General features: G+C 40.9%; 4 protein-coding genes across 15 annotated transcripts; 3 read left to right on the top strand and 1 right to left on the bottom strand.

Annotated features, from left to right (window-relative positions):
* The first annotated feature begins 6702 nt into the window (after positions 1–6702).
* myog (myogenin) lies at positions 6703–9206 on the top strand. Its single transcript, XM_067587753.1, has 3 exons — positions 6703–7441; positions 8138–8237; positions 8332–9206. Exons 1-3 carry the CDS (start codon positions 6908–6910, stop codon positions 8448–8450), a joined length of 753 nt encoding a protein of 250 aa, XP_067443854.1. The 5' UTR covers positions 6703–6907; the 3' UTR covers positions 8451–9206.
* A 59-nt stretch (positions 9207–9265) lies between these two features.
* Positions 9266–68020, bottom strand: ppfia4 (PTPRF interacting protein alpha 4). Of its 6 annotated transcripts, none has more exons than XM_067587746.1 (31): positions 67555–68020; positions 67073–67373; positions 30522–30623; positions 30199–30363; positions 26708–26782; positions 25941–26012; positions 24347–24568; positions 23914–24048; positions 23027–23161; positions 22795–22878; positions 21892–22023; positions 21688–21750; positions 20507–20598; positions 20252–20381; positions 19523–19719; positions 18690–18918; positions 18562–18597; positions 18348–18469; positions 17935–18047; positions 17772–17853; positions 17594–17675; positions 17172–17372; positions 16586–16648; positions 16150–16176; positions 14570–14745; positions 14268–14365; positions 13442–13617; positions 12701–12769; positions 12425–12611; positions 12169–12266; positions 9266–10872 (listed from the first exon to the last, which is right to left on the bottom strand). In XM_067587746.1, exons 2-30 carry the CDS (start codon positions 67328–67330, stop codon positions 12208–12210), a joined length of 3582 nt encoding a protein of 1193 aa, XP_067443847.1. In that variant the 5' UTR covers positions 67331–67373; positions 67555–68020; the 3' UTR covers positions 9266–10872; positions 12169–12207. The 6 variants fall into 6 exon arrangements, with proteins under 6 accessions (XP_067443847.1, XP_067443849.1, XP_067443848.1 ...); XM_067587748.1 differs by having other exon boundaries at positions 19523–19698; positions 67555–68019; XM_067587747.1 differs by lacking the exon at positions 12169–12266.
* Positions 68021–72893: 4873 nt separating this feature from the next.
* tmem183a (transmembrane protein 183A) lies at positions 72894–79302 on the top strand. 2 transcript variants are annotated; one of them, XM_067587745.1, is made up of 8 exons: positions 72894–73109; positions 73444–73533; positions 73648–73818; positions 73932–74091; positions 74573–74753; positions 75194–75274; positions 75385–75537; positions 76609–79302. In XM_067587745.1, the coding sequence occupies exons 1-8, from the start codon at positions 73046–73048 to the stop codon at positions 76786–76788; spliced, it is 1080 nt and encodes a 359-aa protein (XP_067443846.1). In that variant the 5' UTR covers positions 72894–73045; the 3' UTR covers positions 76789–79302. The 2 variants fall into 2 exon arrangements, with proteins under 2 accessions (XP_067443846.1, XP_067443845.1); XM_067587744.1 differs by having other exon boundaries at positions 75382–75537.
* Positions 79303–80193: 891 nt separating this feature from the next.
* Positions 80194–115705, top strand: tfeb (transcription factor EB). Of its 6 annotated transcripts, XM_067587739.1 has the most exons (13): positions 80194–80454; positions 81062–81143; positions 94101–94192; positions 101069–101173; positions 101598–101765; positions 105722–105820; positions 105989–106177; positions 106945–107034; positions 111149–111266; positions 111531–111587; positions 112015–112090; positions 112202–112349; positions 112438–115705. In XM_067587739.1, the coding sequence occupies exons 4-13, from the start codon at positions 101144–101146 to the stop codon at positions 113008–113010; spliced, it is 1548 nt and encodes a 515-aa protein (XP_067443840.1). In that variant the 5' UTR covers positions 80194–80454; positions 81062–81143; positions 94101–94192; positions 101069–101143; the 3' UTR covers positions 113011–115705. The 6 variants fall into 6 exon arrangements, with proteins under 6 accessions (XP_067443840.1, XP_067443838.1, XP_067443842.1 ...); XM_067587737.1 differs by lacking the exon at positions 81062–81143; XM_067587743.1 differs by lacking the exon at positions 81062–81143 and having other exon boundaries at positions 80195–80454; positions 111537–111587.
* The last annotated feature ends 3644 nt before the right edge of the window (positions 115706–119349 follow it).

Raw genomic sequence — 119349 nt, 5'->3', positions numbered from 1 at the left:
TTCCCCTCACTCTGCACCTAAATCAAGAATGCTTTGTCCGAGGCGTCTGGCACGTCACAGAGCGTAGAGATGGGGAATGGCATGACACCCCTGGTGACATGGCACCCAGAGCTTGGCAGTTCCAGAATGGCACGGCCCAGGGAGTGGTAGGGGATATGCATGTTTCCATGGCGACAGTATCTCCATCCCAACATCCCAGAATAACTTAACACATTCTCCCTTTATCCCCTATGACGTTTGCAATACTTCCTAGTGGGAAAATAGTTAGGATGGAAGCAATGGGTTGAACATTGCTCCAATGCCTTTGACCATTTTTATCATTGCATTGCTCTTACTGTCTGTAAACTGTTTGTTCTCAGAGTTTTGAAGCATTTCTTTATAATTTTCTTTTTATCCCCCTTCAAGCCTCAAAGTCACAAAAAACTAAATTATTCATATCAAGCAAGTTTCATATTCGAGTCACAATAACAAGCAAACAAAACAAATGCACACAAAAAGAAGGCTTTTTAAAAAAAAAAATTGAATAGGGAACCCTGAACTATATGAAATTCAGTGTGGGTTTTTCTTAAATTATACATCTTTTAAAAAAAAAATTATACCTAAATTAAAAAACGTATTTCTATGTCACTTTCTTGTGACCTTTGTCTGCATACCTCCAGGACTGCGAGCCTCAGCCTGTTTACCCTCTTTTGCTTTCTTCTGGTTGTGTGTCTGGGTATCTGTAATTTTATCTGTGTGGCCAGGACCTTTCCTTTCTCACCTCCATACACACACACACACACAAACACACACACACACATTCCCTCTGTTGTGTCCGACTATTTGGTCGCTCCAGAAACCAGGCCGCTAAATTTGTCCCACTGGTGACATGGGAGAAGGTCAGTGGAGCCAGAGAAAAACAAGAGAAAGACATAAAGACAGAGAGATTAGAATAGACATAATGGGGGAGGGAAATGGGTAATGATACAGATGTGACACATTAAAGGATAGGATGATAGATGTCTTAAAACAATGGTTAGGTGCCCAAAATAATTTTGGAACAGGTTTTGCTCGCTGTAATCATTCCTCCTGTTCATACAGACCATTAGAAGATAACCTCCAAATGTGCTTACAATGGAAGTGATGGGGGCCAAAATCCACAGTCCTCATTTTGAGCAAAAATGTATTTAAAAGTTTTTCTGAAGATAATATGAGGCTTCAGCAGTCTGAGTTAGTCAAATAAAGTAAATATCTTACACAGTTACAGTCTTTTTAGTAAAAAAAATATCTTTATATCCCTCTTTGTGTCTCAATGAGCAGCGTTTTCCTGTTCAGCTGCAGTGGAAAGTACAAGTAAAAAGATGGAATTTAGCACTAAAGAGACTGTAACTATGAAAGATATTGACTTGACTAATTTGGACAGCCTCATATTAGCCTCAAATAAACTTTTAAACATATTTTTGCACAGGAGTGCTGTGGATTTTGGCCTTCATCACTTACACTGGAAGTGCATTATGAACCGATCAGGAGGAACGATTACAGCAAGAAAAACATGTTTCAGTGTTCATTTGGGCACCCGACTATTGTTTTAATATTTTAAAAAAACATGAAACTCTCCTTTAAGGTGAGATGAAAGGAACAAGGAGAAACAAAGTGGAGTTTGCCAGATATGGAAGACGATATTGAAAAGCTGGACTGACTGGGAGTCGGGCTAGCTCCTGCATAGCTGTCCACTCAAATCTCACAACATCACTCTGCAGGCATATACACATTACTAGCCTCAGACGGGATTAAAACCATGTCTCCTATGTTGATTGTGGTTTACACTTGGGCAACATCTAGGTGTAAATTGCCATCAAATAAAACTGGACAGATTTTTATGAGGGGGCAAGCTTTACCTTGTCAGATTCCTCTCTGCTTAAGTGACGTGAAACTGGCAGTCTCAAAGAAAGAGATGCTTTGTTTTCTAGCCTGCGATGATTGGTGTGTCATAATACTGTGACATTATTTGAATATATGTCTGGTTGGTTTGGAGCAGTGGGCCACAGGTTATTGACAGTGAATAACTTTAGGGCTACCATGTGCTGCAAAGTATGTTAGTGGGAAGTGGGTTATGTACGTAGGTATGAGCATGTATGTGTGTTTGTCTATGTGGAGCTGGAGACTTGCAGTGACTGGGATGCCAGCGAAGGGAAGGGCAGCGGATGGCTCAGGGGCTCAGTCCATTCCTGTGATTTAACATGACACCACTTGCACTAAGACTGCGACAGCTGCGTATGCACATGCCGCCCATTCTGTTTGTTGTAGGGGATTACTCTGCGATAAAAGCCCCAGTGAGCAGCAGCATGGCTGGGCTACAGGACTACTGTTTCCCCCCCTGACTTAGAAAGCTTTCTCCAGGCCTCCAGAGCCCTGTGAAAACACAGGTGGGCCACTTCATTCTGAAAAGGAATGAATGGGAGTATTCTCTGGATGATTAGCCGGGCCGTAGTAGTGTCACATCACCTTTAGGCATCAGTCAAATAGTACAGCACTGCAGCTTATGTAAGGTTCATTACTCAACAGAAACAGCGGAGCAGAGCAGCACAGGAGTGTAGTAATCAGCTCTGACTGCTCCCATTCATTTGCTTCATTCATTAAGGTGATTGATCTGCTTTCATTGTGTTGTATTGGATCATCTGGGAGGGCCGCTTTGTCATCTTTCACCATTAATGTGCAGTCAGTATAATCATGATCTGAAAAAGAGGAGTCTGCATTGTGCGATATAAAAAAAACTGCTATCAAAGGGTTCATTAATGGATGTGCAGTTATCATGGCGACAGTATAGAAGCAGTCTCTGAGGCAACAGACTCGGGCATCTGTTGCTGTCACTATGGTGACTATGTCCTCTCTCAAAAAGCACATAACCAGTACTGTTGCATTGAGTCCAGAGTTCAAACAGAGAGCTGCATGACAGGACTAATACAGAGACACTCCGAGCAGTTTAAACCCATAAAACGAGACACATTTTTCTTCCCTTTCTCTTTACTCCATGTTAATGCCGCTGCAATCACAACCATGTGCACCATGTATGCAAGGAAGCAGTGAAGGGTGACACCACTTAAACTGTTTTTGTAAGGGAATTGAGCTTAACCAGGTTTTTTATATGTTAACATTAATGAAGATCAACTGCATCAAGTATTCATTAACTAATTACATTCATATTAAAAGTGTTTTTAAAGAAAAACATAAAACAACAACAACAACAACAACAAAGGTACCAAAAAGGGGCATGAATGAGTGTACACATATAGATATATATTTCCACCATCTTTGACTTTTTGATTTTTTTCTCGTGAGACGTGCAGATTGCAAAAACAAATTTCCCTCCTGGATCAATAAAAACTATGTATTTACTGTATTGTAGGTGTTATAGTTTCCTAATAGTTTCCAAGAAATTAACTGATGTGTAATTGTAAATTCTCTTTAAGGAACCTGGAAAAAAAGATGTAATTTGGTGATGTAATTTTGGTAATGGAGACAGTGTTCAGTTGATACACTTCCAATTATTTCCAAATAATTGCTGATTGCTGAACACACAAACGTGTAAAATTTGTCTACAGGCAAGCACACAATTCATCAAATATGAAGAATAAAGTTTCAGATAAATTAATATTCACAAGTTTAAGTTAATGTCTTTTTCTTTAGCTGTTCTTTTAAGGATATTCATCTAGATTTTAACAACAGCTGATAAACTCCACACAACTAACTATACTCAGATTGCTGCCTCAGAACAATTTCTCTATTTTCCCTATACATTACTTAGAATGATTACATAGAACATAAAATACATGCAATAAATTACACAGGTCCTTCATGGAAATATAAGCTATCAATAAGAAATTGAAGGACCTGTAAAATATTGTATTTAATTGAATTTAGACTAACTTGGTGGTTATTGTATCTTATGTAACCGGATCGAGATCCTAGTTTATCCACCTTTAATCAACACTCCTTCACTGGTGTTGTGTTACTCTCCTGTTACATATGAGATTTCCCAACTGTGCTCAGACGGCAGCTCTCCAGGTCAGTGATGATCTTGAGGCTAACCTGGGGTGAGGAGGACTGATCTCTCCCCCTTGTTTCGCCCTCCTCCCTCCAGCTCAGCTGTCCCGCAATGTGCTGCTGCTTGTCACTGAGGAGAAGTGGAACAGTGTTGCCAGTGACAGGGCAATCCCTGGTGCACACACACACACACACACACACACACACACACACACACACACACACACACACACACACGTACATGCAAGAACACATACATAAACATGCACACCAGAGGACCTGCACACACACACACATTGGGTAGAGAATATGTTTTCCAGTGTAAATAATTTGGATTCTACACAGCTATCTCTTGTTTACATGTTTCCTTATAAGATGAGCTCTTTAGGAATATCTAATATAATGATTATGGATATTAACATTTTTATTCTGTGTTATCTCTTACATGTAGGTGATCAGGTTTGATCTACACTGACTGAACTGAGGATGAAAGATACAGTATGAACAGTATCTACAAACAGCAAGTAAACACCCGGTCCTCCCTGATTCACTGCATGTCAAGTGTTCACTCCAAAATGCTGAGAGGGGACTTGTTCCTCAAGCAAAACACAAGTGTGCCTGACACTACAACTATCACAACACACACACACACACACACACGGTTCTCTAGTTCTGCTGACAATGGGTTAAGATGACAGAGGGTTATGAGTGACTCTGACACACTGCAGACCCCCTCCCCACTGTACCCCCGCGTCCAACACAGCCGTCTTTGTACTCGTTCCACCATCAGTGACTATCCATCACAGACTAACAGCCCACCGCAGCCCTGCGCCAAGCTACGACTCTGCACTCTGCCTCAACCCCAAAACCAGGATCTGAGCCCAGGACTAGACCACCACCCACTGCAACCACTGCCTGGCACCCACCCCCAGATCTGAACTCCTCTGTATCATTTCATACTACTAGGAGTGATATCATTTCAATCACCACTGACCATCGAAAGAGTTACGCAACCAATAATTTTAGTTTTAAATCATAGTATAATGAAACTTGATTGGTTATAATCTAAAACTAAGAAATATGAATTAAAAGAATGGATATAAGTGAACTGAATAATGTTGTAACTTTTTATGGGAAATGGCCATCTTGTTCACTCTAACTTGTCTAACTTTCTGTGTTTTTCAACATACTGTATACTGTTAGTCTTTCCACATTATCTGCCTGTAATAAAGCACAAATTAAAGGGCATGTTCACAATTTTTCATGTCTGTCTTTAAACAATAATCAAGTGCTGTAGTTATTCCTCCTGTTCATGCAAACCATTAAGAGAACGTTTCCAAATGTGCTTCTAATGAAAGCGATGGGGGACAAAATCCACAGTCCTCCTTCAGTGCAAAAGAATGATGTAATCTGACCAATTTCAAGAGAACTGGAAACACCATTACATCAATTTTTCTTCTCATTATAACAAAATATGAACCTATTGACTTGATATGGTGAGATTCTAGCATTTCATAGCAAAGACAACATGTGACAAGTGTCCCAGGCTGGACTTGATATGTCATTGCCAGTGGTATGCACCTAGGACCATCAAACACTTCCTGCCAGATATGCATATTACTGTGATAAACCTATGTAAGTGACATAGGATACACGGGATGTAACACATCTCAGGCTATGCCTGTCATTCCATACCTCTTCTCTGCTGACAGAAGTGTGTATTTTGGCTGTTCGTCCATGCTAGCGGAAGCCAGTCTGAATTAGCCGGTGAGCTATGAGGTGAGACATGTCCTGGAAGGATTAACACTTGGTGGCCAGGCTATAATGCCACGACCTGCAGGAAGTGGTCAGGACAACGAAGGCCATTCCCCCACGAGGTCGCCTCATTGTTGTCCTTTGGTTTCTGAGAGTAACAGGGACCAGTGACAACTCGGTGCTGTCCATTCCTGCACAGGCCTGTCTGGTATTGAATCTAGTTTAGCTCAGAAGGTCACTTGCATCACACTGTGTAATCATTTAGAAGGAAAGTCAGCAGATATGAATGTGGTTACATAAAACCAAGACCCAGCAACAATGGCATGAGCTGTTATGTCGTCTACGCTTTTACATATTTAGTACTGGCCTAGATGATCATTTTGAACCTGACATCGCTTCAGTCACAACAAAGGTGAAGTATTTACTTGTGACCTAGTTTAGAGTAAACAACAATCGCTGGCCTCGTTTCCTTCCCATAAAGAGCTAGGAGACAAACAACTTCTTGTCATTGCATATCATTGGCTCCTAGTAGAAGTGACAGCTGTCTCCAGACTGTCCCTACTGCCCGGCCCCCTCCTCCACCTCCATGGCGGGGGACTTCATGTATGGTGTCATGGAGGGAGACGCAAGTCTGGGATTAGCTCATTAAGACAGGCATCTTTGATCCGAGGTTATCTCTCCCATTTCCACGGCAACCTGATCATATCCTGGCCTCTTAAGACACACACAAGGGCATACACACATGCACACACACACACACACACACACACACACACAATTGGGCCCTAAAGCCCTCGAGAGCAGGGCCCAACAGAGATGTGAAGTGTAGATGTGAAGCAACAGCTAAACGTCGTGTCAGGTTTCTGGGGGCTCGTGCTAAATTTAACCCTGTGATCCTGCAGCAGGCAGAGGGGTTTAAATGCCAGCCTACAGTTGCTCCACACCAGTTGTTCTCCACACGTCTTCCACTCATCACAAACTTAGGCCAGGGACGAAGACAGGCACACACACAAGTACACTCCGACACACACGCTCCAGGCACAGGACCGAAGAGCACATACAGTAGAGCAGTTCCAGGGGAAACAGGGATCTTTACCCCCTCACTTTCAGACCACTGCGTTGTCCAAGCATGGAGCTTTTTGAGACCAACCCTTACTTCTTCCCTGACCAGCGCTTCTATGAAGGAGGGGACAGCTACTTCCCCTCTCGCCTGCCCGGGGGGTACGACCAAGGTGGCTACCAGGACAGGAACTCCATGATGGGGCTGTGCGGGAGTCTGTCTGGAGGTGTCGGAGTCGGGGTGACAGGAACAGAGGACAAAGCCTCTCCATCCAGCCTGTCACCTCACTCCGAGCCCCACTGCCCGGGTCAGTGCCTGCCGTGGGCCTGCAAGTTGTGCAAACGGAAGACAGTGACCATGGACCGTCGGAGAGCGGCCACACTGAGGGAGAAGAGGCGCCTGAAGAAGGTGAATGAAGCTTTTGATGCTCTGAAGAGGAGCACCCTGATGAATCCCAACCAGAGGCTGCCCAAGGTGGAGATCTTGCGGAGCGCCATCCAGTATATTGAAAGGCTGCAGGCTCTGGTGTCCTCCCTCAACCAGCAGGACACTGAGACGGGGCAGCAGGGACTACACTACCGACCCGGCCCGGCCCAGCCCAGAGTGAGTAGGACAGAGGAGGGATGACGAGATGCAGAATGTCACATATTAAACACTGAAAAGAGGGCCAGAAGTCAAACAGAAAGAACAGACAGGGAAGAGACACAATGCACATTGCAGTAGTTGAAGAGAGGTGCAAATGTTCTTTTATGTGTGAAAACATGCTTTGGAATTGATTACCATGGCTAAGTTTTGAGGTTTCAACTGGGGTGATAAACTGACGTATCATTCATATAATCAGTCACAGATTGATTGTACATTTCCCGTCAGTGTCTTGCAATTCTTTTCAGAGGTTTTTAAAGTTATAATCCAGTTTTCAGTTGTAAGGTGTTCAGAGGATAGACATCTTTTACCAGTTTGAAGTTTCAAGGAGACCTGTGAAACAAACTGATGACACAGGTGCCAAAATATAGTAAAAACTATTCAGTTGCCAAAATCTTTCCAATTGTTACTGTTAAATGGTCTTTATGTCAGAAGATCTCTTAAATCTTATGATTTATGTTTGTATTTTCTGATGGAGTCTTATTTCTCTTGCTGACAGAGTTTTCATCATGTACTTTTGCCTCTGAGGGTCACAGGATGCATTGGTGCTGTGTGTGTAGTGTTACACTACTGTGTCTCTGTATGGGGTGGGGTGTGCAGTGTCATAACACCGAGTGAGTGACAGCAACTTCTGTGTGTGCATCTCCATGGTAACAGGTGTCGTCGTCAAGCGAGCCCAGTTCGGGCAGCACCTGCTGCAGCAGCCCAGAGTGGAGCAGCACTCCCGAGCAGTGCACGCAGAGCTACAGCAGTGAGGGTGAGTACAGTTCACACACAGTCTCATTACACAGCACCAGCAGCTCAGCGCGCCTTCTCTCAGATAATGAATATGTGACTGGGTCTCTCTGCAGATCTCCTGAGTGCTGCCGACTCTCCAGAGCAGGGCAACATGCAAGCCCTGACCTCCATCGTGGACAGCATTACTGCAGCAGACGGAGCTGTGGCCTTTCCTGTGGACATTCCCAAATAGACGCTCCACACAGCGGACCCATAGGTGCACACAAACACAAAGCAAAATGACAATTGGAAAAGCAGACTTTTAACTAATCCAAAATTCAAATTTTACTTATTTTTCAGCTCAAATGATCTGTGTTTTGTGTTTTGGCTCATGCTAAATTTCAAATTTGTGATTTATCAGAATTGTAGCTCTGCTAATCTAAGGCTCTGCTAGCCAAATGTAATTCCTCCTCTTAACAATGAGGCCTTATTCCCTTTATTCCCTGCCTTATCCTGCAGTCCAGACCTGTCTGTCAGAGCCACAGGAGGTTAGTCTAACTAGAGATTCAAGGACTTTGCTGCATGAACCCAACACCTAGTTACTAGTGTGGATCTCTGCTAGGCTCACGTCCAGTCTAATAGAGCCACAGAGGAATGACAAAGCCTGTTTTTTCTCCTTACTTAATTTAAGTTTTCCTCTTTTCGAAACCTTTCCCTGATCTTTCATTCTTTTTTGTGTGTGTTTTTCAATGCTTAAAAAAACGTGAGTTTATTTGTGGGGCCAATATGTACCATGGCAGTTTTGACCAAGATCTGCTTAATTTAAACTGGTTATAAATGCTAGTGATGTAAATACGTTCCCTTTTTCTACAGAGTGGTTTTGCCATTTTATTTTTTATTTTTTGCTAACTTATTTTTGACTTTTATAACTAAGATTGTTGTGTATTTGTAGATGTTCCGAAAAGTGATATTTTCTGTCCAATCCTTGCAATAAAGACCATTTTCAATACATTGTCTGTTGTTGCCTTTGACTAAAACGAGACTTCAAAAGGAACACAACACCCAAAATCTTTAAAAAACAGCTTTACTTATGTCTATATAGTGTCATAAATACAGTACACTTTTTAAATAGCCAAATAATAAAATCTTGATTTGTCAGCATTGTTTCACACCTGGAATAAAGACACAGTACTCATAGCTGCCACATAGCACATTACACCTTTTAGACACCTTGGAAAAACTGTAAAATAAAAAAAAAAAGATTGTACACCCATCCAGCACTTCACTGATTCATATGCTGTGTTCTCATTGGATGAGGAGTTGGCCAGCCAAGAGTACTGACTGCTCACTGGCACGTCTCCATGGCAACTAAATGGGAGGTGACGTGACAGGATTAGACGAGTCTGTCACTTGGAGCAGTTTCATATGGATGTCATTGGCTGATGTTGAGCAGCAGTTTACAGTTTGATTTGAGAGAAAGTCAGGAATCAACAGAGAGGAGCTACAATGTTCACACTACCCATCCACAGAGAAAAGTCATGGTCACATGGCTGGGGTCGGCCTTTCGCACGCAAATTCTCTACAAGTCTTGAGCAGAATATCATTCACTCGCTCACTCGCACACACACGCACACAAACACACACACACACACTCTTCATATTAAAGGATTCTCTCTACTCTAGGCTACATAGTATCATACAGAAGGCGAGAGAGGCGGAGAGAGAGGAGAGGTAACAGCTACATAGTGTCAAAAAGAGGAAGAGGAGGAGGAGGAAAAAGGAAAGTACAGGAGAAGACGCAAAGAGAGAAGTTTGAAATTGGACCCATGAACCTGTGAAGAGTCCTTGTAGAAACACACCCCCACCTTAGTGAGACCCTCCCACTAACGATTCACACACTTACAGCATACAGCAAAAGACACACAAAGGTCCGTCACAGAGAGAAAGAGAAAGGAAGAGAAAGAGAGAGAGAACAGTCACTATCGAATACAGGGCATTGGGTTTCATACAGCAATGATATTAGATTATTTTCCATATATATTTCCAATATATATATAATATTTCTATAAAAAACATAAGTCATCCATTTTATGTACAGAGACGATAAATGAGTAATACCTTGCATAACCGGTAGAGGGGCAATGTGCAGTGGGATCTGCCATTTATACAAGTATTCATCATTCCCAACTCCAAATCAACGACTAGTCATCATCCCTTTAAAACTTTTTTTTTTTTTTTTTTTTTACAACCTAACCAACTCGTGTGTTGCCAAGGACATGATGACAGAGGAAGATTGGTTTGGACTTGGCCATGTTGAGACTATTAGAACCAGGACAAGAACCCACAGCTGAGACCAGGGGAGCAGGAGCACAACACCACAACAACAAGGCTACTGGGAGCACTAGGGTAAACTGGGAGAGACCAGGATGAGTCTCCTTTACAGCAGCAAGCGCAGCCAATGAGCACTCTCGGAGTTCAAAGGTCAGAGTTAGGCCTCTGTATTGCACGAGTCCGAAGGAGAGGTGAGAGGTGAAAGGTGAGAGGTGAGGCTGGGCAACAAAGGGGCCAGCGGGGGAAGCCTACCCCCCCTCTGGCACCCAGGTCTCCCTCTCCAGATTTGGCATATCACTCTCAAAAGGCCGCAAGCATGTGTCCGTATAGGTAATGAGAATGCACTGGAGGACAGAAAAGAGATTAAGAAAGTCAGATTGGGAGAAAGAGAAAGAGTGAGTTTGTGTCTGCTTGTTTTATCTTGACAAGCAGATATTTAAATTATTGGATAACTTCCTAGACATACAGTAAATTGGCAAAAGCTCATAAATACCAAATTAAACTATTCCCATACACATTTGGTGTTGTAGTGAGTGTTAAAGCAGCTTGTAGATATGTATGGGGGGGGGGGGGGGGGGACTCAAAATTAGCTGCAGTGCCTGTTTTCATTGTAACTGTGACTCACTGATGTGTTTTCTATGAAGTAATAAACCATATGTATGTAAACAGCACATATAAAGAGAGACTTTGGGTACAATAAGATCAATTCATTGTTGGTTTTGGTTTTTCATGGGGTTTGTCTGGCCACAGTTATTCTTTAAAGGTGCAGTGTGTAGAATTTAGTGGCATCTAGCAAACTTGGTGACTTGGTAGAAATGGAACATATTATTCATAAGTATGTTTTAATTAGTGTATAATCACCTGAAAATAAGAATCATGTTTTCGTTACCTTAGAATGAGCCCTTTATATCTACAGAGGGAGCAGGTCCTCTTCCATGGGGCCCCCCGTGTTGCACCACCATATTTCTACAGAAGCCCAGAATGGACAAACCAAACACTGGCTCTAGAGAGGGCCTTTCATGTTTTTCGTGAGTTTGGTGGCCACCATAGGTTCTCTTACGTGCTTGGAAGTGAAGGGTGAGGAGTATTCAGTTGGTTGTAATCTGCAACCTCACCGCTAGATGCCACTAAATCTTACACACTGCACCTTTAAAGCTCCTTTAGCTGGCAGTGGAAGAAGCTAAAACACAACACTGACATTTTTTCAGCATTTAAAATCATTATAGCAAATGCGTTAGTAAACACCTCCAGCAAACACAGAGCAACACTGACATTCATTTGCAGCTGTGTTTGTATCCACCTGATGGATTTTAATATTCACACTCCTTTTGTCTCTGTTTTGGCCTCCAACAACTCCTGAGAACAAATCAGACTCCTGCAAACTCGGGTGATAATTTTTTGTGGTTTTGTCACTATGAACGATAACTTTCACATTACACATTTTACACCACACTTTACTAGCTAAAAGGCCCAAATCAGCCGAATACACATATCAGTACATTAGCCTAGTACAAGTGCTGTCAATTTCTGCTATAAGTTAGTGCCACATTCCTGTCTCATACCACACAGCTGGGCAATGCCAGTTAAAAGTGCACTAACCTGTAAGTTCAGCACTTTCAGGTGATGCTTTGTCAGCTTACCTGTTAGCATTAGCGCTCCTGTTAGTAAGCAGAGAGGAGTTAGCATGAATAGGTCCTCACTGCCGAGGGGTCGAGTCTCGGGGGTGCCGGAGGAGGAGCTTGAGAGGGCGTGACAGAGAGAGGTTTTGGGCACAGCAGGACAGAGAGCACACAGCATGCAGTTAGTCAGTCAAGACAAGCTGAGAGAATGGTAAGCACATAGATAGACAAAGAAAAATACATATGGCTGAGTACTTTGGTTAGTACTGTGACACACCTTCAGGTTGCAGCTGCTTCTTGGGCATCAAATTCACAGAAGGTGGCATGGACATGGAGGGCATGCGGAAGCCGGCAGGCAGCGTTTCCATGGAGCCCGCCATCATCCCCAGCCCTGCCCCTCCCTCACGTGCCCGAAACCTCTTCCGCCACGACGGCGAGCGTCGAAAAGACTTGTCATCCCCACTCTGCGGGGACAGAGAGAAAAGTCAGGCTAGACAACTGCCCCATTTTCAACAATATTGCATTTGATCAAAGCAGCAGCTTGAGAGGTCACCTCCTCTAGTCGTCGGTCGGTCCCCAAGGCTAACAGGTTGTTGAACTCCCTTTCCAGAACCTGCCGTGCCTGAAAAACAGCAAACACAACCTCTGTGAGCAGATGATAAAGTGGAGCTGTGAGCAAAATATCACTCTTGAAATGTCTGTGATTCCTCTGATAAATAGGAGTAACCTTGATCACCTTGTTCATGTTTTCTGTTGAACTGCTGAAAACACATGTAATCACATTTGAATATGAAAACTCAAGTAATTTGCACTAAAGCCCATAAGTGGTGAATTCTTTCAAGCAAATTCAAGGTGATAAAAACATAGCACTTCTGGTAAAGAATCTGAAGCAGAAGTAAATGTTGGCACCATGTAGCTGACAGTAGAAAGAAATGCTGACTGTACACAAACCACTGCGCCAACAAAAAGTAAATCAATTGCTCTCATAAAAACCTCCAACAGTGTGACTGTTGGAAGATGGACTGGCTGCAGAAAGGCCAAAATGCCTGCCGTGAGCTTAAAGTACTGGATAAAAAGTGGTGAATGTGTGGGATTTTATGATACAAAATACAACAAATATTATCGGTGCATATTGAGGGTTTTTAGCTAGTATTCCATGACACAAAATGGACCAAGCTGCCTTCAAAAATCAGATCAAAACATGTCCTCTGCAATGAAACTGATTGTCTTTCTGTGTGTCAGATAGTTCAATCATTGCATGCTGAACCAACAATGATTTTTCCTCTATAAGCACCTGTGTGTTCTGCATAGGGATCTGCAGGATGAGTGCTAGGCTGCTGTAGTCGAAGGTCTCATCCAGAGAGAGGAGCGCTCCATGAACGCCGCTCTCCAACATGTTGCCACTATACTCCCTCAGACCAATGGACTGGACCCAGTGGATCACCTGTTCATTGGTCCACACCAACACATCTAAAGCAAAGAATAGTGGCTCAAATTCATGGTGCTGTAGCACAATGTCATATCAGCATACATCATTACCACCAAACAGGAGTGACTTGATTTAGAGCAAGAAATCTAGAAACACAGAGAGAGAGAGAGCGAAAGATAAAGAGATAATGTGCATGTCCGCATAGTGTCAACTCACTGGCACACTCCCTTTGTTAATTTAAAGCACAGCTGTCAGCCAGCTTTCTAAGTTGGAACAGGCGGTGTGTGTGTGTGTGTGTGTGTGTAAACAGGGCAGGATTCTGATTTGACACGACAGCTGAATCAAGTTCATGTGCAGAACTCAAGGTCAAAAGGGCGAAAGGGCTGGCTAGATCTGTGTGTGTGTGTGTGTGTGTGTGTGTGTGTGTGTGTGTGTGTGTGTGGACCATTCTTGGTATGTGGAGCTTTGGATCATAAGATTGTAGGCCTTTCTTCAGTTGGCTTTTTGACAGTCAAAGGTGCAGCTGTCTCCATGCTCAGGCCAGTTTGACAATATCAGGCAAAACCTATAAGTGGTACTCTGGCCTGATGAGACTGTTGACATGTTTGAACATATGAACGTATGTATGTGTGTGTGTGTGTGTGTGCTTTATTGCTTTTTTTGTCACTCTGTGTGTGTGTCTTAAGTGTACCTTTCATATCATGTTGGCTGTCCTCTCTCCGACGCTCCAGGTCTTTCCTGTCATAATTGAGCCTCTTCAAGCACATAATCCCATACTGCAGACTAGCCCTGGTACACACACACATGTGCAAAAATACACGTAAATATACGAACACACACACACATAAGGAAATAAACAATCACCCACACATAGAAAAGCACAAGCACATATGCACCGTTAGCCTTCTCATCTCCATTGCTAATGTATCTAGTTAGCAGATGAAAGGGGAAGCTGATCAAACGGCAGCTGAGCTAATCGTGCTAGCTGCAGACCTGTGGAAGCTGTCCACCATCTTGAGGTGGCTCCTCAGATCCTTCTTGGTCAGGTGGTCCAGCATGCGCGCGTCCACCAGACACTCCATGAAGTAGGATCGGTACTGAGGCAGACCAAGGCTGGGTAGCCACTCGTTCCCTATCCACTCATGATTCATGTCTCCATACGCCAAAGTCTATAGAGAAAGGAGGACACAGCATTACTGAAGTTTACAATAGAAAGTGATGCGTGTTTCAGAATTTTGTACTTATATACATGAATGTAGGATGTTCAATGAATCTTTTCGGTGGCGCCTGCCACTCAAGTGGTAAAACAAATGAATTTTTTGTCATTTTGTATTAATAAATAAATAAAATCACCCCAAAACAGAGCAATCCAAGTGTTTGGAACTTATTGTACTGTGGGTCCAAAAGTACAATCTACCTTTTTTACAGCACACATTTAGCAATGTAAGCAGGAAAAGCATATGTGTAACTAATAACATTAATCATGACTGCATTCCATTTAGTTGTTTCAGGTCCATGGTCCAGCTATTGTATATGTATTTTATGACTTACTGGGACACTTAAATGGACCAATTGTTAATGTTATTAGCAGCACCTGTGCTTTTCCTGCTATGACATGTCAAAATGTATCTATATGAAAAGCTGAAACATGTTTCTGGGGTTTTCTGTATTCTAAGCTAAATTAGTACAACTGTATGGGACAGTAAAATGTCATAATTTTGACCAAGCTAAAACAACAATTATTTTGTTAGCATACAACAACTACCACTTCCTCAGGCTTGAAAGCATGCAAATGGCTAAGACTCATGGGATATGCTGTCAGTGAATAACAGATCATCATCATTTATCTTGTTTAAACAGTCAGTTCACTCAAATTACAAAAAGACATCTTTGTCATCTTTGAAGCCAACTGATGTTACCTCAGCAGATATACTGTATTGGTATCTGCATATACTGTATGTCAACCAATAAGTAACAAAAAAGATTGCAGAAAAGAAATACCAACGATACAAAACACTGTCAAGTTTTTTTTTTTTAATTTTAACTGTAAATGTTTAGTACATATCTTCATCACAATTCTTTAATGAATTGTGACCAAGGGATCCTTAAATGCTATGTGTTTATATAAAAGAAAGAATTATCAGCTGATATATTAGTGTCAGATTATTGTAACTCTCAAATATTGGCTTCAAAAACCCAATGTCAGTCAGGTTTTTGTATCCAATCATATAGATTTTTAATATCTGCTGAAATTAAGAGATAAGTCTCTGCAATTTCTGCTGACACCTCAATACAATGGTGGTGAATGGAATTTAGTTTGTGGTTTTCAAAGCATTGAAAAATTATGCTTGTAAGAATATTCCGGTTACTCTATTTCTATGTAAAAAGCTCCATATTACTAAAAATGACTGCAAATGTCTTTTGCCACCATCTGAGTTACAGAATAAAATACTGAAGGTGAGTACTGTAGGTAGCTCTCTCTTATTCAAATACACGTGTTTATGTGTCAGTGAAGAGCTTGGGTTCAGTTTCAGGGTGTGAGCGGACAAATGTTAGCAGATCAGCAACCTCACCTGTGCCCAGCTGCCCTCCTCATTCTCCTGAGTGGCAGCATGGTAGAGACAATATACAATGTTAGAGAGACAGGCTAACCAAACAAACACATACAACACATTCAGAAACACACAAACACACACACAAAGCTTTTCTATGAGTTTTTACTCTGCAGTTAACCTTCAATGATATGTCTGCTGTAATTACACGATTTGCAACTAAAAGACTCAGACACACATCATCAATCAGCTCAGATCACATGATCACAGGCTACACCCGACAACCACATGCAAGTCCCAGCACAAGCACAAAAAAATGCATTAGTGTGTGACGTTGTGGGTATTTAAAAGGGTCTTCCGGGAGTGGACATATGTGTGTCGTGGTGGGCACAGTGTCAGTGTGTGAGAGTTGTTTGGTGGGGGGAGGAGGGAAGGGGAGCACCCAGATGGTACTGACCGCTTTAGTGGAGGAAGCCAGGTTCTCCATCTCTTCATGAGTCACCCACACATTTCCGGAGGACTGCTCAGAGGACGAGAGCACACACACAAGCACCCACACACACATACAAAATCACACCCAGTGTATATTTTCACACATGCCAACCCCCCGCACACACAAAGACACAGACACAGACAAACATTGTGTTGAGCGACGCCAAGGAAGGGAGTGTATTTCAGGCAGGTAGCTTGTCGCTATATATGGCACTATTTATGTGTTGTTTTCCCACAGAACCCCATGCAATTTATGGCAGCAGAAAAGGACACGTCAACCCAGTTGAAGGCATAAAACAAGCCTCTACTGTGGCCTACACAGAAGAACAAAAAAAACAAAAAAAACAAAGAGTGAGGTGTCATCACCCGAGGGTGTGGGGTGAAGGTGAAGCCTAAAAAGGGAAGAGGTTTTGAGTGTAGTTAATTTTTGTGTAGGATAATGTGTTCATCTTCACATTCCTGAGTTATTTTTTTTGCGTAGGTTTGTTCTCTCATTTATTTATCTATTATTTGTGTATGGACATTTACATGAATGTGTATTTGTTGTTTACCGTTCTGGAGGTGAGCGGTGCGGAGGGGCTGGTGAGGGAGACCATCTCCTGGATAGCCAAGCGAAGTTTGAGTCGGTGCAGAGGGTTGCTGATGCCGATCTCCCTCTGGATCTCTGTGTCTGACAGAGCCGACATGATGGCTCCGCTCTTCACGTTGGCACGACAGGCTGCCACATACCACGCCGGCATACCCACCCACAGCTGGTGAGAGTCATCAAGATATTCAATGTTACCGACATTGTCGCCGTAAAAGGTCACATAGAAGGGGAAGGGAACGCAGATCAGGCTGCAATAGTCAGTCTTGTATTTTATTTCACCAAATTTGATACAGAACCAGCATCACATGAAGACAGCAAGACAGAAGCAGTTTTTTTTTTAGAAATTTCTGGCAGGTATAGTTAGATAGTAGATTAGTGGGATACCTCTAGCCAGGAGACAACAGTAGGACCATCCCACTGGGCAAACGGCAGACCTCTTTTCCTGGCGTCTTCCAGAAGCTCATGTCTAAAGAGGGGATTACAAACAACAGCAGAAGGAAGAAAAAGGCTTGATGAATAATTTCAATAACAAGAATGGGAAACAAAAAGAGGATGCTTTTACTTTTTCTTCATCCTGCGATCCCTCTCGGCCTGCGTGCCCAGTTTTCCCAGAGTCATAGTGTCACCGATGCCCATGTCAAAGTCTGAAATACAGCACAACAGTGTTAATATTTGTCTCTGTAAATCACACAGTCTCTACATCAGTATGGGACAACCGTATGCACCTGATAACGCCGGTAAAGGCTGTCCATCCCTGCCCATAGTTTGGTCGAGTCGACCCTTCTCCTTCTTCCCAAACAACCGGCCGATAGATGACTTGATTCCTTTCTTTTGCTTGCTGCAACAAATTACAGCAAAACAGACAAATGTTGGTACACACAAATCTACAGTCTGATATACTATTGTCTCATTAGAGAGGTAAGCAATTGTTTTTGTGGTTACAGTAAGTCTGTGGCTCAATCTCTTTTCTTGCCCTATCCACTCTGTCATTGTGCATTCACGTGAAGAGTTCAACATATTAAGGACTATTCAAGACTTGTTAGTGGGTAGTTGACCTGTAAAACAATTCGACAGCGACTCTGCACCAGTGCTGACTTATCTCTACTTCCTCTATGAGTGTGTGTGTGTGTGTTTTTACCCTCGTCCATCCTCCAGGCTGCCTGTGAACTGAGCGAAATTGGTTTCCAGTCGTAAACTGCGGGGGGAGGAAGGAGGCGATGTCTCACACTTGATGGTGGCTTTGTCCACTTCCACTGGCGACTGCAAGAGTCACAAAAGCAACTCGGCTCAGTCACGAAAGCCACAACGGGACAGGGGAGCAGTACAATTTTTACTTGTGTTTGCAAACTTACTGCAACTTTCCTGCGGTGTTTCCTCAAGTCGCTCGGCTATTAGACAAACAAAACAACTCACAGTTACAAAAGAAGCTACGCACATTTTTTGCGATTAACATACTCCTGTTTGTATGTGTCCGACAGACCAGAGTCATGATGCCTAGATGGTGGCTGGTGTTGCGTGCGTGGTGTTTAGGTGTTGAGTGGCCGCTGGTGGGCGGCGAGGAGGATGATGCCAAGGATTGGGCAGTGGCGGAGGTGGGCAGGGCCCTGGGTCGAAGCGTCACGTTGAGACCGTCCATGCTGCCGCTGTTCACGCGAGACTCAATCTCGTCAGAACGCAGGTCTGCTGACTCTCTTTCCACCTGGATCATCCTGCACACACACACACACACACACACACACACATACAACATGTAATACTGAGCCCCTACATTGCTTACAATGATGATCTTCTGTGTGTGTAAAAAGCTGAAAATTACTTCTTTTTTATTAAAAATATATTAAAAAGTTGCAATCTGGTTAATAAAAATAGCATTTTTATTACTTTGAGGGAGTCTGGCTTATAATCAGCAGCAATTTTGCATTTTCTCTCCAGAAGCATACTGTGAGGTGTCACAAGAGGACCTTGTTTACTGTAAACTGCAGTAAATAATGTCCTCTTCCAGCAGAAAACAGAACAGAAATGAAGGTCTCTATCTACATGTTATCATTTCTCTTTCCAATGCCACTATCAGATTCTGGTACAACCTGTCTGGCCACAGGCCTTCATGCACCGCATTAACAAGAGGAAGTAGCAGCACCTTCGTTTACCGTAGTATCTTCAAAATAGTTCATTGTAATTATTTGTTGCATTATCTTTAATAGTTTGTTCCCCTCTTATCTGTATCTTGTTCCTCACCGCTGCACTGACTCAATTTCCCCATGGGGATCACGAAACTGTCATGTGCTGTAATCTAATGTGCCTGTGATTTGTCACCTTATCTCTTCATTGATAGCGTCAAGCTGCTCCTGCAGCATGAGAGCGAGAGTCTGAGCATCTGATTGGCCGCTGGGGGAAAGCAGCGCCGAGCTAACGTCGTCATCCAGGTCTGACTCTGCCTCGATGTCGCTGCCGAGGAGGTGGCTGACGCTCCCGCGCAGTGATGTGTAGTCCTGTTCGAACACCGCGCACACCTGGACACAATAGACACACATTAGCTTTCACATTATGTAGACACAGTTCACATGTTAAATAAAATACACACTTTTATCCTTTTTCAATCGTAAATGAATGTACATATGGAATACAATACATGGGAGAATCCTGATTATATGTATACATGTAAAAATACAATGTGACATTTATAGTGTAGTTTGTAGGTGGCCAGTTATGAGAAGAAATGGATGAACAGGGAACTTACATCAGACAGCATGTCCATTTCAGCAGGTGAAAGAGAGACAGAGACAGAGAAGTTAGTAGAGAATGGTAAGTTAGGCATGAAGATCACTGCATGAAACCCACTGGGCCTTATTATACAACAGCCAAGCACTGACACTTATTAGCAAAGCAGACATGAGCTTGGATAAAGCATTGATAAGGAGCTGTATGTGGTTAGAAGAAAGCTGACACGTGATCTTGTGATCTGTAAGTTGGCCATCCCGCTTAGTGTATGTGTATGTGAGGAATTGTGAGAGCGTTTTGGCCTGATAAACACATTATTAGCACCTTGTTTGGGTCATCTCGTAGCGCTGACAGTCTGCCCTTCTGTGCCCGCCTGATCACAGTTGTGCTGTAGTGGCCATCTTGGCCCTCCACCACAGAGTAGCGAAGGTCGCTGGAACTACCCAGGTGAGACCTGAGATTATATACAAACAACAGAACACCATCATCAATAATGTATACACTCTAGTGTTATCTTAGAGTAGGAATTTCAGAGACAGAGCGAGAGAATGTGTGGGGGAGGTGTATGTCATTGCATACCGAGGGTGAGTTCCATCTCCAAACGCCCCGCTGCGGCGTTTCAAATGGTCAATCTCATTTCTCAGCTTCTCAATCTCTCCAATCAGCCGTTCCTGTGAGAGCGAGGGGGGTTATAGGTAGTGATGAAACACATATTCAGAATTGTCACTTAAGTGAAAGAAGCACTACTACTATGAAAGTACTCGATTACAAGTAAAAGTAAGGAGTAAAAGTAAAGTCCAGGATTCCAAATTTTACTTAAGTGAAAGTGCAGACATATTATCAGTAACATGTACTTAAGAGTAAGTAAAAGTTGCCTATACAGAAGAATGGCCATTTGAATATTAGTTAATCATTACTTATGTATTAATGGATTAGTTCTACATTTTGGGAAATACACTGATGGGCTTGAATGAGAAGACTGTCTGTTCTGTATGAAGCTACAGCCAGCAGCCAGTTAGCTTAGCTTAGCATAAAGAAAACAGAGGAAACAGCTAGCCTGCCCCTGTCCAAAGGTAACAAACACATCATATCTTGTTTTTTAATCTGTACAAAAAGTGTAAAAATGACAATTTGTGGTTTTGCAAGGAGTTATGTGCTGGACTGGGAGACTCTCGACAGGGGCAATGACCTGCAAGATGAGAGTCATGTGACCAAAGGGGATACCCAAGCTAGTACTAAGTACTATGCTATGTTTCCTACTGGCTGTGCAAGCTATAATGTTATCTAAGAAACCACACTGACCGTGGGTTTATTTCATTTAAAAAAGGTAGTAATGGATACATTTCAGTGGGTATAATTATTGAAAACTGATAACTGATGCCTCATGTGATCATGTGACCCTCATCATACAGGTCACAGACATTAGCTCTCCTTAATAGTCATAGCAAGGCCAAGAACAGACTGTGTATATATCTTGGCAGGAAGTAGTGACTTCTATGAGTCTTGTTGTTACAATGGGGTTGCTAAGCAACCAGCTGGGATGACGCAAGGTAACTAGTATAGCTGTAAAATAAATGTAGTGAGATAAAACATACAACTCTCTGAAATATAGTGGAGTAGAAATACAAAGTAGCATAAAATGGAAATATTCAAGTACAGATATTAGTTACATTCCATCGATGATTATGGGGTCTATCAGCTGGGAGTGAGGACATGGCAGCGTTTTCCGTGGTTATGTGATTGATTTAAAGCTTACTGACCCTGGTGTGGTGGAACTCTTCAAGCTGTTTCTGGCAGTTCTCAAGGTCTTGAATGAGGGAGTTCTAGACAAAAAAGTCAGAAGACCGTGTCAAAACAAATCTGTGCTCTAAGTAGAGCATGTGTTGTGCTGTATATTAATTTGTTTTGTGAGGCAATATCAGCTGCTGCTGAGATGAATGTGTGTGTGTGTGTTCAGGCCTTGCCTTGTCCTCCAGTGCAGCCATGCGTTCTTTCAAATGAAGCTGCAGTCTTTCATTGGACTCAGTGAGCAGACGATCCACGGTGTCAGATAAACGCTTGTTGTGCTCCTCATTCATTTTCTCCCTCTGACGAGCCTGATGATAGAGAGAGAGAACCAGACGGGGGGGAATGACATCATCAAATTTTGTCTTTGACACAGACTCCATTTGTGTGTATTTATGCATGCAGCTAATCAAGCATCTCTGCATGGATTAAAGGATGAAGTGTGTATTTAGCCCAAGATCACCAGCTGCCAGATACACAGTAGGTCTTGAATCTCACAGCTGGAATGATTTAATTACAGTCATTTAAGAGGTGATGACAAAAGGGTTAAATGCCTTCTCTTAAATGAGAAGGGCCATGCTTAATATGTATACTACAGTAATTTCATTAAAGTGAATTACAGTAACACAGACACACATAAACACACATCTGCATCCTCAGAGAGCTCCTCCAACTAAATATAGTCATGAGATCTCACAGAGAAAGAGAGAAATTAGCCTTGCATGAATTATTCAGTCTAAAGATAGCAGCCAATCAGTCTTTTGGCGGGGGGGGGGGGAGGGAGGGAGAATGTGTTGCAGGAAAGATATGTGGATTTGGTACAAATTCATGCAACAGTGCACCAGAAAAAAAGATGTGTGTGTGTGTGTCCTGTGTGTTTGTGTATGTACTGTACAGTACGTGTATGCATGAGGGAGCACAGAGCCAAGAGTTGAGGCGTCCAATTAATGTGAAGCATCAGTCCACATACACACACACACACACACACACATGCACGCACACACACACATACACACATCATAGTGAGAGGTCAGAGAGACCCTGCAGGGCTGGTGCACACACACACACACACACACACACACCCTTCCCAGCTCTTGGTTCTTCTCCTCCAGTTGTGACTCCAGCTGTCTGAGCCTCTCCTCAACGTTGCCATGACGCTCTTCGGCCTGCAGAGGGAGACACTTATATAAATACAACTGCCTCTATAAGCTCCATAACTATACAGTATGTCTGTCTGCTGCTATATTACTCTTATTTTATTCTTTGCTGTGGTTTCAACGACTGTGTGTGTGTGTGTGTTGGTGTGTGTGTTACCTTGGAGAGCGCTGCCACTCTCTGTGCCAGTTCAGCTTCCACCTCTGGCAGGGTCTCAGCCTTCCTCATGGTCTGAGCCAGCCTCTGCTCTGCCATCTCCAGCATCTCCTGCAGCTGGCGCACCTTCTCCTCACTCTGACACACACACACACACACACACACACACACAGACACACACACACGCACATACTCGGTGAGCAGCAAGGATACGACACATGGGCACAAATGGAGGATGTTCTTGTTGCTTGCTGGTATTCCCCACGTAGAGCTGAACTCAGATTCACCTTGAACTACACATGAACCTTTGAGGAGGATGTTTCTAGACATCACTCACCCCATGGAAAATTCTTCAACATCTTAAATACATTGAAATAAAACCCACTTGATTACTCAATTCACTATCTTGGCTTTATTGTGGTTAACATGGTTGGGGCATGAAATATTAAAATGTGGCAAGAGAGAAAGAGAGAGCGCATTAGCCTGAATCTATAACTCATATGTCACCTTGCATCAAGATACATTTGCCATTTTTAGTGTAACTCTGCAACACATTAGGATTGTAACACATTCAAGGAAGCCTTAACATTCAGAATAATGACACAGCACATTTATAAATAATGATTTAGTCATTCATGTCAGGTTTCATTGCCTGACTTGTGACAGAGCAGTTCACTGTATTGTTGCGTTTGTTGTTTTTCAGACTCTATGCTTAAATTCAGCTTAGTTTAATGTAACAAAGGGTAACATTAAGCGAGGCAGCCATCATTCATTTCAAGTTACCTTTTTTAAACAATTATCACAAAGTATTTTGAATAATAATGATGGCTCATTATGTACACTGCTATCTTTTAAACCCTGTATAGCTAGTGTTGTTGTGTGTATGTTACCTGTCTGTGCAGGGAGTCCTTTGTGGCCAGTTCATTCTCTAATTTGTCGTTGAGGTCGTGGATGTGTGTTGTTTCCCGCTGGGCAGCCAGGTAGCGTTTCTCTAGCGTTGTTATCCTCTCCTCCATATCCTCTCTCTGTGGGCGCAGGAAAAACAGCAACAACAGGAAAAGTGTGTGAAAAGCAGAAAAGGTTACACCAGTGTGCCTGGTGAGGCCCAAAGCCAGAACCTAGAGTGTTGCTAATTATGATAATTTCAAAAATTTCATAATATAGCAATATGTTAAAATTGGCCACTATCAACTACAAAACTACAGCAAAATGCAACTTTTTTAGCTTTTCACTTAAAAAGCTTTTTTGCCCACTGTTTTGCTGTCCACTGTGCTTGCTCCATAACAAAAGCACATTTATCTTTACTACATCCTTTACTCTCACCTCTCTTTGTTCCCTCTGTTGTTTGATTGACAGCTCCTCGCTGCGACTCAGTTCTCTGCGTGCATTTGTGAGCTCAGCCTCAAGCTCGGCCATGCGGGCGTTAAGCGTGGCGGAGTGCTCGCGGCTCTGGGCCAGTTCCTTATTGGTTCTGTCCAGCAGCTCTTGGAGCTCAGACACCCGGCTGCTGTCATCGTGAGCGTCTATGGAGCCGTTGGGCAGTCTCTGTAAGGTGGACATACACAATTAATGGATATGTAGATACATTCTCACAAAAAAATCTGCATTACATAGATTTTACAAATATAAATGTACATGCTATGGGTGGATGGTGATGAGAGTTGTTGGAGAGCTGATAAAGTTGGATGACCTAGAAAATAAAGTGTTGGGATTTTTTGCATATGGGGATGGATTGTGTGAGGTTAGGCTGCCATGTTGTTGTTTTGATGTTGTTTCTTTTCTCTTCACAGCTCAAAGTGAAGTTAATTCCAGGGCCTTAATTAAACAAACCTTCAGGGACACCCATTCAGACAGGCAACACAGTGGGCAGCCAAAGTTAGTAGGACCCCCCTCCACTCCCTCATGTTCCCATTTTGCCTGCTCATGAATACCTTACAGAAATATATACACACAAAAACTGGGGGAAATAGGCCTAAATGGTCTGAGGCTGTGTAATAAAACGCACCTGGTGATTTGCAATTGTGCATAATTCCAGTTTAGCCATAGAAAACTCTCATTAGCTTCACTCCCGGGGACTTTGAAAATAGTATTGTACACCCCCATCTGACTGACAATATGTAGCACTAATCGGGTACGACATGGCCATTAGCTATTATTGGTTTGGGCTTCTCTTCCTGCTGAAAGAGCACACTCTGTCATTGTAGTTTTAAGGAGTTTAGAGTAAAAACATCCCCTAAATGGCACCGGCTGTTACATCATGGGGACGGTGACTGTTGGCGGAGCAGCGGGGAAACGTAGATGGATGGATCCTGACAGAGTGTGTGTTTGGACAGTTCACACTTCGCACTTTTCCTCTTAACGCTCTATAGCCAATTCTCTCTTCATCTTCTCCTTCTCGCTCTCTGTGGTCATTCTTTGATACAGTTATCTGCCTGCTTTCATCCTCTCTTAACTCGATTTTTCAAGTTTAATTATTCCTTTAATAAAAATATATTGACACTTTTGCTTTCTCCAGGAATGAAATAAATGGATCTTAAACGGTTTTTCCTTGGGAAAGGGGAGTTCCATCTAAATACAAACCGTTTCTGATGTTTAATCACTGGGAGGTTTGTTACTCCCTGCAGACGGACACAGACACAGTTGCATAATATGCGCTCATTTCAGGGCTGGCCTTAAACCAGGGAGGACAGAGCTCAAACAGAGAGTTAGAGCAGCTAACATATTATAACTATCAGAAAGGTAAAGGAGGATTTACCTGCCATGCATACTGTATGTGTGTGTGAGCAGATGTGTTAATGTGTGGAAGAAAGACAGAAAGGAGATGCAAAGAAAGTGACCAACAGCCAGACAGACAAATATTATAGGCAGACATAAAATAAAGCACAGAGCAGAAAAACAATCACACAGCCAGGAAGACCTTCCATGTAGGTTTGGATCCATCTGTTCGCTCCACTGAGTCATTGTCCTTCCTTTGTTTCACCATGTTCAACTGCAGTGTAGATTAAAAAGAAAAAAAAGCAACAACAAAAAAACAGCATGAGCAAACTCACACATTTACTATGTTCTCTTTTCTCTTAGTGAATCCAAGAACAAAACTCAGCCTCCCAAAGGAAAGCCTATCTCTCCGGCTGCCAGCCGGCTACAGACATCAAGCTCTCTCGTATTTTACATAACTAAAAATATGAAATATACTCAGAATAGAGGAGGAGATGGGTTTGCTTCAGTAAGTGTCTGCTCCTCTAATAAAACTGTGAGATCAGTGCAACTTAACAGCTTTAACTTGATATCTTATATAACCAGCTGCTTTAACTGAGCCTGCTGTGAATATTTAGCATAATTTTATCTTTAGAATCATTTCTTTAATGACATTTTCAAATAGATGAAGGTGAGTTTGTATGTGCCAGTGTGCATGTGTGTGTGTGTGTGTGTGAACAGAGGGGCTGAGAAGACAGAGCCTCTCACCCAGTGTGACACTTGAAGCGTATATCAGATTAGACTGGAGGCTTCAACAGATGTTTGCTAGGGACTGAACAGATGTTTCACTTACAAATAATCACACATAGGAACACACGCACAGTCACATACACACGCACACACACACACACACACACACACACACACACACACACACACACACACACACACACACACACACACACGCACATACACATTCGTACACCCCACCTCTTGTGTGGTAGCTGCTAGCTGTCCCTCCAGGGTGGCCACCCTCTCCAGAGCCACCCGAAGCCTCTCACGCACCTGACAAACACACCAAGAACACACAGTGTGGATAATTTAGGAAGAGATTTTAAACCTGGCAAAGGCTTATTTACTTCAAATGAAGGGGAAAACATGTATTTTATAATAGCTAAAATACTAAAAAATTCTCATATCTGCTGTCATAAAAATATTGTATCATTTCTTCTTTTTATTGATCTGTTCCTACTCCTCCTTAATTTGCTGTTGCTTCTGTTTGCTATTAATGAAAACTCAACACTCTTTCCATTTGTTTCATATTAAAAGCCTTTCATTATTCACAGTGCATAAAGCCTTTAGGCTGAAACTACTACAGGAAGTGCTGAGGTTCATTAATCGAAGCTTTAAGAATATGGCTGGCGATTTTCTATATTTTTCTTATTGTAAACCTCTTGACTTTGTACTACACTGTAAATTTCTCAAAGAACTTCAGTACAAAGTCAAGAGGCTGTGATATTGTTACGCGCTCCCCCCTGCTGGTTATAATGTGCATCTCGTCTGAATCTAATGAGTGTTCTGTGCTTTTTCCCTTCAGGTGTACCTGGTCTGGCCTGATTGGGGAAAGCCTACAGAGGGGGCTTGGCTCATTCTCTTTTTCCTCCTGGCCTCAGCAGCAGCATTCTGAGATGTGACCAGTTTGAATTAATTCCTTTCTTTTGTTAATTCTTTGTTATTATGGGTCTGGTAGTCCTGTTTTCATAGATTTATTTCTGTTAGGTTTAATTCTGGGTGGCTTTCCTTCCTTTTTTAAATTTTGGCCCGCCCATCATTCTTCTGTTACCACTTATTTTAAATAAAAGAAGTAATGAAAATAAAAATTATTGTTTTTTCTGCTACTCCTTGGCTTTTTGAATTATGTTATTAACCTCTCTTACAAAGAGCCTTTTTTGGGGGTCATACGGGTATGTAAGCACAACGAGCTAGCGAAGCTCTGTAAACGGAACGGTGTTCCCACGCGTGTGCAGTGGCACCTACCTTACAAGAAACTACGTTTTAAAAAAAAAAAATGCAATCACACTCTTTGTGGCGAAGGAACAGGTCACTCAGTGCAGCAGAGTGGCTCACTGGCATTTAATAGTTTTGGGACAACAACAGAGGCTGATATATCAGGCTTTGGATACATGCACAATACTTGTAAGTAGGACCAATTCATTGTTGGTTTGGCTCTGCACATTTGATTTGTTGACAATAATAAAAATACAGAAAATCGCCAATAAGATGAGAGAACAAACAGGAAACTAGAAAAGGCAATTTCTGAGGAAATTGTGGTGTGAATGCTGGCTGTTGAAAGGCTGACGCTAAACTGGATTGCTGGCTTTAATTTGGATGAAGGAGTATGAATGAGTTGGAAAAGTGGGAAATGGTTGAGTCAGATTAGGAAATCTCAATCAGCTGTGTTGAATATTTTCAAAAAGTACAAATGGGACTTAAAAGTTGAATGAAACTCCTAATGTATGAAAGATGACGAACATTTTAAGATTTGAATGGAGTATGAATCAGCAGATAAGAATTGAAATTACATGAAAAAGCAGCTGAAGCGGTATGAATAGTTGGAAAAGTAGGAAAGGGATGAAGGATGCAAAATATAAAGTAAGCAATGAAAGAAGTTCAAATGGGAGTTTTAGAGCAAGGACTTAAATGACCTTAAGTGTACTGAGGAGTTGAAGTTTCCTTTAATTGTATTTGTTGGAATAAAGAAAAAAACATCAGCTGAGGTCTAAGCCCTGACAAGAGCTGAACTATAAGCACTGTGATCAGTGATTGTTGGGAGATTTTGAAAAAACAAGCCTCATCCTGAGCTTCCTGTTAAGATACAGTTACTCTATTGGGGCTTTTATTTTGAAAGACAGCCTGAGTTCCCTGTTAAGATACAATTGCCTTCTGGGGCTTTTATTTTAAAAAACTAGATCCATCCCTGTTAACATACAGTGACCGTTGGAGGTTTTCCTATTATAATAGTTACCATCTTGGGCTTTTATTTTGAAAATTGGAAATGACACTGTGTGTGTGTGTGTGTGTGTGTGTGTGTGTGTGTGTGTGTGTGTGTGTGTGTGTGTGTGTGTGTGTGTGTGAAGTGTGTAGACTGAGTATTTAACTGTCAAATTAGCCAATCACAGACAGGTGTGTCAGTTTCTGCCGAGACTGAGGTTGCATCTTGAAATTCCGTACTAACATGCTACTTAGTATGCTAAAACAGTATGTGAGATATTTTAGTATGTCCGAAACATTAGTATGAAACCAATAGTAAGGCAATTGCATATAAATCATAATAAAATACAATGCAATGCAGTACTGACGACAACAACAACACCATAACAGACAATGTCAGTGACCAAAGCAGCTCTGGCGTAAAGTCAATAATGCTTCAATTTAAGTGTAAGTATGAGGTTTCACTTTGCTAGGCGTAATATATTTTTTTAATTAGTATTGCACATGTTGGTAGAGGTGAGGTTGGCCTGGGCTACCATGGTTACATGTCTCCAACCTCAGCTCAATGCCTCTGAAAAGATACACACTACTGTTTATTTACACAAAAGTATGTTGAATGATAGAACACATAATGAGTATGTAGTGCATAGTATGAGATTTTGGGCGCAGCATGAATCACAGGTTGCTATGGTGACAGGGCCCCTCTGTGCCAGGGGTGAGACCAGCACCCACATTCATATCCATTGGAATATTCAGCCCCTATGCCAAAATTAGTCAAAAAATCAGTTTGAGCGACCAAAGACTTCGCTGGCAAGACTGATGTATGATATATGTCCATATGATTTAAAATAAAGGAGCTGTGCCAGGTTAAAAGTCACCATCATCTCTGTTTTTGACACAGAGCTCAATGAGACTTTTATACAGCACTCTCTGCATTTTAGGCAATTTATTCAAAAACTGTGAGTCCTATTTCCATTGAAGTAACATTGGATGAGAGAGGATGAATTTGTCTACATTTGGATGTATAAATTGTGCTTGTAGAGTGGAAGCTGTGGGAGTTGGATAATTATGTGTTTGATAAAATTTGAAGGCCTAGACCCAGATGCATGATGTCACTTTGTGATACTTTATAAAAGTATAAAAGGTAGAAAGAAGAAAAGTCACAGCATTAATATCCTTAGAGAGCTGAACATTTTGATATTTGAATGGTTTCTGTAGCTAAAAGTATGCAGAAGTAGTAGTCAAGCAAAAGACGTACGGAAGAATAATAAAACTTAAAGAATAGTGTGAAAGCTTTCACCCTAATTATAATTGATCAGGATTAATTAGTGTGTGAGAATAACAATTCTGTTAAAAAGACAAACTTTTTTAACATGACTGTTGTTGTACAGATGAAAATACTATGTTGTGAAGTTACAATATGAGGCAATTTATTTGTTAGAACAGACTGTAGTCCTTATATGTGTGTGTAGGCGTTTGTGTGTGTCCACCTTTTCATCCAGAGCCTTGTGGTGTTCAAACAGTGACTTCAGAGCTTTGAGGACCTCCACCTCGCTGGAGACTCCAGATGGAGGGGGTGCCTGTCTCTTCACCACTGTCATCCTCAGACTGCGTTCGTGACGAGATACCAGACACTCCAGGTGCTCCAACAGCAGCTAAAGCACACACACACACAAATACAAGCATTCGCAATGGAAGAGAATACTCATTTCCAGCATCGAAACATTGTTTGTTTTCATCAACATCACGACACACTTGTACTTGCACTTGCATGTGCACAAGCTCACTCACACACACACACACACACACATACCCTGGTGTTGTTCCTTTCAGCTTTCAGTTCAGATATTTCCTCCTCTTTCTCAAGCAGCTGCTCCCGGCATATGTTCAGCTCTTTCGTCAGGGTGGCAAACTCCTACACAACACACACAAAACACCCATGCAGAGGTTAATACTTTATCACTGAAAGTGGGAAAGTGAGCACAAATCGCATGGTGCAAACACATGTGGGTGTGGCCGACCAGCTTCTGCAATTTTGGTGACAAGGGGCACAAGCACACTCCTTGCAGTGAGCAGCACTCAGTGAGTACATTGGAGGAGGAATACTTTATCAGCAGGTGAAGTTGGGGCAGTATTAGATAGTCTAGACAGTCCAGTCCAGCTTCTCCTAAAAGTAAACTTGTCCAAGAGATGCTGTTTGGGAAATGTTTTCTGTGCACCTGCGATAAGAGGTGGTCAGAGCTGGTGGAAATATAAAAGCGCATTTCCATGACAAACTAGGGACCAAAATTGCACCGTCCTATCTGATCTGCATAAACACAACCTCAGCTGCACCAACCTGCCCACCTCACTGCCCACCTCTGGGACATTTTTTAAACCATACATGTGTAGCAGCAAGCACAACAGGAAGTGATATATAAGCTTTATAAATTATATGATGAGGTTTAAAAGAATGTCTAAACATACAGTATATTTTGATGGTCAGATCAATGCTGCTTTCATTACATTGTTTAAAAAAACAAATACAGTTAAATTGCTGTGTGACAACAATGAGAACTGGGCATCTTATTATTTTTAACAAGCAGACACATTCAAGAAATATAGCTCCCAATGATGGTAGGACTTAAATTAAGACCAGATTATTCGAAATAAATTCTTGTATTTCACTTGAGAGCTATTGGATTTATTGATGCTCATTTGTCACACTCCTCGATGTTGACAGACGTCTATGCACTTCACTGAAGCTTTTAAGCACTTGCAGCACTCCAGATGTCCTTTGTACAGTAGCCACATTTGAAAAGCTTGACTGATGAATGACTTTAAGTCAGACCGCAATGGTTTCTGGTGGGTTGGGTGTTGGGTGGGAAGCAATTTTCAGTGTAGCATTCAGTCACTTTATGCAAACTTGTGGCACAGCACAGGAACAGATGCGCCTCTAAGATGTTATTGAACTCTTGGACAATAACATACTAACATGGAGTAATTTTGGCAACAAAGTAACATCAAATAATTGTATTCATGCATTGTAGGCATGAATATATAATGCTATGAGGCATTATGGAACAAGGACTTCCTAAGATTTGAAGGGAGAGTTCACCCAAACATGACAATTAAATCTCTCTCTGTACCTCCCCCATGTCAGCTGGAACACCACAAACACACCAGCCAAGCAAAGCTTAACTTAGTTAAGCACAAAGACTGGAAACAAATGGAAACAGCTACCCTGGCTCACTAATTAAGTCCTTATATCTTGTTTTTTAATGAGTGAACTTTAGAGGTGCTAGTAGGTGGATTTTGTTATCTTTGAAAAGAGCCAGGCTAGCTGTTTCTCAGCATTTCTAGTCTTTGTGCTAAACACAGCTAATTGGCTGCTGGCTACATCTTCATATGTACCATAGGTATTGATTTTCTCATCTAACTTTCACAAGAAAGTGAATTTTGAACTATTCTTTGAAGCTCAATGAGACAAAAATGTGTCTGCTATGGTACATATGGGAAAACTACCCTTCAGTACAGAAATGCACTTCTCCTGTACCTCCTGTCGAGTGTGCAGTGTGTTACTTCATGTAACTCCATCACAGTTTCTCCCAGACGATTCAAGATTGATTCAAGACAGCTCCACAAACAACAACATATTGCAAATGTGATGGACATTTAACTCTCTTGTGGAGCAAGAGTTGGCTCCATTAACTTTAATAGTTTGGGAGAAGAAGGCTGTGATGGAACTGCAGCGCTTACCTGCTGTGTGTTTGGTTTTTATAGTGTATAATATATAAACTTTAATGGCTTTTCACCTGGCAGTAGTAGTAGTCGTTTAAAAATCATAGTTGTCAAATGTGTGTGAAGACATTATGACATATTACTGCATGAAAACACAGTGATAATAGTTGGCTACAAACCAATAATGCCATTAGGATTATAGAAAGACTTTTATGCAGTCTTATACTCCATGAAGTAGTGAAGATGACCCTTAAGATTGTGTGCACAATTAGAGTTTAAATAGGAGAGTATTTGAATATGTTGTCTTTGTATTAGTAAGCTTTTCTGTGACTGACAATGTACTACACATGATTTCTTTAACTGAATATCCACCCAGCTGCAAAGAAATATTAATAAATCTTTATGGACATTGCATTGTCAGATGTCTTTTGCTGAAAATGATATGTTTCACCTTTTCTGGTCTGGGATTATAAAGTCTCCACATCCTGTCCTGCTCAGATAAATCATAGCAGTGTCAATTGATCCTCACACAAGTCTCTTCAGATCAGTGAGAGAAAAAGTAAAATGTCAGAACCTGCTCTTGTACTTCTAGTATTTCAGTATCCATCTCTAATGTCTCTTCACTGGACCCAAGTGCAGTGAACACACACCACTTCTGAGTTCAAAAACTTTATATTTCTTTTCTTTTTTCAGGTCAACAGAAAACAAGAAAATCTACTGCCAGGATGGGCAGGTACACTAACTGGACTGGCCACAGACAAAGGCACTGAACTGACTAAACAAGGTATAAATGGTGAGCATGGCTGATTAGGCTGATCAGTCAAAGGAAACTATGGGCCATCAGTCCCCGCCAGCGGGATTCCTGCCCTCTGGCGCAGATATTGGGGAAAGCCCAGGATAGTTTTCATGTCAGAGGGCTGGCCCCATACTTAAACCACTTGCCCATATGATTTTCCATTCTGTCTGCCATCGACTAGTTTAACACAAGATGAGAAGCCAACATTATTGCCAGTGACTCACACAGTGTCTGCTGGAAGTTGATGTTTTAATATTTTCTGTGGTTTGATCACATTGCAGAGATTGGGTGGCTGTTTGTTTACTGGAGTGTGTGTACACCTGTGTGTAGACATGAGAATGTGTGGTCCTGTTTTTGTGAGTGTCTGCATGTTGTTTGAACATCTCTTGATGCTTTGTTGGCATTTCCTGTAAGCTTGGCTTTATTCCAAACCAATACCCAGAGGCTTATGCTTTCTCTCCTTGTCTCAAACACACACACGATTTTAAAGTCTTGGTGCTCCCTGTAGCTGTGACACTGCAGACTCAGTCTGATGTTTCTAACAGAAAAATTGGGCGTAACTAAGAGATGTTTCTTTAAAGTTCAGATCTGGAATATTCCATGTTGTCGCTGTTAAACTATAGCAACGAGGCATTGCCTGCTAGGACAGCAACATGCCTGTCAATTATCTGGGCCTGTCAGCAAGGCCGGTGTGACTGAAGTATGAAGTATGAAGAGTGTCTTCAATCATGAGAAATGCATAAATGTCCCCATTGCAGGGCAAGACAGATTCTGTTCTGTGTCATATATGTCAATATGTTATGAATATTCCCTCTACTCTGGACCTCTGGATAGGACACAGACAGTCCTTTTAATATCATGCTGATATCATATAATATAGTTGAGTAGCTACAACAGAACGTATGTTGCCATATGATATGATAAATGAAAACTTTTAGTATGAAAAGGTCACTGGGCATAAATACAATGCTAACACAAAGTTATTGTCGGATGATTATAAAATATTAGAGTGAGGTTAGAAATTTCACACAAAATTGTTAAGTATGTTAAGTTCACTGTTAATTGCTTATATGTTTCCTGCTGAGTAATATATGTGACACATCTTCTGTAGCATAATCAATAACCAATTTCAGAAAATGGTCAAAAAAAAGTGACAGAAGTATTAATGCAGATTTCCTTATTTTTAAGATGATAGACTGAGTATGTATCCTCAGATATCTGACAAGCGCTTGAAGTGAATAATAATCTTTTTTTGTTGGAATCTTTTTTTGTTGGGGAACTGAAATTTTACATTTCAAATAAAGTTATGTCTGCACATCATGTCTCTGCTCTTCCCCACAGCACACACTGCTGTATCACGCCTCCATGAACCTGGAGTCTAAAGCCCTGTGTGATATTTATTGAACAGACACACCAGTCTAGAAGCATAAATGCATCATAAATGCATCTAAGTTGGCCCTGTGCTTTTAATAACCATACAGATGAGATATAAAAACAACATTACATCAAGTGGGACAGGCAAAAAACACTCACAGTCTTGCTGAGCTGAGATGTCAATAATGATCATCTAAATCAAGGGATTCAGATCTGAGAAAAACACAAACACACTCAAACTCTTAGATTCTTGGATTTCTGTTGACCCTGCCTGTCACGCTGCTAGTGAGAAACAAGACGGTGGAGTGGGAGGGAGCGACTGAGGAGGGAAGAGAGATGGAAGGAGCGAAGGGAGGAGAGGAGAAAATGGGTCAGCTTGTTTGATTTACTTTCCCTTACTCCACAGGGGCGCACGGTGCATCAATAGACAGGAGCTCAGCCCAAATCCACCAACAGATGTTAGAGCTCACTGTCTCTTTCAATCACGGCAAAACCGCTCAACAGGACACTTCTCGCTCTCTCTTGCTCATCTCTCTGCCTTTTAGGAGCTCTCTGCATCTCCCCAGGAACTGTCTCAGTTCTCAAAAAAACAAAAACAAATGGGAGAAACATGAAGTGACAAATAATAATAGATAAAGGTATGAATACATAACCTTTGTTAGGAGTATTATATAACAGAACAGACAAGCTTAGAATATAACAGCACATCACTGGGCGGCTGTGACTCAGGAGGTAGATCGGCGTTCGATTCCCGGCTCCTCCAGTCCACATGCCGATGTGTCCTTGGGCAAGACACTTAACCCCACTGTGCCATCAGCGTATGAATGTGTGTGAATGATTAGCTTCCTCTGATGGGCAGGTTGGGACCTTGCATGGTAGCCCCTGTACCCATTCAGCGTATGAATGTGTGTGAACGGGTGAATGTGATTCGTAGTGTAAAAGCGCTTTGAGTGGTTGGAAGACTAGAAAGGCGCTATACAAGTACAGTCCATTTACCATTTACCACTGTCTAGACAAATGAAACTCTGTTTAATTTCTCAAGGCCTCTCCAATACCTTCCCTCTGGTACATACACACACAAACACACACGCTATCACTGTGTGCACCATGCAATCTTAACCCCCCAAAACCACGTGAGCTTTGAAAATCCCAGGATGTTTATTCAACTTCACACAACACTCAGATACAAGCGCAGCTCTTTGACAACACAACCTAGACATCTGTCAGAGAGTATATCACGTAGAGCAGAGAGAAGGTTCTGGGCGTCTGGAGGAAGCCGCTCTTCTGCCTCCAACCACAATGTGAGATAGCAAGTGGTTACCAAACACTGCTGAGCCCAGACATTGTAAAGGGATTTTTCCCCTTCGCTTCCTTAAGCAGTTTGGGATTAAAGGATGAAAAAAAAAATGCTGTGAGTGTGTGTGCAGAGAGAGCGAGAGGGAGAGAGAGAGAGAGGGAGAGAGATTGGAGTGCAGTCGGATAAAAAAAAAAACGGAGCTGAAAAATTTTACATTCAATCTCTCTCACACACACACACAATCCAAAAGTATGAGTTTTTTTTGTGAATGTGCTTATCCTGTACTTGCTTGCTTGTGTGTGTGTGTGTGTGTGTGTGTGTGTGTGTGTGTGTGTGTGTGTGTGTGTGTGTGTGTAATGTGCTCAGAGGTCAGCACTGTGGAGAGTTAACCTACACCACACACACCTGAACTGTGCTTGAAATCGCTCCCTCGTTCACTCATTCACTATTCCCTGAACTGTATAGTGTGTATTCAGCAGTAAACCAAGCGTTTGGTTATCTGTCATCTCAGGAGCAAAAGGCAAAGCAAGGCATTTTGGGATTTTTAGCAATGACTAGTGTACATACTTTAATGGTGTGCATTTTCCATTCTTGTGTAGGAATTTCTAAGTGCACCTACAGTACATACAAGGATGGGACATGAATATAGTGCACTAGGTAGAAAATATGAATGAAGTGAAACACGGACTTTATCCAACGATTTCTGCACTGTCTGATGAAAATATGCATGTGAACTTAAATGATCAAAAATGATAATTTTCACCATTTTCAGTTATTTCCTGTAGGGTGTTTAATAATAAAGCTGTGCTACCAGTGTGGGACAATGCCTCTAAAACAGGAAGCAGCACTATCATATGCCTTGAAGGTAAAAGTACAGCTAGTGAATTTAAATGTTGCTCAAATTTTAAGTATAATCTCTTGTGTAGCCTGATAGATGCAGGATTTTTCGAGCCGATACCAATATTGATATTTTAGAGTTTAAAATTCCATATTGTCTTTTCACAAACATAAAACATAAATGAACATTTTTGATAAGGTCCCTTGAATGTGTGTTTTTACACATTTTACAGTTCAAAAATAAACTTTATCTCTGGTGGATAAACTATAAAATGAGGACACTGTCTCAAAACATATCTTTGGCATTTCTGTACTTTCTGTAATTTCTTGTCATTTGGCTGACAATACGCTGATACTGATATATCTGTAAAGAGCTAATATCAACCAATATATCAGCCTGGCTGTTTTATCAATCAGTCTCTAATCACTTGTCTTGAAGATAAAATATTAACCGAATTAACTGTTTCTTATAAAATTATGGTGATATGATGATTTGATGAATGGTGAACATTCTCTGTTTAAAAGGCAGCTGGAAAAAGAGACTGATAGCAAACTAAACCAGAATACCTCTCTGATTGTAGAAATTCTTTTCTAAAAAAAAAAAACTGAGAACAATACTTAATCCAAAATCTATCTTAGCCTAAGATAAAGTAAAATCATATCAGATGTCAAAATGTACTTTAAAAAAGTATTAGCTACTCAATTACAGTGACAAAAAGAACTTTTAATGCTCTCTGTATTTTTCCCTCCTGACCACATCACTGCAGTATCCAACTGCTGGTGATGTTTGTTCTCGCAGCCCCGAGGCTCTAAAAACTCATAAATCAAGGGACTACGAAACACAGTGTCACTCACAAGAGAAGCTGCGAAGAAGACAAACCACGCAGTTGCCTGTAAACATTGTCATCCTTTTTAAGGATAGCCCTAGGACAGCAAGTGAGAGTGTGAGAGATGGATCCATCAGGTGCTTTAGCATATAACAAACCACCTGAGAAGACATGAACACTACTGACAAAATAATTATTTGCAATGCATCTGTCTGTCCATTTTGTTTGACATATTTTTCTAAATGTTGTTTACCAGTTATTAACTGCAATGCAATGCAAACAGACAATATGTTGCTTTTTGAATAAGGGATTTGCATTTCTCACTTTCCCCATTTAGAAAAACTCTCTTCCTCTTAACACAAATTTGCATTCACGACTGATCTCTTTGACTACACACAGAGTATAACTTTCAGCAGAATAGAACAAGTTCAAATCTGTTCTCTGCAGGTTGTTGAAACAGAAAAAACACGTTGTTTTAGACAAGGCAGGGCAATTACAAAACAGTATACATGCACACTTGAATGCATCACAAATCACAGATACAGTGAAGTATACTTTTATATTCATGCACAGGTTCTGACTCTATGGCAGCAATACTTCTGATATGTCAGGGTAGATTAACAAGACAGGAGACCGAGGCCAAAACAGATAGAAATCAATGTTCACCAAAGCCTGAAAAAGGATGATACTGTAGGGGGTATCATCTCTGTCAGCATCAATTGGTGGGGGGACAGGAAAAGGGGAGAATATGTGGTATGTGATATCACCAGCAGTCAGACTGAACAAGAACACATCTTACACAAAGTAAAATTTTGCTGCATTTTGCATTTAAAAGATGCTCATGTATTAGGATTGGAACAGCTCAGTGACACCTTGGGATTAGCCCTTTTTTTGTGGTCAGAGATATTAGATTGAATATGAGACACTCCCACTGACAACCCAGCAAAACTTGAGTAGATGAACTCTGCATATTTCTTCAGCACATGAGTGGGTGTAAGTTAATACTGTCTTCCCATCAAGACTCAACAGTCAACAAAATCACTTAATTAGATTCGTCTTTCCTGCATTCCCCCTTGTTGTCTTTCAGTAAGAATGATGCAGAGAAAGATTATTATACATAAGTTTAGACCTTCACTTAAGTATCTCAGTAATGTCTGAGTGAATGAAGTCCCTCACTGTATTGTCAAAACAACCAGAAACTAAGGTGGAAAGTGTTTGAGCAATTCTGTAGGAATGTGGTACCAGTTCTTCAAGGCAAATGCAAGCTCGGAATCACCAGTTTAACCCTCAGAAATGATCAGTTGCTATGAAGAGGCAGAGATAAATGCAGATACCGCTGATAATTCATCAGAGATCCTATATATAATGACTGAGCGCACCAAACGACACTAAATTAACTCTGATGTAAATCGCGGTAATTCACTAAGGACTGCCACACTGAAGATGAATGCAGGGTCGGAGACTGGAGGATGAGTGAGTCCCCGAGGAGATTCAGATATCACAGCTCTGTAACTCTTCACCACTGCAGAGAGAGAGTGAGGCAGCACACAGCGGAGAGGTGGACTCGACCTTCCTCCGACAGATCCTAAACCACCATGCACCACCACCACCACCACCGCTGCCGCAACACCTCGCCTGAGTGTTGGCCCTAAGTAGGCAGTGAGTAATCTGTTTCCATGACGATGGCCGCAGTGTGCAGGGTGGTGTCATGGCAATGGCTCATTAGGAAAATGAGATGTTTGAGCAGCATATAAACTTTTGCATGAAAGTTTCATCAGGTGAATGCAAATGCACACACTGAAACACAAACATGCACAAAGCCGCTGAGAGATATTCATTCTGTATGACAGCGTGACAGCTCTTGAGACCGGGGAGAGAAGCCGCTGACTGCTGCACTTGACAGATCTCCACCCCAACTGGCGCCCTGCAGGAGGAACGCCTCTCACTGAAAACTTTTCTAAAAGCTTCCCTGTCTGTTTCAGAATTCACAACATTGAAAGCAAATTTAAAAAAGCCAACGCATTCTTCTCCTTTTTTATACTTTGTGGCTGAGACAGATGTAGTAAATATAGGCTTCTGAATAATCATTGTGAGATGTGAGCAAATCAGCCTAAATGAAGCACATTAGGGATAATGCCAAGACTGACTGAAGCCGTGCCAGCTCTGGACTCACTTCTAAAACGCTGATAACACAACAGCAAATATGGTCGGTGTAAATATAACTTAGTAAATCCCCTCCCTGAACACCTTTTCAGGGTTTACTTGGAAGATAGGTGATTTCTAGCACAAGTGGATCGAAAAGAGTTCTAACAACTTTTGAAGAACTTTAAAATGAAACCACTGTAAAAATGTGCATGGCAAAAGACATTTAATTAGCCTGATTATTGGCCATAAACCTGATTAATCCAGCAAGAGTGCAGCGCTGACACATCAGCTCTGTCTCTCCTTCTTTTTTTCAAAATATGCTTTTCTTATGGTTCAGCATGCAAGTCATACATGCATGTCAAATCCCTGCAAGTTTTCCATCTTCCTCCTTCTCTCCTCTGTGCCCATCACAGGCCTGTGCCCAGAATAGCATCCATTCATGTATCCTGGTTTCCTTGCAAAACAAAAACCTGCAGCAGAAAAGGGGACAGAGAAAGAGAGGAAGGACGAGAGGGGGAATACTTCCTCTCCTCGAATGAACGGAGAAACACAAAAAGTTTTTGTTGTGCTTCATTAGAGTCTGACTCGTATGCGTGCCATAATAAACATACAGTAAGCCAAGCAGCCACAGAAAAAAGACCCCATCAGTCATGCTCCATCAGTGCATAACAGATATTTATCTCCTTTATTTTCTTGGACAATTAGAAGCTGAAAACATGCAACTAGCCACATTAACCAGTGAAAAGTCTTAGTGGAAGGGGTGTGACTGCAGAGTAATTTCTAAACCAATATGCTATTTGCATCGCTGTGAAGCATTAATAATTCTTTGCAGCTTGATTGAGGCATGAAAAAAAGGAGGAGGAGGGAAGGGAGAGGTGGCGAGGAGGCCATATCTCAGTCGTAGAAAAGAGACATCAGCAGTGAAATCAATACTCGGGCAAGGACATGTGGAGACCGCGGAGAGAGTTATATGAGCTGGAGACAATCCTTCACTGGTAATATCCACATGCTGCACGGGCGCTGAGTCCCTACCTGGTACATGTAGGTGTTAAAGTGGGTCCCATTCTGAAGGTGGATCTTCACTGTTGGGTTCATTGTGAAGGCTTAACATATCAGATCCCTTAAATAGACCCCCCATAAACAGAGAGAAACAAGAACAGAGGATGAGGAAGGTGGAAAAAGAGGGCTTGTTTCCCTGAGTCCTGCTCGACACTGAGTTTCAGCAAGGCTAGATGAGATTCCTGTGCTGCCCTCCGCCACGACAGCAGCGCTCCGCTAGTCAGACTGCTTTAACTAAAGCCAACAGCCCAGGATGAGAAGGGAAGGGGGTTTGGAGAGAGAGAGAGAGAGAGAGAGAGCGAAAGATGGATGAACAGGGACAGGGAGAAAAGGGGGGGCATAGTTGGGGTAAACATGGATTATTTTGATCAGAGAGAAAGACAAAATGGGACAGAAACAATGATGATGAAGGGAGGAGGAGGAGGAGACAGAGCGGCTCGTAGTGATCAGCTGATGGAGGAAGGAAGGAGGCAGGGTTTAGGGAAGGACTGCTGGGGGTTCTGGCCACCTGTTCTCTCTATTGCTCACTCACACACACACACACACACACACACACACACACACACACACACACACACTCAAACACATGCACGCAGACATGCAAGCACTCAGAGGGAGTTTTTTTAAGTCACATTTGGAACCAATGCCAAGAATTAGCATGAAATTAAACGCTCTATTTCCTCCTAATAAAAACTCCAGTCAGCTTACTCAACACAAATTCAAGAGACCCATTTTCCTCCAGCATGACATTGTGCGTACTGATTCTTTCAATTTATAAATGGCAGCCTGTTTCCTCCCTCCTCTCTCAGTAGGGTTTCACAGTGCACACACTTGACTGGAGTCTGAAAGCCCTTGAGGTGCTTTTATACACCAAAGAATATCAAGTATACTTTGTCATCACATTGTTAGTGTCGCCTGCAAACTACAGATGTCATTTGATTCGCAGTTTTTAAACCTTTTTTGGTGCCATGACGCTCTTGAGTGTTACATAAAACTGGTATTGTACACCTGATAATTGTACTGTCGAACATGTGGCATAAAGTTTTATCAGATTCTACATTAGTGGGTCTCATTTTAATCATCACTATATAACATATTCATAATTCATATTCATTTAAGAGCCTTTATGACACCCAGACAGGATATTTATTACACATCTGAGTCAATTTATTAGTCATAGAGAGCACAACATATTCTGAGAAAACCTTTGTATGATATTTCATGTGGCTCTCTGGGACTGAGATCTTCAAAACTACAAATGTTTAACAGAAAGCCTGTGTTACAAGTTTGGTGTGTGGAGTTTGAGATGTGAACGTTATCATGCAGATATGGTCTAAGAATGGTCTATATATGCTTCCTAATTGCATTGTGGGAAATGTAGGATCCAGTGTTTTTGGAACTTGACCCATTCTAAGAAATGAAAGTCAGCATACTGTATTTCAGCCTCTACGGCCACTATGTTGATTGGCAGGTTGGTTGGTTGGTCTACAACTTTGGTCCAGACTGAAATATCTCAATAGCCATTAAATTGAGGCTATTGGTTAAATTGAGGCTAAGAATAGGTCTATTGGTAATCCCCTGACTTTTCCTCTGGCACCACCAGCAGGTTGACAATTTTGGCTTTTAATGAAATGTCTTGACAACTATTGAATGGACTGCCACAAAATATGGTATATACATTCAGTTTCTCTATCAGGATGAACTGTAATAACTTTCACTAATCACTTTTCCTCTAGCGCCATCATTAGGGTCAAAATTTGGTTTGGTTTGTGAGCAAAAACCTGCAAAACAAATCAGTTGTACTTTGTGTTTAATGCTGTATAGTAAATGTTAGCATGCTTAACACGCTAAACCAAGATGCTGGATATGGTAAACATTAAACCTGCTAAACATCAGCATGTTGGCATTTTGATTATGAGTATGTTAGCATGCTGGCTTTAGCATTTAGCTCAACACTGTGCCTCACACAGCCTCACAGAGCTGCTAGCATGGCTGTAGACTTGTTAATCTGACTCCTGCAAGTCCCCACCTTAATGGAAATGTTCCGCTTAAAAATTTGTTTCATAATTCATTAGAAACAAAATTCTAAAAAAGTCCATTCTCCCGTAATTTCACTGACACTGCTACTGTTTCTAACTCTTAATCAGTTGTAATGAATGTTTTATGATCCATATTTTATATTTCAATCTGTGCAAATGTTTTCAGGGCAACAACTATACGTGATATTGTTTTTTGTTAGATTTTGAGCAAAAAGCTGGAGCATTCATTTTGTAGTGTACATATGCTTCTGGAAACTGGTTCAGCGTGAGATGCCAGACATATTATAGTAGAGTGAATCTATGATTAAGCTATGAGCAATGGCTAATTAGTTACAACTGATTTGACTGTTCATTAATTTCTTTCTGCATTCCTCCTCTTTTCTGTCATTAATTCTTATCCCACTGTTCGACTGTGCTTCATCACTCACTGGGCTCACCCACTCGCTAATTCTATTCTCTATGCTCAATCATAAAAAATAAAAAAACATTAAAATGCCCATTTAGCATCATAACTGTTGGGAGTGACAGTGCAAAGACGCAGAAAGAGACAAAAATGGTTCCTGTCTATAGGTCTACATGCTTGTACCTGGTTGTCAAGGAAACAAGGGTTCACTAGAGAGACATAGAGAACGAGAGAGAGAGGAGCAGATGAATCAGTGAGACAGACAAGTCTCCACACATCAAAACATCCTTTGGTGACTGTGGTGACTTCCACCATTAACTGACAGTGGCTGACTAGGCTTGAGCCTCCGTGGTATGTCCACTGAGTAGCCAAACATACCAGTCACTGCTGACGTGTAGGTTAGTGGTGAGACAGAGACCCCTACTGGCAGCACAAGGTACTCACACAAAATAGTAGCAAACCAAGTACACATGTTCACACAGATACAGGCAACATCTGCATGGGAGGAGTTGAAATCAGCTATTTTGGAGAAGTCACAGGTTTTTCAAATGAAAAAATGCTTAAATTGTGTTTGAATTACTGCACATACATTTGTTTAGGGCCATGATTAAGAGGAAGGAGAGGCAGGAAAACAAGAGTGACGATTGGTAATAATTCACATATGGTGATAGCTTCTCATCCTTGACATCAGCGGGAGTCAGACTTGGCAGAATCTGTGATTTATAGTCAGAGGCAGAAAGACAGAAACATTCAAACAAGCGCTTAACACACACACACACACACACACACAGCACATCAGCAGCACTAACAAAAACACAAGAAACTCGACACATTTAAGAAGTTGTTTTCTGCTGCAGAAATAAGATCCCTCTGACTTTTTTAAAAAAAACTGGCAGCCTCTCTACTTCTCTCCTTCTTGCTACCTAGGTCCTTCTCCTCTTGCTGCTGATTACCTTGTTCACACTCTATCCACTCCAGCTCCTCCACGCTTGCTCTCTCACCCTTTTTTTTCTTCCTTTGCTCTTCCTCTCTTCCCTATTTTTCTCAAGCATTGCTAATCTCAGCTGAACCTTCCCTCAACGGAAAGCAGCCATTTTACATCATAACATAACATGGAGCAGAGGGCAACTCCTCATCCCACCAACCACACAGAAATATACACATATATTGTATAATTATGTTTAGTGTTGATGATAGAGAACTGAGACTGAGATAAGGTTGTAGTTACATCTTTTACCACAAACCAAATAAAACAAAAAATGAATTAGCTGCCTTATCTTTGACCAAGATTCAATAGTATATTTTTAAAATACATTAAAACACATTGTCACTCGTAAATCAACGTAATTCTATCATTTTTAGGGCTGCAAATAATTATTTTCATTATTATTTAATCCATAGACATATCGGTTAATCATTTTGTCTGTGAAATGACAGCAAATACTGAAAAATGTCACCACAATTTCCAAAAATTCAATTTGCTTGTTTTTTTCTGACCAACATCACAAAACCTCCAAGATAATTAGACGTTTGAGAAGCTACAACGAGCAAATGTTAAAATAGTTGCTGATTCATTTTCTGTTGACTGATTAATCAATTAAATAACTTCAGGTCTAATTATTTTTTTGCAAAAACATAGAGGAGGACATGCCATTTGTAAGCACTGAGTAGTGTCTGCAGAGCATCAAGCCTCAAAAACAATCCACCAATCACATGAGGAGGGCATGTATGTAGCCTGAGAAGCAAAACCCAGGGTAAGAGAAGTCCACCAAGTGCTCGCTGCTACTAACAAAGCCGGTTAGTGAGAATTTAGCAAGTCACTGAAATTGCAACTGTAAAACTGTAAAAGTGACATGTCCCCCTATACCCAGCGGGAATTACACCCATGTATTTACACATATTGCTGTTACCCTGCTATGTCAGACACATTCATTGCCCTGGGAAGCTTTATCCCTCCTTCTTGATCACCACCTTCCTCATCGCCTCATTCTCTTGCTCCTCCTGCCCTCCTCGTTTTTTTTTTTGTTTTTTTCAGCCTCTTCTGTCACCTCCTCCCTGTCTAAAGCACCTGTGTCAGCTCTGTCTCTCTCTCCCGCTGTCCTCATCACTCAGTCGGAGTGCCCGGCTTAGCTCTCTCCATCTCTCCTTCACTGTGTCCTCTTCAAGCTCCTGGTCAGCCCAGAGGGAAGCCTATTACTACCACAATGAACACAATCATGGCAAACAACAGATGCACTTACAAGGACTGAGTGTGTGTGTAAACATGTCTACATTCAACACCAGAAATGTGAAAATGTTCTTCTCTTCCTATATTTTATTCTCACATCTTCATAAAAATGCATGAATCTTATTCTGTTTAACTACTGCTTCAAAACAATGCTAAACCAATTAATGATACACAGTTTCAGTCAGGTCTGGCTGATTATTTTAATATATACACCCCTACTATACACAAACACACGGACTCATTCACTGTAAAATACACAAACTAACGCACGCATACTCCTGAGACCGCACAAACACACACACAATTCAGTCCGTCCCAGCTGCTCTGTTTTTGCAGATGAAAGTCTATCATGGTTGTAGAGGAAAGTATGAGATGCATCAAACAAAGCTGTATTAATATTAATCTTCCTATTCACTCAAAGTGTAAATAAACCAAACTGCTCCGAGGGTACGTCCGGCATAATTTCTAGTAATCTCCTCTCTCTCCCTCAATACTTGATGTAGCTAAAAATGGATGTGAGTAATGAGTAGCCTAGGTGTTTGTGCATGTTTGTGGAGGTCAGGAACACTGCTCTTGCCCTTCACAAACTGCAGTGGCAGAATGTAACTCTACACCGCTGAGTGTGTGTGTGTCTACAGTAAGTCTACAATAACCGTAAGTGTAATGACAGAGGCACGACAAGCACCTCTCATGGTGCCTGGAAGTGAGGCGTCACACTGCTGTCCTGTCCTTCTCCTGCAGCCTCTGTCCTTCTTAAACATGGATGGAAACATGGTGTGTGGGGCTGAATGCAAAACCACCTTCGCTCACCTGCTTTTTGCACACTGCACACCTTCTCGTCCGGGTGTGATGGGTGGTCGTGAGCACTGGCTAGTTAGTTACAATTGATTTGGCTGTTAAATGCTCCCATCCGTCAATTGCTCTTCTATCTTTCCTAGCTACAGTACACTTTATCACTCATTGATTCTGCAGTGGGTTCCCTTCTCATCTACAAAATTATTGTCCAGCCAGTGATACTTATAAAACTGCTCATAGCCTTTGGGAGTGTCAGTGTGTGATGGTAGCAAGAGGAGAATGGGGAGCAGGAAAGAGAGAGACAAGGAGAAAGAGAAAGAAGCACGACTTTCTCTCACGCAGGTTCCTAAAATACTTTGCTTTTCTTTTCATCGCTCAGAAAACACACACGCACACATATACCAGCCCCATGTAGCCTAAAACGTCACTTTCTGCAGGGTCTGGTGTGTATTCAGATACACATATTAAAACCAACGGAAACTTGAGCTTGAAAGACTTAAAAGGAACAAGTGACAATGGTTCAAAGAGCTCAATTTATTTTTTGTGAGAGGTGTACAAAACTGACACCATACAAGCCCTCCTCCTCGTCCACACACATACACACACACGTTTCATTAATTAGCATGTTGTTTGATTTGGGATATAATGTAATGCTGAAATTATATTGTGTGTTAGTGACTGAAATGCTTGGTGGCTGTTTGTTCTGATTAGACCTCTGGACAACCGGAGGACACATAAGGCTCTGCCACAGGCTTAGGAGCATGAACACTCACACACATGCGCACACACTCCTACATTTACACACACGCACACACACAGAGCAGCAGCAGCAGCACACAGCTCTTTAAAAATGATTTGCCTCTAATCTGGTCCGTACTATAGCCATGGTATGAAGCATTGCAGCCTTGTGTGTGTGCGTGTGTGTATGTATGTGTGTGTGTGTGTGTGTGTGTGTGTGTGTGAGTGTGTGTGTGTGTGTGTGTGTGTGTGTGTGTGAGTGCACGCACACATCCATCACAAGATCACAAGGCCCTGGATGATTTATTTATGAAATGTGATTTTTCTTTCTGGTGCTCTCCAGCCTTGTAACTCAAGCTCACACGCTCATTCACACAGTCACTTGCTTGCGCACGCACACACACACACACACACACACACACACAGACACACGCGCGCATGCAAACATGCGCACACACGCACACACACACAAATACACACACACACACACACACAGTGGTCACTCTCAATCATACTTTGCTGTTACATTGATGTACAGTATTTGCTCTACGAAGAAATTATTTTGTTTATTTTGGGATATGAGGATTTAAATCCTGTGTGTGTAATATGCACGTTTGGAGGGAACGAGGTCATTCAGCACGTGTGTTTGCGCATTGTGTGTGCGTGCGTCTGTGTGTGCGTGTATATGGTTAATGTAGCAGTCCCTTATTTTCCCACCGGTTTAATCCCTCACCCTCACCAGTCCCGCTCCTTATGACTCAAACAGTGGCAGCTCATTTTCACTGAGAATACAGGCGCTTTTAATGTCATTCTGCATGTGTGTGCGTGTGTGTGTTCTCTAATATTTTCACACTAACAATAATCCTGAATAGCACCAGGGTTGTATTCAGTACACTCTTCAAGGCCAGTGGGTGAAAAAATGGAGGAGCTAGGAGGAAATATTTATGTGAGTGGGTGTGGCAGGGATTGCGTGAGTAACTTCTCTGCCACTTCTTTGCTCTTTGTGTGTGTGAAGTGAAACCAGTCACACTGAGTGACTGAGTGAGCTCATCTGTTCTGGGGGTCTATAAATATTGTAGATACCATGTGCCTGCAGTAGACCTTCTTAGCAAGCTACTGTATGATGTCATCCTGGCACACCTCTAACCAACACACACACACACAGCTGTGCTGCCAAGGCCCAATATCCATGGCAACGCCGGGGTGTGGTAGGTAGGGATGCAGCGCCCACGGCTGTTTAATAAATCCATGAGCTCCAACACTAACATCTTCAAACTTGTGTATTTCCTTCCTTTGTTTCTACATCCTTCATTTTTTACATTCCTGCACCTTTATTCCTCCTATCTATTCTTTCTGTCAGTCCTTCCTCCATTGTATTTCTTCCCATTTATCTGTTTCTTTTATCTCTCTTTTTAACCATCTTCACTTCCCGTGTGGGATTTCTGTATGCTTTGTGAATCAAAATCCAGTCTTCTTCTCCATTACGTTCATTTGGACGATGGAAAGATAGATGATTTTAGGGCTTGGTGATATACTGTAACCTGAAATGCGTACAAAGATTAATTGTCACATTTACCTTAGTAATGGTATACAAAACCTTATATATCTTTTTAAACACATCTGTGCACAAGGTTTTCCATTCCTCTGGTGGAACTCTTATGTGTACAGAAAAAAAACTTGGATTATGATTCTGAGTAACATTTATTTAGCATTCAGTAGTTAAGAACCCTTCAAGCCATTTGTTTGCTAAAAAAAAAGGAAAATATGTAAAAAAACAAAAAAAACAAAAACTGTCTTCCTTACTCTTTTGTAGTAATTTCTTTTTTCTTTGCCAAGCACCCTTCCATCCTTTTATATGACATTATGTTTCAGGTGATGGAACAAATTGCTTGTGTCTTCACTATTTTCCACCTATTAACATTTGGTTTTGTTTGCTCTGTGTTGTGTTTACTGGAGCCAATGCCACCAACATGGCATATTTTTTTCTGTCCCAGCTCTTCCTAATCTGCACACACACCCTAAACTGCAATTTCTCCAGCATTTGAGTTCTCTATGTGAGTTAGACTGAACACTTATGGTTAATTACATTATTTTAAACTGTAAGGTGGAACAATGCTGACTCTTGGTCTGCAACTAACAATTATTTTCATTATCGTTTAATCTGCCGATTTTATTCTCAATTTCTCAGTTAATTGTTTGGTCTATTAAAGTCTCCCTCCTCTCAAAAATGTGTTTTGCCTTCTGCTACTTTACTTGGATGTTTGAACTTCACTATGCAGAATGATGTATGTGCGGAGTTTGACACTAGAAGACTGTTTTTACATTTATGTGGAGGCGGAAGGTTTCTGTCTGAAACAGGCCGTCTTAGTTCCTTTCTCTTTAAGGCCCCCCTCCTGATGAGCCCACTCTTTTCTGATTGGCCAGCTTTTCGAAGCTTTACTGAAAATGTCAACTTTTCAATACATCTGAACATGTTTGAACCAAAATCTCATCCAAAATATTAGAGCGGACAACGTAAGCAACACACGTAAAAACCTTAGCAATAACCTTAGCAACCGAGGCTATGGAATGGACAGATGTTTATGGGCATACGCTACGACGCATGACGTCAGCTTGTCAGCAAGTATGAAAAGATGTCACAACTGAAGCGTTCAGAGCAGGTTGCTTTTGACTTGCAGGGAGCATTTCTACATGCATTAACCTCAAGTTTTGGAAGTCTGACCATGTTTAGCATAGATATCCGACAGATATCATACCCATGTACAAATAACAGAAAATCACAAAAAGCATAATATGGCCCCTTTAAAGACAGAAGAAAATCAGCAAATATACGCATTAGAGAAACAGGATCCAGTGAATGTTTGGCATTATTGTCTGAAGTATTAATTAGAATGATCATAGTAGTTGCAAATCATTTTTCTGTTGATTGAATATTTAATTAACCCACGTGCAGGCACATGCTGATTGACAGTGACTGTGTGTAATATAGGGTTAGAGGTGATTTGTTGCTGTTCTTTCAGATTTATTAAAGGGGCGCTCTACAAATGGTCTGAAATAATTAATTCACCATACACATGAATGTCACTTATATTAGGTTGGTGGGAGATTCATAATGTCACTTTTGGCAAATTTTCAGTTTCTTGCCCATCCTTAGCTGATGGGACAAAGTAGACAGATGATGGAATATGCAGCACATACAGTACAGTATCTACACTATCTTCTTCCTTTTTGTTCTCTCCTGGTCAGTCACTACTTCCACCATCCTGCCCCCATGAACGGGGGATCCCTTCACACTGCCAGACCCACTAACACACTGAGCTGCTCGGCTTTGGCAGCCGATCAGAAGCAGCCATCGAGGTTGAAGCTTCACATGCCAAAGAATACGCATGCACACACACGCACACACACGCACACACACACACACACACACACACACACACACACACACACACACACACACACACACACACACAATTAAGCAAAGTTAAAGCTTTCCTATGTGGCTACTTACACCTGGTATTAGTAAGAGCCATGACTGAAGGGATTATGCAGGACAGGTTGGCTTTATACATTAAAAATATTAATCACACTAATCACATTTGAGAAAACACACACACACACACACACACACACACACACACACACACGCATATGGAGTTGCTGACAGTTGGTGTCCCTCGGGACAGAAGGTGTCAGGAAGTCAGCATCATCCCCTCCCTCTCCCTCCCCCGTTTCCATGGAGACTAAATTTGCAGTGCTTTGAGAGGTGAGGAGGAAAGAGAAAACCCTGAGTCCGCACGTGGACATGCACACTCGCAAAGCATTTATGGAGTCCGACTGACCGACAAGCGGAGATGTTGAGTAAGTGAGAGGACAGACAGCAGGACTGCAGGATATTGATGAGTTTACAATACTGTATATTGTATATGTGGATGACTGTGGGTGATTGTGGGACTTGCTGGCGCTGTGCCCTCAGGGTGAGGGGGAACACTGGAGGGACGGACATATATTCCGTTGGGTCAGCATTAAACAAGCTCCAACTGTGGTGTATTCCCACTGGGGTATTGTAGTGTGTAGTCTGCATGTTTGTGTGTGTGTGTGTGTGTGTGTGTAAGTCTGTGTGTGTGATAACAGGGATGTACCGCAGGGATGAAATGTCATTTGTAGCGGGGAAGGAAAGGAGAAGTGATTTTGCCAAATGACAGGAATAAAAATAACCTGACAAAGATGACTAAGACTGAACAGATGTGCAGACCTGGCAAACACACACTTACACACATTTAGTTGATCTTGCAGTTATAATAAATGGCCATTATTTGACACTGAGAGCATTAACCTCAACTCTTAAAATATTTTTTCATCTTTCCATCTTTATTATTTGCAAATATATCATGTCTCAGGAGATAAATAGCATGCTTTTTTATCAATATAGTTCAGTTTCATGAATGAAAAAAAAAAAGAATAAACTCTTGCAGAGCTGTGGAAACATTCCCCAGGGCATGTCAGTTTAAATGCTCTAAATCAGCCAGACAGGATTTAAGCAGCTGTTTATGGAGGTTTGCCAATCAAGAGCAAGTGCAGTTGTGCTGCATTACATTAACTGTTAATCTGTAACTGGCTGTAAAGATGGATGGCTTGTTAAAACGGCAGGAATACTAAACCTAACCAACGGATCAGAATTTGGCAGTTTCTCTCTTAAATATCTTTAAACAAATTATGATATCAATATTTTAAAAATCATAAATGCAGTATGAAAGCGCTCGATTAAATGTTGTATCACTGTTATATGCCGCTCACTGTATTCTGTTATTTACCCTTACCCATACTCCTTGATATGTTGAGTTGTTTATGAGCATGCAGGTCTATTTGGCAACCATGGAAACAGTATATTATTACAGAAAAATGATGACAGATGACAATATTTTTAAAGAGAGAGAAAGAAAAGAAGTCTCATTTACAATAAAATGACTATTCTGTCCGTGTGTGTGTGTGTGTGTGTGTGTGTGTGTGTGTGTGTGTGGCACATGCTACAATGCACCCACCACCCTGGCAAACATCTACAACCAATCTGGACCAATTAAAGCACAAGAGTTCTGGGTGACTGTGTGTGTGTGTGTGTGTGTGTGTGTGTGTGTGCTCCCTCCAGGGTACCCACCCCCCATTACTGTCCTCACGAAAGATGGAAGAAAAGAGAAGAAGAACAGAAGAGAAGAGAAGAGAAGAGAACAGAACAGAAGAGAACAGAAGAGAAGAGAAGACGTTTCCATTTGGTTGGTGACACTAGATGCTGACATGCCAGCAGTAGAAGAGAGGGATGGCTGAGAGAGGGCTGAGAGAACAAGACATGGAGAGAGGAAACAGGGGATCAGATAGGAGAAAAAAATGAACAGATCACAATGACAAAAGGATGTGACTGAAACTGGAGAGGCAGAGGATGGAGAGGAATATCGGAGGATGGCAGTCGGAAGTGGAGAGGGGGATGGGAGGAGAGATGGCACTGTCTGATGCAAGCTGCCGAGCTTCATATGACCTTTATGTAACTGAACTACAGGCACTTCCTCTCCGTCTCAGTCTTTCTCCTCCTCTCATTCACAATTGTCTTCCCTCAGTCTCTCATTTGCACGAGGACACATGCTTTTAGCCGCCTTCATTAAACTTGAACGGAGGAGACAAGTGCATGCCCACTCCCTCGACTTGCTACCACACCACTGTACACAATGGTTACAGTTAAAATGTTCATTTCATTTTTGTGAAATTCCAAACAGTGTCAGCTCATAGCTGTCACATCTAGAAAGCAGGAGTGAATAGCAAGAGCATAAATCTATTATTTTGCCAAGGTAACGCATCCAGTGCTCTCTGCCATTGTGAGATTGGCTTACTTATTTCTATATTCGAATGAAATTCTGGTGCTATATTTATCTCTGCAACACTCGGAGGGGATGGCCTGATGACTACATGGAATATCAAGCATCAAATCGAGATCTACTGATTTACTTATTTTTTAAAAAGATGGCTTTGACGTGTCATCAACAGGCACAATTTCCTTTCACAAATACTGCTTGTAAAAAGTGAACTCATAAATTGCTAAAATTAGTAACAGTAAGACAAGAACAGGTAGCCTATAACAGAACTGGAAAAATGTTTGTGGGATGTTTATAAAATGAGTTGTGAAGTAAGAGGATTTATTTTGGATGTCCAGAGTTTAAGAAATACTTTTCTGCATAGACAATGTTAGGTGACTGGCGATCAGTTTTGGGTACAGTTACAATTTAAAAAGTTATTACATTACTAATTTCCAAACAGCAAAAGTAATTAGTTACACTAATCACTAGTTATTCATCAGTCTGTCCAGCTCTGTCTTTAGTGCCTTTGAAACATCTTTGGAGGGACATACTGACCATCAACAGCTAGTTTCAGCACTGATAAACTACATGCAGCTCTCCACAAGTCCTGTCCTCACAGTCAAGCTGCGGGATCACACACCCTCCAACTCTGAAACCTGAATGTAGGCTAACCAGTGGCTAACAGTAGCAAGCCAGCTAAGAAGACACAACATATAAATTCTACTATATTTGAGTTACCAGGACTTGCATTTTGCTGGAGCCTCCCCACAACTCCAGTCCCTGCGAACACAGGCAGACATTGAACACAGACAGACCAAACTGTTATCAAACCTCCATCAAACTCGCAGTAAGACTGCAATCCCCAAATTAATAAAGGGACCCATCACCATTTGGGTGAGAAACACCCAATCACAGGGCTTTAGATTATGTTGCATGAATTTCTAATAGTAAGCGGAGCTACTCTTAGTAGAAATGTAATAAAACATTCATGAGTTTAAATAAGTTCACTTTCAGAGTCTGGGTCAATTTTGGATGAATTTAACAGCTATTTTATTTTTGTAATCAGCATTTTGTATTCACTACGGCTGTGGTTTCTTCTCTAAAAAAAACTGAGGCTAAGGCTCATGGGTATTGTAGTATGTATTCAGAGCCATCCCACTACACCAAACTGACAGAAAAAAAGCAAGACTTCTCAGGCTGATAGCTGAAAATGTTTACCAAAACTGACACAACTCTACTAGAAATCTGTATCACTATCATTAGATAACTAACACCTGTAGCAGACAACACACTTGTATATTTGTCTTGCATTGCACTGAGTTAGTGAATGAATTCAACACCAGGATATGTTGGCTGAATCCAGAAGTCTCCACTGTAACTGAAACATTTCATTGTTTCATTGAACGCATTGCTACTTCACGGGGCGGTTAAAAAATACTAGATCTTTGATGTAAAACTCTACAACACTCAACAATCATGTGCAGCAAATGTTATCTCACAACACAGAAAAGATGTCACTACTCTGAGTAAGTCTGTTTGTCTTACAGAAACTACTGACAAATCTTTGTCCACTGTTAAAAGGCATCTAGAAACTAGGAAAACCTGAACAAAAAACATATTGTAGCAGTGACAATATGGTCCCAATTAAAAACAAGCAGACAGAGATATCATCAATTGTAGGTAAATCAGAATGTTGTCTACTGCAGGTGCCTAATTACAGTTATCCAGATCTAGGCCATTTCCAATTGCACATACCGTAAACCATTACTAATTAAGTAAATAGCCAAAATCACATCTCAGTGCGTTAACATTCTTTTTTATATTCACTACTTTTAGGATATTTACAATGAGCGCATTGCTTCAGATTTAAACCAAAATGCTACACTTCAAGGTGTTTGAAACATCTGCAAGGCGTCTGTCTGATGTCACTGGCACTGAGTGTATGTTTGTGCATTTTAAGTCTCATTGTGAGTATGAGAAAGAGAGACAGAGTGAGTGAGAGTTAGCATGAGTAAATGAAAGGGCTATTGGAGTGTGGAATTGAGGGCAAGAAGAGACAGCGCGGGGCATACGGCGATGGGGAGAGAGGAAGGCAGCTAAGTGTGAATGATGTTCCTCTTGCACTGGGGCAGACCACGTCAAGGCCCCCATTATTCTAATGGGGCACCACAATGTTTACTGACCTTCATCATCGACAGACAGAGCTGGCCATTGAGATAATGGTGTGTGTATCGGTTATTCGTACAATTACAATATGTGGCGGAGCAGTCAAGCTATTGGCGTTGTAATTAAATGCACTACATGGACTTTACAATGCAATCAAAAAACAAATGTTTCCTTGGTACCACTGAAACAGTACACACACACACACACACACACACACACACACACACACACACACACACACACAAACACACACACACACACACGCATATGTGAGCATACCCTCATATAAACATAATGTAATGTTCTCAGGCTACTATGGAGATGTGGAAACTCACCGGACCTTTTAGTTTAATGAGCTGATTTAGGTCATTTCAGTGCACACACGCAATTGCTGAAGGACATATACACACACAAACACTTCCTCTTGATATGGTATATGTTAATAAACCCTGTTAATAAAACAACACTTAAAGATTCATCCAGCTTTGCTTCATCAAACTAAAACCATGAAACTAAAATCCATCACAGGCTGCATCCAAAAATACATTTTTTTAAAAAGAATGAGTTTTGTGCCCCAATTTATCATCCCAGCAGCTGCGCTCCCACCTCATGCAGTCAGAGCAAAGCTATAAGTACAGTGAGCTAACTGAGAGATATGAAGCATTATCTGACAGAGCGATAGCTAACTAATAGACCTCTCAGCATACACTCTTAAAGCCATCGCCGCTGATAAGACAGTGAGCAAGGCAGCGGGAGAGAGGGAGAGACACTGAGACAGAAAAAGAGAAAAGGGAAGGGAAGAAAGCAAGACTTTGATGAGAGAGAACAGATTGGCATGTTGGTAATGTTCATATGGATATTGGATCTTCACTGACTCAACTAATGTGTATTCATAGAGCTATTTTAAACAACAGGTTTCTGTTCTTTATGACAAACGCGGAGACACAAACAGTAATTAAAACAAAGATGGCAAAAAGAAGCAACTCAAGGAGCAGAAACTCAAAGAAACAGGGAAAGAGCTTGTTTATGTGTGTGTATAAAACTGTGCACACATATTCGTGTGTCTGAACCATCCCACGTGTCTGTGAATGGAGCTGGAAGTAAATGAACAGACTGCAGCTGAGAACTGAGGCATGTTGTAGGTGGTGCTGAATAAACCAGTCTTGATTTAATACTGAGACATGAAGATCTAAGAGCTTTCTGTACGATGTACGTGCACTAAAAATATCTTGTTTGTTTCTCCAGTATGTACTCAGTGAATTTGTGCTGTTTAAATCAGCCAAGAGAAAAGTCTATATTCAGCGCTGTAAAGTTGGTGTATGTCATCATGTATTTATCACAGACTATCCTCAGAACACAGTGTCTTTTGGTGTCTGGCCAGCCATGATAGCGCTCTGAGCTGGCTAACATCTCATTCACATCAGCACATACATCTTTCTCAGAGACACATCCAAGTATGAGTGCACTGTGTGCCTGTCTGTGATGTATCAGCCAAGTTGGATACTTACAATACCGGGAAGTGCTCACTCAGTGTGGGCAATTCATCACTGGGACCATTTTATTACATAAGATTTCAACACCTGCATCTGTCTAGAGGAGTAACTAATTGAGCACTTTAGGAGGGTATGATCATACTTTATGTTTTACAACCTGGTTCTTAGTTTCAAAGTCTGCCATATGTTTCATACATTACAATAACATTCTCTACACATTATTCAACTGCTTTCAGGATATTTGAAGTTGATTCGACAGAAGATGACGAAGACAAAAAAAGACAATCAACTAATTTAAACCGGAAGTGATTTGGAAGTGAAAATAAAAGTGAACTTAAAAATTATTACCCAAACTCCATTGAATTGCAGGGCTACTTCCTGGTTTGCCAACAGAGGTTTGTTGACCCTTGGTTCAGATAATCAGGTTGAAGCTGCACTAATCAATATTTTCACATCAATAATGGATAAAATGACTATGTGTAATGTAAAAGGAGTTGTTCATGGTGACAAAATCACAGATAAATATCACCCGACTCTGCAGTTCCCATCAGCTCTAGGGAACGTTTTAGCATCTTTTAGTACATCGTTTTAGTTTTGGTTGAGTCTCACAACTCTCACCAACCTCGTTTCCCACTGAACTCCATCTGCCCAGAACCAAAAGGCAGACAAAGTTATCTGGCATTAAAACAAAACAGTGCAAGGTGTAGTGGTAGGGGCATACAATACAATCCAGAAAGGCCAGTTTTAGTGACAGATCAGAGTTTATGGTCTTATAAAAAGCCAAACATTGCACAGTGGTTTATTATGCCCTGAGACAGGATTTTACAACTCTGGAAAGTTAACTGTAAGAATACTGCTTTTATGTTACAAAGTAATCTACTGCCTGAATTTTCATGTTGACAGAGAGGTGGCTGTGTTTTTAAGTCTTCCAAAATACCGACTTTTTTTTCACTAGCTGGTGGAAATGTAGAGCATAAGCAACTAAAGGGAAGATATTTCCCTCAGGAGCTGGTGAAGACCAAAAAAAAGAGCTAAAATGAGAGTATTAGAATTGGTTGGGTAGCAGGAACACGACTCAAAATTAATGCAAAAGTTTTTCTGTGTCTGTGCTTCATGTGTAAACAGGCAACTTTTTTATAATACGTAAGTCGTATCAACTTTGATGTTGTCAGCTGTGAGGATATGTTAATGCTGTGTTTATAGCTTGTTGCACTGACCCCTCCCAAAAAAACAATTTATACTGCTTTAAATAGGCTTGGTGAAACTCGATTAATCCGCTCATGTTTCAATGCCCCATACAGTGAGATATAAAGCTGTGTCAGTCAGTGTCACTGCAAAAAAGACTGCAACAGCAGATTTCTATGATGTTACTTCCAACTTAGGCTATTTTTGTTTTATTAATTTGGGTAGTAGTCTAAGATTCATTACATTATTTGTATTCTGAACATTTTGTTTACCACGCTACACCTGAACAAAAGCTTTCATATTATTCACATTTTTGCTGCTTCTCTTTCTCAAAAAAATGTCACCAATACATTATGCACATTTATCATTCATATTCACAGCACAAATGATTAAACAAATGTAGATAAAGGTATGATGTGTTCTTTAGCCTAGACACATAATGCGCATACACACACGGAGAAATACATGCTTCACGCAAGCCATTAGCTAAATAGCAATATTTGTCCTACTACCATTGTGTCCTTCTCCCAAATCCTATATTTCACTTGCACAGCCGCACTCTCTCAGATCTGTGTGTGTGTGTGTATGTGTGTGTGTGTGTGTGTGTGTGCACATGCGGGTGTTATTGTCAGTCAGCAGTGGGTGGTGTGTGCTATGTTGTGAGACACTGACAAGCTGTATTTCATGGAGCAGATGAAGCATTTTGAAGTTCTTTAAATCCCTTTAAGGGTCCAGCCAGGGACTTAGCTTCTGATGCCGCTGCCTCTACCGCTGCTGCTTAAGTCTCTTGCTGGGGAAACTGGGGTCCATATAGAAGATGCCCCCCCTCACCCAGCACCACCACTATACTTTATGTGTGTGTGTGTATGTATATGTGAGTATGTGTTTTTGGAGAGAGGGTCTGTGTGCATGTGTTGTCTTGTTTTTTCTACTGTCTTTGCACATGTGGGTGCTTACAGTACAATTTGTAGTGTATACCCTTGAAGTTCATAACCTTGGACTTTGAGACACACACACACACACACACACACACACACTGCCTCCCCCACCTTAACACCCCAACAGTCCAACATTCACACCCCCTCCCACCCATCGATGCCTTATCTTCTATTCTGAGGGCATCGCAGGAGGGAAAGCGAACTGACAGAGTTCCAATAGTGTAGTTGTTAGACATGGCAGGGCCGCTGTGGGCTTAACTGCTGGCTGGAAAACTTCGTCTCACATCCCCCCTGCTCCTCCTCCTCCTCCTCCTCTTTCTCATTCTGTCCATTTCTGCCTCCCTCCTTCATTACTCTCGCCTTCCCCTCTGGTGGTCCTGCAACTTCAATCACTCTGCTCTTATTACCAGGGAGAGGGAACGGGCACACACACTCCAAGTGACTGTTCATTCTCCCCATTACCAGAGCATGTCCCTCGCTGCTGGGGACCGTCAGGTACACTTGATCCTGTTTTTGTTTTTTTTCTGACATACTCTCTTGCTGTCTCTCTTCGCTAAATCCTGCTCTGTCTATATATCTGTCTCTCTTTCCCAATCTTCCTCTTCCTTCCCTCACTCTGCTTCTCTCTCCTAGGCAGCCAGGGGGACAAATTGGCGCCCGGCTGAGCTAAATGTGCCTGGTGCTGAGAGCCAGATGGTACTGGCAGAGGGATGGAGGGAGCGAAGGATGGATGCTACTGAGAGATGGAGCGCTGAAGCTGTGGTGTGGCAGGGCAGCGTGGGGGTGCTAGCTTTGCACACTAATAATCTATTAGTGCTCAGGGGCCCGAAAGCTGTGCACAAGCCCTTGCCAGGGGCCAGTCTGACCCGGTTCAGAGCTTTGGGGTGGGCTTCAATCAAGACTGGACTGTGAACTGCTAAGGAGTGGAGAATAAGATACATTATGTAAAGCTGTCAAGATGCAGCAGGAGAGAGAAGAGAGAAAAAGGAAAAGACAGACAGAGAGAGGTGTGATGTCAGTCAGCTGCTGGGAGGTAGATTGTTAATTAGACTCACTTCTCACTTCTTCTGGGGTCATTTGAATGTGTCTCTTTCTTGTGAAATTATGGATCAGTCCACAGTAACAAAGAAGAAACTAGACGGTTAGGCAAAGGCATGACTTCATAAAACAATCTTGGTTTATTGCAACTTAGATCTTATTTTTGTAGTTTTGACCATAATTTCTATCAGTAATAATAACATTGCACTCACCAAGTTAATTGTCCATCATAAACATATTGTATATCACAATTTGCAGACCAACTTTCTGGTTCAACATGGACCTTCCATACTTGCTGTAGTTGTTTGCACTCAGTTTTCCTGTGTAATGACGGATTATTACCAACATTGAAGTTGCGTTCACTTAACGGCTTAGTGGCTTAAAAAATCTGGTTTAACTGTTAGATTGTTTACAGCCTGTCTGATCCTCTGACTGATTGTGTCACCGCATTCTAAGATCTCACAAATTGACGAGTACAATGTTGTCATAATCAATAGAAATGTAATTAATTTTTCTTTAAAAACTGCAAAATTTAGGTTTAAAACTTGAGATGGTTAAGTTTAAGTTGAAAATTGTTGTAGATGTTTAGTTACATGAAGGTTGAAGAGTGAAAATGCGGACAGTACCTCCATCTCGGTGGAGTCCTTAAGGATGTTTTCCTCTCTCTCTCTTTTTATGTCTCACGTCCTCTCTTTCTCTTCCTCTCTCTTACGGGGTTTCTTGGTGACATTCAGCTGCTCACTTTATGCTCCACTTTCCTCCACATCAACCCAAATTCCAGTATTTGGTGCTTACATAACATGTAGCACAAGAATTGGGCTCCAGTGGCAGACCAATGAGATGTGGTAATTTTTCAACTGGCTTCGCCCACCCTCCTCGATATTCTCCTATCATGGTGCACAAAGCTGCCTCAGCCACCCATGCATAAACAACACTAGCCGTGGGCATTCTCCCTCACCCACATATAAACATACAGACTCGGGACGACATGTAGACAGCCCATGCTGACATTTAAGAAAACACAGGCAGTGAGCGTGTGTGTGTGTGATTGTTTGTTTGTGGGTGGATACAGATGTGAGTAAGAGTGTTTGTGCCTTGCTGAATGTGTGTGTCATGATAAGCTGGGGCCACCATCAACCACAGAGCTGGGGGACCTTGGAGCACTTCTTCCTTTCTCTGCAGTGCAAGGTATATTAGCTTTGACATTCATTCCCTCTCACACTGTACCTGCAAGCAAAACACACCTCTAGTACAGTAACCATGATGGCTGAGTACCAAGCCTGCAAGGCTAACTTCTGTTGGCTTTGGTTCAAGTAGTGTGAAATACCCTGCTCACTATTAGGCAACCCAATATTTACCATAAATAGGAATTTTAAGTTTTTTATTTAATCTTTATTTAATCAGGCAGTCTCATTGAGATTAAGATCTCTTTTCTAAGAGGGATCTGAGAACAAGAAACATTCATCAGACAAGAACACAATCAACACAACAGAAACAACACAACTACACAATAAACAAGGAATTAATGAAAACGGTTACAAGAATCATAAAAACATCAGATAATAAAGCTTTAAATCTCCAAGATGATTGTAAGACTCAAGTTTGAGGGCAGTTTGCAGTTCATTCCATTTAAAAGATGCATAGTACCGGAAACCAGTTCTGCCAACATTAGTGAGTCCATGAGGGATATCTAAGGTTAAGTAGTTGCTGGATCGTGTACTGCAGTTACCAAGAGAAGAGCTGTGAGGTAGTTTCAACAGTAGATGCGAATGGGGGTATTAAGTTCATTATTTTTTGCAATACTGGGGTTGATTAAGATTTATGATATGTTTCTCTGTACTTTATTAGAAGTACATTGATACATCTAAACCCTGGGAACACAACGTTTTGGGCTAATAGCAATCTTCATGAAGTAAATGAACTGTATTCTTCAGGTTCAGGTTGTTGAGTTTATTTATCATTATTTCAATAACTTTCTGCCTTCTGGTTTTAATGATGATTTCAGTATATCTAGCACCATCCACAACTATGAAACCAGGAACAGTCATCAGCTTCAGCCTGCATTTTCAAGAACTTCAAATGCCCAATTTAGAATTTCTTATAGGGGTCCTATGATCTGGACCTAAATTCACTGTAAGTTTATCCCCAGACATTAAAAAAAGTTTAAAAAATCCTCATTGTTAACTTTTAGTACCTTTCTATTTTGAACAATTTGTAGATTCTGGTTTGCACAGATGTGCATGAATGTTTATTGTGGCTATTTTGTTCCTGAAATATGATGTTGTGATGATGAAGTTTGATTCTCTTCTACATGATAAGCCTTTTGGCTTTTTGGCTCTGCCTGCATATCTCTTGTGGTTGTATGAATATTTCCTTGTGTTTTAAACCTGTTATAATTTTGTATGATTTTTATATTTTATCTTCTTTTTGCTGTATTGTGCAAACAAACAAACAAACAACCAAACAATACTACTAACACTTTTTACAGTTAGTGTTTCACTGCCCTGACCAACGCAGTATTGATGTTTGGGTGAGCTCTCTTGCACCTGTAACCACAACCAACAGTGATGTCACAGTGTACTCACACACCCTGGAGTACACTTCTACATCATGGCAGCAATGTGAGAAGTTAAACTGTAGATCAGCAAACAGATGATTTCCAGCTGCTGTTAAGTTGCTCTGTAATGTTGCTCTGCAAATACAAGCAGCCATATGAGAACTTTGCCTAAATAAAGTACAGTCTAAATCAGAATCAGATTTATTGCCAAGTAAGTTTGCACATTAAGGATCTTAGTATCGTGGTGCATAACAATCAAAAATAGAAGGTAAGAGGAAAAAACAAAATGATCTGATCAAAGAAAAAAGGTAAAGAATAGTATGAATTTTTGATGTCAGCGTTCGTTACTTGACAGAAACTAAGTGCAATGAGTACTCGGTTATGCCCAGCCCCAGTTACAAGAATATGGTTTCAGGGAAATACTGCATAAGTCCCTGATTTTGTGATAGTATTGCTGACTATCATACAGACACAGGGTGCTTTGAAGTGCTTTGAAGAGTGAGCAATGTGTCACCTTCCCTCCCATATTAGACTGCGTTGTGCTGTGGGCTGAGGTCAGCTGAAGGAGTAGGAGGGGGCGAGAACTGTCTGAAGGACCAGTTAATAGACTGCTGGGTTATTGATGGGTTAGATAAACAGAGAGAATGTGAAAGAAAGACAGAAAGGGAGAGAGAAATAGCCAGAGTTTACAGATAATAAAAGAGAGACAAACTCGATGGAGATGAAGAATATAAAAGCAGGGAAACAAACAAGTTTCTCATTAGGTTTTTAGGAGAGGACACACTAAACTGGAAACACTGATACCTGAGACAGGAAGAAGGATGGAGCTAGTGCATATAAACACAGAGGCACATGCTTCTTCATACACACATGAATGTGTATGAGCTGTGTGTGTGTGAAAAGTATGACTAAGTGTCTGTATGAAAGGTCAAAGGACAGGTCAGTGGTATGTGTGAGATCGAGTAAACAACATGCAAAATGTTGTGTGAATTTGTGTGTGTGTCTGTGTGTGTGGGTGTGTTTCCATGGGGACAGGGGTGTTAGAATTCAGAACAAGGGGCAGTTGTTGTTTTGGAAGGGCAGTGATGTGTGTATTTGTGTGTCTTTCTCTCTGTGTGTATTTGTATGCTGGCAAAAATAGCCAGTGTTGTGTCTGACTGGAACAGGTGTCCAAACATCACAACACTCACTCACTCACTCACTCACACACACACACACACACACACACACACAATCAAAGTCACAGCCCACCATGAAGGCACACACCTTTTTGAAAAATGGAAGCTACTGATAAAACGTAATCTCACAGAGGATGACAGTTTCTTTGAGTGGAGGTCTCTGAATGGAGCAATGGAAGCTGTTGATGAACTTTGCATTTCAGTTTAGGAGCTAGTGCCGAGAGGCGGTTAGCCTAGCTTAGAATCTTTTTTGTTTAACCTGTACCGCAACAGACACATTAAAATTAAACTACCAAACTGTTGTTTAAGAAATAGTTGCTGTTTTAACATTTCTTTTTGTGGAGAGATTAAACAAAGAAGATGTAATGTGTTCATCTGTGAGCTTTAGAGGTTTTGGTAGGTGTATTTTTAAACTTTCTGAGAGCCAGGCTAGCTGTTTCCCACTGCTTCTAGTCTTTAAGCTAAGCGAGGCTAACCACTGGATATACTGTAGCTTTACTTACTGACCAGAGTGGCATTCATCTTCTCATTTAACTCTAAGCAAGGAAGCCGATAAGCTTATTTCCCAAAATATTTAACTATTCATTTAATTTTTACCATATTTTATAAAATGTGTCTCTTGTGAATCCCCTAACTTAATGGAAGCACAACACTTAACACTTAAGCCCTTTAACAATAGTACCTTTCAAAGTCATTGCACAGCACTTACTAAAAGAATATAGTAATAATATAGAAATATATGGAAATATGGTGTGAACATGCAGTGTTCGCCCACTGTCTCCTTTTTCTCTCTCTCTGAGTTTAACATACACATATGCAGACCCGCCTTACAACACATTTCATTTGACAGTGTCAGAACAGTTTTTTCACGCAGAGAAGGAGGAGGCACTGTGTGTGTGTGTGTGTGTGTGTGTGCTTGTATATAAGCATGAGGGTCTCTGAGTGTGTTTAAAACCTAATTTGTCTATGGGCAAACCCATCTCTGAGGGCTGTATTAGAAGCATTATGCTCTGTAATGGGCTGACATGTTAATCTGAAACTCTATTCTCTGTTGCTAATGAACATATCCATCCTAGTCTGTGTACAGTATGTGTGTATGTGCGTGTGTGTATGTGTGGCAAAATGGCAATGTCGTCCCATTTTTATGACGCTGCTGAGGCAAACATAAATTTGAACACTGATGCCAAGGTGATGCGGTTTATGTTTTTTTTAACAATGACGACGCTGAGGAGTATTGAATTTTGAATCACTCACACAATTTGTTTGTACATGTATGTATGTGTGTGTGTGTGTGTGTGTGTGTGTGTGTGTGTGTGTGTGTATGGAGGAAAGAAAGATCTGACAGTTCTGGGTCAGACAAGTCCCATAGAGTCAGGAAAATTACAGAAGACATAACAAAACACACACATGCACACACATAGTATAGGTGAAGATGACAAATGTTTGTGTGGAGGAAAGAGCGAGTGAGTGAGTGATTTGAGGGAAAAGAGGCTGTCCTGCTGTGCCAACACTCATGCATCAGCTACACCTTAAAAACAGAGTGAGAACTGAACACATGCAGAAAAAAATACAGCACAAATGTAGACACTGCTGACTGGAGGGCTATACAGCAAAGGTGGCCAGAGCAAACAGGAAGCTGTGATATGGTATTGTAGTCCAGAGCATAAAAACACAGACTTTGATCATGTTGAGTCACAAATCGGCCTAATTACCACTGACACATATAGGATAGTGGGGTCAGCAGCAGCATTGCCTACCACCACACGGCTCTAATATATTCATCACACCCAAAGTTGAGACATCACATACAATATGTTCTTTTTTCCACGCTTCCTCCTCATCATTACAGGATGCACTCCATTATTTTCAATGCAACGGGGCCAGACTATCTTCATTCGTCAGTTGAGTGGAGCAAAACTGAGTAGAAATCAATTCCAACTGAGATTTTTTCATTTCTCAGTATTGCTTCACCCACTCCGTTGCATCATCTCTCTCTGCTCTGTGGCTGGTGTGGAAATGACCACTGCTGTGTTTGCCCTGTGTGTGCACGACTGTGTGTGTGTGTGGTGTTTTGAGAGTGAGGGAGTGTGAGAGGCAGCTTATGCATGTGCACGCCAGTCATAATGTCTGCATAATGTCCCTGAGGTCTATGACTGTATAACTAATACTTGTATTATTGCAAGAATAAAACATTACGCTGAACCAAGCAGGATTAGAAAACAAGCATGACAGCCTCTTCCCACTCTCTCCTCTCTCTCCCTGACACACACACACACACACACACACACATACACAGACACACACAGACATGAATGCATGTGTGGAAGCAAGCAGCCCAGGGCCATGTACACTAGCAAGCAGCCATGTTTCTTTCACAAGAGGCTGCAGTGGGGCTGTCATCGTCAGCATGGTTCTCTCTCTCGCTCTCTCTCACACACATACACACTGTACACTGCTGTGACATCATGCCACGCATTTAGACCAGAGGGTCAGAGGGTAACACAGCTTTATGCGCTGAGGCTTCATTGTCGTCATGCTCGGTGACTGCAACAGCCCTTATTCAGCTCTCTTTCTCTCATATGCACACACTCACAGGCTATCGTCAAAGATATCCCAGTTCACCATCAGCTCCTGTCTCTCACATTACAACTGAATGGCACAGACAGGCAGTCAGGTCACCGCATACAGAGGTGAGACCGTTTCAATCCAGATAATGATAGGGGGGGCCTTGCCTTCTTCTCTAGCCAGAAGGGCTCTCGACATCTGGCGTAAAGTGAGTAAAAACTCCTCGATCCACCTTTCAACCTGCTACGTTACTTTTCTACCTACTAGACATTCAGATCCTCCTTTCTGGCGCACTGCCACTTATAAGCCTTTGAAGTATGTATATCCCCATCATCTTCACAGTTTTTTCTCATGGTGATATCCTGGGACGTGTGTTAGAGGGGTTCCCCAGCAGAGACGTATACCTAGTAAATCTGAGCCTAAAGAAAACATGCACTAGCCCCTTCTTTGTAAATGAAACAATCCCATTCAACTTTTTCAGGACTAGCTCTTGAGATTTCTGTCTTTCACCCTACTGGTCCTATTACCAAGTAAAATAAATAATAGTTATTAATAATTAATAGTTTAATTTGTTCAAAATCAGTCAATATATGAGTACCATCATGGACAGTTCAATCTGCTTGGTTGCCCCTGGGGCAAAGACAAGGTGCTGGACCCCAGTTACTCTCTGTTTTTGAATGCTAGAACATTACCTGGTCACCATTTTGCAGATTTGTGTGGAAAACTGTTTACAAAGCTGAAATAATAAAGGTTAAAGTTATATTTTGACACAGGGTCCTTCTCATGACTGGGCCTCAAGATTAGGTAGCAAGAAAGGACCCACCTTAATGCCCTTATGTTATTTATTGTGTTTTATTGGTACATATTCCCAATCAAATCATTCAAACCAATTGACACCAAGTAAGCCTGGAGCTTTCAGGGACCCTGAAGGTCCGGGGCCAGTAGTTGCCCTCTCTGCATGTTGGTAATCCACCCTTGAAGTTTCACAGTCACCATCAGGCTATCGCCTCACATACGCTTACACTATGCAGTCCAATTCAATAGGCTACCACATTGTACCAAACGATGCTGTTCCCTGGAACAAAATTTTATCCATCTGGCCCCGACCATCCCCCCTCCCCTCCACAGACCGGCTGCTCCTCACCTGAGGCAGCGCGGCGTTGATCTGCCGCTGGAGCACGTCCCTCTCATGCAGCGCCCCCTGCAGCTTGGTCTGAGAATGGATGAGGGTCTCCTGAGTCTCCCTGAGGGACTCCAGCAGCTTGTCCCTCTCGTCCAGCATGTTGACCATCAGCTGCTCGAAGTTGGCCTCCTGGTCCGAACCGTTCGGGACGCCGCCGGTACCTCTCGGAGGACCAGCCGAGTCTCCCTCGTTGATAGTCGGCATCACCTCGCACATCATCTTTCCTGCTCTGTGGTCTGGGCAACGCTATAGGACAGTGTCGCTGTCGGTATGAAGAAGGGAAATATGTGGGTTACAAGCCTGATAAACAGACTTATAATAACTGATAAGAGGGCCTATTAACGCCCAGTAGCAACGGAGAGCCTGTGCAATCGTAGGTAGCGCCTTATTCCCATTGCATTAAACCCCCCGTGAATCAAATCTTAAGCTTTACATCGCCTTACCTAATCAGACTGATTGAAATGATGAGATGATGGTTGACCTTTCATCCTTATTAACTGGCGTTTTTTCACCCCGTGAGCAGATCCGCCCTGCCCGGCGCGCCATGCACTCACATGTAGAAATCCCGGCGTGATATGATTGACAGCTCAGAGATAGACGGGGACGTTTGGAGGGGTGGTGCCCGCGAGCGCGACGGAGATCATAGCACCTTGGCAGCAGGAGAATAAAAAAACACGAAACATATCCGAGAGGAGACGTTTAATCTAGAGCGAGTCTTGTTTTATCTGCATCCACCTTCTCCGCTTCCATCTCACCACACCGCCACCGAACCGACGCTCACTCCTCCTCCCACACACACACGCACACACACACGCAGCCGGCCGCTGTGACACACACACAAACACACACACACACTGGGGAATCTGCAGTTGTCACTACCAGGCTTTAGCTCTGGAAATAAAGGACCAACTCCCAGCGTTCAGCCTATAAGCGTTTTGCACTTTATGCGCATGCAAACAGAGGACTGAAATTAGCTGGCCGGGTCATTCATGTCATCTAGCATAATCCAAACTCTACACGTATGTCATGTTACAACAGCTAACACAGACTCGACCCTTAATTGGTGAAATGTAGCTAATTAACTTTTCACATCAGCACCACTGAGCACGTTCTTGACCTGGCAGCTCCTGAGACAAGATGCGCGCTCCAGTGGTGTCGATCTTATCCAAACCAGTGGCAAGTGGCAGATTGTGGGCTACACATGGATGTCCAGCGCACCCTACAGGATCTGTAATGAAAACCAGATGATACGTATTTGTAATATTAGAAATAAAAGGCTGCGAAACAGGCGTCTCCTTGTACAGTATGGTTACATTTTTGGCAACGCAATGCTCTAAATGACTAACTGTGGCTCTGATAGGCTAATTGTATGGTAGCCATCCATCCAAAACATAGAGGCACTGAAGTATAACAACCACACCATGTTCCAGTGATCAAGAGCAATATACTGACTCTACATTTTTATTGTACTTGTGTTGTGCTCTTATCATCAAATAATGTGCTACAGCAGTGAGAAATAACTTCACATTAATGGGACAAAACAAGGACATAAAGTGTCGACTATCAGCGAGCTGTCTTTACTTTCATGGACTGTGACTTAATACTGGAAATATCTACTCTCCTATTTTATTTAAAATGTGATGGAGTGTTAGAAGGCTCTTCAGTTAGTCTAGCTTTTTATATTTTGAAGTTCTTTTTTATTAATGGGGACTTTTGGTGAGACATTTGTGGCTTTGACTCATTACTTTAACAATTATTAAAACAATTATCTATCAAAAACATAAACAGGTGCAGCTGCAATACAGAAAACCCTGGATCCCTGGACCATACACAAGTGACTTGCTTATTTGCCGGAAAGTGTGAAACCTGTTGAAAGTTTATAGAAGAAGGGACTCAAAGAACAATGTTCCTTGATTTTCCACATACAGTAACTGTGAGGCATGAGTAGGCTATGATTTATTAATTTATTCACCAGCACATTGCAGTGACAGTAGGGTACAGACTAGGCCAAAATATATTGGTAACTAACAAAATCAAGTATCAAGAATCTTATTTTCATATCTAAATTATAACTTTGATGGTTGTTTCAAATGGTTCTGTGCATTGAAGATGAGTCATTCTTGCTATATGTGGCAAAAATACCTGGTCACTGTGCTTCCCTCAAAACCATAGAGACACATTAAAGATACAGTATTCCTTATTTCATCATAAAGCCCCACAGCTCTCCCAAATCACTAAAGTTTCCCTTAGCTCACCATTTACAGTCTGTTTTGAAAATCTAATGACTGACCATGATCAGACTATTTAAATGTGTCAATGAGGCTATGCAGCTATAGAGTCTTTGTAAAAGTGAGTAAGTCATTGAGATAAAGATTGTGAGAATTTGATTGATGAAGACTTATTTAATAAATGATATAAATTTTTATGGAAAGATAGAGAGAAATGATTTACTTAGAGCAAATTAAATGAACCCGGAGAGTGCTAAATCAGGTGTATTCTGTGGTATATTTTTTTTATCACCCTACTATTACTCTCTAATTATAAAATAGATCCAAACCACTGAAAATATTAAGACATAGAAGATCCTTTCCCCTACTATATTATATGTAGTCTTAATAGCTTTGGCTTCTAGAGAAGGTATGAATAAATTTCTACTTTATGTCTCCCTAGCTGTACTCAGTTTTGGTTAGAATACAACCACAGTTTGATACATACAGTACACGTTCATCTCATACATTTACATATATACAAAAAGACTTCAACAATTGGTTTGCAAGCCTTCACTTAATGATATTTCAATATGACAGATTTTACAAAATAGAATCATTTGTTTTGATATTTTTGACTATATAATATGATATTCTACAATGAAACAATTATTCGATTATCAAAACAGTTGTAGATTATTTTTTCTGCGATGAACTAATTGCTGCAGCTCTACCTGTGTATGGCTGCCTGTACGATTAGATACATCAGTCTCATCGGTAGTCATCAGACTGCAAAGAATACGTGAGTTGGCAGAAACAGTGATGGTTATATGTTGCCATCTAGTGGTTGGATCAGATTCCTCAAAGAGATCTGTGACGGACTACTTTTTTTCTGTTTTTGATCAGCTGTGCTTCAAACCAACTTTAATATTTACAAGTCAGACCACTTTTGACCTTCACTTGGTGTTTTCAATACGCAAACGTTTTCTTAGACACAAGTAAATTAAAACTTAGCGGTGCTTCAATCTGAATTCAATATTCACAACTCAAAGAAAGAGCAAAACCAGAGGTCCAAAAACTTTGATATCTGCAATCCTCATACACAACCACATTTTACATTTATTCTTAAGAAAAAAAAGCTTCCTAGTTTTTCTCATTGCTACATTTGTTTTGTATGAAATGATCTGTTAGAGCTCATTTCTGATTTGGACTATTTTATTTAGTTGCAGTTATTGTGTTTTAGTGCACTTCAAGATGTCATATTTTTGAAGTTGTTTGATATCGCAAACTACTCATCTCCACCTAGTCTTCACAGATTCATCAGCTTCATCACTTCATCAGCTCAGCAGAAGTCTTCAGCCACTACCACCAGTGTCTGGACTCCAGGGGGGGATTTTTCATGCTGCTGCTCAGGGCTGATGCCCCTCAATTACAAAAATCTCCCTGTAGAGTCTAAGTGCCAAAGACTTTCTTGACAACACTTAATTATCAGTATGTCATCTGTTATAATAAACAATTACATAAGAGAGGTCTGTGAAAATGAATAGTGCTCCTGAGATATTAGACAGTATTGGGGCCACCTGAGATGTAGACAGTAAAGGACTTGATGGGAGCTCTGGCCATGAAGGAGCAGAAATTTCTGCTGACATGTCCTCTGACTCATCTTTGAGGTTGGAAGACATGAAACAGTCGCTGTGCTGATTGCTTAATTGTCAGAGAGTAATTTCACAGGACCAGAGGTTGAAGCAACTGTTGTTTTTTTTTGTTGTTTTTTTTTGTTTTTTTTGGTCCTCTTTGAATCGCAACAGAGATTTCTCTGAAAACTAATTTTGCTTTAGTTTCTTGGGAATTAGCCCTAGGAGATGTGGCTCTGTGGAGTTGAGTTTTCAAGGTCTTGACAACAATGTTGTCAACAGCCACTCTGGGATGCTGTGGTGGCCTGCAGCATTGTTACAATATATATGCTGTGATACTTATATAGTTCACTGAACACAGCAGTGTGGATCTTTTTAGCATTATGACTCTTGGGGCTGATAACACTGTCAGAGATTATAATTTCTGGACAGTTTCTTCCATCTCTGACAGATGGTTGTTGTTGTTACAGTATCTCATTGGCTCAGTAATGTCTGGGCAGTTTTAGTGTCATTCATTAGCAACCTTATGAGCAGCAGAGTGTTATCTGTACTGTCAGACCTTGCCATTGAGTCAGAAGTAGATGCAGATGGACCAAGTAACACTGCTGAGGAACCATTTCATGGCTCTTGTAAACTGTGAAGTCGGACTGGCAGCGGACTCTACAGGGATACACAGAAAAGCTAGTGCTCTTCCTTCAGATAACAAGCCTTCAGTTTTAGTGGATGCCTGGACAATCTGCTGACAAGTCACTGAATTCTTTATTGAATGAAGGCCAACTTTAAACTCAAACGGGCGGCAGGATCTCAGCCAGTCACTGTGAGTAGTTTTGCCAGATGACCCCTCAGCCTGAGTGACAAAATAAATCTACATTAAATACATGTTCAAATTAAAAAAGAGGAGAAATAGATGCGTGACTGGAGTCCATAGTTACAGACAGCTCCTCATATGATATTGTATGATTTGATAGATGACAAAGTTGACCTTGTGCCCCATCTCTTCCAACCGTTTATCTGAGCTCTTATGTGTCTTCTCCTGGATTTGTATGCAAAATCAGTGAAACTTTGAAAATTAATTACTCAATTCAAAGTCAAAGCCAAAAATTAATGAGCAGTACTTAACAATAATTTAATGTTACTCAAGAAATAAGTTGATGAGAAATCAAGTCCAATTGGCAACACTCAGAAACTGTAGAAGAAAGTCCCACACTGTCACGTGAAACGGATACCCTAGGATTTGCAGCAAAGACCAAATTCCTAGATTTTATTTTTTAATGTGGCATAAACAATAATATAATTAATTAAACACTAACTAACTTTTGTAATACAAAATATTAACAATGAACCAAGAAATAAAATACTTTCACATACTAGGTATATAAAAAGCATTCTGGAAAGTGGCCTGGTTCCTTCATGGTATTTTAGGGACTTGAATTGAAATTAATAATCGACAAGAACAATCACATTCAAAACACAATAACATATAAACAAAAATAAGAGCAAACAGAGGAAACAAAGTGCCAGAGAATGAACATATAGCATAAAACAACACCCTAACCCTAAAATAATATAAAGAAGGGGGACAAGATAAATAAATGAAATACGTAAATAAATAAATGAAGGGGTACAGATACATCCAAGTGATTTCGGTCAAAAATGTAGGGTATAGGTTTTAAAAATTGTTTGGCTCTTTGTGGCTTAATTATTTTGCAGTTTAACTAAAGAGCTGTAATAGAGCTGAATGTCATTTAGAAGCAGATCAAAGTTGGGTTTTAAATTGGTCCATTTCATGTTATGCATATGTAATTTGTCGAAAATTACAAAAAGTTGAATTAAAAAGTGATCAGAAACAGTTGAATCGCTCGCACTGACCAGCAGATGGCAGTATAAAGCAGCTGATGAAAAAAAAAACAACCTCTACAACGATAATCTCGCGTTACTTGCACTAACACGTCATTCCATGATGGCTGAAGATCCTGGCGGAACATTTTTCAATTTCTCTGTCATTTTTCTTTCTTTCTCGCTACCTCAGCTTGCCATAGAGACATGGCAGGACTCACAACCCCGTTAAGCGTCCACAAATCGTTAGTGTCGACATGCCCAAGAAAGGGAACCGAAAACGGCTGAAATTTAGGGCCGGAGGCATTTGTTCGGAATCAGGTAACGTTAGGTTTACATTAACGTTTACATTAGCCAACAAGCTAACCCGCCCACTGTTAGCGCTCAACAGTGGGGTTGTAAACGTTTTTACCCAAAGTTTACAACGTCGAATATGAATCATTTGACTAAACTGGTGTACTACATTACATTAAAAGTGTGGAGCTATGGTCACTTATTTTGAGTCTTTTCTAATGTTAGAAATTAAGAGCCAAAAGATCCAGTTGAATTGAACGCTAAGTCATGTGAGAAATGTAATGATTGTAGTAGGTTTTGCTGATATGTTTTAAAGAAATTCACCACCAAACCTTAAAGAACCTGATTATTTTATTCCTAGTGACCGTTGCTGATTATGCTGATGCCGATCCAGCCGTTGTGAAGTCGGGGAGGATGAAAAAAGCTGTTGCAAATGCAGTTGAAAAAGAAGGTAAACTTTGATGAAGTACAGTCTGACAGATATATAGCGTTAACATAATATATGTAATATTAATGAACTGAGATTACGGTGTCATTAGGCTCATATTAACATTGTGTGTTTCAGTAAAATTACTCTGTGGCCTGGAAGCATCTCAGGGTGCTGTAGAAGAGGTCCTCTCGTCTGCAATGAGTGTCATAGCAGACGCTTTGGACAGCAGTGATGACCTAGACCCCGAAGAAGAGGAAGAAAGTGAAACTAAAGTGGCTCACAAGAAGAAAAACAAGAGACGAAAGGGTATTATTTGTAACCTATTTTGGAGCATGCAAATGGAGAAAAATGAGTCAAACACGGAGGACTTGCACAGGACTTACATGAACATTTACTGTGATGTTTGTATGTTTTCACAGCGAGCAGTGAGAGCAGTGACGGGGCAGAGTATCCAGTGGACATTTGGTTAGTGCTCTCCTCTTATATTCGGCCTGAGGATGTGTGCACGTTTGCACTAATCTGTAGGAGTGCCTGGACGGTCACCTGCACTGCAGTTTTTTGGACCAGGCTCTACAGAAGGTGAGATGGCTTTATTGATCATTTCTGTGCTGTCAGTGGTGAACATATTGGTACAGATCAGCCTAGCACTTCTCTTTTTTGCACAAGCAGGAAGTTACAATGAAGTTAAACAGGAATACCTGTAAGACTTCAAGGCCCAATTTAGAAACAATGAATTAGTAGTAGTGATGATTATATACTTCACTTGAGTTTCTGTTGATTTGGAGCTAACACATTTAGTTGATTGACAGAAAAGTAGCAATTATTTTCATAATCAATTCATTGTTTCAATCATTTTTCAAGCAAAAAATGTAATTAAAATGTGCTATATTGAGATAGGTATCGTTATTGGGATATGAGATTTTGGTCATATCACCCAGCCCTAGCATCCATGAACTCATTTTACTTTTGTCGTGAATGTGATTCAGAAGTAAGAGTAAACTGACATAATGTATAATTTATGTTTTCTTTCCCTCTCACTTTCTGTCTCTCCCTTTCAAAGGCACTACAAGATCGATGTTGATCTGCCAGTTCGTTTACTGCCTGAATCTATTGACAGGATGCACTGTCTAAGGGCCCGTGTGATTCGCTCCCTTTTCCATTTGTATGAGCCGTTCAGCTTACGTGTCTCCAAAATTCCTGCCCTGCCAGAATCCACGCCCACAACCCTGCTCAACTCCAAGGTAAATGAACATGTGTACTCAGTCACCTGTAATGTTAGAGCTATTGAAGTTTTGTTTTTATTTCATTTCTGCTACTAATTTGATATCTGAATGGTACATAATTGGCTCATATTTAAGAGCTCAGCTTTTTTCATGTGAACTTACTCATGGTTGCATAGAAAAACTCAGTGTTAACCAAGCCTGTAGATAACCAGAATTGTAATGTCAGCTATTTAGGATTTCCAGTGTTTGGCTTAGTGAAGCCAGGTAGCTCGAAGAGGGCCGGACTAAGATAAACTCTCTTCATGTTACAGGAACATAGTGTAGAGTTTGGTTGGGCTGAAAACTTGTAGACTTGACCCTCCATGGCACTTGTTTAATCCCTCCAGGTTAAAATAGGAGAGATGTATTTCACATTTTTGTGTAGAAGTGGACATAATTCTTAATTTTTCCTTTTGCAGTGTTTATTGTTCTGGGTCAAGAAGGTGTCAGGGACTCGGCCAGAGGCATTGTGGGAGTTCAACTTCAAGTTTATACAGGAGGTAACAGCTTTCTTCAAAACCAACTGCATCCCAATATGTTAACCAAAATTGATATTGGCTTATTGTGACTGTGGTTTTTTATATTTCTCTGGTCATCTCCATCCCAGCAGGGACACAGTAAGAATGGTTGTGCCAAGTCCTTGCACATGCCCATTCAATACAAAGATGTCCACACAAACCCAGACTCTGGCTGCTACGTGCTTCAAGTCACCACACTCAACTTCATTTTCACCCCTGTGGTTATGGGCATGACGCTCACCCTGGTTAGTACAATAACTCTGGGTTTTTTGGTTGGCACTGCTTTATTGGTGGAGATCTTAAAGCATTTTAAAAAATACCTGTGTTGATGAAAATAGATAATCAAAAAAAAAAAAAAAGGAACATTTTAATATTTGTGGGAATTAATGTTGACATGTGCCATTTGAGGATGTTTTTTACTGAGTGGAAATAAGTATGTTGTGCCTAAATGACCAAAAGTTCTGACTACACAACCAGCCACTGGTGTCTTTTGGTTTTATTAAATGACACATTCTGCAACTCTGCCATCAATCCCTGGCAATGCCACATTCAAGTGATGCCAAAGATGAGATAGAGCTTTTTATGTTTGTAGAAAACTGTCTGTGTGATAAATTACGAACTAGATACAGTAAAAGCTGTAAGTCTTGACAAAATCCCTGAGATATTAAGTTGGTGTAGTTTGAATCAGCTTTATCAGAGTCAGCATTAAGATCTAAGAGGACAAGGACAGACCAGCAAAGCTGTGTCTGCTCTGTTTTAATCTACTGTGATTTTTCAGAGATCTCTTATCTAATCATTTAGTCTGTTAGCGGTTCATAAATGTCTCCTTCTAAGATTTTTTATCTCTAAAAGTTGCTAGGATTGATATGCCAGGTTTTTGGAGAAGGGCTTAAAATGTGATGGAACAAGGCCAGAGATTAGTAAAGAGTTAAATGGCAAGAACACTGGAGCAAGCCTTAGCAATAAAATCTTTTAAGAAGTCTGGTCAGGGGGATACCCAGTGAGCTGGACGTTGAAGCTACATTCTACAAAAAGAAGTCTGAGGTCTCGGCCACATAAAAGCCCTCTATTAGGAAAGTTAAGGCCAGTCTTAGTTGAATCAAGTTATAAAACACCCAGAATCTCCCTACTCACATGTTTGCTAGACACACAAATGACTGTATTTTGATGACTTTTGCCAATAGTCTGCTTGGCCTATGTTGTCTTCTGCAATAATAATCTTTTGATCTGACCATGGACTGATGAAAAAAATAAACAGCAATAGCTCCTTATTGCCTCTTCTAACCTGCGCTACTCTGTCTCTGTCTTTGTCATAGTTCACAATCAACGTCAGCACAGACATGCGCCACCACCGCGTTCGTCTGGTGTTCCAGGACTCACCGATTCCACGGGGGAAGAAAAGAGGGGATCAGGGTGGGATTCAGGTGGTGTTGGATCCCGTACACAGTGTGAAGCTCATGGACTGGTGGCATCCACAGTACCCCTTCTCGACTTAAACATAAGCGTCTTGCCCCCTCGGATCTTACTACAGCAGAACATCTCACCAAGAACCCTGCCGTCATTTCATCCCACTCGCCCAACAGAAATATGATATTGGATGATCCTGCAGAACCCTTGATTACATTCACTGACAGTGTTTCTGCACATTCACATTTTTGAACATTCGTCTGTGATAGTTAAAATAGTTAAAGTTAGGAAACGAAAACACTTGAACTTGAAATTGGGGATTCATTGTTGGATAATACAGAAAGCCAATATTTATTATTGGCCTAAGATGGGACACAAACCTCACCTTTCAGTGTCAAAATCAATCACATTGCATGTCTGTCCCCGACACTGTTTCCTGCTGCGTTATTTAAACATCACAGTTCTTCCTGCATTGGTACTGGATGTAAATTGTGTACTGCAGAATCGTCCAATATGAACATTATTCCTATAGCTGGTCATTAATACAAATCCGTGTCCACATAGTACCTCCTAGCCCCTAGAGATACCTGGGGCCAGATGCATAGAGCTCAAACTTTGTGTATGCACAAAGACAGAAATATGCATACACATCGTTTTGGTCCGATTTCTATAAAGCCACGTGAATGCATTGCTCTATTTCATAAGGCTCAGTCACTGTGGAAGTGGTCGCATGTGCCCAAGCCCATTTCCACTCTCACAGTTAGTCATAAATGGATGGTGACACACCCTTAGCTGTCTGGCATATAAGTAATTTGGTCTGTTTCAACACTTATTAGACTTGTCATTGAAAAGGCCGGGCAAAGAAAGAAGTGCAATTTTACAGATTGTGTTGCAACAAAGCCAGAACAGCTCTCATTAGGAAAGACTTATGCACGCCTGTGGCTATTTATATCGCCCAAATCATTGCATGTACTGGGAAATCTCAGTCATTATAGTTAAAAATCAGAGAAATGATCAATGATTGATTTATAGCGATCAGACTTTACAAAGTGCTTCACAATTAAGGATAAAAATGAAAACCTCGTTAACACAGGGAATGTGTAAATATAAAGAATGAAATTCATGAAATGATTTAAAATCAAGTTTATAAATGCACCTTTTATTTATATTTTACAGATCACAAAAAGACTGCAAAAAGAATTACAATGAATTTGGTCTTATATGTTTCAAAAAACTGTTCATATGCCTGGTCTGAAGTATTTGTAAGGTGCACACTGCACATTTTCCTTACATAAGTGGGAAATGGCATATGCATGGCTTTTGTGTGTTCACATCATTTATACATGTGGCCCCTGGAATCTCTCCTCATCTTCAGCAGTTCCTTATTGAAAACATGCAGAGGGCTTTGTAATATGAAAAACAAAAAAAATGGCATGATAACAAAGAAAATCATTATCTGAAACAGACATTGACATTTGTGTAGTAAATGTTTAGTACACTGGACTGCATAATAGTGGAAAGTCAGTTTCAGATGGCATTCCCAAGCATTCCAGAAATCCTCCTGGGAGAAATCTCACTTAAACATTGTTTGCAAAAAACAATTCAAAGTCAAATTTTCCCCCACAATGATTTAGTAATATATATTTCACAATATATAAAATACTGCGATGTGATTACAGTGATAGTTGATAAATGTTTATATATTGCCCAGCCCTACATACATGGCAGAGAGGATCATGTGTATTTGGAGCTACCAGTTGCATAAAAAGATTTAAAAGTTTGTTATTTCTCCTACACAGACATGTGTGACACATTTTCTAGAAGAATTTTTGAAACTCCGATTAGCAGGGTTGAACATTTGTACTGTTGTCCCCTGGTTGTTTTATGCTCACTTGAAAAAGTTAATCTAAAATATTTTTGATTTGCGTTGGTTTGAATTTTGACAATGTTGCATCAACAGAGTTGTATTATCTTTTTAAAACCATGTTTTGTTTTTTCTTCAATGTATTTAATTTCAGGCAGCCTCACTTAGTATTATGTGAATATTAATGACACTGCTCTGCATTGAAGGGGCCAAAGAGATGATTTACCTCAGATGTCATCCACTCATCTGCTGATTTGGGCAGCGTTTCTTTTCTTTCAAGTGTTTCTTGGCTAAAAACACTTTGATTGTCTCCTTTTTGATTGTGTTAGCCATGTCCTCAACTGCCACCTGTGAAATATTAGTGTTAAAAGTGGTCTGTCTTTTACATATTGAATGTGAGTAGAATCATACCAATCTCATGCTTGATCATGAAGTGCTATGGAGAGAGAGAGCTACCATTGACATTGATTTCCATTTTTTTTTTCCATCGGACATAATCAGAATCATTTAACCTGGATTTGCTTGCAGATATAGATATAATGTGACATTTCTGTTCATTTGATTAACCACACACAGTGTAGACTTGTAGAAACAAAAAGCTAGTTGATGGCAGTACCCCATAGCAGAAGACACTTGGATGTTCTGGTTAGCAGCAGTTGATTTTTTTCTATTGGGTGGTCATTTTTGTCAGATAAGAATTTACTGCACTGAAATAAAGACAGAAACTGCCCATCTGAAAGCCTCCAGTCATCTGTCATAGAACATTACTTGTATTTTGCTTCCCTCTTGTGGTAATATTTGGTACTGTGTGTTGAACACAGTATCCAGTTATCCACAGAAGCTGGTTTTCTAGCAGTCTTGGATCCAAGAGCATGAATGCTTGTTTTGCTGTTATGGTATTTATGCCAGTGAACTTGCTGTATACTTGAAACAAAAATGTAAGACACCTGGACCACTAATCCCTGAAAAACATCTGTCAAGATTATCAACTGTATTAGGTGGTGTTTAAAATACACAAGGATACACCTAGCCCTCCTATGCAATGTCAGTACCTTAATAGAAGTGTTAATTTGGGAACTAAAGATGGACTAACAATGCGTGGTCCCTGTGATTAAAGGAGGTGCACACAATATGTGGACCTCCTCTGCAATCTAATATAGAAAATCACAAACCATTGCCTCAAAAATACCAGATTTAGATAGTATTCACTAGAATTTTAACATTTTAGGCAAACTATGACTGTAAATGAAAACTTGTTAGGAGTCAGTGTTATTAGATGTATTGTGCAGGTTTGTATGAATAGTGTGCCCCTGGGTCCTAACATTGATAGATTAACAGCGACTAGACTACATAATCATAATGTAAAACTGCAGTCTCACAATAAAAACAGAGCGAGAAAATAAGCATCTCAATAGCTGACAGTATAAACGATAAAGGCTCAGCTCCCCTCTTTAACCGTGTGGGTCTTGGTTTTGGCTAAAGTTAGAGGGCCTCTTAAAACTCATCTGCAGTCAACAGGCGTCACGTCATCGCCTTAAAATACCGGCGAGTGTTGCGAATATGAGAAAACTTCATTTCCCATAAACCCATTAGCGCGTTGCCATTGGCGGCGGCACAGGTGACCGCAGACGTTCTGAGTTGTGACAACATCTCGACGGTCTAAACGACAACAAATTAGCCTCCGAGGTGCAGGCGGGTGTGCGTAGCGTAGCAGTCTGTGGAAATACAGAGACGCTTAAAACTCTTAGAGGTTTTTTTTTTCTTGAACACGACCTTTTTTTCCTCTGAGAGTGTCTGACAAGTTTGGTATTAACAGAGCGCAAGAGAGAAGTGGGCACGCACTTTTCCTGAACCTGACTCCTCACTTCGTTCTGTCTGACCTTCACAGCGGGTAAGTGATATTTCACCACCGCCACTGAAGTGTTACTTCTTAAAAAAACACCACCACCTCTGGAAAACACCACCAGCTTAACATTTTAAGTGCATATTTCTTGCTTTTACGTACAAAGTTTTGTGATTAATTTGAGCTGTTTGAGCTAAGTGAATAAGGTAAAAGTAGCCAATTTGTCCATGCAAATAAACGCATGATTTACGTCTTGTAGTTTTCAATTAAATGTTGCAAAAATCATTGCACAAGAACTAAATATACATTTATGTATTGTTCATGAGACATGAAGGCTAGCAATGCACGCTTATTGCTATGCTTCATCCTTAAACTTTACATGCAAGTTGATCAAGATTTTGTTTCATGTGAATTTTTTTTATGAATCTGAGTAGAGTAAGTGCACACAAGGAAGACATTTACTAGCATTTGACTATAACTAATGAGCAAAATAGTCAAAACATTGTCTTCACATGCCATAAGATGCAATTATTTCATTCGAGTTTTACAAAAATAAAGAATAATTTAATTTAAATAAATAATGCAGTTTGTCTTTTTGCTGGGAACCAATGAGTTAAACTTTAATGTACAACTTTCCCCTTTTCATTGTCATCAGGGAGTCTCTGCTGAGAGCTGCCCCTCTTGCCATTTATAAGCAGTAGTCAGGCCAGTATCAGTAACAACACCTCAGCCTCGGGGTATGCTGCTATGTATAAGCTGTGACTTTCTAAACTGTACCGACTGTAATACTCTGCTGCTTATTCAAGTACTTTGGCTGAAAGTCCTGCGCAGTGCCAACACTAAAATAATGAAGGCACCACCGACCATTTATGTCCTCTTTGTCCCCTCTCTGCAGTGGGCTTAATTTACATACCATGTGTTTATTATTAGTGTGCGCGCGGGTAGAATGGAGGCTACAACTGGTTATGTCTGCTATCACAGTGATGCAATGTCAACATATTATTCCAGAAATGACATATGACAGATCTGTTGCATTTAGCTGTGATTTTAATGGGAACTATGTGTTTTGTTTTACTGTTGAATATGGTCAAACTATTTGACCATATTCAACAACTTGAAGCGCAAGTTGCAGTAAAACGTGTGGTATTTGTACATTAATCCATCTGCATTTAACTATATTAAGCATGGTTATCATCATTTTTGCCATACCAAATTATTAACCATGGTCAGTTTATATTTGAAGATTTACACTTATATGAGAGTGAATGAAAAAAAGTGCTTTAAGGACAGACCAGACTGCTTTTGTCTTCTTAAGTTTACCTTCGGTGAAGGTCTAACTCTGAGGCTTGTAGGCTGCCCTACATGTCTCCTTACCACCTAACAATACACCAATAATGTGTTTGACATTAAACTCTGGTCCCTGGCCCTTGACCTCTCTGCCTGGTCTCTGTGATTATCTGTACCATTCTCCAGAGGACACAATAAGGTTCAAAGATCAGAACAGAAAGGTCTCAACTGGTCTGATAGCTTTTAACTGATGTGAAAACCTTTTCCTCAAGCTTGTGCTTACGGACATGACTTGTCTACTTTCATTCTTAGTGCATTTCCCAGAAATGTCCCCTAGACGTTGTCGTTGTCTTTTGGTGACCATGGTTTGTTATGAAACATTACAATGACTGCTTATGATGTCAGTTGGTAGAAATAGGAAATCAAGAGTTCAACTGTCCCACTAAACTAGGCATAAGTATGATTATGAAATAGATTTTGGAAGGTAGATTTTAATTTATGAACAATATAAAAGGGAAGAAATATTAGAAAAAATTGCACAGGATCACTGAGTTCAGTCAACCACATGGACGTTTTTTGTATTTTGGTGACACTGGTATGTTTCTATATTGGTTTGATACACCATACAGACAGAAATGTGATACGAAAGGACACGAGAACTACCATGTCTTTGTAGCCCCACTGTTGTTCACTGTTATGGAGACACACAGCAGCGCAGACAGATGGGCGTGCACATGCATGGGAGAGGGTTCAGCTGCAGGTCTGAGGAAAACTGTGTTTTAATGCATCAGATTCATTTGTGAGGCCGGCTGGGCACATTCATATGTAGAATATTCACTCATTTCATATGTAACACACTTGCAGACACTCAGTGGATGTGTTGTTGTTGTTGTTGTTGTTGTTGTGGATGTGCGTTTGGGTCGTACTTTGAGTATTTTTCACACTACATTGATATAGAATTGTAGCATGTGAGTTCAGTGTACATAGTACAGTTATGTCATCACACTGTTAAACCTGAATTACCATTCTCCTGGAAAGACACAAAAACTCTCCTCCACTATCTGTTTCTCTTTTTCATCATCTTCATCTGCCTCTCCCTCGTTTCTGTGAATCCATTCATGAAAAAATTTCCATTGCGTAACCTGATCAGAAAGATAGATCTACTGTACTGCAACACTGGCACATAGTTTAGCTGTAACCGTAACACTTATAGCCTGATCAATACTGGACTTTTGAGGCCGTTACTGATATAGATATTTGTGAGTTTTAAAATTCTGATAACAATTTATTGGCTGATTGTAATATGTTATAACATAAACAAACAATCTTGATATGGATCCCTTATTGTTAATTTTATTTTTTTTAAAGGAATTATGATAAAGATGCATACTGAGCAAGACATTTTACAGTTGAGTTCCCTGTTTAGCGTCGTCGGGTAAGGCTAACTCGTTGTTGCAACTTTGGAGCTAACCCCCTTCACTTTTCCAGCAGTTGGGGAAACAACAGACGTAACTTTTCTTGGTCTTGAGAAGCTGCAGCATTTAATTAACTGAAACACTGTGGTCTATACTGTAGATTTACTGCCAGACTGACAAGTTACTGCTAACCTTTTCTTCTGCTCAGCTTGCTCGCACACACTTAACCACTCACTTGCTACGCACACACATTACGTACTGCCTTATTCCTTATGGCAACTACCACGAGTTTCCCAGGCAACAACACAAAGTTTGACTCTCGTTTCGGAACAGCGCTGCACAGAGATGCCCCAAACATTATTGATTTCCAAATTAATGGATATTTGGCATTATTTTTGGCATTAAAAAATATTTTTTTGGCCTGGCGGGGGTCCTTGTTGGCCTGGCGGGCTGCCAGGGAAACATATAGGGAAATATAGGGAAACACTGAAGTTATCTGTGTAGTTGCTGTAGACCTTTATCTGTACTTAACTCACTCCATCTCTAATTTTTAAAACAAGTGTGTTTACAATGGTGTGTTGAAAATGAGACAGAGGCACATAGAGGAGTCAGTGGGGTTATGGAGTACACGCAGTATGAAGGGTCAGGGGTCAGTAAACACACTGATCTGTGAGGTCATTGTCAGCAAGGTGACAGGTCACTGGCCAGTATGTGGAGCAGCGGTGGTGCCTGACAGACTAATCGCACTCTCTCCAATAGCACAGCTGCAGCCTGCTCAGATGGCCATCAATGGAAAAGAGTCAAGTATCAAGCAGTGAAACATTTACAATTTCATTTAGCAGACGCTAAATGAAATTGTAAATTGTAAATCTCAGGAGAAGTGGCCATTTTGACTAACTGTTCTAATTAAATTACTATAACTATACTGGAGCATTCCTCTTGCTTGGCTTGTGTTTGTGGGTGTATGTATGTGTATGAATGTGTGACACATACAAACTGATCACCTCGTCACAGTGCACAAATTAGCGCAAGCATGTGTGCTATGTATATGGAAAAGTGTGTTTGTGGTCATATTTTCAGCCTCATTGGACTCATGTCCGCTTGTAAGTGTTGGTGATGGGGTTAATTTTCTTCAGGTAAACAGAAGCACCCGTACACACAGACACAGAGACACACACACACACACACACACATATGCACACTGGCCAGGTTGAATGGATGTACTCTAGTGTGAAAGAGCATCAGGTGTGTGTAAACACAGCTTCATCCGTTTGCCATATGGACAGATCTCCCCTGACCTGGACAGCTTTGTGACTGGACAAGGAAAAGGTGTTGTATGAGAAACTCTCTCAATGATAAAATGAATTTCCCTTAGAAACAAAACAGAAAGAAAGACAGAAAGGCCAAAGTGCAGTAAAGTTTTGTCACCAAAGGTCGGACTTTTTCTTGAAAACCACTGGAATGACAGTCTGACATGTGATATATGACAACATGACCCATGATCTATCAGAGGTGAGTGTGGGTGGGATGTTTTGGGGCATGTGCTGAATGTGTGACTCCACTTCCTCATCTTAGCTTCATTCCACTGTCTCATATCCTCTTTTGACTGATAAACAGTAGTGACAGTCTTAAGTTGCCTCTGTTTTCTGTAAGAATGGTGCCTCAGCTGCATCTGTGAAACACATATTGCCCTGTTGTGTATATTTGGACAATTTGCTTGTTAGTATGAACTGCAGGAGTCGGCTGTAGTTTGCGGTTGTAGCTCTCTGCAAGTTTAGCTTTCTCAAAGGATGTCAGAGTTATATTTTTATCTCCTTACAAAGATTTTTAGCACCACCTATAAACACCACCTCAAATGGTGAGGTCATGACTGTTTGGTAAAACAGATGTTAACTGTAACAAATGACCAAATCTTAGTTTAGGTCTAATTTTAAAGAAAATTAAACTTCAAGGCTAAGATGTTAAGATAAAGGTTTTGTCTGCTTATATTTAACCCCATTTTCAAGATCTTTCTGTTTTACTGGTCAGAACTGCCCTTGATCAACCTCAACTGATCACACTTTCGTATTCACAAGAAACTGTTTCTCATATGAACTCTGCTGCCTGTTCCCTTAATATTATGCCCTCTAGGCTCCTTAAACAGGTTTTGCACAATGACATTCCTAGTATTCTTTCTATTGCTAGTAGTTTTTAGACTAATTGCAATAGAAATTGAAACTGAAAGGTTTTTCTCTCCACAACATTTTCTATCCATTCCTGTCTGGTTTTAGGGCTTTGCATACAACAGAATCAGATCTTATGAGGAAGTTAAATTTCCTACTGATGACTTATTACACGACTGTGCGATCATACTCATCTTGAATATCATGTCTGCCTTTGTTTAGGTAGACCATGACTTACTGACTGTCTTCAGCATATAGCTAGTATCAGTGCTACAGCCATTCTACTGTTTTTTACCTTCAATGATGTAAACTGCACCTTTTTGGTTAACATGTGAAGTTTTTAGCCACAATAGCAGTGTGGGTCTAGGGATGTCGGTCTTTTGGTCTACCACTTTGGTCTAGACTGAAATATCTCATCATCAACTGGACTGATTGAGGAGGCATTTTGTACAGGCATTCATGGTCCCCAGAGGATGAATCTTACTGATGTTGGTGATTTTTCCATTTAGCATCACCATGAGGTTTGTAGTTTTGAGTAAAACGTCTTGACAGCTATTGGGTGGATTGCCAAAATGAGGGACAGACATTCATGCTCCTCTCAAGGTGAATTATAATCACTTTGGTGATCCTCCGACTTTTGATCTTGTGCTATCATCAGGTCAAAATTTTAATGTGTTGAATAATTTGGTTTATGAGCAAATACCTGTGTAGCTAATGACATTCCCATCTGTAGTTTGTCTTTGCTAAAATGATCAGCTAGTTCAAAGCACTGCTGTGTCTAAGTATAGCCTCACAGAGCAGCTAGCATGGCTGTTGACTCTTAGCCTTGTATATCTAGGAGCTGGATATGCAGAGCTAGATATGCAGAGCTAGATATGCAGAGCTAGATATGCAGAGCTAGGAACACACAAGACTCTACTTTAGGTTCTCATTACCTAATGTTTGTTTATAAGATCCTGAAATGCTTGGCCCCTTCATATATCTCTGATGTTTTACTACTCCGTGTTCTTCAGATCACTCCAGGTAATTTGATCTAAGGCTGCATGCTGTTCCTCTGGTGAAGGGTAATAAGGATCATAATCTTGCTGTGATTCAGAGACTGTGGAATAACCTTGCCTTAACATCGGGTCTGCCTTCACTATTGACACTCCATAATATCCATAATTTTCCATCCCAGAAATTAGCCTTTGTTAACAAGTTGCATTTATGACTCTTAATCAAATCACTATTTTATGTTATTTTGTTCCAATTATTTGTTGTTATTTATTCCAGAAACACTTGTGCGGCAATTGCCTTTAATTAAATAAAAGAAGAAATAGAAGAGGAAATTTAACCTTTTGCACTTTCACAATAAGCATTTTTATGTGCTGTAAATGTTTTACACGTTTTCTGAGATGGATGGTTACTTTTGCAGACATTTATCATAGATACAAGATTCAAACATTGTTATATCTTAAGTACATCATATTAGTGGCTATTTTCACTAAAATTAAACTAAAACTACAATTAAAAGCAACTAAAATTAAGATTTTATTCTCACTTTCCAGCAGGTGCTCTTCTCTCCTTTCACAGTTTAGGATTAGTAATTCTGAAAACTACAGCAAATGTCGGTAACAACTGTTTTTTGCCTGAGTTTATTGATATTTTTTGGGGATTATCTCTTCCTCTGCTTTGTTAGTGTCAGTCATAGAAACAACTGTAGTGAAAACTCAGTGATATACTGTTTAAGGTTGTGTGTGTGTGTCTGTGTATGGAGACAGAGCATTCCTTTGTGTGCACTATTTAATCAAAAACTGTCCCCATATTTGGTCAGAAGACATGAAAAGGATGCTGATCTGACACACACACACGCACGCACACACAATGTTCTCTTGTAAGCTTATTTTATTGATTATCACCCTCTTGGCAAGATGGCCGCATGGTCTCTTCTCCTGAATGCAGGTAGCAGTTCCACTCTGTAGCCATTTTGAATGGTGTGTAGCAGTGATCCAGAGGTTAAATCCCCTTTTGGCACAGTCAATATGTTGATGGAAGTCAGGCATAAACTTCTTAAGGTTAGCCTGTTTGCAGTCTTAAGACTTCCATCAACATATTGACTGAGCCACAAAGGGAATCAACACTCTGGATCACTGCTACACGCCATTCAAAATGGCTACAGAGTGGAACTGCTACCTGCATTTGGGAAGAGAGACCATACAGCCATATTGCTGAGGTCAAATTATGTAAACAAAGTACGACACATGCCCCCAGTGACACAAGAGGTCAGAAAATGGTCAGGCCAATCAGAGGCCGCCCTACAGTCTGCACTACATGACGCAGTCTGGAGCACGTTCCAGGACACCACCGTCGACGTCACCGACGCCATCAATGGATTCACTGAGTCTGTGGTGGATTTAATTTGTGAAACAGCAGAAGCAATTGTACCCAAAACAGTTAAATCTTTCCACAACCAGAAACTATGTATTACTAGAACCATCCGGGATGCCATAATCACATGCACTGCAGCCTACAACTTAGGGCTGCAGTTTGTAAACAATGGCAATTATAAAGCAGCAGCCTACAATGTCAGAAGAGCAGTAAATGAGGCAAACCGGGTGTACGCGAAGAAAGTGGAACTGCAGTTCCAGGAGAGCAATCCCAGAAGCATGTGGTGAGGTCCAAGAACTATGACAGAAACTATAATAATGTCTGTTTCCACAGTAAATCATCTGTGGTGTGAAAGGCAAGGCAGAGACTGGTTCACCTAAGACACTTGAGAAAATTCTGAGTATCCCCTCCAATACTGAGGAATTTCTACTCCTGTACCATCAAGAGCCTCCTGACGGGAACATCACTGCTTGGTACTGAAACAGCACAGAACAGGACCACAAGGCCCTGCAAAGAGTGGTTTGTTCAGCTGAACATACAATAGGCAGTCCTCTACCCTGCCTAAAGGATATTTACACCAGGTGCTGCAAGAATAAGGCTAGGAGAATCATTAAGGATCCTAACCACCCAGATAATGACCTTTTCTCCCTGCTGCTGTTGGGAAGAAGGTATCAGATACACCAGGCCAGCACTGAGAGGCTCAGGAAGAGCTTCTACCCTCAGGCCACTAGGATCCTGAATAAGGTCACTGCCTAAAACTGCCCTCCACCACCCCACCCCCATCATATACATATATTTATCACTATTCCAATTCTATTAAAACTCTTTTTATCGCACAAATTGAAGGAACTGGTGGGATTACATTTCACTATGTGATTACATGTGAAAAACTTGATTGATTGATAGATTGAAGACAGATGGTTAGAGTGATGGGGAGGGGAAAGTTTAGTAAAGGATCAGGTTTTGGTGTGTGACAGGTGTAGTGAAATTAATGTGTGTGTGTGTGTGTGTGTGTGTGTGTGTGTGTTTGTGTGTACCTTATCTCCCAACTCATCTCTCAAATGCTTTCCATTCCATTTCACCGTACATGGTGACTCTCACCCATGCAAAAAGAAATGCTGTGCGGCTGGTTGGCAGGTTATTGCATGTACTCTCTGTCTCACACAAACACACCCATAGTTCCCCACTTTTGTGTACTCAGTATTAATAACGGATAATTTATATGCTCCAAATTGAATAGGGGTGCTCTGAAAATCTAGTGGCTTAGTACATCATGATTTGGACATCCACCCATAGCAGCCTATATTATGCATCAAGTGGAGATCTGAATGTATTTTTCTGTTTGTAAATTGCAAAGGTGGCCAAATCATGGGGGTAAAATACAAAGATCCATGGAATTAAAATACATACACATAATTTCGGGTAATGTCATGAGACATAGCTGATGATATGTATCATCAAACCACAAAAGCAGTCTCACAGATGCAGTAATACTTATGCACACAACTCGAGTTCACCTCAGGTCATATGACATAATGCCTATAGTATGAGGAAGTGTTGCTGTTTTCATAAGCATGCATTATTTTAGTAGAAAACAAGTCACAGACAGGTGGATATTTAAAATATCAGCATATTCTAACCTGTGCCAGACCCACAGGTGGATCCATATTTGCAAAGGCTTGTTTAAACTCTCAGAACTTTGTTTGATAATCTATTTTAGATTTTATTGTTTTCAAAGATAAAATTTTTTTCGGGCTACTGAGAGATGTCCCACACAGACAAAATGTGTGATATAGATGAAATGTCATATGCAAACCACAAGTTTGAAGAGTTAAATTGCAGACTTGTTGTCTGTGGCCCTAGCTACAACTATACTGACAGCAGTGTTTGTCCTACTTAACAGAGAGATAGGTTAGCATAGTTGGATCAGACTTCACTCAGACAAATCAACACAATCGTTCAACACTTTCAATAGAGCTACAATGATGGTCTATATGTGTAGTATTTGTTTGCAGTCTCTTTGCAACCATGGTGATTGAGGGAGTAAATGTCGGGTAACTTGCCCATTGGACAAGTAGAGAGGGTCTTGGGTGGTGTGTGTGTGTTTTTGCGTGTGTGTAGATGTATGTGTGTATACGTGTGTGTGTTGGGGTCCTGCCTCCTCCATAGGCCATTGTCAAAAGAGTACAAGGCTGTCTTGGTCAATGATTTCTCCGCCTACACATAGGTCTTATGATTGGCCAGACTTGACAGGAACGCAGCTTTCCCAACCAATAAGCTGAGGGCCTGGAGGGGTCCTGCCCCTGGACCAAAATAACCCAGTAAATACACTGCGGGCACTATGAGAACTGGAGCTGGCCCACTGTTGAATGCTTTGTGTACAAACAAGGGATGCTTGTCAGCCGGGTACTGCTGAACCATGCTGGCCAGTGTTCTCTTCTGTTGTGATAGGCACAACTAGCTGAGTGGCACTTTGATACCAATGTTTGTGTTTCTGCATTGAGGGATACAGGATGGGGGGAGTGTGGATGGAGGGATACAAATAGTTGGGTTACGTACTGTACAGGGATGAAAGAAAGACGGCCTGAGATAAAGTTTTATGGCAGCGCACCTCTTGCCAAAACATAACACACACAATGCACAGACGATCTCTGAGGAGCTTGTTCGCTTTGTCTACGTATCTGTGTTGCATATAATGGACATACTCAGCATGTGGCATTACCTATTTACAGTATGCGTGTGTTTATGTGTGGATACCCTGAGGCAGATGCAGATTGATTTGCTGATTGATTTTAAAGCTCATCATTCAGTATTCTAAGTGACTGAGCTGAACTGAGTTTATTTTTTGCAAGTTTTGGTCGCTGAAACTTGAATCATTTTTGTTCTGTATGTCCTATAATATGTTACGCCATTGTGCATGAACTCACCACTAGGAGGCTCCTTTAATGGTCCTATCAGCAAGTAGTTGTCATCCTTATCTCTGGTGCACTGTTGTAGGAGGGATATGCTTCAGTGTATAGTGTATTTTTGATTGTGTCTGTCATTGAGAAGAGGAGGAGGCATGATTAACGATGTGACTTTTACTACTGTTAACAAATCTTACAGTGCACTTCTTCAGGGGAATTTTTATTTTAACTGGAACTCAATAGCCTATCACAGGGCTTGTTGGGAAATAAACACACTATACATTAGGTAATAACCTGCATACAGTCGTGTGTGTGTGTGGGTATATACACGTTTTTATACAAGATGTGCTTTTGCTCTACTGTATAGTATCCAAAGACAAGCTTAGCATGTAAGATTTGCATTCCATAACATTTCATCTAGTGATGTGCTTACAGAATTGTAAGGGTCCTCTACATTATTTTCATAGTGTACCCAACAAAAATGTGTCATACACTACACTGTAGCATCTAAAATGTACTTAAAGCATGTTTTTTTTTAAATTCATGAAATTGTGCAGGTGATTACATAAGAAACACAGTGTCACAACTAATCAGTGATGCCTGAGTGATGTTCATTTTGATCCATTTACAACTGTCATTACATATCTGCTGTGATTCGGTGATCTGTGGGAGTTTCACCTGTTCACATTTTTCAAAATGCATCCTGTTTGAGGTTTTTGTATATTTCCTACACCCCTAATTCATCTTTTGAAAATGCACTGACCAGGACTTTCAGTAAATGATGGCAAAATTTATCACAACAAATGTTCCATTTTATATAAGGCAGCAACGAACGATTACTCATACTGAGTGGATTATCTATAACAATAAATATGCTATTACTTCCTGTCCTCACAATCGTGTATAGGCTTGTTATCATAAAGTCTTATTGCCCTCTGAGCACATGGGTTTGTGTGTGCATTCGGGTGTATGTGGCTGAATGGCAGTGTGTGGGAATTCAATTAGAGAAGTAAATATGCTGATTCACTGCCTCATATTTCAGAAAAAAACACATGCATAATGACCTAGCAGATAAAAAAGGGAATTGCCTTCAGGGTCTGTGTGTCTGTATGCACGCACATGTGGAGGTGTTGTGCATATGCTGTGCACTGCTCTAAGAAGGAGGCTGGACTGGAAGAGGAGTTCCTTATTAGAGAGAAAAGAGAGAGAGGAAGAGACATGAGTTTACTGGACACAGGGCTCTCCTTGTTGTTGCCCCAGACTACGGCTTTCAGGCTAATTTAGGGGAAGAGGAGGAGAGTGGGAGGAGGAGGAGGAGGAATAGGAAGCTGAGCTGGTGGTTAGAGAGAGAGAGGTAGGTGACTAATAGTGACTGTCACTCAGCATACTGTAACGGCCAGCGGAGGGAGGAGTGGCGTCACAACCAGTGAACCGGCATATGTATGCTCTAGTTCGGTGGGCTCAGTCAGCAAACGTGGGCTCAGTCAGCAAACTGTCTGTCTCTGCCAGTGAGTGTGTGTATCAACACGTGGAGGAGCAGATTTCACTTGGATACACTATGTTGTCTTTGGGATAGCTGGAGAGTTGTTGGTAAGAAGTTCAATCATTCTTATCATTCAGTATGTCAGTGTTTGTTACTTCCTGGCATTTGAATATGATGCTGTCAATTTGAGCTGCAGTCATGCTGATTTGCTGTTGAATCAAAACTGAAATTGAGGATATTTGAACAGATTTTGTGAAGTGTTTTTAGTGACATACAGGTCCTTTTTTAAAATTCAGCAGATGCAGCAGCAGCAGCGTTGGTGAAATTGCTGTTGACAGTAAACTGATACTTATTACATTTTGCAGCTTGACCTTTCAAAAATAGAAATAGGATCTAGAGTCATCACTGCATAATTTAGCAATGTAATGATTGGTTATGTGCACTTAAGTGGAGGTAAAATGTCAGAGTTGTGGTGCTAATGTGTGGCAGTTTGGTTAGGAGACAATGAAGGTTACTACATGAAATACAATAGTTCTCCAATGTTTGCTTTTATGCCAAAATGCATTGCGTTAAACAGAGTTTTTAGAGATCATTTGTGTCTGTAGTGGTGCTATACTAGTTGATAAGTTACTAGCATTATACCTGCGCTACAACAGGTTGACTAAATGTATATATCTCATGATCTGAGTGTGAATACCTGTATGTGCATATTCTCTATATGATTTGTGCATGTACCACACAGGCTAACCATTTTGGTTTAGATTAGACAACATTCACTTTATTTTAGACATTTTAGAATTTCATGCACTCCTCAGTCATAAGAAATGTGGTGTGAAACAGTTTTTGTTCTTTCCCTGGGGTGCCTGCAGAGGAAGTTGCTTCACCACTGACAAAACTAGGAGTTGTGAAAACTGATGGAAGAAAAGGAGAAGTGATGCATTGTGGTTATTATTGATGATGCTGGTCTGTTGTCTTTCCTGTGTCTTATTGTGTTGTACTTTGATTAGACATGTCTGAAAGTGTGTCTGTTTTGCGATTTCTTCGCTAGTTGCACATGACCCTCTTATCTATGGTCTGTGTAGTGGAAGCAAAGCAGAGTTAACTGAGGAAAGCAGGACTGAGATTCCCTCTGGGCAAGGGTCTCTCTTGGTCGACTATATATAGACTGTGTTTAGAAGGTGACGGACATTGTGATTCACACACAATGTTGATGAGTTATAGTGATTCATCCAGATGACCTTCAGGAAGTTAGTTACTGAACAGAAATGCTAAGCTTGTAGGTGGTAATTCATGTCAAAAGCTTTTTAGAGACAAAGTGGGCAGTTGTTGCCTGTAAATTATGCTGAAGGTTCTATTCACCTCAAGTTTACTAACCAGCTGAGGACACTGACCCTTTTACAGCAGTTGTCATACATCCAACTGTTAACTACAGCCATGCTAAAATGTATAACAGAAAGAGGGCAGTGTTTTGAATTTGTTACTTTTATGCTCAACCCAGTCGTTGTTATTGTAAAACCTCTCTCCACAGACATGCTTTCATTCATTTGATAAACAGATCTAGAAGCCACACATGAGTAGAAAAGTCTTCATGGCAAGAACCAGCTGCCAATCAGCTGCAGCGATTTATGAAACACAATTAAACAGCTGAATTGAATTAAATGTCTCTCATGCAACAGAATTTCAGTCGAGAATATCCTCTCTTTACACCCTTCAGTGAGTGCAGATACTTGGGTCTAACCATGGTCTGTTGCTTTCCCTGCTTCCGCTGTGGAAAGTCTTCTCTTTTTTAAGTTCTTCAGTGTGTGTTGCACACCTGCTGCTTTCCCCTATTGAATACTCCACTGCCTCCTCTGTTGCTCCTCCAAAACTACCAGTCACATATTGTGTGTTACAGCTATTCACTTCATCTGTCTATTTTTACATTCATTTTACAATTTATAACCAAGCATCTTTCCTTTCTTTGTTTCTTTCTTTGTTTTTCTCTGTCTTTCTCTCTTTGTTTCATTTTTCTCCCTGTTCCACCCCTTCATAACCTTCCTTCATCCCTCCCTGCCCCATGATCTCCTCCCTGCAGATTGCCATCCACTCTCCTCAGCGTCCAGACATGTAGTCAGCAGCATAAGCAGAGCGCATTCCTGTTTGTGAACTCTTTTTCTTCTCAAACAGGTAATTGTACATGTGTCTATATGTGTCTGTCTCTGTGCACTTATGTGCTTTTGTTTGTATGCTACAGTAGAAATCCACCCTTCCAATGATATGATGTCTACCCTCCTTTAACACAGCAGGCCATCCTGACTTAAATTACTTACTAGGATCCTGAAGTGACCTCATTGACTCTGGTGTACATCCTACATAACCCCTGTAATGCTCTAACTAAATCCCCAGTATCAGTTGTAATTAGTCCAGATGTGAGGTGGTAACAGGAAGGTTTTTATAGCTAAAGCAGCATTAGTTGACCCAACAGAATACCAGAACTGAATGTTTGAAAATTATCTGACTGTCTGCCAGTCTGTCTGTCGGCATGTCCATGCTGGTTCGGTGTGTTCTTGTCGCTAGGGGATACAGCTGTTTGTGTGTGTGTGAGACCAGAGAGGAAGGGGTAAGGACCCCATACTTGCCATGCCAGCCTTGTCACATGATCCTACCAACCTTCCTCGATGAGTGTGTGCGGTGGTTTATTGATACCGGAGGTCTGTTTACATGTTCTGAAAGAGTCTACTCAAAAGCCGACAGACGCTGTAGAACAGTTATTCACATGCACACTTACCGTTTATGTGCATGCCCTCACCCTAACCCCCCACCCTACCTACAAACACGCACACACATCCACGCAGATACACACACACATGCACATAAACAAAACAAAAAAACACACCGTGGCTCAGGGGAACAGGGTGTTCCTGAAAAGGAGAACAGAGAGCAGAGGGGGTTATTTTAGTCATTAGAGCAGGCAGACAGATAGCTTAATGCGGAAAGGGTGTGTGTGTGCTTGCGCATGTGTTAGAGGCTGGTGAAGTGCAGAGTGTAGTGTCACATTTGCAACCTTTGTGTTATTAACAGAAAGTTGGACTAAGATTTTAATAACCTGAAATTTTTGCTAATACCAAGGCATCAAAATGATTTAAAAATCAAATGCATATAAACAGCTACACGCTTCTAATATGCTTGAGTCTCAGAGCAGAGCCACTTTGCTGTTTGTGTTTGTGCTGTTTTCTCAGACATGTGAAAAGATATTCAGGCTTTTTTGTGACCTTGAGGGGATTTCTGTCTGTTCTCACTCCCTATGCGGAACTGCTTGATCTTAATACAGGAATACAATTTCTTTTTGACTTTACACTTGTCCCACAGCCTTTTTTTAAAATGGCTGTAAATTGTCTTTGAATTTTATTATGCAGCTGTGGCCGCATACATATGATGCACAAATGCTTTGTTGTGAGAGGGCACCTCTGTGTATGTGTGTATGCACTCACCCCACATTTAACTGCTCAGTGTTGGCTGTTAAAAAGGCCTTCCTTGGCATTGCACAGTAACTTCTAAAAATACACACCCCACAAATTAACACCATGTCTCTGAGCACAGGTGCCATGGCCCCACACTGCCCCAAGTGTGTGTGTGTGTGTGTGTGTGTGTACTTGTGTGTATGTGTCTTTTAATGTGTATTGTATTGGTTGTACACTTTGAATGTGTATATATAAATAAATATATATATATATCATCACAATTTGCCATTTGTTTAATGTATTCCATGTTTTGCGCATCTCTGTGCACTATGTGCTTATTGTTGACATGTATGATTGTGACTAATCTGTGGCACAATCCAGAGTTGACCTCTAACCCTGACTTCCTCCGCTCTGTATCCTCCCACTGGCTGTCAGTGTTTGAAGTGAAGGGGCTGTGACATCACAGCGCTGGACACACAATGGTAACGCTGTGCTCGCACTGCGTCACAGATGCCTGCTTACCCCAGTGGATGCCAGGCAATGGGAAGGCCCATGTGGGAGATCATGCTGCCTGGTAGCAGTGTGTCACCATATTAGATCAGGAAGTGATATCCACCCAGTGTGTGTGTGCATGTTTTAAAGTATATATACATTATGTATCATGGCTTAGTCACAATTGGAAGCTATATGATATGGTGTTATGTAATCATCACCACTATATTAGGTGTCATAAGCAGTTTTACTTAGCAGAGTTTGGGGATTAAAAAAGCAGTTAAAATTAATATTGGACAATAAATTGCCTGTAATCTTTATATGTATGATTTCTTAACCCAAATGGGTAAATGTGGAACATCTCTACAAATATATAAGGGAACACTATAGCATTGTTTTATATGTTATTTGCACAGTGTTCCTATCTTAGACTTGGTTTGTCAGTTAACCAATCAAATATTGTCCTGAGTTTTGTGCTTATGTTGGAGAAGGAGCCATGGATGGAATTTGGAGAAGTCTGTGTTAAACTGGGATGATGTAGTACATAAAAGTTAAATAGAGACAGTTAGTGGCTTTGGATTTAGCATGAAAAGCTACAGGAACTGATTGTGTGGACCTGTACAGTGGAACATGCTGTATGGTAAGCTATGCTCTATTCGGTGAAAGCATAGAGCACATGTCCTTCTCTGGCTGGCATTCCTACCTTGCCGATTGAGTTTGGAGATGTAATCACCCCATTTGTCAGACTATAAATACACTGTGCAGCATTCCACCACTGTGTGTATGTGTGTGCACACACTTGTTTGTTTGTCTGTGTAAGTAAGCATCTTGAAAGAGACAACAATTGCGATTACTACTTCAGGAGGACCTGCCTCTAAAGCTCCTGATGTTAGCAGTTGGCAGTGGTGGAGGAAGTATTCAGATCCTTTACTTATGTCAAAGTACCAATACAACAATGTAAAAATACTCCATTACAAGTAAAAGGCCTGCATGAAAAACCCTACTTAAGTAAAAGTACATAATTATTAGCAGCAAAATGTAGTTAAATTGTTAAAATAAAAGTAATGGTTTGGTCCCTCTGACTGATATATTATTATATATGACATCATTCGATTGCTAATACTGAAGCATCAGTGTGTAAGCAGCATGTTACTGTTGTAGCTGCTTGAGGTGGAGCTAGTTTGAACTACTTTATATACAGTTAGCTAGTTTCGTCCAGTGCTTGCCAACCTAGGTGTCGGGCCCCTCCAAAGGGTCACCAGATGAAACTGAGGGGTCGTGAGATGATTAATGGGAGAGAGAAGAAGAAAAAACAAAGTTCTGATACATAAATCTGTTTTTAGTTTTTGGACCTTTTCTCTAGTCTTTGATTTTTTTAACATTTATTGAAATTAAAACACGTGAGAAGATTAGAGGGGAAAATTAACAACTCATAGACATCTGAAATGTGACCCCGACTACAAACTGCTTTTTGTAAGACGTCAAAAGCCAAAAAGGTTGGAATCCACTGGTTTCATCTTCATCAATGAGTTGTATTTTAAAGCCACCAGAAACCCAAATCCACAATAGCTTCTAACTATGTAATTTAGGGTCTTGTGTACATAATAGTAAAAAGTATCAGAAATTAGTTTCAATCCAAATTCGAAATAATGTCATTTAAGTTCTTATAAACTTTCTTGATATTGGGTTGAATTGGGGGGGGTTATGCTTGGACATTTATTACGAAAATTACGGAATAAATTCCGTGAACTAATCATAAATGACGTGACGTGCTGCGGTAAGCGGATTGTCTCATTTCCAGTTGCTGGAGTTTCTGTGTCATTGATAGCATTTCAGCATCTCAACCCAGCTAATTTAGCTATATTCTTCATTACTGTGGCTAATTACCCGCTATACATTTAAACGTACACTTTGCTCAAGCACTCTTAACTCTCTCCTTCTTTTAGTTACTTTCTTGCAAGTCACACAATTGTTTTCAAATATGCTAGTTACTTTAGCTTAGCAGTTAGCAATGGCTTCCCTCTCTCCCTCTCACTCTCCTGCTCTCTCTCGCTCAGTGTCTCTTATGTTCGCCTGCCTCCTTTCTTGATAATGGTGCATGTAATAAATGTAATACATTCACCGTGTTGGAGGTGAGGCTCAGTGAATAAACACACCATGGAAACCCAGTTATTAGCTCCTGTAGTTAGCCAGCCCCCAGTAGCTGGTGCAGGTGCCAATCAATATGTGATTTGCCATGCCTACGCAGTCTTGAGAAATGGTCTAAACAGCAAAATGAGCTGTTTTTTGAAGAGACATTCAACTTTGATATCATATATGTATTTTTACTATTTTAAGCCAAAGCTCCAGAGGCTTTAAAAGCTTGTTATATTATCCATTGTGTGAAATATTCATGTGAAAAGTAACTAAAGCTGTCAAATAAATGTAGTGGAGTAAAAAGTGCAATGTTTCCCTCTGAAATATAGTGGAGTGGAGGTTTAGGAAATACTCAAATAAAGTACAATTATTTCAAAATTATACTTAAGTACAGTATTTGAGTAAATGTACTTAGTTACATTGCACCACTGGCAGTCGGTATGTAAATTGCTCCATCAATATAATAGTTCTGAGTGTTTGTGTTCTGTGTAGGTCTGAGTGATTTTGCTTCTTTGGAGCTGCTTGTGTGGAGCCTTTCCTAGAGTCCAAGATCTGGTACATGTTTGTGTTGGAATGTGTGTGTGTGTGTTCAATGTGTATTTCTGCATGGGTTTGTGTTTTTCATGTGGGCCATCCAATGGGCACAAAGCGGGCAGTGTGTGCCCCCTCGGGTGCTGAAATGTACACTTTGGACAACAGGCGGCTTCAGTCCTTCTCAATAGGAGCTGCCCTTCTTATTGTACCTCACGCACAATGAGCTTTTCTCTCTCTCTCTCTCTGTCTTTTTCTCTCTGTCTTTCTCTCTTTATGACCATATACAGACAGTGTTTCTGATGAGAGTTTGCAAGAATCCGATTCTGATTGGTTGTTTAGACCCTGATGTCGCTGCTTTTCTGTGTACATCACACATCACAATCAGCAAAGGCAGATAGAAACCTAGCCCTCAGTAGGTTCCTACACCTTTTTCAAATGAAAACATGCTTAGTCATTCTGGGGATGAATTGCAGAAGGGGAAACTATCAGTGCTGGGACTCCCCACCGAGTGTGTGTGTATGTTTGTTAGGGTGAGGTTGTAAAGGGGTGAGGGTGTTCCCCATCATTCTTCTCCTCATATGATCACTCAAGAACAACAAGACCACATGACTCCCACATGACCTCTGAGTAAGTGGAAGTACCTCAAAATTCACCCTTTTCTGGAGGGACAGTGTTGGGGAGCCAGAGAGTATCACTGCTAACTTCTTTCATCCCATTTCCCACTCTCAACCACAAGATTTGACATGACACTACGTAATGGATGTAGTCAGACTGATACAGTGCGCAAATGTTGATGCCTTATGATGGTTTCTGTTTTGCTTTGCGGTATTTGTCTGTGCAACATGACCCAGGATCCTGTTGTATCTTTGTTATCTCATTTTAATTTATTCATGACCAATTAACCAAACCGACTGAACAATTTATTTTGTTCAAAAAAGATAGACAGAATGCTTAGTCAAACTCTTTGTTTACTTTTTCTTTCATCAGATATTACCCAATATAAGTTAAGTTCTTGAATATGTGTGTTTATACATCTGAGAAGTTTGGCTTATTTTTTATTTTGATTTCAAAAAAAAAAAAAAGTTTTTGTAGAATAATGTGTCAAAAAATGTTGTTCAAGTCTATACTGAGGCTAAGGCACTAGCCTTATGATCTGTTTTTATCAAATATTTATGTACAAGAAGGACATCACATGAGCACACTGCACATCTTTGAAACAGCCTGATTGATTTATTAAAGAGGCAGTTATTTGAGGCCCCATGCAAACAGAGAGAGACACTGTGGCAGTGAATGCTCTAAGGCATATACACTTGATAAATAGCATAAGGAGTCTGACAATCTGTTGTTGAACAACTTGTGAAATGTGCACTGGATGCCTTTGGTTCAGTGGGAAAACAACACAGAGCGCATGTGAGTGGAAGACAGGAGTCCTTGGGTTGACACGTAGCTGTTATAAAGTTTTTGGAAAAAGGCTACTTTTTAAAATAAGCATATATGTTGTTGTTATATGGAAATCAGCTTCATCTCTGAATGTGCAATGATAGGTGTGGGATGTATTTAGCCTAATTTAGCTGGTTCCTGGAAGACTGGAAGAAGGGGAAAACTAGGTCCAGCAAAGGCTCAACAACTTTAAAGCTATTTTATTTATACTGTACATTGTACAGTGTCTTGTGTATTTAACACATATAAATAGAAAATTAGACATTATAGTTGTAGGAGCAGTTATAGTTGCTCAACATTGGGAGTTGCCTCTTGACCAACAACAGGTTGGTGTAGTATTTCACCAACACAACATCTCAAAAGTATTGGGCTTGAAATTTTTCTTACAGATTCCCCTGACTTTCCCTCTATTGGATGGATGGCTATAATATTTGGTACAAACAATTATGTCCTCCTCAGGATGAATTGTATTGACTTTGGCAACCCCTTAAATTTACATCTAGTGCCACCATCAGGTCATAATTTTAATTATTGCTTTTGTACTTTTTTAATTAGTGAACCTCAGTTGAGATTCTTTTTCACTAATAAACACAAAGATGATGAATAAGACAAGTATAATGTAATGAGCACTTCACCATGAGAACAGAGCTCAGTCAACATATAAAAATAAAGTGTATCACAACATTGCACACTTCTCCTTCCCCTCTTACCACTCTTTTCTTATCAATAAAGCACACATGAACAATTATAAATTAGGCTTCTGTGGCTTCTGAGGCTTTACACTGCATCCAGCTTGATAGCTACTCTTCCTTTTTAGGAATCACTTCAACTGCAGACCTCTGATAGAGAAGTTAACTTTTCACAGCAATCAGATCAAACTTAACCTTGCACTCTGTTAATTGTCACCATCCTTTTGTGTTTTGCATGTTTTTTTCCTTTCATTCCACCCTTTCTCTTGCCCACCTCTAACTTTTTTCCTCCCTGCATTTCTTCTCCACAGTTTCCTAGACCTCTCGGGCTGGACTGCGGTGCATTGACGTCGGCTCGCCCTCCCCTGCCCCCTCGCCCCCCAGCAATGGCCTCACGCATCGGCCTGCGGATGCAGGTAATACAAATATCCTCCACAAGCCTGTAAATAGTGCATTCAAGGCTTTCATTAGGTAAGGACATCATAGTCCAGTCTGTTTGTCGTGTTGTTTAATCGGTGGATCAGTGTCATTTATTTGACGGAATCTACATTCAGAAACCAGTTTTTCCACTGATAAATTTGGCCATGCTATTTGGGCCTTTGGTATTTTGATATATTTATTTTACGCACTTTTCATACAGGGTGTAATAGATGTGCAAGTGACTAGTTGTGCTCTGCTAACAAACAGCCAGCTCTCATGGTCCACTCTTAAAGACAAGAGGTGCAAAAAGAAGCCAAAAATGACAAGGGCATAACCCATTAAAGTCACTTTATAGGTCTGAATATTTTAATGAGAATTCCTGTGATATGTGTGTGTGTGTGTGTGTGTTTGTCTACCCAGCTGATGCGAGACCAGCTGCAGCAGGAGGAGCAGCGCGAGCGGCAGCAGCAGCAGAATGCGGCCCTGCAATATATGCAGCAACGCATGGCTGGGCCACCTGCGCCCACCCCAGCCATTAGCACGCCGCAGCATTACCAAAGCATGCAGGTCCCCGTGGAGGTTCTTAAGGTCAGTAGCACTTCAAGAAATGATTCTTTCCATTGATTAATCTGTTGATTATTGTATTATGGATGGCAATACAGTCTGTAAGTCAGTCTATTTGTTGTTAGGTCCACCATGTTGGTCCAGACTGGAATATGTCCTATATATTAGATGGATTGCCACGAACTTTCGCTCACATGACTTTTCAGCTAGCACCACCAGCAAAGTTGTCACTTTATCCTGTGAAATATCTATTCAATCTCAGGGCACTTATCACATAGAGCAGGTCTTGACCGCGCTCTTTAATTTACAGAGACCCAACATTCCCCATGAGCAAGCACTTGGAAAAACTCCCCTTAAGGGGAAGAAACTTCAAGCTCTAGGTGGGCGGCCATCTGCCTTGAATGGTTGGATTGGGAGAGAAAGAGGGAGGGAGGGGGGCAGTGGAGAGAGAGAGACACAGAGAAGCACAATAACAACAATAATAACAATAGCAACAACAATAATAATAATAATGATAGCGGGCGTAGGCCCGCCTTACTGTAAGGAAACTCCAAGATTCCAAGAAGAGATGGTGCTGGAGGCCAGGGTAATGCCATCTAGAGTAGCTATGTCATTAGATAATGTGTTTCTAAGGTGTTTAGGACCAAGCACGATAACTTCAGTTTTGTCAGAGGACTTTATCAGGTTTTACAGCTGTTTCTAAGGTTCTTGCGTTCAGGGATAAATCGGTGCCTGTTGAGGACAGGAGGTGATGAATTTTGTCTCTACTAGTTAGAATTTAATCATCAAAGAAGCTCATGAAGTTGTTACTACTGAGAGCTATAGGAATACATGGATCAGTAGAGTTATGACTCTTTGTCAGCCTGGCCAAAGTGCTAAAAAGGAACCAAGGGTTGTTTTTATATTTTATCTCAACATCTACTTGATGGATTGGCACACATTTTTTTCAGACATTCATGGTTCCCAGAGGATGTATCCGGACATTGGTTATACCCTGATTTTTCCTCTGTTGGATAGATTGCCATGATATTTGGTACAAACATTCATGTCCTCCTCAGGATGAATTGTAATAATTTTGGTGATCCCATAACTTTCCATGTAGCGCCATCAATAGGTCAATATTTTAATTGGTCCAATACTTTTACTTTTATACTTACTTGACATACCCATCAGCAAGCGCTAATTAGCAAATGTTAGCATGCTAACACTAACTTAAGATGGTGAACATAGGCAACATTATACCTGATTCACATAAGCATTTTAGCACGCTAGCATTAGCATTTAGCTCAAAGCACAGCTATGCCTAAGTATAGCCTCACAAAGCCGCTGGTATGGCTGTTGACTATAAGTCTTCTTTCCACATAAATTAATTCATCTATGTCATCTAAAAAGTAGTGAAAAATGGTAATCACAATGTCTCAGAGCCCAGTGATGTCTGCAGATTGCATGTCTTGTCCAAACTACAGCCCTAAACCCCTAAATATTAAATTTACAATTATATAAAACAAAATCAAGTAATGTCTCACTTTTGAGAAGTTGGAACCAGCATAGCATGTGTATGAATGCATTCTATGATTTTGATCATGATTGATACTGCAATCATTGATTGAAAGATGGAAGTATTTGGGCAGAATAAGAATAAGCTTAAACAGAGATTTGTGTTTTGGTCCATTGTTGTACTGATCACAGATTCCCCTCTATCTCCACACACTCTCGTTTTCTAGACTTGGAACCAAAATTATGTGTAGTAAATTGTCAATGACTAACTTCTGATCACAATGCAAAAGCACTATATGCACTAAACTGATCTCATTGAGTGGACTGAGGGAAGAGAAGGAAATTGTTGTGGGGGTTCAAAAGGACATGGGGCTGTGGCACTTCCGTTAATCCACTCACATGTTGCCGGGAAGGAGACAGGACAGAAGGGAGCAGTGGAGCTGGTTAGGTTAGCATTGTGGTCTCTCTCTCAGCGCTGCCTCTCAAGTAAAAATCAGAGACAGATTTGAAAAAGGCAGAGAGAGAAAAATGCGGTGGAGCAGCAAGCAGGTAGGGAGACTGAAGGGGGAGGATGTCGGGCAGATAAGAGAAGTTTGACATGTTTGGCGATAGGACAGACAGGAGCAATGTAGATAGTCTGAGTCAGACAGGGACAGATAAAGCTGAAGTGACATTTTGCCTGATTCCAAAGATGCCTGTGTGTGTCCTTATCTTTAATGGCGTGTGTTTGTGTGTATATGGGTTTGTACAATATTCCATTATGCACTTGTGCATGTGTGTACATGTGTGTCTGTGCACGCTTGTATTTTATGGTATTGCGAACTGTAAATCTGTACAGTGTGTAAGCACTGGTAACTGTATGGGGCAATTTGCCGTATTGTATTGTTTACTCAGTGTGAATGAATGTGTGTGTGTGGGTGTGTGGAATGGTGTTTATGAAATCTCAGAGTTGTCAGTGTTTTCTTTTTGCTTTCATGTTGAAGATAAGGTGAGTCGTCTGTCCATCAGGCCCACGGAACCTGTCATACCTCCTGCACTGTGTTTCTTTGGACTGAATGGCGGCTGTGGCTCATGATACCCAGACACATTGAAAGCTGACAACCAATTATTTGTATTTATTCAAACTGTCAAGACCTGCTGTAAAAACATATCATGTTCATAAAAAAAACATGAGGAAGTAGAAACATCTATTTACTGAAAGGTTTCTGGTTCATTTGATATAATCCTGTTGCTGGTTATAAAACAGAGGGGGTTGCAGGGCTGAGGAGATGACTCTTTCTCTGTAGTAACAGAGAGCAGGCTTGCTCTGTACTGAGCTTTAGTCTTTGATGTGAAGGAATGAGGCCAGCCCATTGCTCTTTGTAGCCACACCAGAGGATTTAGTGTGGCTTTACTCCTGTAAGCATTACTACTGAGTAATGCTACTATGTCCTAGTGCCATCACTGTGTTATGGGACAGGAATAATGAGGTGTACATTTAAAGCACATACTCCACGTGCTGTGGGTTATATGTTCAAATGTCAGTGTTAAAATATGCTGAGCTAAGGAGCTAATACAACAAACTAAACATGTATATATTACTTAAAATGTAATTCTAATGATAACTTCCTGTGTTTAGGGATGGGAGTTGATAATGTGGAACATTAGTGTCTTTGATTGTATACACACAAGAGACGCCTCCCTTCAAGTTAGCACAAGTGAATATGTAATAATATATCATTTTTCAAGTCTGTCTCAAAACAATAGTCAGGTACCCATATGAACATTGAAATAGGTTTTTCTTGCCATAATCGTTCCTCCTGTTCATACCGGTCATTAGAAGATCCCTTCATAATGCACTTACAATGTAAGTGATGTCAAAACCACATTTTAAGATCTTTTAACAGCCAGTATGAACAGGAGGAATGATTACATTCCTCTTTCTGTGTTCATATGCGCACCTGACTGCTGTTTTAAGACACACTTGAATCATTGTAAATCCATCCTTTTTAAGTCATTTATTGTCAAGTTTTTTGGTTTTGGTTCTTATGTTATTTAAGTTTTTGTGACACATTAAAGTTGTAATGTATGCTATTTTCAATAAGATTTGTTTTTTTTCACACCAATCAAAAGCCTATTCTGCCCATTGTGGCCATATAAATTATTGTTATTTTCACATTCAAGTTTGATTTATAGGTGAAAAATCAGGATTTTATTTGTTTGTCGACTGAATATAAATGAAAAATTATGGGCCTGTTTTGCTGCTGTGAGGACAAACATTACTTGTATACAAATAAACCTTTTTTCAGCTCCAGAAAACATCAATAACTCTAGCTGTTTTCTAGTATATATCCCTGTTAAAAGAGCTGTCAATCTAGTTGGGAGATTCAGCTGCATCCAGTCGTTTAGTGGTGGGGTTATGTTTTTGTTTACATTTGATGAATTATCACAATCAATAATGGAATAAGTATAGATAACACCCTTTCAATATCTATCTAATACAGGTACAGACCCACCTTGAGAATCCTACAGACTACCATATCCGTCAGTCTCGGAGGCAACAAGTAAAAGAATACTTATCCACCACCTGTGCCACCAAACAGGTATCTGTCTGTCTGCTTTAACTAATGCTGGATATCTTTATGTTTATGTCTTCAACCATCCACACTATTGCAGTATATTTATTTATGTCATTACTCTATCAGTCATTAATAGCATCGCAGGGTGTCCTGTAGACATTGTTCATCCTCTCTTCCTCTCTCTGTCCCTAGACGGTCCATGCAGTAGCCGGACCGATGCCACCCTCTCCTCCCACAACCATGGGACCCACAGGGGGCTCAGCATCTGCACCCCCTCCCCTCCACTCTCCACGCATGCGCACCGAGCAGCTCATGTCTGGCAACAGCGCCCCCAACAGCCCCATGGCCATGCTCAACATCGGCTCCAGTCACGAAAACGAGGTAGACGTCTGAAAGTGTGGGCAGAAAGTAGCATAAACATAAACCCACAAACATTTATTCCTGGTCATGTTGCATAGTAAACTTTACAAGAACCAGATTGAACAAATATCCCTAAAATATGATTTAATTACACACTTAAAAATTATGAGGATTGAACATTACCCCCAAAGTGACATTATCTCCACATTTTATGAAAGCATCATAATGATTTAATTGGTGTTTAGTAAGCTGGGGCAGCATTTGTGAGTGCATTTGTTTCAGTGTGTCATGCGTACACTAGGTGCATGGATAAATGTGTTGACTAACTGGCAATAACTGAGACTGGCTATGATTGGAGTTTAAATGCTCTATTATGGCTTTGCAGCAGTAATTACAGCTTAACAAGTGACAGGGTAACAGCAGAATGCAAAGCCCTTTGAACCTGGCAGACTTTGACCAACTCTCTTCCTCCTCCTCCTCAAACTCTCGACCTCTCTTCCTTCAGTCTTCCTGAGAGAAAATAGTCTTACCAGTTAGCCTTCATGACATAGAAGTCATCTCTTAAGTCTTCTCTTGAGTGAGACGTGCACCTGCAGGCGAGTTCACCTGGAGGCCTGCATGTCATCAGGTTTCAGGTTCCTTGATAAATGCACAAGTAGTGACTGTTTTCAGTGTAGTGTATTGAGGTGTAGTTTAGTTTAGTTTAACTTTATCTTAAAGTTAGACATTATAGGTCATTATCATATAATATGATCATATAAGTAACAGTGTTTCCCTGCGTCTTTCAGATGGATGAGGTCATTGATGACATCATCAGCATGCAGTCCAATTATGATGATATTCAGGCATACATAGACCCTATCCAGATGCCAAACACAGTAAGTAGAGCTACCAAGGTGTGATTTCAGGAACCCTTCATTTGTAATCTTTTATAAGACTAATGTACTTTGCATCCAGTTGACTCCTTTTTATATGTTCTGTTGTTATATCGTATGTTTTAGTTACATTGTTACCAGAAATTTGCTACATGTTTCAGCTACATGCAATGTAGCTGCATGCTACATTGGTGGAGCTTTGTGGCAAGTTTTATTTTTTCCTTAGACCAAAAGCAACATATAGTATTCTTCTAAAAACATGCAAATACATACAGTCTTTTATGAAATAATATTGTAATGACGTGAGAGGATTTTATTGTACAGTTGGTTGAGTTATGGGAGTTATGTTAAGGTTTTTTAAAGAAAATTCTTCAGATTGGTAAACTGGAATCAGCTGACCCATTAGCAACTATTTGTACTTGTTTTAAAGAAAATGATATTTTTAAGACTCAGCAACGGACAAAATGACTCATGATAATAGAAGTGATTTAGTAATATGCTATTTTCACAAATCGCAGTGCAGTATAGTATATGCAGGCTTTTTATAGGTACACATGGGTCACACACCTTATCATGCCTTTAACCTTTAAATTGCAACACTAGAATTCCCAAATGTTGCATTCACTGAATATTTAGTTATCTGTGTTCCTGATCTACTTGAGGGCTTATTTTTGGTCTGCCCTAAATGAGTCAAAGGGTTGGTTTTGCCGACTCATCAGTGCTTTGGCTTTTCAGAAGTTCCTATAATCATTGCTCCTGCATGTGTATACTCATTGTCACTCTCCTCATTTATGTTCAATGTCCCCACTGTTTTTCTTACTACTATATTAAAGATGGTGATGGTGTTCAGGCAGTTTTTAGTCTTGCTAACAATGAATTTAGCGAATGGTTAGTGTTCAAGGACAACATGCGTTCTTCAGCACTCAACCTGCTTTTTCAGTTTTCTGTCTGCCCTTGCGTTGACAAATTAGGAAGTAATCTGTTATGTCCTTTGGCACGCAAACACAAAGACACAAACCCACATACACACATGCAAAAGTGTATAAATGACTTAAACACTAAACATTCCATCCCCAAACCATGTTGGACATAGTTAGAAACTGAAGGGAAGACATGTCAGATGAGGACTGTACAGTGCTTTGTGTTTGAGCGAACAAACTCAGAAAATTAACAATTAAACTGCCAGCAGTTAGAGTTCAACTTGTTTACAAGACATTCAGGAGAGGGAGGTGGAGAAGGGAGGGGGGAATAGTAAAAGATGGGAGGAGGGAAGGGGGATGAAGGCAATTTGTGCAAGGGGAAAACAGGCTTAAAGTCCAGTTAGGGGAAAGTTCACTCTTGTTTGGTGGAGAGCAGAGGTAGAAGAAAGACAGAATTAGTGCTGCTCAGGTCAGTCTACCAGGACAGTGGCGGCATTGCCAGTGAGAGCTGCGTATGTTGCTTGTGCCTGAGAGTGAGGAGGAAAGAGCTCCGGCCTTGTTAGGAAAGGAGTAGAGGATGAAGGAGATGAGTAAGACGTATGCCATTGTGGAAGTTATTGAAGGAGAACAGATTCAGCTGGTAAGAAACTGATAAATTGCTATTTTTAAGATTGTTTAATGTCAGCTTTTGTTTGTGTTGTTGGAGTCGGTTGGCACTCTCAGTTCTTAGGGTTAACCACAATTTGGACCGATGCAGCGGCATCTCTAACTCCCAGCCTCGGGTCTCTGATTATACGATGAGCCACAGGATGGTGGGTGGGGGAGGATGTTGTGTCTTTTTGAGTATGTGGATGGGTTGAATGTAGGACTGGAATCAGGATTGTTGTACATTTGAGTTGATGTTGACCATCATGTTGGGGTCTACCATGCAATTAGATTATTATTATGATTATTGGTGGCTCAGACACATTGTGTGGTCATCTGTCTGACAAGCTGTGTGTGTGTGTGTGTGTGTATGTGTGTGCGTGTGTGTGTGTGTGTGTGTGTATGAGAGAGAGAGAAACCCAAACAGCCTCTTGTAGCTTCATCTGATAATATGTCCTCTGTCAGGATGAGTTTGTCTACATATATGTGTGTACATGTAATTCAACATCTCACTGATTATGTGATCGATCAACCCTGCAGATGATCAGTGAATGTGAAGCTAGTATGAGAACTGAACTGAGAGCAAGAGAGAAACTCAACAGCTCAATTTGACAATAGAGCTGCTTTTTCAGAACATTACTGATGCTGTGTGAAGTTTGTCATGGAAGAAACTGAAGTGTTTTATATTAAAATACACTGGAAACAAAAATCTCAGCCTTATTCCTAACAGACAGACCAGTGAGTAAAACTCACCTGCTAATCCTTATGGGGATTAAAGTGGCAAACTCCATGGAATTCTTGGAATCTCAAAGTTTAGTAAGAGCCGGGAACACCACTGAATACCAGGCACAAGTGAACAGATCGACTCTTGAGTGTGTGTGTGTGTGTGTGTGTGACTGTGTGTGTGTATGGATGGTTACACTGAGCCATATTGAGTACCAGTCACGCACGCTTTTTCATTTAAGTTAGTTCGAATGGGGCATGGAGGTGGGCCACCCGGCCAGAACATGCGTAGTCAGAGCAGAAGCATGGAGGAGGCATATGAATGTGTGTGTTTTTGAGTTTTTATAATCAGGAGCAAACCTGAAACAACCATAATGGGCTGTGATGTTGTATTACATCGTGGGATTCTGTCATTAATATTGATGCACAGTTTTGCTTTCAAAATTAACATTAGAGAGTGGCTAGTAAGTCAGATATAATAGAGAATGTCAGCTGAAAATCACAGTTTCTATTACCATAAAGTCCACTGTGATGACAATCAACCAGAACATTTAAGATTTTTCTTGCTTAAACAACTAAAAACACAATTAATATGCAGTTTGACATACAAGAAAGTTTATAAATATCAGAAAAACATCAACTCGTCATTCATTTTTCCAAACCATAACAATATCATTTCCTTCTTACTGGTGAAGACTTATACTTTATCTCAATGCTGTTAGATCTTTTGTCAGATTATTAACAGAGCATATAATTTACATACAGAAGTGAACCTGTGGAGGTCTGTGTGTGTGTGTGTGTGTGTGTGTGTATATATGTGTGTGAATGTGTTTGATCTCACAGCTCACACACAGTAGCCAGCAGATAAGGTATCTTTCTGTTTGAATTCTTTATCTTTCAGGCCTCATTAGCAGTGTCACATTTACCCTCGCTTCAGGGAGTAAGACACAACTGGTAACAAGGCATCAAAAGTCCATCGGACTCATTAAAATATACAATTAAAAGGAAATCGGGTCTTTTTAGGAGCCCATACAAAACTAAATCACAGCTGTTACACAATGTCTAAAGTGCAAGAGTTAGAAGACCACTCCACAAGTGTTTAGGAGCTGGAGAAGTCAGAGGAGAGAATCAAGCCATAAAAAGAGATAAGATACTGTAGATAGGATGATAGTCAATCATTACTGTGTGTTTGGCAGGCTGTTCTCAGGTGTGATATTATTGCATTATCTCCTGCTATCTGCCCTTTACAGCACACTAAACATGAACACTGACTTTATAAAAGTACTTACCAAGGGGTATGAAGCTGTAAATGAGTCGTTAAGGAAGAGTCGTTAGAGAAATAATCTGGATTTACAACGGTTTGACCTGAGTTAGATTTAGTGTTACTTTCAATTTTTATTACTTTTTCAATTTGATTTGAACACCCCTAGCCTTCTCATATTATAGTTGAATTACAAATAAAACTTATTGTATGTCATGTGACATGATGTTAAATTTAGGACTTTGGAGGAGGCATTGATGCCATTGTGTTGATTATATTCTTGCATGGTTTTCACTGTGTTGTGTACAAGTAGTAGTATAACTTATTAATCATTTGTGTACCTTTGGTTACTCAAAATCAAACTTGCGTTTCACTCACATCCCTGGTTAAACCTTTCAATCTGTTCATGGAGCACAAAGTATTCCTATGGCATCCTCAGATGAGAGGACTGTCATTACACAGCAAACAAAGGAAGCTGCTCCTAAATTTCATTTGTAGATTGCTGGTTTTCTAACTGTGTTTACATGTTTTGTGCATGTTTGTGTGTGTGTGTGTGTGTCCTCCCCAGCTCCCTCTGTCCAGCAGTCACCTGGATGTGTATACAGGTCCTGGGATGAAGGGGCCAGCTATTGCTATGACCAGTAACTCCTGTCCTGCCAACTTGACCATCAAACGAGAACTGTCAGGTGCGAAAGTGAAGATTTTTCTGCACTGTAGTCGCAAATTATTTAACTTACCGATTCAAAGCTTTTAAGAAGTTAAGTTATACAGAAGACTGAGGTCCTTGTGTTCCTGTCATTTAGTATGTTATTGATTATAAAACATTGTACACCAGTATGCTATTTATGTCTTTAATTCTTTTTTCATTTGTTGACAATACTGAAACACTGCTTCTGTAGAGATGTGGCACAGTTTCAGCCATTAGTTAATCACTTTTTGTTTTTGCAAAGACACAGAAGCCCGTGCGCTGGCCAAGGAGAGACAAAAGAAAGATAACCACAATCTGAGTAAGTCCTTCTCTCAGCAAGCTATTTCTCTAAATGATCTACTCCTTTTTCAATTTTCTTCTATCATAGTGTTCATGCCCTCAGTTCATATGTATGCACAGGACATGCACACATGCACTATGCACACACGCACACACACACACCATAATTTGTCTCTTGCAAAAACAGTTTTATACAGCCTTGCACTGATTTAGCTGACATAGTGCAACTAGTGGGTGGATGGTTAACCTGCAAATTTCTGCTGTTTTGGCACTTAAGTGTAATTGCCTGTGACCGTGTGTGTGTGTGTGTGTGTGTGTGTGTGTTTGTCCCTTTCTGCCCTCTGTATATATCCTTTCATGCCTTTGATTCTACTCTATTATTGTCTTCATCATGTCTTTTTCTGTTTTAACTCCCCTTTGTCTTCCCTTCATCTTCTCCTCAACAGTTGAAAGACGGAGGAGATTCAACATCAATGATCGTATTAAAGAACTTGGCACCATGATCCCCAAAACCAATGACCTGTGAGTAACTTACTCTGTGTTTTTAGTGTAGATAAAATTGTTTAATGAAATATCAGTTACTGCCAGTTACTTATGTATGAATTTGTCTGTGTTTACTTACTGTGTGCTTAGTGATGTGCGCTGGAACAAAGGTACTATACTGAGAGCATCTGTAGAGTACATCAAACGCATGCAGAAGGATGTACAGAGGACCAGAGAGGTGGAAAATAACTTTAAAAGGATGGAAATGGCCAACAAACAGTTGATGCTACGTATCCAGGTAACACACCAGCACACATGTTTAGAGACACACAACCACAGCAAATACATTCATACTTACAATGTCGCCGTTCACCCACTGACTACAGGAGTTGGAGATGCAGGCTCATCTGCATGGCCTACCCAGCACCTCTCCCTCTGGCCTGAACACGACTGACATAATGGCTCCTTATATAAAACAAGAGACCAGCCCAGAGGAGAACCTTTCTCACCCCCAGGCACAAACCCACCACCAGCCCCAGCACCTACCCCAGAACCAGGCTCAGCAACAGGCTCAGCAGCACCACTTCCTTCCACAGACCCACCTCCACCAACAGGGCCAGGTTCAGCCTCAGCACAGGCACCTGCCACCGCTCCCCCAGCACCTCCAGCCTCAGCCACCCATCCAGTTCCCAGCTGTAGGCAGCTCCCAGCCCTTTGACTTTGCCCAGTCGCTGGACTTGTGCGATGGGATGCCAGGTTTCTCAGATGGCATGTCGGGGCTGGGCGACTTGGCCGGACTGGACGTCCAGGGGAGGAGAGGCGAGCTGGGCTTCCTGATGATGGACGAGCCTTTGTCCCCTGTGGGTGGAGACCCGCTGCTCTCTGCGATGTCCCCTGAAGCTTCTGTCGACTCTAGCCGCAGATCCAGCTTCAGCATAGAGGATGTAGACCTACTCTAGACACATGCATACATACACGCACTCCCACAAACCAACACAAGCACAAGTAGAGATTTCAGAGAGGTGTCAGTGTGGAGGTACATCATCACAAACTCCAACACATTTACAGCATGTACAACACAAATGAATAAGACATGACACACGCCCATAACATGCAGCGCATACTGAATACATCACACAAATTGATCATACATTGATGCCACTCATTTTTTGTATAATTACCCCTCCTTAATGGCAAGAGCAAGGTACAAGCAAGGAAGGTAGCAGGTACAAGCGCATGCGTACGCGCACACATACACACACATACACACAGGCACACACACAACTGGATGTGAGATAAACTGAGAAGCTTGAAACGTTGCCCAACACACTGAGCATTTACAAGGGGTGAACCAACACTGCCAGGTCAGGAGTTATATAGCACACTTGGCCTCGTTTCCATAAAGGTGGCTCTGAATTATAATTGAGGAGGACAAAACCAGCAGTTAATTAGATTGAAGTTATCAGATACAAGGACAACCAAGCGCATTGTCTTACTTGATAGAGGACAAGTTATTTTCCCCTTACATCAACCTCTTTTAGTAACCATAAACGATTGAATGAACGATAGTGAGTAAAATGGAAATAGCTTTATGGTCCTGCATACATAATTTAGCTTAAGGGGATGCAGTCCAGTCTAAATGGTCTGTTCCTCAATCTGCTATTCCACAGTTTGCCTTCACCTCAAGCACAAGCTGTTTGGTGTTTGACAAAGATCTGCGTTAGTCTGCTAAGCTCAAGTGTCCACATCTTAGAAAACATTTAAAGAATGGGCGGACAATGTAGGAATCAGATAATCCAGCCCTTCTGCATCTGTAATTGTTGTCTTCTCATAAACATGTACACCCTCTCACTCACACTGCTGTGCCCCAGTTTCTACACCTTTTAACACTTTTGACACTGTGAGGACCTTTACCCAAAGAAGACACAGTTAGTGTTACTGTGTCGACTCTGGAGAGAGTAGAAAAAGCCATTTGAAAGTCTCCAAAAAAACAGTGTGTCATCCAAATTTGTGAGGTGTCAAAATACTCAGGTACTGTAACAGGAAGTAGAAGCAGAAGTTAACCCAGGCTCATAACCCCTTTCAACGTGCCTTTTGATTTTTGCAGCTGCTGCTCTTCAAAGGTTATTAAAGGTTAGAGGTCATGACCAGGGTTTAGAGTTAAAATAAACTTCAATTATGCCTGTAAATGCTTCTGTAGTAATTATACCTTTGTTAGTGCAGGAGAGTTTCATTTTTATCTCACTAAGTGACTTTGTAGAGCACAGCTTGTACTAGAGGCCCAGGTGAAGAAAAGATAGAGTGACTGGAAAGAGGAAAAGATAGTTTGCATCAGCTGACAGCAGTAGTAGTGTAGTCTTCACTGTAAAACACAGCATTAGCTCACACTTGCATGCATTCACACTCACTTTTCGGTTCACAAACAGGCATCCATTAAACACGCAGATGCTCACATACTGTATGCATGATCACACTCACACACATACATACATTGCAGTGTGCCTTGAGGCTGTTTTCAAATCATCATGTTATCGAGTCTCCTGTACTTCAGTCTTTACCCTGTTGAGTCGAGTGAAGCTGCAAGCTACAGAGGTGAAGCTCAGGTCTGCTGTTCAAACTGCCACCTAAAGGGAATCTGTTATCCTATTGGCTAACTGACATCCATTTGTCATCATATTCATGGTTGGAGCAGGCTGATGTGGACCTGAGTTGTATCTCTGCTGTGGTAGACCTGGGGCTTGGCTTTGATTTGATATAGCTTATGATCAGTACTGATGAAGGTAGGAAAAAAAAAAAAACTTTGATGGTGATTTTTTTTGATTAAAAGAAGTGTTTGTTTTCGTTATTATAGTTTGTTGTTTATTTTAACTCCCAAAGCACTGGAAACTATGTTATTGTTTTGACTTTGTACATGGAAGAATTATGGAATAAGATTTATTTAGATGTTTTATGCCACTAAGCCACTTAAATGTATTTTGTTTGTATTTGTTGTTTTAGTTCTTTTTCAGTTTTATTCCAAAACTACCCTTTCTTCTCAGAGCCAATTTCAGTAAGTACACTGTAAAGGCACTTAAGCCACCAATGTGTTACTGGGGGAGGAGCGGGGAGCCATTTATGAACTTCCAGATTTCAACTGACTTTAGAGAGATGAAGAGATTATGTACATTTATGATGCCATTTTTATATGATTGGGGTTTTATTTTTCTCTCTGTTGTGAAATTTGGAGCCAGACATAGATGAAAGGTGATTATTTGATTTGATTCTATTCAAATTGCTCATTTTATGAATGTAAGGTTTACCAGTGGTTCCGGTCAGGCTGAAGCAGGTCGGTGTTTTTTGCCATGCCTTTTTTCTTCCCGACTTTGGTTTCCATGGAGACTGGAAGACGACTGACTTCACATAAACTCTGAGCCGAGGAGTTGTGGTTGCCATGGTGTCATATCACTGACTCTGCATTTGTCTCTGTCTGTCTACCAGAGTTGTGCCTTTTCCCTTTTCAACCACAGTTTGACTGTTGTTGTCACCCAGCCAACACTCCAAAGACCTGCTCAGGCCTCCTCTACTCTTCCACTAGAGGGCGCTCTGCAGAGCAAACTACACAGGGAAAAGTGGTTCTGATTTTACTGAAGATATAAAATGTTTTACCAGAATCCATTCAATGGCTTCAAGTGTTTTTTATTAATATGACTTGAGAAACAAGTGTTTGTGTGTGCGTGTGTGTGCGTGCACTTGTATTAATTATGTAGAGACAAATCAGTCATGTTGAAAGGGGCTTTCCTTTCATGTGAAACTTTGTTGGTAAGGGTGAGGTTAACATTATGGTATGGTAGTTAAATCAAATTAGAGAACCAATCACCAGAATGACTGCAGACAGATAAACTTTTTAAAGCCAGTTTGAGATGATTCAATAGTTTTGACATGAAGTTTAAATTCCTTTTAAGAAAACAGAAAATGTACATCTATGAATATGGTATTTGGCAATGATATCAATAAATTTAAAAGAAAAAAATGTTTTTCTTTGGATCTGTGGAAATTGTGAAAACCAACAAAACATGTTATGGTAATATAAACAAAATTATAACATGAATTAGCAATAATAAAAGGCAAAATAATCAGGTGTGAGAACAAATCCAAGATGTGAGTGTTTCAGACTGAGCTTTACAAAATGAACAGTTTAAAGGTTTAAATCTGTGTAATGCTTTACTGGATAACATTTATGAATAATCTTATATGTAACTTCTCTTACCATATTTGTGATTAAATATTTATGTGTTGATATCCAAATACTCTTTCATTGAAGAAACATCTTGTTGAAGAAAGAGATCTGATGGCTCTTTTATTCTTCAAAGTAGAAGAAAAACGTATCTACCTGTAAAGGAATCAGTGGGGTTAAAGGAGGAGATTTGAAAGGATTATGGTACGTGTACTGTAAGTCTAGAGAGTGAATGCAAGCCAAAGTGATGTCCTCCTCAGAGAAACAACTAGTTTGTGTGTGTGTGTGTGAGAGAGAGAGAGAGCGAGCGAGATAAGAGGTAGAGGTGGTGTACTTTTGTGATGTGGTATGTGATGAGTACAAACTTAACAGTTGAATTTGGTGAAAAATGAATGTGCATCCATATAAATAATGTGCGCCAGTTCTGCCTTTAGAAATAAATCCAAAGATAGATTTAAAGGTAAAACTAACCTCACTTGGAAATGTGGCTATTCTCAGGTGTAATTCAAAGGTTGGAGTGTAGCTGAAGGATAGTTACGTGCTTGCCACTAGTGAAAGATAAATGACTATATATATATATATATACAATGACTATAAGTGTTGTCTGTGCATATAATGTAGAGGTTAGTGTTTGTATCTCACTGTTATTTTTGTGTATGGGGGCAGACGACCGGTGAGCCAAACCCACTAAATGTTCTTACATTAAAGGCTATGTCCACCAGGGAGCACCAGAGATCTACTGTAGGCTGATGACTTCTCCGGCATCTCCCTTGACATTGTGATATCACTATTACAGACAAGAGCAAGCTGCAGTGCAATTAACCTGTTTCAAATACTACTTACTGTAAGAACCCGATCTTATTTATTTTGCTTGTTCACAAATAGCAAGCAGAGTTGGGTGATGCACACAAAAATAAGGAGCACCTGTCTGGGAAGCTTATTTTTTTTTAGTAAAATGAAATCTTTTCATAAAATCCAAGCACAGCGGGACAGCTTTCCCAGAACACATCGTCAAGTGGAAAATATAAAGATTTTGACAAACGCAATTTATTGGTGCCAATTTGGTCAAATCACTCTTTTCTCAGAGGTGGTGGCCTTCACATTTCACCTGCCTCTTTCTTTTGTTGGCCTCTTTTGCAGCTCTTTCCATCTTCCTCTGATGTATTAGTCTAGAGCTGCTTCAGGATGATCCATAAACCGTTTAACAGCCTTTCTTAAGTTAAATAGGGGTAATCTTATTCCTTATCCACACACATATACACACACACACACACACGCACTGACTGATGCTGCAGAGTTAAAATGTAGTGGTGGTGTCTGCAGCCCATCCACAGGCCCATTCTCCCGGGTCTTTATGATGCTAATGTACTCCCCAGTCTAATAAATCCCTGTAGAGCTGCAAAGAGTAGATCTTATGGCTCACTCCGATCACCACCTTTTCGCCCATCTCCCCCCCCAGCACACACACACGCACCGCTATTACCGCAGCAGAAGTGCCTGCCTTGCACTTCCACAGATACTTGGGTGGCTGTTTAGTAAGAAGGAGAGAGGGGAAAGGGTTGAGACAAATCAAACATGAAGGTGCAATTTAGGAGATGTTGGCACGGAAATGCGGTGTTCGGCCCTGGAATAGTGCACTTGGGGATGCAGTGAGGGGAGACACACTGAGAGACTCTCATCACCTCTTTTTTTGATGGCTGGGCCTCTTGAAGTGGGTTTGGCACGGCACCTTGAGCAGCACCATGCCCTACAGAAGGGGTGAAAAGGAGGGGAACATGTAGGACGTAGAGGGAAAAGAAAAATGTTTGTTTTTTTTTTTATTCATGTCCAACAAGCAGGGAACAAGGAGGTCCTTTCAGAGCTGATATTGGAGCAGCACAAAATGAAGCTTCATTCTCTCCCCCAACCAATCCTCCTTTTTTCATCCTTTTTCCTCCTTACCACAACCTCTCCCTCTACCTGCTCATCTCCCCCCCCGCCCCCCACATAGTCTTCTTCTGGCCGCTGGGCTCCCAAGTATGAGTCCTTCGTCCCTCCCTCTCTTTCTCCCAGGGGAACAGTGTGTCACTCAGCTTGAAGCCCACGGAAGAAGAGGTGAAAGGGGGCTGATTGAGCTAATTTAGCCCCTGGATGTGAGAGCAGGAAAGGCCTCACCCTCTGCTAATAGACAGACATCAAAATGGAGATGAGGGGGGGGGGATGAAAGGAGGGAAAGAAGAGAGGGGGAGGAAGGGCTATAAAACTGAGAAGACTTTTTGATGGATTTATCTCTTTTTGTTGGAGGGGATGTGGAGAAAACTTTTATGAACACTGAGTGACATTGTGAAGTTGGTAAAGGTTTATGTGTGTTGCCTTGAATTAAAACCTGCTGATATTACTTATTGATCCGTCCTCCTCCATTAAGATGCCGTCAATCATGGTCTGCTTTATGATCTCTTCTGCCCGGGCTGCTCACTGTACATCCTCCCTGACAGGCAGACTGGAACTCACACCAAAAAGGCTGGCTTTTACCACATGCATGAAGATTGGAGACACTTTTTTATAGCTTTTGCAGGCATGCATACTCCTGTAGAACCCGATGACCCACAATTAAAAACCCTCTAATGAAGATGGCACCATGACACAACATTGACTTTAGATCTATAATTCATCAGCACTGCAGACTAAAGTTGTCCTAAAGTTTTTGGGCCCTCTCTGAAACACTGATGTCTACGTATTCTTCAGTTTTTCTCCAAAGTTACTTCCTTTTTTACAAGATTTTGGCAGATTGTGTATTTACATGGGGTTCCAGTTTTGACCCATTCACATTTGATCTATACTGCATCTCAGTTCAGTGTTGGAAAGGACTGAATAAAGGCAGTCACACATGGTAATTCCCACCTCTGCTGCCCCTCTTTATTCCGCTGTTCCTTTGTCCATCTTCCTTTACATATTTAATACTCTTCGCTGACTCCTCTCAACCCCTCATGCCTCTAGTCCTGAAAGAAAAGGAGCTCAAATTGGCTGGAGAGATGAATAATGTCCCCGCCATTAACTGTGGCATGGAAGGACCAGTCTTTTCATGTGTGCGGAGGTGAAGAGATGA

The sequence above is a fragment of the Thunnus thynnus genome, chromosome 4, assembly GCF_963924715.1.
Source record: "Thunnus thynnus chromosome 4, fThuThy2.1, whole genome shotgun sequence".
Taxonomy (NCBI): Eukaryota; Metazoa; Chordata; class Actinopteri; order Scombriformes; family Scombridae; genus Thunnus; species Thunnus thynnus.
Note: the sequence above shows the minus strand (reverse complement) of the source record. Positions and strands in the feature narration are given on the sequence as shown.

Bases quoted from the DNA above. Each gene is read 5' to 3' on its own strand.
- myog (XM_067587753.1), top strand. From the start codon at position 6,908: ATGGAGCTTTTTGAGACCAACCCTTACTTCTTCCCTGACCAGCGCTTC. The intron at 7,442-8,137 runs GTGAGTAGGACA...CCATGGTAACAG, and splicing joins CCGGCCCGGCCCAGCCCAGA to GTGTCGTCGTCAAGCGAGCC. The intron at 8,238-8,331 runs GTGAGTACAGTT...GTCTCTCTGCAG, and splicing joins GCAGAGCTACAGCAGTGAGG to ATCTCCTGAGTGCTGCCGAC.
- ppfia4 (XM_067587746.1), bottom strand. From the start codon at position 67,330: ATGATGTGCGAGGTGATGCCGACTATCAACGAGGGAGACTCGGCTGGT. The intron at 30,364-30,521 runs GTATGTGTGTGT...TGTGTGCTTTAG, and splicing joins CTGAAAGGAACAACACCAGG to CTGCTGTTGGAGCACCTGGA. The intron at 14,366-14,569 runs GTCTGCAGCTAG...TGTGTGTACCAG, and splicing joins ATGGTGGACAGCTTCCACAG to GGCTAGTCTGCAGTATGGGA.
- tmem183a (XM_067587744.1), top strand. From the start codon at position 73,046: ATGCCCAAGAAAGGGAACCGAAAACGGCTGAAATTTAGGGCCGGAGGC. The intron at 75,275-75,381 runs GTAACAGCTTTC...TCTCCATCCCAG, and splicing joins ACTTCAAGTTTATACAGGAG to CAGGGACACAGTAAGAATGG. The intron at 75,538-76,608 runs GTTAGTACAATA...TCTTTGTCATAG, and splicing joins TGGGCATGACGCTCACCCTG to TTCACAATCAACGTCAGCAC.
- tfeb (XM_067587741.1), top strand. From the start codon at position 101,144: ATGGCCTCACGCATCGGCCTGCGGATGCAG. The intron at 101,766-105,721 runs GTCAGTAGCACT...TATCTAATACAG, and splicing joins TCCCCGTGGAGGTTCTTAAG to GTACAGACCCACCTTGAGAA. The intron at 111,588-112,014 runs GTAAGTCCTTCT...TCTCCTCAACAG, and splicing joins GAAAGATAACCACAATCTGA to TTGAAAGACGGAGGAGATTC.